This window comes from Punica granatum, chromosome 3, assembly GCF_007655135.1.
Source record: "Punica granatum isolate Tunisia-2019 chromosome 3, ASM765513v2, whole genome shotgun sequence".
Lineage (NCBI taxonomy): Eukaryota > Viridiplantae > Streptophyta > Magnoliopsida > Myrtales > Lythraceae > Punica > Punica granatum.
The window spans coordinates 448,287-570,182 of NC_045129.1; the positions used below are offsets into that span (position 1 = coordinate 448,287).

Below are 121,896 nucleotides of genomic sequence, written 5' to 3' on the forward strand. Positions count from 1 at the left end.
AAATTTTGCTAAAATTTAAGAATTCTTGATTTTAATTCTATTATTACTATTTATTGAGATTAGGTAATATATATATTGATCAATAATCATATTATGATTATGATATTGTTAATTGAAAAAATTATAGTCCGGCTGCACTACGGGCACTTTCCCCTAGTATAAATTTAAAAGCAACGCAGAGAATGGATGGACCTAATTTGCTTCCTGAAGCCGTACGATTTAAAACTCAATTAAGAGAAATTCATAGCTATGCCAAAGCCAAATATCAGAAAAGATAACACACGGGTGCTTTGTGTATCCAGTTAATGAGACCATTCTCGTTTGTTAATTTTTATTATATTCATTTCAAGCACATAATATATATTTCAAAATAGTTACCTTTCGATCCCGAAAAAAATAGTCTACATTTCCAAATTCTTTATGACACGTGCGTAAATGAATCAAAAGATCAGATATATAACCCTGACTACTAGAAACATAATCAGTGGAATTAATTTAATTTTGACTGCTTGAGAGGGGCAAAAGTTATGTCTCCGCAATAAAATTGCTAATCTTTATTTTGGCTGTTTGACTGGAAGAGCCCTTCCACCGTCCGTAGCACACCTAGGCTTAGCGTAGGTCTCTCTCTCTCTCTCTCTCTCTCTCTCTCTCTCTCTCTCTCTCTCTCTCTCTCTCTCTCTCTCTCTCTCTCTCACTCGAAGTTCGGGATACGACCCTGATGTTTTGTGGCCTAAAGCAAACTCTAATATGAGGCTTTTTTTTTTTTTAATGAGAACAATTTCGATGCTTTTAATTTAAACTTTCTATCTAATTTTGACGCGTCGCTTAATACTTCTTTTTCAGTTGATAATACAACTAATCAATCTAATCAGTCTTGAGACATCATAAGTTTAGGTAAATTTTTGTTTTATTAATTTTAATATAGGAGAATCTCTCTTTTTGTCCCTCCGCCTCTCTCCCTTGAAGTTCATATTCATGAGTTTTTCGGTCTTTTTTTTTTTCATTTTTTTCGGCTTTTCATATCCATGAGTTTATGACGGTACACACACACACATATATATATATATATAGAGACTTTTATACAGTGGAAACCTTTGGTATACTCCTCCTAAGTATTCTCCTAACTACTCATTATATGTTCACCCAAAAAACCTAGTCACTATATCATAGATTGTAATTTCATCAACATTTTGGGGCAATTTATTACATGTGAATGTTAGGAAAAGAATTAGACACACTTTTTAGGAGGATTTAACATTTTTGTGTTTATATAAAGGAAAAATCAATTAAAAGGAGAAAATGAAATTGTTAACTTGAATGGCAAAGAATGAAATAAAAAGATACTAGCTTCTAAAAAAAAAAAACAGATGGTAGAATAGAATGGTTCAATCGTTGTTTGTAAATTATATACAATTGATTTGGTCAAAGAGACTCGCCTAAAAACTACATTATGATTCGCGAAAAATGCTCCGTCAAAGGTGAATCTTTAGTTTTATAATCAAACTCCCAAATATTTATGCAAGATTCTCTAACCCCACACTTGATCTTACAGACAAAAGTTAAGTACATCTTTTCCTTAATTATGACCAATGAAATGGGTTTTTTTCCTTCGAAGATCTGAAGGAGCTTTATGGTGAACATAACCCCAGGCAGAGAATACAGAAGTTGTTAGTCATGTGAAAATGATGATATTAGTGACCTTCTAAAAACCTTTTTTCCTCCATTTTATAATATTTTCATAAACGATTTATTATAAAGGATAATTGCGTGGTATGATTTTATCTTGCAGGAAGACAGAATAGAATATAGAAATTTCATGCAACAGTCCTGCAGATGAAAATATGAAAAATAATGGTAATAACCAATTGTTAGGTTTCCAATTTTCAAATGATATTCATTTTCTTGTTTAAAACTAGACTATGTTATACAGTTAAATAGTAAGTTGCAACTAATCATCTTAATCAATATGTGTCGTGTATTTAAGTTAATTGTTAATATAAGTTTATCACATATATTCAGTTTAAAAATAAGGGAAAAAGATAATTGTGGTCCTATAAGTTTGACATTCAGTCAATTTTGGTTTTATAAAATTTAACAGTGCCGAATCAATCCTATATGTTTGCTCTATAAGATAATTTCGGTCCTATAAGTTTAGAAAAAGATATTTTGGACCTATAAGTTGGCTTTCAATTAAAATGTGATCTAATAAATTCTGAAAAAAAAAGAAAGAAGGAAGAAGACGTTTTTGGTCCATAAATCACAAAATGGACCGACATTGCCTTATGAAACAAACGTAGGACTAATTCGGCATATTAAAACTTAGAGGATCAAAATTGACTAAAGGCTAAACATATAGGGCCCAAAATTTCTTTTTCCCTTAAAAATAATAGTACAAAATTGTTTTCCATTTTTATATAGATGTTTATGATGTCATTTTTTAACTTTATTTTTATTTTATTTATGATCGTAAGCTCATCGTTTCATGTTATGAATTTATTTTCTTTTCTAGCACCATAACTAGATATAATTAGTTGACTATAGTATTTGTTGAAAGTTTTAAATATTATCAATTTTTATAGTAATTTTTATCTTTTAAGGTGTATATATTCGTTTTAGCTCATTTATATACCATTTCTCATAACAATTATTTCGAATTTAGGAAAACATATATGCTTGGTAACAAAATAACATATTTAAAATGATTAATTTTAAATTACATACAACAATCAATTAATAAAAGTAGATTAACTTTCAAGAGTTCAATAAGTATTTTGCAACTGATGTTATGAGTTAGGGTACATCCATAGATATAAGTTAAATTGACTCCTATAACAACAAATACCTTCTTATTAAAGAAATAAAATTATTAAAATAATTTATATAAAACATTAAGAAAGATGTTTTAAAATAATTCATATATCTCATATCATTTCTTATTATAATATAGGAATTTACGGTAATATAAAAACATATGTATATAATTGACACAAGGATGTCATAAAATTTCATAGTTAAAAAATATGTAGTCAAATTTGCATAGATATGTAATATACAATGATTAAATAAATACACAATGCGTACTAATTATGACCGTTAATTGAAAATATTTATCAACCCATTTAAAATTAGTCTAATTTTCTTATTTGATTATCTCATGAAACTCACAATTGACATTGAAAATATTTTATCGTGTTATTAAGTAAATATATGTTTGAAAAATTAGACTAACTGTTATAAGAAATATAATATACTTGTGTGTATATAGTAAAATGAACATATATATATATATATATATACAATGAAAATGATATAAGCACCACAAAGAAATTAACTGAGTATATATATAATTTATAAAAATAATTATAATCCTATAAAAAATTTATGATGCAGCCTGATGAAATTAACCTTATAACTAAAATAAATATTAAACTTGAAAATAAGGATCTCCTAAACAATGTTTTATAAAAGGACAAAACAAATTTTTATCGTATTTACAAAACTTAATATATTAAAGATTAACTAAAAATATGACATATATTAATTAAAATAACTATTCATAATAATTAAATTTTCAAATTTATTTTTAGAATTAATATTAGAAAATCATAATAAATAATTAATGATTACAATGATTATTTTTAATAGGAAATTGGTGTTTCAAAATGTAAATAATTACAATAATAAATGATATAGTGATATGTGAAAACCAACCTGTACATCGCACGAGACAAAATAACTAGTATTAGATTAATTTTTTTTAAATAATGTTGATTGATTGCACATCTTTTAATTCTTATAATATCCTCATTTCAAAATATTTAATTTAATTTTTAAATTTTGTATTACCATAAGTTCATAAATTATAATAATTTTAATATTATAATAGAAATTATATTAACATCCAATTAAATTATTTTTGACAAATTAATATAATAAATATATAGATATGTCGTTTTTAATAAAAATAAAATTTACTATATACATGAATTATATTCATAGTTAATTTATACATATAATGTAGATTGACTATTCTAATCATATTTAATATAGCCCTATTTTATGCAAAATATAGTTTTAGTTTATAGTATAGATTGTATTTCAGGAATTAAGTGTGTGCTGGTAACCATAGATAAGACATTCACATGCATTAATTTGTTGAGAATATAATGTTGATTTTCGAGCTAAAACTCCCGGGTTGGTTGGTTATATCTACCATTAACCTCTAAGCATCATGTATAAACGGTCAGACAGGCATAGTGCTCATAGGCTTAACTTAAATAACTAATTGATAATTTTCACCCAGAAATAAAACTAGCAATTGACAATTGATGTGATCCATTGCAATTAGTAGTGCCTAGTTGACCCCGGCGTATTATGCGGTAAATTTTCATCTTTTTTTACAAAATAGATAATCAATACACGTGACTTACAAATAAATATAGATAAAAATATATATAAAGAAAGGCAGCCATATATTTAAAACTATGGTCACAATAAACAAACACGTACTCTAGACATATAAAGCGAATAATATGCTTATAGAGAGACCTTAATTCTGTATTACATATGTATAAGTGCTTCATTTAATATAACATCAATAAAATATAGTATAAATTCATTTAACTAAAAATAAAAGTTCAATTCACATAGAACTGAAGGTTATCAAATAGAGTGATTTAAATAATCGATGATATTTTACCAAGAGCTAAGGGTTCTCAAATAAAAATATATAAAAAGGATAACCACATATATAAAACCATGATCACAATAAACAAACATGTACTCTATATGTATAAAGTGACCGTAATTTTGTAATATATAGGTATAAGTGCTTAGGAAAAAAGCGAATAGAAAGACGATGGATAAAATGAATTTTGTCAGGTATTTATAGAGAATTTAGCACACTGAACTTGAAGCATATCACATACTTCGATGAGTTCTTCTTATTATCAAGGAAACTTTTAATTTTTCAAAATTAATTTATTGTATATTATTACATGTAAATAATCTAGATAATTTTTAACATTCGTTAAATATAAAATTAATAAAATATAGTATAAATTCATTTAACTAAAAAAGAAAGGTCAATTCATGTAGAGTTGAGAGTTATAAAATGAAGTGATTCGAATAATCGAGGACGTCCTATCAGGAGCTGAGGGTTCTCAAATGGAGCTTACACGTTTATGCTCTTCCGCTTTTATATATTATATATAGATGTGTGACCACCTGATGTAGACATTTACCCTCCGTTGGGAAAGGAAAGGGAATAAAGAGAAAGTTATATGAGAGGATTTGAAAATTTTATACTATTTTCCCTCGGCCTAAAGGTTAGCTTACACACTATAACGGTGTGCCTTGGAGTTTTTTAGGGAAGGAGAGGATAGGAGAGGAGAGGAGAGGGAAGGAGGGGAGAGGAGCGGAAATGGTGGGAAATGAATTTTCTTATTTGAGAGTAATTAATAAGGAAAATGAAAGGAGAGAAGTTGAGAATATAGAAATTATAAAAGTTTTAAAAAATATATTATAATTTTTTTCTAAAAATTTTATACAGAAAGTTATGTAGAGAAAAAAAAATATATGTTCTTCCAAATTCCTTCAATTTGGAGGATTAGGAGATTTTTAATAATGGAGGGAGAGTAGTTTCTTTCAAATCCCTCATTCTCCATTTCCTCTCCCTTAAATAAATCTCCCAAACTATGGAAACACACTCATTCTAAGTTCTTTCCCTCCCTCTCCCAAGTACACTCTAATTAAAGTTCAAAACTGTTGATATGTATATATATATATATATATATATATATAATATGGGGCGCAAGCGCCAACGCGTATGGCAGCACATGCCACACCACATGACTGTCGTTGTCGGACTCTCAAAGCCCGCTTGACTGAAGAATTTCTGCTCCGCTCATAGAAAATGCCAAATAAATTAACGAGGTACATATTTATTGCTTTGCCTTGCTGTAAACTGATGACCAGTCTCGGCAAACGCAGGAGAGCTGTCTCTCAAATTTTTCTCTAGCAAAACTACTGAACGTAAAAGGGGGAGAGAGAGAGAGAGAGAGAAATATTAATTAACGCAAGGAATAATTTTGTGGTGTATATTAAGCAAAGCTGCAAGGATTATGATGCAACCACTTCAAATTAGTTGCACCATACAATCACGTAAATCATTTTAATTTGTTCTCACATATCTCAATATCAATATTACACATATTTCAAGTAAATTATATTTACTTATAAGTGATTTGATTAAGAGTTAATCACTTGAGTTCTTAGTAAGTTACTTGAGGTAAATAAATTACACATATTTTTATAGGGAAAAGATATCATGACACCATTTCAATGAGTTGTACTTAAATCTATAGTAAATTATCAAAAAATATCTTAAATTTTTAATAAATTATTTGATTATATGGTGCAAACATGAAAAATGACTGCACTATGAAATTTCCCAAAGCTTTTAGCAAAACACGAAACACCTCCCCAAAATTTATGGAATTTTATTTATTTATTTGTTTATTTTATCAAGCTGTCGGTACATCATCATCGAGCAGATAGCATGAATACAAGTGCCAGGCCAGCTAGCCTATTCCTCAGTTTCATGGGACTCATTTTATTTCAATTAATTTTTCATTTCTTTTTTCTTTTAGCAAATATGACTAAATTCGTAGTTTTATTTTGCCAAGCATATCATATTCAGTCCATCTAGTTAATGTTTTTCTTTGTTTGGGGTTAAAATAAAATATATAAATTTAAAAGAAAAGCGAATAATGGATGGACACAATTTTCTTTCAGAAGCCGAACGATTGCCCAAGCAAAATATCGGAAATGTTAGCAGACGGTAGCTTTGTACTCTTTTGGCTTATCCAGTTAACGCGACCATTCTCATTCGTTTATTTCATTATATTTTATTTATATTTCAAATTACCTCTCGATCAAAATAAATAAATAAATAATCCATAAAATCATGAACTTTGATCAAAATGCCAAATTTTCCATGACCTTCAAATTTTTTCATCCAAAATCATGAACTGTACCTGATTAAGCCCCGAATTTATCATCTGTAACTAATTTCGTCAATTTTTATGACTTGGCACTACGTGGAAATCGGCATCCTAATGGCACTTAACAGACGTTATGATGTTAGATTTGGAACTTTGAGCAAAATTCATAATTTCTTATGTCATATGAAAAGGAAAAATTACACCGTACAATATATAGAGTTTTTAGATATAGTTTTCTCTATAACTGATTATACTATAACCACTGCAGAAAGAGATCCCACTTTCTTTTGAAACCATAAAACTTTTAAATAAGGCGTCTTTGAATAGGTACAAACGAAAATATAATTATATTCATATAGGTCTTCTTGTACAAGTAGGTGTCAAACCATTGACTAAAGAAGGACTAGATACATCAATACTTATAATTTTGAGGGATGCTAGACTTTTAAATTATAATGAGTCGGTCCTAGAAACCACTACAACAAATTAGTTTATTAGCAACTAATCAATTTTAGTTGCTAAAAAGTTGCATATAAGAACTAAAATATATTTCAACAATACATATATTTAGTTGCCTATTCTTTTTGTTACTAAACTGTTACAGCTTAAATGCAATCAAATTATTTTAGTTGGTATTAACTAACAATATTTTATTCTTTAACAACTGAAATTGTAGTTGCAGAAGAGTTTATTAGTTGCTAAATAAATTCTTTAACAACTACATTTTCTATTTTACTAAGGGGTAACATGTAGTTATAACCTATAACTAAAAAAAACTTAGTTGCACATTAGTTGCCACAACTCAATAGCTAAAGGGCATGGCAACTAAATATATATATGATTGAAAAATATTTTAATTGTTGAAATTGACTTTTGAGCAACTAAAATTGATTAATTAGTTGCTAATAAATCACTTGGTTGTAGTGGAAAGTTCAATCAAGTCTTCGTCATATGGTCCACTTCATTTGGATTGTTACCGAAAATTTACCATGTCATTAAGGGATCAGAATATTGCACAGGCTTTGACATTGCAAATCAAAAGACATAATTATAAAATAGCATTAGGATACATACTTATAGCAGTAATACACATGGTACATTATAAAGCCACGTTATCAGTCTTTGGAACAAGGGCCCTTAAACAACATAGTCCAAAAGGAGAAACACTTCTTTTCCAAATAGAAATAGATATGTATATATATTTATGACCAGGTCAAATATAGTTGTCCCACGACCGATCAGGGACTTGAATTTCATTGTCAGAAGAGTGAGTCTAGAAAATGCCAAGCTACCAAAAAATTTACAAAATAGGGATTCGAGCCAAATCACTCAGTTTTCATATGGTAGAGTAACCATATCATTCCCTCTAGATCAGTAGATTTAGGATAGTGTTCGTCATCAACCAGGAGTTGTGAGTCAAGAGGAGATTGTAAAATATCACTGGTCGATGAATGAAAATGAAATTAATATATTCTTCTTTAAATGGTTTGAAAATATATTTATGGAGTCAAAATGATATGTGCCAATGCTAGGTTAATAAAATGGAAACTCCAAAGTGATGACGTAATCGAATCAACCAACCACCTCTTGGAACAATAAAATTGCAGAATAAGCAGGCAAAAGTAATAGCAAGCCCATTGTTTTTTGGATTCACAGGTCCGTTGTTGTCATCTTCGACGTCCCATCTCAAAAGGCCTTATCATCAGATAAAGAAGAGAGAGTAGAAACAGCGATAATGTGTTTTGGACATGGGTCAAATCTCGCAGTGTGATTATTATTGACTGACCGGAGAAATTACATAAACTACCTCGCCTATTTGTAGGCTTAGAGAAACAACTAAATTAAGAAACAAATAATCTCTCAATATCTAAATAAGACATTATAAAATCCAAATTCTAATTAACCTAAATGATCAATGGGATATTATTTCTGAACATTCGACTGGCCAAATTATTGGATAATATCTCTCACAACTTAATATAAGATTTAAATAATAATAATAATAATAATAACCCAAGGCACTAATTCTACGAAATTAAAGTCACATAAACTCGTGTAGGGCACGGGTTAAAACACTAGTGTTACTAAAGGTAATCCAAGACGTCGCCAGCATAGCTCCATTTCTTGGTCAAGATATTGTTTGGATAACCAGTACAAGGAGGCATATAGGGTGGGGGTGGACGAAGGCTCGTTTCTTCAGTGTCTCCATTCTTCACTATGAAAACCGTGTCCATACCCCATGTTAGATGCCGCTCAAAGTGACAATGCCAAAGCCAAACACCTGTTCATCAAAACATACACGCAATCACATACATACATACATATATATATATATATATATATATATATATATAAATTAGTGATTAACCAGTGTATGCCCGAGATAAAACTTTTATATTTCATGGAAGAAAATATGCTCACATTACAATTTGTAATTCCTGTAGGTCGTACTTTTCATAGTTAAGTAAAACTTACTTCATAGTTAAGTGAAAAAAGAGGTCAGTGCTAATACCTTGCCTACTCGCTTAAAGCCATCCCCTTTGTCCTCAGGCCCAACACAAGCCCTATGCCCGCTCCTTCCCACTGTGTTGTAGTTTTAAGTGATACATATTGTTGTTTCATGAAGAGCTACTTCCAACTTATCCTATATCCTTAAATTTGTAAATGAAAGCGATTGCATATTATTTTCTATTTCATCACTTCGTCTTCCTTACAGTAGTAGCCTATTTAAAAAAATATACATGGAGCCACCCTGCACATACATATTGAACTAATTAACTAATGGGATCCGGTCGTTGTTGCCCTTTCTTTCCCAGTTATGAAAGCTTCTTAATAATTAGTTGCTGTTACATTTAATGAAATTATGGAGAAAATAATGTCTAAGCAACTATGCATTAGAGAAATAAATGATACCTGGATTATTTGCGATGAATCTGATGGCTAGCCATCCGTTTCTAGGTACAATAAAAGTATTAACTTTTGGGGGATCGACCAGATTATATGTCACAGGATCTGTCTCATTGTTGAAATTTCCTTGGCCCATTCCTACTACATAGAAAGCATACCCATGCAAATGCATAGGGTGGACGGCGGCGCCATCTAATAGAGCAGTTCCTTGAAAAATGATCTCCACTGACTCATTGTAGTTCAAAACTTTAACTTTTGTTCCTTGATCAGATATCGCAAGATGAGGGTCGAAGGTATCCTTGGTAAAATTATACATGACCAAAGGCCAATCTGGGAAATCCGTCGTGTAGTAACCACTTACATTCCTGCATAAAAGAGATGACAAATTCATAATGCCATTGGGGAATCGTAAGTTGATATCCAAAATGTTTTAAGACCATCTAATTATGATACAATATTGTTTGAGCTGATGTATTTCAGAGGACAATCACTCGACAGTGTAAGATTAGTTATCTCCATCTGTATATGCCGTGTCAGTGACAAAGCCAAAGCTCTTGCTGGTTAATTTTTCAAAAGCCCAATGCATACACTTGGCTTTTCTTGATAAAATGCATATGTATTTTTTTTTTTTCAAATTCACACAAAGGCAAGATAAAGATAGATTTGTATGGAGACAGATTCCGCTGATGTTAAAATATATAAAATCATTTTAGGAGAAAGAGAATTGCCTGTAATAAGCCTGGAGTATGTCGACAATTGGGTTGACCCAGCTGATGTTATTCATGCTCGAGGCTAGAATGTTACCCCTTCCTGCGGTGATATTACAATCCGTACGATCACCGCAAAGCTCGCTCATTGATACCGTTATGAACATCTTTGTTGTTATGTTCATTGGGACACTTACGGGATAATCCTCATTTGCCAGGCTTTTCATCAAGCCCATAAATGTCACCGCAGCTGTCATGTCCCGACTCTGAGGTAGGTAGTGCGGAAAAATTGGGGAGGATGAGAAGTTGTAGTCTCCTGTGTATTCTATGATTGCGGAACCAGTATAGCCGTCTGGTGTGGCCTCTTTTTCAGTCAAGAATTGTCTGCTGGCCATGTAATAGTGACCGGGAGGCTTGTTTGTCGTGAGAAGAACATCAGCTGTATTTCCCGGACTTAACATGATATAGCTCATCTCCACAGGCTTTATGTATGATCCATCCAACCCGACAACTGTGAGATTGTGTCCGGCAATTGCGAAAAAGAGCTCATCATCGACCACTGCATTGACTATCCGCAAAAGATACGTCTTTCCATAATCAACTGACCAGCGATACGTTGTTCCTAAAATGTATAAAAAAAAATAGTGAAGACACGCCCGTCAACTTGTAATTGTAAATACATCAAGTTAAATGCATAGTTAGCATTAGGATCAATCTGATGAAGTATCTCCAAGAATTCCAGATATATATGAAGACTTTTATTTACCTCTGGAGCAATTAGAAAAATCTCCAAGTTCTCCATTAATTAAGTAACCACTTGAATGGGGAATGTCGGCATGTGTCTCCATGTCCTCGTTTATCTCCTTGTGTAAATCCCCCGTATACCAAGAACCTGCAATTTTTTTTTTCTTTTTTCGGTAATTAAAAAGGTCAATAGATCTAATATGATAAAATGTAAATCCTAAACCGTAATACCTAATAAAGGTGTACAGATAATCTCACGACAAGTATCAAACTTGAAATTCCTTAGTCATCAGACGGAGGAGTGCGCCACTACACTATACCTTCTTTAAAAACCTACCATTTTTATTTTTGTTATGCATGACCTGAATAATATTAAGGGTTGCATTCCTACAAAGTTTAAACGCCTTTCAGAGGAGCAACTTCAAAATTTTAAAATATATAGAAAAATAAAATAGAGGAAAACTCTGAACAAAGACTAGTAGACCTAGCTGGTCGGTGAGAGTTTTGTAAATCAAAGTTATATATTAGGGATGGACTTTGTCGCGTAAAACTCTAGGGCTAAATTCACGTACCCAGCACAATCACATCTTCTCCATCAGGATGTGAAAATGGATACGTGGTTCCTTCTTTGGGTAAGATGACGATTGCGCCATGAATGGTCGCCCGTGTCCAGTCGCTGTGAGCATGCCACCAAAGAGTCCCTTCCTCATCTGAGAAAATAACTTCGTAGGTGAAATTCGCTCCCGGTTGGATTGGGCATTGCGTAACAAATACCGGTCCATCTGACCAGGAATTTCCAGGTTGCTTTACCCCATGCCTATAAAATCACAAGATATTTAGAAGTTAAAATAACTTTGATTTTGATGGTGGAAAATGACAAATATTGTGTAGTGTGTTGAGTTAAAGTTAAAGTTAAAATTTTTGACTTGGAAAATGTGTATTTTTGTTGTGTAGTGTGTTGAGTTATAGTTAAAATTAAAATTTTTGTGATTTTAATGCTAAAAACAAACCGGTAAAAATCTGAGAATTTTCACAAATGGTTTGCGAGGCAATGGTGTCCGTTTGGATAATAAGGAAGCCGTCACCACCAAGTGTGTTAAAACGTTAGAACGTGTTGTACATTGGGTTGTGGATTGCCTTTAAGGAACCCCAGAAAAAAGAAGAAGAAGAAATGTTGCAGTTTGAGATGAAAATAAAACACGAATCCGTTATAGAGTTAGCTGGTGACTAATTGGTCCGTCTTTTTCTTTTCTTTTATTTTTTCCCTTTGGTGCTCGTAAAATTTCTCAGAAGAAATGAGGGTGAAAAAGGAGCGAATAGGGGCAATCAACTCAGGTGTGTACATGTATATACATATATAGATGAAGACTCATGTTACATACGATAATTAAATCTAAGCAATGGAATTATAAAGTAAAATATATATATAAATACATAGTTAAGAAACAAAAATTTTGAAATTGATTTACTAAATTTAAGAAATTTTAGATGATGCCAATTTTTTAATGAATCAAATTAGAAATATAACTTAAAAGAAAAATTATTTTGAAAATCAATTAAAAATACGAATGGGGTAATGGACGATGATGTTAGGAGAAAGCTAATTTGACCTTAATTTTGTGATTTGTCACTAATTAAATATTATTTTCATTAAGGGTATTTTGGGTAAGTGAAAGTGAGACGAAGAATGCCCTTCGGGCTTTAAAATAGTGGAGATTAATCAAGAACAAGAAAATAGCTAGAAATTAACAAATGGAAATTAAACCGATGATGTATAATGAGAAATAGTGTATAGCTCAATGATGTACTATTTGTGCCATTTTATTAGATATTAAAATTTCTATTTCATTATATTAGACACATTATTTTTTTAACCCAAAAAAAAAAGATCCATGATGTATGATCAATAGGAGGCAGCTCTCTTATTTGGCCGTGCCTCTTGTTTGCTTGTTCATCAAATACTCAATACTCAATTAAATAAAAATAGACCATTATATTAATTTTCTCAATGCGGGCGCGCAGTTTTCAGTTTCCTTACATATCCCTCCCGGGCATCGCAGCTATATCCTCAGATAATTCCCATACCCATCCAAGATATATGCATAAATATATATATATGTATATGTATTGTAAATCGCACGTACTTCGTGTTATTAGTATTATTAGTTTTGTATGTAGCAATAATTTTATTCATGTTAATTATGGATGTATATATTATTGTTAACATATATCTTTTATTCAAAAATAATATTGTCATTTTTATGAAATACAATAATATTAACTAGTATTTATAAATAGTTTTAACTTCTATATTTTGCCATTTTTTCCCCAATCCATACATTTCACATATAAAGTTGCTTATTATTTATTTATTATTTATTATTTACTTTTAATTAAGGACATATTTTTTAGGGAAAGCATTTGAAATCCGTTCAGAAGGACGTATAAATTTTAAAAAATTAAGTTTGCTAGAATATAAACAGGGCCTCATTGGAAATACTATCAATAATTCTTTATGAATAATTTGCAATGGAAATATCTTTTTATTAAAATGGAGACCCGTAAACCTAGTACAATAGACAATCCCGGTGGAATTATGATTGATAACAAGTTTTTCAACAAGAACTTCAGGTATTTCCAACATAATATTCCGTTGTAAATATCCACATGAATTTGTTCCTAAGTTCCAAATCCCTTGACATGCTCATTCCATCGAGATATATGAGTTCGTTCTATTAATTCATCAAAACTTATTAGTTTGTACGTGTAATTTTAATTTATAATCTCCAACTGTACATGTTCAGCATATTTTCAAAATTTTCCTTTTTTTGGTTTTCCCCTCCATATATCTTTCAATAGAGAATCAATTTTATTGTTTTCATCTTAGAATAAGATATGTAGGCGTTATATTTTCTTGATAGTGGTCGCTCATTCAGTCAAAGAGCGATATCATGCTTCAAATTTAAGGAAGTTAGGGTCTTAAATTTTCCTCTTAGAATTCAAGTCAAGTTCAAGGCACAATAAAAAGACATGAGAGAGATAATAGTCAAATGTAATTACTATCATTTATTTTGAAAAAAATTTATAGAGGCAATTACAATTATCCTAAATGATAAATTTAATAACAAAATTTGTTGTTATATCTCCTCATTGGAGGTAGATTTTCTTAATACCAACAGTACTAATTAGTGACTTTTATTAATTGTTATTAATTTTCATCTATAAATCTAAAAGACGCGGGTAAATGAGACAATCTACTCTCTTATCTATAATCTATATATAATATATAAAATTCGGGGCAATCACTGGAGGCCGTTACCTATATACTTTTGGCAAAATGGAGCCTTCTCATTTGTTTGTAACCATTTACATCAATTAGTGATGTGCACTTAGTACCTATTGTGAATAACATAACTATAATGGCATAAATACAATATAATAATTAAATATTCAATATCTTATCATCATCATCATCATCATCAAATGTTCTAGCATTCATCAAATAGGATAATTGTGGGGGACAAAATAATAATAATGATGATAATAATAATAATAATAATAATAATAATAATAATAATAATAATAATAATAATAATAATAACTTTCACCAAACGGGATAATTACTGGAGACAAAAAAATAATTTAATAATGTTCAAGTTTAAAACCTCTCTTTAAAATTTTATAAAATTCCTGTTGTTTTCAATTTCATATTCACAATTATTCACATTTAAATTTCCTACTCTACTGACAATATTAATTTGGTATTCTATGTAAATAGCTTACATAAGAAGATGAGTGAAAAATTGTTTCTAAACTTAAAAATGAAATCTATCACATAATAATTTGAAAATCATAATTTCAAGTATCACAAAATATTGTAATGACTAAATTTAGATTTAGGACTTATGAAGACAAAAAAGGATTTTTTGCTTTATCTCCAATCCATCAATTAGATGAGTCATTCTAAATATTAACATTTTTGAAGTTATCCGCAGATAATCGTACAAAAAATTCATAAAATATATGTTAACAAAACAAATACTTGATTTTTTCCTATTAAGTAAGCGATAATTCATAGAGATTTTTCTCACAAACAATAATCCTGCACGACAAGTAGGTAAGTGGCTATCCTATGCAACTTTACTTAATAAACTTGCAAAGCTTTATTATTCAATGATAAAAACATAAGTTAGCAAATACATATAGGCCTCACAAACGTTATATTTGTCGCTCTCTGATGAGAATTCACGTTGGAAGTAGCAGATTTAAAAATTTATTATTCAAATCAAATATATGCATTTTATTATATTTTCCTTGGGCTTGCATCACCATGTAATCGGAAAAAAATAGAGATACGCTTCACGTGCAACGCAGGTGACTTTTTTTCACTAGTGTGTGTATATATAGTTTTTACAGAAGATTTCTGTATACAGCACTAGCATAAATGTGTGTATGCATATGATGGTGATCTTGCTTGACTAAAGAGAAGAACAAAAAATTAATGTTTCATATACGTACCAATGAAGGGTGACGCCGTAGTTTCCTTGATTAGTCACGTTTACATACACGGTGTCCCCTTTGCGTACCCGAATTACTGGTCCGGGAAAGAGGCCGTTGACTGTTAAAATGGTCTCATTAAGACAAAGTTTTGTCACGTTGATTTCTTTCAACTGCACACAATACAGGAAATGAATACATGAGCAAATATGCATGTTCAACTGGGAAGCATAAGTCGGTTGCAAGCGTGAGCCGTTTTACGCCATTGCAGACAAAGTAATTAAATTAAGAAACATCATCAACAGACTTTCTACTTGGCCAACTTTAAAATACTGCAAAGAGTAAAAGTTTCCACTTCATTCCACTACTTAGAGTTAATTCATTAAAGACTCACCAGAAAATCGTAGTAGTGGACATCGGCACTGACCCAGCTCGGAAACTGACCCAAAACTAGGAGTAATACACAGCTTGCGACGATCAACACATGACTAGCATTCTGGAGCTGGAAGAACCCTTCCATCGTCCGCAGGGCTTCTCTCTCTCTCTCTCTCTCTCTCTCTCCCCCCCTCTCCCTCTGCCTCTCTCACTCGAAGTTCATATCCATGAGTTTTTGACGATATATGAATATATATATATATATATATATAGTATAGGTGCTTCCCTACATATGTATATTATTATAGTAATGCGCACTGTATATCCTCCGGTCAAACTTCCAAAGGTCGAGCTCAATACATCACATTTTCACACACGCACGCACGCGCACACACACACACACACACATATATATGACCACCTGATATAGATGTTTTAGGTTGACAATTCATTGATCATTTTCTAGCCGAAGTTCAAAACTATTGAACTGCAGATAGTCTACACGGCATGACTGATGGACTCTCGAAGGCGAAAAAGAGTGCTCTCTACCGCCATCTCTCCATCGGATCCGCACGGATAGATAAAGAAAGGAAATTCACAAGTGTCGCACAAATGTCGTTGTGTTGTTGGGAGAAATTGCTGGGACGAAGTGCTGTTGTTCTTCTTCTCGTGCTGTTGTTGTTCTTGTGAGAGAAATTTTCGAGCAACAAGTATAACATTTCATACAAAAGAAATACTGCCTATGAAACATTATTTTTCTTACACACAAAAATTTCTCGCACGAAATTGTACGAAACGTTGCAAAATAATGTTTTGTACAAGTGTTTCATACTTAATTGTACTAAACATGTTCTTTGTTTTTTTTTTTTTTGGGTACATTACTAAACGTGCTCTTTAGGCAGCTAAAATTTCTGCCGCTTGGGCGAAGAAATTCTGCTTAAAAGAAAATGGCAAATAAAATCACGTACATAAATTTATAGGATTTCATTTTAAGACAAAAAAAACCTCTTTGTGATTTGGAATTGGGACAAATCACATCATGTTCTTTTGTTTGGGACAATTAGCCCTCTGTGGTTTGCTCCGTCAGATATAGGGGGTCACGGCATTAATTTTTTTTTCATTTTTAGTCCTCAATCTTTAACTTTTTAATGATTTTGATCCTAAATCTTTTTCTTTTATCATTCATATCTTCAACTTTTCATTTTGTTTCCTTTTAGTCCTATAACGAAAAATCGAAGGGGGAGGGGGTTGAGGCCGCCAATTGGCGACCCCGATCCAGCAGGGAAAGCGGCGAAGAAGTAGCTGAAAGAAATTGCATAATCTACCGTAAGCGACACCTTCTTTACGTATTATTTATTACTATTACAAAAGTATGGAGCCATATCTATTGTTTATTATTATCATTATATTATATACATCAAATACTATTACTGTCTATCTATTACCATCATAAAACTATAGAGCCGAGCGTTTCTCGATTTTTCTTAATTTTAGTTTTACCCTTTCAATGAATCTATACATAATTTAATTTCTATTATACCGATTCGATGAATCTAGCCACCTTTTACGCATTCAATGTATCTAGATAAAATTTAATTCATTCATGTCTCTTAACAGATAGAGACATGATTCTTCACATCTAGAGTGACTAAGGGCATGTTTGGTTCACCAGATTAGGTAAGACACGGAATAACTATTCCATACGTAATAGGTTTTCTGTCGTTTGGTTCAACGAAATGCGGAATAACTATTCCGATCCGGGATCCATATCCGGTTTATATGCGAAATACGGGTGCCGCCCGTCACGGTCCGGATTGGGATATCCAGATGCGGAAATGGAGGCGAAAGGACAAAAATACCCTCATCTTCTTTCAATAATTACAACGCATGCCATCCCATAAAAGCCTCAGAACTCCAGCGATCGGACAACCTTGTCCCGACATTTCCCTCTCGAAAGAAAATCGTAAACCCTAGCAGAGCTCCAGCAGCGTTTCGTCATCGATTCGTCGAGAAATTTCTGTTGATTCGTCCTTCTCGTAAAGGAAAAGGGTTGCGGCGCCACTCCACTGCCGGTGGGATTGAGTCGGAGGAGAGGTCGAAGCTCGCGGACCTCCCTTGAACTGAAGCAGGTAGGGTTCGATTCCCCTTTATTCCACCCATTATCAACTAAGCTTGAGTCGGAGGAGAGGCGGTAGGGTTCGATTCCCCTCTCTGGGTCTTCATCTCTTGGCCGCTTCCCTCTTCGTTGGCCTTCGCGGACTCGACGCTAGCGGTGGTGGCTGGTGGAAAAGTGGAAGCTCAGGTCTTCTCATCAGCCCGTAAGCGATAGGGTTTCCACCTCCGAGTCCCCTTCTCCCTCTCCCGCTCCCCTCCGTGTCGCCGTATTGCTTTGCAGGTCGTCGTGGTGCTCCGCTCTGCTCTGTGGTCGTTGGAAGCTCAGAGGTATGTCGATTGTCTTTGCTTGTAATGCCTATTCTGGTGTGACTAAGGTGCTAGATATTCGGTTTGTGGTTGGTTTTGTTTTTAGCTTTTAATTATGTGTTTTAGGTAGTGGTTCTTGGTTCTTGGTGTGACTGAGGTGCTACATATTCGGTTCTTGGTTTTGTTTAGACAGATATTTGTTATTTGCATTTTCTGTGGCAACAAAATCAAATTTGATTAGTGCGGGAGATTTTCAAAGTCCGTTGAACATTTTATCGTTGGTGCAGTGTAGTGGAAGGGATGTATTATATTTTTTTCAGGACTAGAAAATGATAACCTAGAGGATCTAATCTGATAGCCAGGGGAAGGGATGGTGAAGTACCTGACCAATCGATAGTTGGAATCGTTGAATGTTTTTAATTACCGTGAATTTCGAACTTTCTGTGAAAATTCAGTGAAGTGCTTGGTGGGTTTCTTCATTTCTGTATTTTGCTGGAAGAGCAGTGAAGTGCTTGCTATACTTCTTCGGTTGTGTGTTTTGTTGTAAGAGGAAGCTTTTGATAGAAGTCGATTGTCCAGGTTTTTGCCCTCACTGTCTTTGCTCGTCTATTTGTTTTGTTCTTAATAACAATTTGTCTTCTCGAATACAATTGTTCAGTCTTTAGAAAAAAAAACAGTTATCGACTGAGGTTATGTTAAAGTTCTAGAGCAGTGAAGTGCTTGTTATGTTAAAGTTTTATCTAACAAAGTTGATTTGAAAATACGTGGGTTGTGACTGAGGTGCTTCCTGTATAAAGTTAACAATTATTATGACCTTTGACCTACTGTAGTTCTTACTTGATAATACAAACAAAATCGACTACTTCACTATAATATATTTTGAATCCATTTTGCAGTTATAGATCGCTTGAGTTTACAAAGTAAGAGCAAGAAGAGGAAAGTCGTTGTTCTAACTGTGTGTATTCAAATGTGTACTATATTAAGGAGTTTGATGGGAATATTATGAGAATTAACTGCATTATATGGTCTTAAGCCAAGCATTAGATTATGTATTGCATATGTCCCTTTGTTTTGAGATGAATGTTGTACTGTATATGTTAATTGTCAAGCAAAATGTAACATTTCTTATCTTTGTTCTTATCACATTCTGCCTTGAGCATTTGATTAAGAAATTTGTTGTTCCAGGGAGCGAAACTTGCGTTGGTTTAACGGTGTTCTTCTCCGGAAAATTTACGAAATTCGAACAAAGTAACTTTGATCGATAATCGTTTTATTTTTCAATTCTTAACATGAAAATAGAGTTACAAATAAATTCTCATCAAGGAATTGTGAAAAATGGATTTAAAGAAAGATTAGCATGTGAAAAACTACAATATTGAAGATTTTAAATCCGAATAGGATTAGTCTCAGTTGCCGGAAAAAATAAATTATTGTAAAAAGACAATTATAGTAAGGAATACAAAATCCTAAGAAAAAATTGGCTATTCTTTGTTAATTATTTAATTAATAATTAAATTATAATGTATGATAATTTTTTTATTTCCAAAGAATATGTTTTTATTAAGATTTTTTTTATTCTTTAGATAATTATGCATATTAAATTATTAAAATAATTAATTTTATTAATACTCCCAATTTTCAGTAATTAAATTAAAAAATTAATTTTTAAAAATTTATTGAATAATTAAATTAAATGACTATTCATTGTTAATTATTTAATTTGTAATTACATTATAATGTACGATAATTTTTATTTGTAAGATAAAATGTTTTTATTAGGATAATTTTTTATTAATTCTTTAGATAATTATGCTTCTTAAATTATTAAAATAATTACTTTTATTAATAATCATAATTTTTAGTAATTTAATTAAAATAATTAATTTTTAAATTATTGAAAATGTTTATTTTTTATTAATTATAAAAATTGCCATTAAAATTATCCGTTTATCTTATAAAACCCATTCGATTTAGCATGAAGGGCAACTCTGTCATTTCACCCTATTTCTGTTCTATTCCATTCTTTATTCAAGCCAACCAAATATCAGAATTATAATTCCCAGTTTTCCTATTCCCTCCAACTAAACAAAAAAATTTCATCAGAATTTCCATTCTATTCCCTGTCTATTGTATTCCTTATTCATTCTATTCCAGCGAACCAAACGTAGCCTAAATATACTCTTTCATACATAAAGACACTTCCCGTCACTTTATCTATGCATATTGACTAAAGGATATATGCATGCCTCATCACTTTTTCTAATCTATTATTCTTTGGTGTGATATAATTATCTTCTTATGGTGCATTTTCACTCACTTAATTAAAGAACTTGGAATGTTTTCTTATTCTTATTCGGGTTAAGTGCATCAACAAACATGAAATCTACTTATTTTTTCAAATCTAGCATTTTTTTTTACAGAAATATACTAATAATCATTTCTCAAATTTTATATGGAATGGCAATCAGTTAGTAATATGGCACCATAAAAATATTTAAAATAAAATAATAAATTGCATAAAAATTAAAAGGCAAAAACTCATACAATTCAGGAAAAAAATGAAAATTTGAAAAATAAAATAAAATATAAAACTTAGAAAGTTAAATAAAAATAAAAATTAGTATAATTCTAAATAAATTTTAAAAGAGTGAAGAAATTCAAAAATAAAGTTTGAACATAAAAAATTCAAAATTTGCAAAAAAAAAGAGAACAAAAAATTCAAAATTTACACTTATAATAAAAAATGTGAAATAGCTTGAAATGTTTTTGCACTTGAAGATATTAATTGTGCTCTTCTACAAATTCCTACTTTTTATCTCTAATTTGTATGTTTCCTTCTAATGCCTGTTCAAGACTTTCGCTTCCCGCCAATTTCCTACTCTTTTCCCATTCCAGTTGATGGTCGGTAATGGTGATTGCTCTTTCTATACATACATCGCTTCCTACAATCATACCATCTCGCCCTATATTTCCCCCTAGCTTCTCTTGCATGCTCTTCCTCTCTCTTTGTGCTTTTGATCTGCAAACTGGACAAACTTCCTAGTTTGCACAAATTGCTCTAATAAATGGTGCATGACTATGACTCCAAACTATGGTGAATCAGTATCTGATTAATCAACATATTACAAAAAATGAGAGACTTTTCTTTTATGGATCAACGAGCCACAAACATAAAGCACAGAGGAAGAACGGAAGAGAAAGATGAACAAAGGGGCGGTGAAGGTGACTCAAAAAGTGAGAGCGAGGACTAAGTCATACCGCTTTTGGAGATGTGAAAATCGACATACAGGAGTCTTCTTTCCTAATTACGTAAGAAACTCGAACATTCTTTATGGTTAAACTCATGATTTCTAGAGTTAAAGGGAAAAAATTTCAATTTGCAGGCCGTTAATGGCAATTTGCTATAAAGATGTTCATTTTACAAAAGTCTTATATATATTTATACTCCTATGATCGCAAGGAAGACACTGAATGTACAAAACTCATTTTCATTGAACAATTCAAGAGTTACCACAATATGAATCTTCTACCGTTACTGTAAGTAATGAATTTTTGCCTACATTTTTATCTAATTCCTTCACCTTGTGAAATTCTATTAATTTCCAAAACAAAAGTTCATTTTGTAAGGTTTCCATAGACACCAAGATTCAATGGTTTGTACATAGAGAAGCAACTTGTTGAATATGGCCTAGTGAAGAGCTCGAAATCTCGTAGTTACCATGTCCAACCACTTTGAGAGACACGTGAGATCCTGTTAATATATTTTGTACCACTTTTTTATCCTCTCATTGCTAAAGACCAAGACATCTATTATTAATGGATATTTTCACCCGATTGCATTGACCCTCAGGCAATATGTGATAATTAATGTTTTCTAGGAAAACTATCATTGTTTTTTTGTAGGCAATATTTAAGCAATTTAACTTGCATTGATAGCATTAATTTATAATTCATAAAAATAAAAATTCCAGATTATGGCATGACATGTCTTCTTATCTCTATGTAAACAAAAATGTCCTTCTCTCTCTCTCTATATATGCGTGTGTGTGTGTATTAGAGTATTTTAGAGTTGTTGTTTATCAAAGTTGTTGCTCCCTGGGGGAACTATAATTATTTTGTTCTTTTTTTATACCTACAAAAAAAAATTATATTTTTTTCGGTGTACAATCATTATATTTTTTACTTTACTCTTTGATTTACATCTCTTTTTCCCTATTAATAGGCTATGCCGCTAGTCATCTCAAAATAAGTCAAAGATCAATTATATATATGAGTTATGTGTAGATTGAATATGCCTCTTTATATATATATATATATATATATTTACACTAGCAACAATAAAGTGTTCAAGTTCTACATTGTTTACATTCCATTAATTTTGTGAGTCATCAAATTTATTCAATTAAAACTTTATTAGTGATGCTATGTCATTTAACTAGATGATTCTTTCAACATCTTGTATGTGCTTCTGTACTAGTATTATAAAAGGTGCAGAGTTGGACAAAGTATTTCTCTATTTTTCTTAATTTCATTTTTACCTTTTAATGAATTACTCTAAACATTTTTAGTTTTTGCTCTACTATTTCAATATATTCAGTCACTTATACACATTAAATGCACTTAGACAAAATCTATTTCATTCATCCATCTAGCAACATAGAGATGTGCCTCTTCACTTTATAGAGTGACTGTGTGCTGTGTGCTCTTTTATACATAAAGACACCCTATCGCTTTATTTGTGCATGTGGAATGACTAAAGGATGTCTACGTTTGTACATAAAAGCCTGTCCTTTCACTCATCAAATCTAATATCATATGACATGATTTTCTTCTTATAATCGATTTAACTCATTTAATTCGAAAGCTTGAAATGTATCCGTATTCTTATTTGGATTATCCACGTCAAAAATTATGAACTGTGTTTAGTTTTTTAAATCTAGCATAAACTTTTTTTAATACTTAAAAATATACTGACAATCATTTTAATCTCAAATCTACCATCCATTAATTATCCATATGACATGGCAATCGGTTACTAATGTGGCACCAAAAGAATTTTAAAAGTAAAATAAATAGACAAAATTTTAAAATTAAGAATAAATAAAATAAAAGTTTCAAAATATAAATAACTAAAAAAATAAAATAAATATTAGTAAAGCTCAAAATTATTTGCAATAGGCGATGAAATTTAAAGAAAAATTTGAAAATAAAGAATAAAAACTTAGTTCTGGCAATATCGATAAAATTCAAAGCTCAAATACTCAAGAAAAATTGAAAGACAAAAGAGGGGAAGAAAAGTAAGATTAATTTTTTTATATATATAAAGTAAGATTAATTTAGTAGTGACGTGTGACAACCAATTATAGACTTTTAGAATTTGATTGATCATTTTCTCGCCGAACGGTTATTTTACACTGTAACTGAAGTTCAAAATTGTTGATATATACATATTTCTTTTTTTATTGGGCAAAAGACTTAAAATGTCTATTATTATATTATGGGCACAAGCGCCAACACGGCAGCACGCGACACGATCACGACTCTCAAAGGAAAAAAGAGTGCCCCTCCATTTCTCTATCGGACATAGAAACGGAAATTCTTCAGTCAATTACCGGCGGAAATACTTACTAACTGCCCAAGTGGGAAAAAGAATTTTGCATTTTAACAATAAAGTTTTAGACAAGTACGACAAATATTCGCACTTAAATTGTTAGTACGAAATGTTATTCTTCTCTAGCACAGAAGAGTTTTTGCATAGCAAAAACAAAGTTTCCTACCAAAACAAATTACTGCATACGAAACATTATTTTTTTATGTGAAAATTTTTCTCATACAATGTTGTATGAAACATCATTTTTATTGTGCAAAAGGTTTTCGCTCAGGAAGAACAATACTTGTATGAAGTATGTTCTTGCTGAAATTCCAACTCCTTAACTGAAATTTAATTTCGGCTGTTTAGTGGGGCAAAATCTATGTCTCCACAATAAAATTACTAATCTTTATTTTATGTATTTTGTAACATATGCAGATATTCATAATGAAAAGGGCTTTCTAATTATATATACATCTTTTGTTTTTAATTGACTCGCTCTTTAACTAAATTTGTTAGATTGATTTTTCCCATTTTCCTGAATTTTGTAAGGTTAGTGTACAAAGTGAATTATATAATTAAATGTATATAATGATTAAAGTCTTCATCTTATCCTACCGAAAAAAAGTCTTCATCGTAGAAACAAAATTGTTGTATTAATAAAGAGGACTAGGAGAATTCCTTTAAATAGATGTCATTTCCTTTTTCTCATTTCCATCAGATTGTGTAATTGAGAAAAGCGGAGTTATGGGTGATCTTATCTTGCCACGTGAAGTGAGAAAGCACTAATCAAAATGCATGAAACTCGGGACTTGGTGTTAATCACTCGAATAATTGTCATAATTGATCTTCATTAAAGAATTCCTATTAGTTATTTCTCACAATGTGATTTGAGATAAGATCATCTAAATTTTTTTGAGGGTTATGGCAGTGCAAGCATAACTTAATTGATCCTGGCTGACCGGTACACTAATCCCCTCAAGATTGTAATTGCCACCTAAAGTTAAAGATTGTTGACCTATATATATAAGGAAGAGAATATTATATTAATCGTAGGAGAAACATGTGTCCATATATATATATATATACACACACTATTATAAAGGAAGAACACCTAACTAACGTGTTCGGCGCTTGTTCTGGTTAAGCAAGATCTCGAATTCGAGTCCTTGTGAATGTAAAAAATTCACGCTGTGAGAGTTTTACTTCTTAATGGGCCGACCTTGCTCGACTGGATTAATTATGGCCCAATTAGACTTCCAGATAGCATAGTTCATACTAAAAAAATAAAGAAAGAACACCTCTTTTGCTATTTGGTATAACTTTCACTTTCTTAAAATTACCAAATGTGATATGTCCCAATTTTTATGAGTCATTAAAATTGAGGTTACATTATGGAGGATTATAAAAGATTATTATACAAATTTATATTATAACTAGTTATTTGCTCGTGCTTTACACGGTAAATGAAAACTATTGTATAAGAGCAAATATTTTTTTCGTTTGATTTTAGAGTAGGATTTCAATTCTACTCCATTCCACCCATGTCTAAACAAAATATGTAATAGTAGATGGGAGAATTTATTATTAAAATTGATCGCAATAATAGTTAGGAAAAAATACGTGTGAAAATTTATTATTATATGTGAGGAAAAGACAAAAAAAGTATGTATACATATATATGTTGAAGTAAAAGTATGGAGAATTTATTATTATTAAATTTATTGTAATAATGGTTACGAAAAAATATGTGTAAGAATTTATATTAAATTGAAAAAAATAAAAAAAAGTAATGATTATTTTGCTAAATTGAGAGAAGAATAGAGTTGGTGTAATTGAGCAGAATTCGACTTCCAAAATCAAACGCCACATAAATTATTTAATATTATTATTTTTTGAATAAATTAATCAAGAAATGTGATTTATTGTACATGACTTTCTGAATAAGGTTTAAGCCAGAAAAATTTAGAAGGAAATTATGCATAACATGTTTGGATTCATAATTACTTAATAATAGTACCCTTTACTTGGAAAGTTAATTAATAGCCTACACGTATTGAAAAGTTATAAACGGTAACTTATGTAATTAGCTATAGATATAATTTTGTTTATATTAATTAATTATAAAAACATTTACATTAGTTTAATTTCAAACATTTCATAATTTGGTTATAAAATATTATTATAATATGCTATCAAATGCAAAACTTACTATAAGTGATTACTATTTACAAATTAATCAAGAAAGGAAATAACATTATTGAAACAAACATATATATGTATATATATCATAAAATGAATTGATAACGATTTGTACGCTAAATTCATCATCAATACTTAAAAATGTCAAGATATTACACTGAATATAATTGTCTTAAAGTAGTCAACATAAGTATTCTTTGTATAAGTAGATTTAATAAGAAAAACATACGAGTAGGCATGGCTAGGGAATGGTGCTGATATCTCAAGAACCACAACCGCACCACGATCTAAAACCGCACACTGTATCTGCACCACATTCGCGGCGGTTTTAAAAATTAAAAACCATATCCACACCACCAAAAAATTGTGGTTATCAATGACGCACTGCAAAATTAAATTTAATAAAAATTAAGAAAAATATAGCAATTAAAGATATAAACAATACCAAAATCAAATAACTAACAATTATTTGAGAAAGCACCAATTAAATTGCATGAAACTAGGGGCTTGGTGCTAATCACTCGAATAATTGTCATAATTATTCTTCATTAAATGAATTTTTATTGGTTCTTCCTCATCACGTCATTTGAGAATTTTCTCAGCTTGAAGATTTCGACTTGGTGATTCCTGTTAAACAAAAAAGTAATTTTAAAATATTTTTAAAAAAGTAAAACAGATAAATGCGAGCAAATTACAATTCAAGGAAAATATAATATCAAATTGAATTTACATGAACAACCTTGTCACTTGGACAGAGGAAGATTAAGCTTCTCATGCATCTAAAGTTAGAAAGTGATTAGCCATGTGTCTCAAATGTAAGAAGAAAATTGAACAATTCAAGGAAGGTATTATATTTTAAACTCATATATCATAAATGAAAAATTCAACAAATAGTTTTAACTTTTATGACTCAAACTCAAAGGGTTCAAATCCCAGATACTTCAGAATCTGGTGGTTCCAATCAAATGTCGACCAATCCAATTGTTATTTCAGACTTTCAACTTGAAAATTTTACAGGCAAAAATCACTGGGTACATGCAAATTTCCAGCGAAAAATTTCCAACAAAGTGCTTATGGCCCCATCTCTTTGCAAAGCTCTCATGTCCATCTCAGTGCAAAACTCGATTTGCTTCATTTTATAACAGACTTTAAGATGATTAAAAAAAAACTCAAATTCTAAGGTGCATAATTTTGATTTTTTCAATCGAACAAAAGCAATATAAACCTTTAGATTCCCCTTCATTAATACGGACCATCTATTTTACATAACTTTCTTTTAAGTATTTCCGTTATTTACTTTCTTATTTTCATCCCACAAACATTCAATAGTGTTACAAATTAACTTTGAAGAGTCTTTATCGTCTGCTTCCCTCACAAGAAGAAGCACGACAAAGGCGTAATAGTATTTCATCTCCCTCGAATCAAGGTCATGCCGAACAATCTTAGGAAATTCTTTTACAATAGAGTCAAGCTCGACCTCGTACTTCTTAAACCACTAGGAGTAATCCCTTTCCGTCTCGAACACCTTAAATCAAATTTTCTGAGAACCATAGATTTCGAAGAAGTGCAGGTGCCCGTTAGACTGTCCAAAGTACCCAAATCTCCTGGTTCCACAATTCCGTGAAATGGGAATTCTTGGCATTGCTCCGAGTTGGTCGTTGTCGACATCAAAGTAAAGGGAGGACCTTGACAGGCTGATCCAATGAACTGCCCTATTCCAAAAGACTCTTATCATCGAAAACCATATCACATTTTATATAATAAAGGAACCTAATTGTGATTTTTTAGAGGTATTTTTGAAATTTCAAAACTTATAAAAATAGATGGTCCAGATTAGATTGAAGAGAATTTAAAAGCTCAAATTAGTTATATATGGTGCAAAATAAAATAAAAAATATACATTGAAAAAGCAGCCGACAAAAAACATGGATATGAGCTATATATATATATATATATATATAGAGAACTTACGTCACTAATTGCCCAATAAATTATGTTTTACTGCTGAATGAAAACAGAGAGAAAGGGACATTTTTCCACTTTTTAGGTAACGGCCCTTTTTGGGTAAGAGAGAGAGGGACAATATGTTATCTTTACAATCCATTTTTGGAAAGAGTAATTACACATGGTAGAGTTGGCCCAATAAATAGCAATTAAAATTGGAATTAAGAAAATCGGCAAATTGGTAGGAAAGTAGTCAAAAAGAAAAATCCGATTGCAATTAATTTTGGGAAAGAAAGTAATCAAGAGGAGAGGAGAAAATACGAGGAGAGGAAAGAATCCAATTGCAATTAATTTTCAAACCCCATTTATTAATGGGAATACAACCTTCTATATATAGATAGATAGATATATAGATTCACCATAGCCCACTCCTCTCTACGTCTTAAATTTTTTTTTCTCCATCATCATCATCAATGTATAAATTAATGTTCCTCATCATGTGCGGTCCTTCGCAACTGGCGGATGGAATGGCTAGTTCTTGACTATGCAACAATAATATTACGATTTTCCATAAAGAAGTGCTTTGTCCATCCAATGGAGGATACACGGTTCTTTTTTAAATGACATGACTGGATTTATCGAGTCTAGTTTAACTCCCGAATATCATGATATACACCGAAATTATATTAAAGTATATATAGTGAATGAAATTGTAAGGCCTAACCAATTTAATTGAGACTATCTTTCGGATTTTTTTCCCAATTTTTTCATAAACGCCAATCATATACTTTTTTTTTTTTGTAACTAAGAATTTTCTACACCATCTTCTTGTGGGGGTCATCAACCGAAAAGAAGAAATTCCATCTTGTAGGTTGGGACTTGGTGACGACACCGAAGGAGTTAGGGGGATTAGGTGTGAAGCAGATGGACCTTCCAAATAAAGGCTTACTTGGAGGTTTCGCAGCAAGAGCAGCAGAGGAAGGCCAATTCACTCAAGTGGAAGGCGATAAATGCGGGGATGGAAGTCTGGGAGCTTAGGTGCAAAATGGCGGATTAGAGACGGAACCCAAATCAATTTCTGGGAGCATAATAAATGGATAGATAAGGGAACCGCTGAGACTGACACATCGAGGGACCCCCTGCCTCGTGGTGGGGGGGGGGGGAAGAGAATCGCAAAGTCTCATCTATTATATCCCGACGTATGGATTGGGAACTGGTTGGTCTCCCCTTTGACCTGCGGCTTCCCACTCGAGTATGTGATCTCATCATAATACGAGGAACTCCCCTCGGGCAGTTTACGAACAATAGAGACACAGTCATATTGGGGGACCTTCCCAAGACGGAAAATATGATACTGCATCGGACTATGGTGCGTTTGGTTTCAGAATTAAAGTAACTTTGATTTTGATTGTGAAAAAGGACAAATAAGATGAGATTATAAATTTGACTTATGAAACGTGTATTTTTGTTGTGTAGTGTGTTGAATTAAAATTAAAGTTAAAATTTTTTATTAGAAAAATGTGTGTTTTTGTTATGTAGTGTATTGAGTTAAAGTTAAAGTTAAAGTTTTAGTTTTAACTTATAATCCAAACAAGGCTCAAAATTCTTGTAAGCCAGTCCCATCCAGCTCCAACATGCACCGCCTTGTATCCCTTTTATTCATCTGGCTGTGCCTTAAGGAGAGAACTTAATGTTGGGAAATAATGGCATTGGTGAATGAGAAATTGTTTCTCATTAATGAAATGAATGTATTGAATGGTGGTTTGTGGAATTGAAAGGATACCATCAATTGTTATCAATTGAACGGGTGCAAGGAATTGAAAAGACACCATCAATTGTTATGAGTTGAACGGGTGCAAAAAATTGAAAGGATACCATTGATTGTCTATAAATTGTAAATTCCCCTCATTTCTTTGGATAAAAGAGAATTGAATAGTTAAGTGAGAGTATTCAACTTCATTTTCTGGTTCGCTAGGATGCGGATATCTCATGCTACTAGCTGCATTCGATGTCATTTTATCCTGGGAAACAGATGCCCACGTGACATCGAGCACGCCCTAGAGGGGACGAATCTATTTCAAGGGGTTTGTGTGAAACACATGACTCGGCCTTCTCGTGTCTTCTGATCTTCCGGTTTCGTCTTTGTATGGGTTTGAATTTCTAAATTCTTATACTAGTGAAATTCATTTAATTTTATTGCATTCTATTTATCCATCTTGCTGTTCGAATTTTTCGTTCAATTTTGTTACTTATCGCGGATAAATTTCCTACACTTAATGGACCGAGACAAGGGCTGAAACTTGCCTTAGAACTGGGTATTGATAAGCTGTGTGTTGATATCGATGCTTTACTGCTGCTACAATGGGTATGGGGTGACAAATCCCATAACAGATCATTGAAGTTGCTCATCGATGATTGCAGAATTCTATGCAGTCGATTTGACGAAATCAGGCCTGCCCATGTTTATCGAGAAGCAAACACTTGCGTGGGATCTACTGGCCAAGAAGGGCAGAGTCCAGTTCGAGTCATTGGTCATCTATGACAGTGTTCCTTCCTTTTTAAGCTTAGGCTTGCTTAAGGAAGTTAATGGGGTGTCGGAACCTCGTATTGTAACAGACTTCGATGTTCCTTAATATTTGAATGAGAACTCCTTCTATTACCCCAAAATAATGATAATAATTTTCTACACCAGCCTGTGTAAAGCGCAAGCCGATCAATTAGTTTATATAATAATTCCCTATAACTCACCCCCTTCTATTTTTTGAGAAAAAAGTTTTTTTTCTCCATCTCCGATGTTTATATATTAATGTTCTTCACATACAATATACTCCACAACTCGGATGAAATAGCAAGTTCTTGAATTATGTAGCAATGCTACTAACATGTTCCAAAAAGGAGTAATTGGTCCAGTCCATCCGATCCATTTTACTCGCCAGTATTGTCAAATCACCATATATATATATATATATATATATTGGAAAATGGACCCAATCAGAATAAAGGACATGGGAAATATCTAACATCATTTCCTACAACATTCATGGACCGATATAGCAAATCAAGGTGACAATTAATGACATGCATATTCTCTTTGAATATAGTGAGTGAATGAAGCCATGAACATCTTTCTTTACCAGACCCTCCGACCAGCTGATTAAATTGTTACAATTAAATTAGTCATACAAATCGATAAGGACATCACTTATAAGGGACTCGATTTTATTCCCCCGACTAATGACACTCAGACACCCGCCTCAATTCGCTCATTCCACAACCGAACCAATAACCGACTCACAACTAACTAAACCAACTTCTGGAACCTCTTCTCTCCTCACCTCTCCAGACATAACCACCATTCTCACCGATAGTACTCTACTGACCGCTCTCTACTATATTTCAATCTATCATGCTTTTCTCTATGACATCACTCTTTTCCTGCCGGATACTGATAAAATTCTTCCCATACTTACAATATATATACATATATATATGGGGAAAAAAACAAACGTGTAAATGTAATCACGTGGTGCGTTTACTAATGGTTAAGCCTACCAATTCCTCATGCGCGTGTATTGATGGACCAAGAATGCATCTTCAGATTTTTCACGTAATGAATTTATCCTAGACCGATTAATTATCCATCCTACGCTTCTTGCTTCTTCTTACCAATTTCTCAAATCAAGTACATTAACCTATGACTAACCGGGTTCAATCTTGACCCACTCTACATGATAAAATTCATTCAATTGACTCAATTCTCGTGTCACTCAAGACCTCAAACATCTTAGGACCGAAATTTGCCATCATTCATCGATCAATACAAAAAAAATCAACTCTCATGCTCACTCTTGCCTACCTGACCCAATACAAGGTGAGTCGCTAGTCTTTTTCCATATTCCCAACTTAGAATTCTCAAATACATCAAAAAGGGGTTGAACAAAATTAAATATCCCGGGGCCAACCATATGAGCCAAATCCATCTTGTGCTTACCGTGAAAGAAACTCGAGACCACAAAATTGATTCTTAATTATTAAAATGCTTCAAAACGGGTTTTTGATCGGAATTAAAATGCCTTTTACTCCGATTTTAGTTTTTTTAAAAGGGAAAAGGGAGCCGGCCCGCCCCATTGGGCATTATTCGGAACTATTGGGCCAACCAGGCCCGCAATGTTTGCTTGACCACTCGGGCCGGGCCCGACCCGCCCCTCAACATCCTCACCGGTGAAAAGGGCAGCTTGGGTCTGGTCCGAGCAGTCCAAACCCCTTCACGGAATTATTACCCACACTCAAGAGTCTGTTTCGACTCGATTTTCGTGCCAAGATATAATGACAATTTCTAGTGGGTTCGAACCCGATTTCACAACAATTTTAACCCGTTTTAGGTCGACTTCACGTGACTTAACCAGATTTGCGGGTGGCCCGATTATGAAATCATCCAAACAACATCCAATCACTCAAGTTAATAAGGAAATCATCCAAGATCATACAAAGCAACATGGACCCGATTTTTTATGATAGTGGGCGAGTGATTAATGGAGGGCCAAGGACCCTTTAGCCGTTTTCGTGCACGAGCTTCGATTTTAATCCCGATTAGCGTCGTTAAGACCAAATAAGAATGTAGGCTCTTGTGGGTTCCACTCTTGATTCAACTCATCCGATTTTGAGATTTTGCCCAACATAATCTTACTTTTAAAAATAATTCACGATTTAGTCTCACAAACAAAATATTTCCAAAATTAGATTTTAAACTTGAAATTAATTTTCAGTTTCGGATCCTATCTTTTCATGACTTTTAGAAAGACCCTTAAAGAATATAGAAAACTTGGAGCGTACATCCAATGAAAGACAAACCACTCCTAGCACTTAATCCATCACAATAGCACAAGTTGTGAACGATATATTATAAAGCTATCTCAGATTTCACCCAACTGAAATAAGTTCATTTACAATCTGTTGTTGCATAGTGTCAAAGAATTTTGAAACAAAGCAAATGATGGAGTAAATGGCGAGTTTTAGAGAAGACTGGAGTTGCTTGCCCCCCCCCCCATTGAAGACATAGAAGATCAAAGTGGCGAGATTCTTTATTGAGAATAGCTTTACAATATACAGTTTCCAACTTGTGCAACTTTGATGGGTCAAGTGTCACTACCAATTCCAAGAAATAGTCTCTTGTAAAGTTGATAATTCATTATCAATTGATTTCAAGTAGAAAATTGTTGTGAGCTATCCTCATTGGATCTATGCTCCAAGCTTTCTATATCCTCTGAGGGTGTTTCTAAAAGTTTTCAAAAGATAGGGGACTGATATGAAGTTAATTTGTGGGTGAGAATGAACTGGGAATTATTTTTATAAGTAAGACAACATTGGGCAAAAACTCTCCGATTTTAGGTGGGATTTATTTTTAGGTCAAATTCATGATCAGGTCAGTTCCCATTATACATCCCTATTTGAAGTGTCGGAATTTATGTTAATACTAATTCATGCTATTCTCGGTCAAAGCACACATCTTGTCACATCACCAACACAATCATAAAATCAACCAAAGAAAGAGAAGCAGCTCAAGGAGCTCGAAGGAGGCCCGAGAAGTAGCGGTAGCAGCTCAGAAAGCTCAAGGCTGAGCCAGAGGGAGCTCGTGCAGGTAGGAGGGGCGACAGTAGCTGCAACACCAGGAGAGAAAAGGGAGCACAGTTAGAGCTTGGGGAGGAGCAGGATCCACGGCAGCTGCAAGCAAAGGAGGAGAAAAAAGTGGTTGGTGCGGGCAGGAGCTCCAGTCGAGTCTGCCCAGAGGAAGGGGAACGAGGAGCTTAACGGTGTATTTGGGAGTTTTTCAGGAAGGGAGGGAAAGGAGAGGAAAGGAGAGAGGAGGAGTGGAGAGGGAAAGAGAGGAGAGGAGAGGAAATCGAGAGAATAAACTCCTTTATTTGAGAGTAATTAGTGATGAATCTGAGAGGAGAGAAGTGAAAAGAGAAAAAAAAAATTATAAAAGCTTTAAATATAATAAAAATGGTAGAAAAACTATTAGAAAGAAAGTTGTGAAAAGGGCGGAGTAGAAAATAGATGAGTTCCTCCAAATTCCTCAAACTTGGAGGGTTAGGAGATTCTTAGAGTGCGTTTGGATTGAGAGTTTAGTTGAGTTGAGTTTTGATTTGTAATGATTGTATTGTTGAATTATGAGAAAAAGTGTGAAAAAGTAATAAATAATTGAGATAAAATAATGATTAAGTAATGATTGTGTTGTTGAATTGTGAAAAAATAATTAATAGTTGAGATAATTTAATATTAAAAATTGAATTGAATGGTTAAAACTATTTAAAAAATAAAAAGAAGTAATGATTGTGATGTTAAATTGAAGATAAGTGAAGTTGAGTTGAGTTGAGTTAAACTTCGTTCATAAAACAAACACACCCTTAACAATTGAGGGAAATGAAGAGAACGTGTTTCCCTCCAAATCCTCTTCCTCTAAATCTAACTCCCGAACACACCCCTAGGGAAAGGAGGAGGAAGAGGGATTGAGGGAGTTGAGGAAGAGATAGGAGGAGGTGGAAAGGAGGAGCAAGAGGAGGAAGGAAGGAAGGAGCAACAACAGTAATATTGGAGGGAAGAGAAGAGGGGAGCTCAGTCAGGTGGAAGTGGCTTGTGGTGACGGTGGCTGGGACTGGGCGATTATGGTGTGGATGAAGGACGTGAGGAGGGGGGGGGGGGGGAATAAAAAACAAAACAAAAAGGGGAAGGGGAAGCTAGTTGATGGGGTACGTGAAGAAGGGAGATTGGCAGTGGGTTGAGAGGAACCAGCAACAGCCGGGTAAAGAAGAAGGAGAAGGTGATGATGATAGTGGTGGTTGCGTAAAGAAGAAGAGGAGGAAGAGATGAAGATGATGGAGTGCGACAATGTGGTGGCAGGAGATGGAGATGGCAGGGGAGATGTAGATGGCGATGATGGTGAGATGGAGATGATGAAGGTGCCAGGAGATGGGGATCGCAGGAGATGGGAGGAGAAAGTCTTATATATAATATTTATATATAATGGAGTTCACGTGAAAAAATCACAACCCTCTTGGATATTTCAAGTTTTATTGGTTTTTACAAATATCACAAAAATAGAAAATTTTAAATGTATTGTAATTTTGTCACGTAAATTTTATTATATATAATCATTACACACAAAACTTTCTCATGGATGGAGAGATAGTAGAGGATGGAAAGAAGAAGGCGCTCTCATTAAAGTCAAAAAAATATAAATAAAGTTTGCAAAAGGCTAATTCTATAAAACTAAAGTTGTATAAATTATTAAGAATATTCATGGCCATCATCAGAATAGCTCCACATATTAAAAATTTCCAAAAAAATAATTAAAGACATTTATTTTACTAAATCAAACTCATATATATTCGTGCATGCAACGAAGGAGATAAAATATCAGTATTATTAAACAGAATGCTGGTATAATTATTATTATTATTATTAAAGGTAATCCTGGTCATCCCCAACATAGCTCCGTTTCTTGGTCAAGATATTGTTTGGATAACCAGTACAAGGAGGCATATAGGGAGGGGGTGGACGAAGGCTTGTTTCTTCAGTGTCTCCATTCTTCACTATGAAAACCACATCCATACCCCATGTGAGATGCCGCTCCAAATGACAATGCCAAAGCCAGACACCTGTTCATCAAAATATACATGCATGCACATATTTATATACATATATACATATACATATATATATATATATATATATTAGTGGGTAATTCGCGTGTACACAGAATAATTTTTTATATATCATCAAAGAAAATATAACCACTTTATTTCCTATATAGTTGCGGTTTGTTAATAATTCATAAACAAATAAACAATACTGCCTTTTTAAAAGTTTTTTGCACCATATAAGATTGAATTTTATTGAATCGGATTTTTCACCGTAATTTTAGAACTCAATTTGCACTTATCTTGTAAATTTCATGGTTAAGTACTTCATAGCTAAGGAAACACATAAACTTAAAAATCAGAAAAAAGTAAATTATGTGCGAGAGTATGAAAAATAATCTACACTCCACTAGAAAGTTTTCGAAATGCTTTCATTTTACGGATATATAATACAACTTACTTTTTAGTTAAATATAACAGATAATAGATAACATATATGTTGTATTAGTTTTAAATGATAACATATTGTTGTAGAATGAAGAGTTAAACTTTACTTACAACTTATTCTATGTCCTAAAGTCGGTTTATCAAGATGATTTATATATATATATATATATATATATATTTATTTATTTATTTTCTATTTCATCATTTCGTCTTCCTTGGAGAAGTAGCCTAGCTCAATGAATACATGTATATAGGGCTATCTACACGTGCATATTGAACTAATTAATGTGAGCCAAATGATGGTATGCTTCATCCATGCCCGTCCCTTTTCCAGCTGCCTTCGCTTTCTAATAAATTTGCAGCTACTTTAAATAAGGTCAAACCGAAAATAAAGTCTAAGCAACTATGTAATAGAGAAATAAATCATACCTGGATTATTTGCGACGAATCTAATAGCTAGCCATCCGTTTCTGGGGACAATAAAAGTATTAGCTTTTGGGGGATCGACCAGATTATATGTTAGAGGATCTGTCTCATTGTTGAAATTTCCTTCACCCATTCCTACCACGTAGAACCCGTACCCATGCATATGCATAGGGTGAACGGATGCGCCACCCAAAAGAGCGGTTCCTTGAAAAACTATCTCCGCCGATTCATTGTAGTTCAAAACTTTAACTTTTGTCCCTTGATCAGTTATTGAAACATTATAGTCATAGCTATCCTTGGTAAAATTATACATGATCAAAGGCCAATCCGGGAAATCCGTCGTGTAGTAACCACTTATATTCCTGCATAACAGAGATGATGAATTGATAATGTCATTGGAAAATAACTCGAGAGTTAAGAGTCTAGTTATATCCGTCTTTATGTGACAAAGGCAAGGTGGTTCATTTTTCAAAAGCCCAATGCATATTGTGCCTAAACCTACCAACAGGCTTTTTTTCTTAATAAAAAGCAAATATGTTTTTTTTTTTTTCAAATTCACAACATAGATAATATTGTATAGCACAAAATCCAACTGGACATATAAATTTATTTTAGGAGAAAGAGACTTACCTGTAATAAGCCTGGAGGATGTCGACCGTTGGATTGACCCAGCTGATGTTATTCATGCTCGAGGCTAGAATGTTACCCGATCCTGCGGTGATATTACAATCCATACGATCACTGCAAAGCTCGCTCATTGACACCGTTATGAACATCCTTGTCGTTATGTTCATTGGGACACTTATGGGATAATCCTCATTTGCCAGGCTTTTGATCAAGCTCGTAAATGTCATCGCGGCTTTCATGTCTCGACTCTGAGGCAGGTAGTTTGGAAAATTGGGGAATGAGAAGTTGTAGTCTCCTGTGTATTCTATGATTGCGGAACCAATATAACCGTCTGGTGAGTCCCGACTTTCAGTCAAAAATTGTCTGCTGGCCATGTAGTAGCGACCGGGAGGCCTGTTTGTCGTGAGAAGAACATCCATCGTATTTCCTGGACTTAACATGATATAGCTCGTCTCCACAGGCTTTACATATGATCCATCCCACCCGACGACTGTGATGTTATGTCCGCCAATTGCAAAAAAGAGCTCATCATCGACCACTGCATTGACTATCCTCAAAAGATACCTCTTTCCATAATCAACTGACCAACGATATGTGGTTCCTAAAAATAATTAAAAAATAATAATAATAAAGACAAGCCCATCAACTTTTAATTGTAAAATACATCAAATTAAATGCAAAGTTATCATTAGGATCAATTCTGACGCATCTCCAAAATTCCAAAAGAAAATTTATGAAGACGGCGACTTTTTTATATACCTCTGGAACAATTAGCAAAATCTCCAAGTTCTCCATTAATTAAGTAACCATTTGAATGGGGAATGTCGGCATGGGTCTCTAAGTCCTCGTTTATCTCCTTGTGTAAATCCCCATTATACCAAGAACCTGCAATTTTTATTTTTACCATGACGTAAATAATATAAACTAGATGAACGGGCTAGTGCATCTGCAGGGGCTAGAATTCTTACGATAATCAATAAAATTATTATTTTAATTTTTTTATTCTGACCTCTATAATAATTATTTTTGTTTATTCTCCTACATTTATATAATACTCCATGGATGCAATCCCTCCTTAATTAGTTGAGTAATCTTAGTACTCAACCACTAGAAGAATATATTGATCCTCCCTAATTCAAAAAAATCCTTGGATGAATATAATTTATTTCATACCTCCAACAAAAAAATATATATACCAGATATTGCATATATTACATGATTATTCTTCTCAAATAGTTCATCAACTGTGTGGACAAAACTTGTGGTCTCTACTTGATATAAAAGCATCCCCCCTTAATCTATATAATATAATAGAGTTTACTTACCTGAAAATGATGATGACTCTTATGATTCTAATATATTTTCGTTTCTGCAGTTTGATAATGAACTTTCTCGCTCAAATTTTTCTTCATGTCAAAATTGTACAAAAGATGGGTTCTTTATGGGGAACATGAAACTCCATTACGTCCACAATAATCAAATTTAGCTCGTCATAAATAATCATAAATATATGATGATTTATGACTTTTCATTAGTTTAAGTCTCTTCGGCTTCTAGAGTCGAATTGGCAAAACGCTATCGCGCCAATTGTCACGTCCTCATTGGTAGTGACACGAAAAGTCTCGCAATCAAAAACATACTTCGTCCTACGTGGCACATTTCGGGGTGCCGTTTCGATTTTTATTATTTTATATAGATTGCATTCCTAGAAAACCCTTCAACGCCTTTCAGGGGAGAAAGTTCAGATTATTAAATTATAGAGAAAAATATGAGCATATAGTTATAGACCTAGTTGGCGAAAGTTTAACAAATCTAAGTGTATATATTACGAATGAATGTTGTCGTAATACTTGATTGCTAAATTCACATACCTAGTACAATCACCTCTTCTCCGTCGGGCTCTGGAAATGGATACGTTGTTCCTTCCTCAGGTAAGATGACGATTGCGCCATGAACAGTCACCCGTGTCCAGTCACTGTGAGCATGCCACCAAAGAGTCCCTTCCTCATCCGAGAAAATGACTTCATAGGTGAAGTTCGCTCCCGGTTGGATTGGGCATTGTGTAACAAATACAGGTCCATCTGACCAGGAGTTTTTCGGTTGCTTTACCCCGTGCCTGTAAATATCACGAGAAATTTGGAAGCTTTTATATTAAAAAATTAAAAGTTTGAGAATTTCTAAGATGGTTTGCGAGGATGTGATGTCTGTTGGATAATAAGGAAGCTACCGGCCCACCACCGCCAAGTGTGTTAAAATGTTAGAACATGTTGTATCATTTTTTTTTATATCAAGGGCGATTTATGGGGCTACGAAAATGAAATATAAATTCTAATATCTAATAAAAGGGCATAACTAGTTTCACATGAGTATTGAACTTGAAACATCTTGATTATTAGGTAAGAGCATTCACCATTGCGGCACTTCTTATTTTATAAATAGAATGAAAATAAAACTCAAACACCCTCTTGGTTACCTCAATCTTGTTGTACTTTGAGTTGTGAATTGTCTTTCCGGAGCAAGAAAAGAAAAAAGAAATTTTTTGTTTAGTGTTTGAGTAGAAAATAAAACACAAACATGGTACAGGAAAAGTCAACTAATGTTATGTTAATTTCCTCAGTGTCTCTAGTCTAGAATAACGCATGACCCCTAAGGAATGATCTGATGACAAGCTGCGATGCCGTTGGAAAGATGACCAATCCAATACGGGTGCGTAGTTTCCTGACATCTCCTTCCCGGACATCGCAGCTATATATCCTCAGATAATTTCCAGACCCATCCAAGAGATATATATATATATATATATATATATTACATATATATTAGCTTTTTCAGAAGATCTCTCTCTCTCTCTCTATATATATATATATATATATATATAGACACTAGCATAAATGTGTGTACGTGTATGATGGTGATCATGTTGACCAGCCAGAGTGAGAAGCTATAAAACAGTTTTAATCGTACCAATGAAGGGTGACGCCGTAATGTCCTTGGTTAGTCACGTTTACATACACAGTATCCCCTTTGCGTACTCGAATTACCGGTCCAGGAAAGAAGCCATTTACTGTTAAAATGGTATCATTTAAGCAGAGTTTTGACACGTTGATCTCCTTCAACTGCAAAGTAGAAAACAATAAATAAGCAAAAATACACCGTGTACATCTACGTAGCGTATATAAGTCCGTTGCACGCATTATATGCCATTTCAGGGAAATTGATTAAGGAATAACGTCCAACAAACGTAAACATTAATTTCTGTAAAGAGTAAAAGTTTCCTCTTCATTCTACTCCGTACTTTCTTCTTTTTCTTTCTTTTTTGCTTGTTATTAGCATTATAATAACTTACCAATTAGGAACATTCTTGAGAAACTAAAAATTAAAGAAATGCAGTATCAATTTAGGAGATTAAGAAGGAGATTACTGATTATTCATTAATTAATTGTATAATGAATACTTACCACAAAATCGTAGTAGTGGACATCCGCACTGACCCAGCTCGGAAACTGACCCAGACTTAAAAGTAATACACAACCTGCGAGGATCAACCCATGAGTAGCAGCATTCTGGGATTGGAAGAACCCTTTCATCGTAATTCTCTCTCTCCCTCTGCCTCTCTCACTCGAAGTTGATATGCATGAGTTTATGACGGTATATGCATATAGATAGTGTGTGTGTGTATATATATATATATATAATGCGCGCTGTGTATCCTCCAGTCAAACTTCCAAAAGTGGAGCTCAATATATCACCATCACATTTTCAGATATATTACATGCCAAATTTGGGTTCCCACGTTTGTTTTTTTTTTCTTTTTCCTTTTTTCAGGCCAAAATAGCAAATCTGATTCCAGCCCAAAGACGAACATATAGCAAATCCTGTCCCCTACCTCGGATTTCCAAATCTGATGAGCCCAGCATACGCAAAAGTCCAAAATGCCCTCAATCAGTATTCCCATCTATATTTATAACTATATATTATAACGAAGTCCAATGCAAATCTAGTTGTTCTTCTTAAGTAAAATTTTGAGTTTGAATCTTGTGAATAGAAAAAATTTACACTTGGAGAGCTTTACCTCCTTAATGGGCCGACCTGGCTCGACTGGATTAGTCATAGGCCATTGGACTTTCTTAGCAAAATCCCAAATTCGAATCACTCTGGAAACCATGTAGGAGAGAGTACTCTCTATTGAGCCACCTGCACGGCGTGTGGCCTAACTTACCTATTCTGTCGGCTTGTAAAATATTCACGTCGACGTTAAAATTAGTTGAGTGAAGTTCAGACACCCTCGTTATATAAAAAAAAAATCACAAACATTGCAATAACTATGAACTCTATTCTTTTTATCCATAAATAGTCTGTGGTCCATTGCAATAAGTAGCGACCTGATATAGACGTTTTAGGTTGACAATTCATTGATCATTTTCTAGCCGAAGTTCAAAACTATTGAACTGCAGATAGTCTACACGGCATGACTGTTGGACTCTCGAAGGTGAAAATGAGTGCTCTCTACCGCCATCTCTCCATCGGATCCACACAGATAGTTAAAGAAAGGAAATTCACAAATGTCGCACAAATGTCGTTGTGTTGTTGGGAGAAATTGCTAGGACGAAGTGCTGTTGTTCTTGTGAGAGAAATTTTCGCACAACAAGAATAATATTTCATACAAAAGAAATACTGCATATGAAACATTGTTTTTCTTACACACAAAAAGTTCTCGCACGAAATTGTATGAAACGTTGCAAAATAATGTTTTGTACAAGTGTTTCGTACTTAATTGTACTAAACATGTTCTTTGTTTTTTTGGGTACATTACTAAACGTGCTCTTTAGGCAGTTAAAATTTCTGCCGCTTGGCTGAAGAATTTCTGCTTAAAGAAAATGGCAAATAAAATCACGTACATATATTTATAGGATTTTATTTAGGAAAACATTGTTTTTCTTACACACAAAAAGTTCTCGCACAAAATTGTATGAAACGTTGCAAAATAATGTTTTGTACAAGTGTTTCGTACTTAATTGTACTAAACATGTTCTTTGTTTTTTTGGGTACATTACTAAACGTGCTCTTTAGGCAGCTAAAATTTCTGCCGCTTGGCTGAAGAATTTCTGCTTAAAGAAAATGGCAAATAAAATCACGTACATATATTTATAGGATTTTATTTAGGAAAATAGACAAAAAAAACCCTTATAGTTTGAAATCGGAACAAATCGCACTCCGTTATTTTGTTTGGGACAATTAGCCCCCTGTAACTTGCTCTGTCAATCTTTAACTTTTTAATCATTTTATCCTAAATCGTTTTCTTTTATCATTCATATCCTCAACTTATTTTATTTCATTTTAGTCCTATAACGAAAAATCGAAGGGGGAGGGGGTCGGGGTCGCCAATCAGCGACCCCGAACCCTCCACCGAGGGTGCAGGCACCCACAGAGGATGCTGGCGACCTCGGTGGAGAGGTCGGGGTTGCCAATTGGCGGCACTGACCCCCTCCCCCTTCGATTTTTCGTTATGGGGCTAAAATAAAACAAAATGAAAATTTGAGGATAGGAATGATAAAAGAAAAATATTTAGGACCAAAATGATGGAAATGCTAAAGATTAAGGATTGAAAATGGAAAAAAAATAACGCCGTAACCCCCTATGTCTAACAGAGCAAACCACAAGGGGCTAATTGTTTCAAACAAAAGAATATGGTGCGATTTGTCCCGACCCCAAACTACAAGGGGTTTTTGTCTTTTTCCCTTTTATTTATTTTATCAAGCTATCTCCCATCAGGTACAACGGTATCGAACAGCTAGCATAAGGATGAGAGCCGGGCCAACTAGCCAATTCCTCAGCTTCATGTGGACTATATAGTATATATGCAAATTTCATTTCCTTTTTTGTTAAGCAAATATGACTAAATTCGTAATTCAATTGAGCATTAATCAAGAAAGTTACCAACTTAGACTTATTAATTGGATGAAAAGAACTTTTATCCAAACAATTTGTTATCAACATTACATCTGTGATATTATATTAGAAATATGTGAATAAATTTATGCTAATTCATCATTTGAGAGAAGTAACTTTTTTCATCAGATTTTTTATCCTGATTTTTGCATGATATATTATATATATATATATATATTGATTGATTATAACCACAATAAAATATGTAAAATATATGCCTTGTGTTAGTTAATAGGATACATATATTTTCTATAAAATTTATGACTTATGTTGATTAATAGTATATGTATATTTTCTATTCTTAATTTATTTATGAATTATCTTTAATTAATTAAATTTATTTCATAAATGAATATATATCTACAATTCTACACTTATCTATTAGATAAAAAGTTTATTATTATTATTAGGGTAAATTACTCCAATGATACAAAAAGTTTTATAAATGTAACACTATGGTACAAAAAGATATTTTTGCTACTAATTGGTACAAAAAGTTGCAAGTTGGTCTCAATGTAGTGCATTCCATTAAATTTTCCTTGACATCGTCAATATTTGCCGACATGTCAAATGATGTGGCAAATAGGCATTCCATATGACACAAACAAAATAAGAAGAAAACTTATTTTAAAATTTTTAATTAAAATAAAATATGAAATAAAAAATAAAAAACCTCTATCTTCTCCTTTCTTCTCTCTCCCCTCATCCGCCTAGGTCATCAGTCCTTATTAAAGCTGTCATCGACTCTTTGAAAGCTCGTCTGGCCCCCTCTTACTTCCTTCTCCTTGCTTTCTTCCACCTCGTTATTATTATTATTATTAAGGGCGACTGAGTCGGAGTGGGGCCAGACCCGCCAGCAACCCCACCCCCCGACTGAGTTCGTGACAGGATCTAAGTTAGCCAGCTAGCTCAGTCAGGGAATGGGGTCCCGGCCTGGGGAGCCCCCATCCCCGATTAGAGAGATCTTGGGTCAAACTTGACTCGATATCTCTCGAGTCAAGGGTGGCGTTCTCCCGCTGCGACCCTACCCCTCGACTAAGGATGATGGCAAGCTCACTCTACCGGCAAGCTCAGTCGAAGTGTGGGGTCACCGGCGGGGGCATCCCCACCCTGACACCAGATCTCTAGAGAGATTTGGGATTGGTGACGCCACCCCACCCTACTTTCACTCAAAAAAAAATTGCAAGATCACAGAGGGAGAAGTAGAAGGAGAGAGAGGTCCAGCGACCACGAGCCTTCCGACTACTGCTCCGAGCTTTGACATACACAATCGACCATGGGGGAGAGAAGGCGTAAAGGTTCTGAGAATGCAGCAAGAGAATGAGAGTGAGAGGAGAGAGAAGGGGAGGTTTTTTTTGTAATTTAATTTAATTTATAATTAAGTAAAATGAAGAGAGATAGAGGAGAGAAATAGGAGAGAAAAGAGAGAGGAAAGGGACACAAGAGAGAGGAGAGAGGGTAAAAATATTTTAACTTGATTTTTGTTTCTAAAAAAATCAATTTTATTTTAATTTTAAATTTTTAGATTAAAAACGAATTTTTATTTTAAAAATTTGAGCCACAACGAATTAATACTGACACGTAATAAGTCACGTAAGCATCAGATTGACGGCGTCAAGTATGAGATGACGAAATACACTATATTGTAACCAACTTATAACTTTTTGTACCAACTAGTAGCAGAAAAAACTTTTTGTACCATAGTATTACATTTATAAAACTTTTTGTACCGCCGAAGTAATTATTATTATTATTATATACATTAATTTATTTATTATTTGAAATCGTATATAAGAAATAATGTTTATATGAATTAATTGTGTAGAAATTTACAATTCTACCATTATTTATTATGTTGTAGTCAAGTTTATATACTACTAGTTTTTATGCCCATGCAGTGTACATGTTTTATTTCTTATATGATTCGATATGATTAGTTAGTAAAAAAAATAAAAGTAATTTTTTTCATAGTTGTGCTTTCCATACGTTAATTTCATTGCCTTAATTTTATGCATATGATTTTTAATATTTTTTTAAAGCACCGGGATGCGAATTTATCACAAAATCGATGCTTCTTTTATAATATTCATCTTTTTAAAATATTTCAGTACAAATTTGAATAGATTAAATATATAAAAAGCCTATCTATCACGCAGGTATAAGTAAAGATTAATAAAACATATATATTATGTAAACTTAGGTTAAGTATATCGCATAAATACCCTCATAAATAAAACAAACAAAAAAAAGTGCTGCCCCAGAATTGAAGTATAGTTTTCATAATTTAATTTATTAAAAAGTAAATGTGGTTATTTAACTATTTAAAAATTGAAATATCCAATTACTTGATTTTAAAATAAATATTTAATATGCTAATTGATTTAAAGAATTATATTATATATTATTATTTGTACACATAAACTATAAATTATTAGTTAAAAAAGATAAAACTGGATATATGAATATATATTGTCCGATCTTTATGTTAAGTGGAAAAAAATTTCAATCATACGTTCAAAATATGAGTGAGATTCCAAGCAATTTTAAAACCCTATCACTACCTCTAATGTGTTATTTTGTTTTCCTTATAGTCAAAGATATAAAGATAATACAGTAAGACAATATAAAATATAATTGGTGAGATACACCAAACCTTTCCATTCTATAGTATTATTATACATACATATATATATAAACTACTTTAATGACCGTGAGATGCATGGGTTTTACTTTTTAATGCTAAATTCAATAATATTTATCAAGCAATATCATGATTTATAATTTTATCTTTTCATTATCCTATTAACTTCGATAAAGATTAGACATACAACTGTGTAATATTAATTATAAGAATATTTCATACTTTAATCCATCAAAATTGTTAGTCCATTCATGTAATTTTACTTCATTATATAGTAGTAATTTTTAGTAGTAATTTTACTTCATTATATATTTTTAAGCAGGTTTACTAACTTATGACTATTTTTGTTAGCTCATTCTATTAATTATAATTTTAGATAAAATACTGTACATAGCAAACCAAACTTAGATAATTTGTTAAATTTTGGTAAAGAATAAAGTTTCATATAATTTATAAAAAATATATTTTACAATTTTTAATAATTTTTTAAATCACCAATATTAATTGTAATACTTCATACTATATTCTTCTATACTGAGCATTAATAATAATAATAATAGTAATAATAATAATAATAATAATAATAATAATAATAATAATAATGATACTTATATTGTACATGTGAATTGTAAAATTTCTATTGACATTTTTATTTTTATTATGGCACATCATTAAATGCTCCAATTCTAATTTACTATTTACTAGCCTACTACCTGTGCGATGCACAGGATTTTAACATATTTAGTCTATCCATATTTGTACTAATATATTTTAAAAAAACAATTATGATAAGTTCATATTCTAGTATCTTTAACAAAATATATATATATATATATGAGTAAATGAAGCTCATAAAATTAACATATGCAAAATACGGTTATGACAAAATCACTTTTAGTTTTTTTACTAAGTAATGCATCCAATGAATAGGGCAGTATTTTCAATTTATAATCAAACATGTTTATTCTGCTTTATTTTAATTCTTTTTTATAAAATAAACTCTTCTAAAATGATTTTCTTTCAATCAGTGTTACTATACAGTAATATTTATAGATATGTAACTTCTAAAAATTTAGAAATACCTATCAAATATTATAATTAAAATCACAATTAATATTCAAATAACATCTTATATGTAAATATTAAAAGATTATTAATGTTGTAATTTTTCTATAATGATAATACAAAATAAAATAAATGATAATGCATATAAATTTCTTCATTATTGCATTATAGATGGAAAAATTATATATACATATATATTATAAATGTTATATATAAATATTATTATATATACGTAAATTGCTATAATATAAATAAGAGCAAAAAACACAAATGTAACATCTCTTTAAAATATTTTAGAGCATAAACTTCTATTAAAAAATTTAGGTTTATTCGGGTATAAAGGAATTTCACATTTTGTAATACGAATCATTTTATAAGACTAGTAGGAAAGCACGTGCATTGCACGCGTTCTACAAAAATTGAACTACTTTCAAAACTTTTCATAATTTTCTAAGTGATAAACCAATGATTGAATACTTTTTCCAAATAATTAATAAAAAAGTTAAAGAAATTTCAGTTGTTATTATTATGATAATCTTCGAATCATACAACAGATATAAGTATTGTAGACAATAAAATATACCAAACGGAAGGAAAAAAAATAGTTATGAAAAAAAGACTATATCGTTATTTTTATTATCTTATTATAGGCATACTTCCAATTGGTCCATCCATATTTCTCCTCTCGATAAACTTCACGTGGGATCTTATATGGTGACACAATGTCACCTAGATACACATGGTATTTTTAGTTACATATATCTTGTGGGACTTATATGCAAGTACTACTCTTTTGAGTAGATTCAGTTATATGGTGTGGAAACAACGCATCGGAATCCCTCACATGTGAGGTCATTGAAAGATTCAGGACCTCCAGCGACCACGTCGTTGGGGGATGTCACCAGTTCCTTAATCCCTTTTTTGTTATATTAATTTATTTTCTTTAATTTTTAATTATTTTTAATATAAAAAATTCTAAAATGATGTCGTTTTATTATATTAATTATTCAACATTGATGACATTAGTTCACGTAGGCTTCCACATCAAATTTCCATCGCATCCTTTAATGGTTTTAACATTTTGATAAACGAAAGCCTAATTCATGGGCTATTTTGGTGGCAAAAGTCTTTCAAGGACTAAATTGTTGGCAAATGAATCTTTCAAGGACAAATGGAAAATTTCAAAATAATATATAGATTTTAAAAAGTAAATGTATAAATATAAATAATACTCATAAGAATGTAGGAAAACAACACTCATAAAAAATGTAATATAAAGTTATTTAAAATTAATCAAATAGGGTGAGAATAGCAAATGTCAAAATAATATTGGGTTAAAAGATTAAATGTATAAAAAATACTCATAAAAAATTAGAAAAAAATAATACTTTAAAAATATGGAAAATTAAAAATTAGCGTAGAATGTGACTAAATAAAAAAATTATCATAAAATAAAAAAGAATCTATTATTTAATATCTGAAACAAAACCCATCATCTATGATAAAAATAAATTTATCACATCCACACATATATTTATAGCCAATAGATTTTTTTTCTGGGGTAGAATTGACAATTGATATTATATATTAGTAAAAGTGAAAACAAAATATTATTACTAAATTTTGTAAACGAAAAAAAAAAGATTATTACTAAATTTAGAATATTGATATATTGAAATACTTAAAAACCAAAACTTATACAAATTTGAATCTAATTATTTTGATTTAAAAGTTTCTTGAAGGCATTTAAAAGCAAAATTCTACAATAAATTACACAATAAATATTACCTTACCATCAATATCAATTCAATAAAAGTTCTGAAATAGTTTAAAGTAATGGTATTTATATGTTTAGTAAATTTAAATTCTTTTTAGTTGCTTCTACCGAAAAAAATTTAATTGCATAAAAATTAACTATATAAATCAGATTAGATCTCATGTGCACTTTGTCTGTAGATAGTTTGCGAACATTAGTACCTCTAATTTTTACTGTCATGTACATGGTGCGATATAATCATGCGTGCTTTTACTTTCTCTTATTTTTCTTAGGAGCTCTAATTCTTTTGCAGTTAAATAAGATGAACTTATTCACGGCAATAATTAACAAATATTTTTCATTATATATTATATGTATTTTAGGAGCTTTATCTCTCGAATAATTATTTGTTGTGCTCATATGGTTGAAATTTATATCATGTTAAAATTAATATAGTAAAGATAAACTTTGTAGGTGATATACTTTATAAATAGTACATAGTAACAATTATTATTAAATTTATTTTCTTATTTTACAGACGTACATTCAATTTTCAATATACTATAAATTTTAATTTTAATTTTCTATATATTATCCGTTTTTGTTTAAAACCAGTGCAAGGCACAAGCCTAAAAACCTAAGTATAGTTAATACATAGTAATATTAATTATCTAGCTAAATGTTTCATTCAATCAATCATGTAATTATAAATCTACTACATCAACTCAGTAATATAATATAAATAAACTTGATAGAATGACATTATAATAAACTCATGGCAACCTTTTATAGGATCAATAAACAAACATTTTAATAATGAGGCCGTGAATCTACTTCGATCATGACCAACCGCAGACAATCTCCTGCAAGACTTTAAAAAAAAACTTAAAGAAAAAAATGGGGTTTAAGTTTGTACAGAAGGGAATTCATGGTGTTGCTTGTAAGGGAGACTCCCATTCACTTCATCGTTTGGTGTAGCTCAGCCCCAAACCAAAATGCTTGGTGAAGGTTATCATAAATCCTTGAAGCTAAGAAGAAGTGCAAATTGTCATCACCAAGTATCTTTCAGTCCCATGAAAGATAAAACCAAGTTAAATAAGGTTAAGCTGTGATAGGATCACAATTACGGTTCATGTATCCACATGAAACCAATCTAAGAGTAAAAAACAAACAATCCTTCAATGGAAAAGGATTTACCAAGAAATCGTAATAAATTTCAGTAGGGCAAATCCATTTGATTTACACTTGAGGTTCTATTACACTCTAGATGCTCAAGATGATCGACTTGAGATTTCATAAATCTCATCTTCTCAAGAGTCTTCTACTCTAAGGGCACGTTTGGTTCGAAGGATTAGAATAGACAGGGAATAGAATAGACAGGGAATAGAATGAAAATTCTGATGAAATTTTTGTGTTTGGTTAGAGGGAATGGACAGGGAATAGAATTATAATTCTGATGTTTGGTTGGGTTGAATAAGGAATAGAAAGAACAGGAATATGATAAAAAGACAGAAATGCCCTTCATATAAATATAATGGATTTTATAAGATAAATAGATAACTTTAATGACAATTTTTATAATTAATAAAAAAATAAAAATTTTAAAAAATATAAAGAAAGGTAATTCTAAAAATTAAAAAATTTAATTAAATTACTAAAAATTGTGTTTATTAATAAAATTAATTATTTTAATAATGTAATAAGCATAATTATCTATTTTTATAATTTAAAAAAATAGATAACACACCAAATGGATTACGTTATTACTTTAAAAAAAACAAAAAAAAACAAATGAAAGACTTCTTTGTTTAGCCTAATGAAATTCTAAATTATTCTGGATAATTAATTTTTCTGAAAAATTAAGAATCCAATCAAGGGGAAGGGTCACTTCATAGTTCTGGTCCATCTCCACATGCTAGAATAGGCAACGGAATTGAAAACCGATTTTGCATTCATTACTCGTTTGGATACAATTCATTAAAAGGAAAAAAAATGCGAGGAAGAGAAGGGAAAGGAAAGGAGGAGAATGAAATCGTAACTGCATTTTGTATCACATCGTCGTCCCATCTACAATATTATGCATATCACAACATAAGCCCAACAATAATATAAAGCCCCCTTCTAGAAACTGTTAACCTTCGACCTGCTCCTCTCAGTCAAATCGATAAACTAACCAAAGCAAAGCCCTCTGGTGCTTCTTCTGTAAGTACCTAACAGAACCTCATCCCTGAACTGCCCAACATTCCGAATGGCTTTTCTTCTTCATCTTCTCTTCATGAATCATAGTTTGGAGCAGCCGCCGTGGGATTTTCTCTTCTTTCTCTTCCTCTGCTTAGGGGGCTGCAGTACCACCTTAATGGCTGCGTCAAATACAATTTTCACGTTCTGTATTCAAAACAAACGGAAGTTTGATGTCAGTGAGGATGACAGTAACAAGTCCATTCTTTCAAAGTTTGTGCATAGCTATAGAGTCCGGGTCGGTCTGATGGGTCCATTATTCACAAAAAAAAAAAAACCAGATAGGCAGATGGATCCAGCAAACTGTCCAGACACACATACACAAATATATAGAATTGCCATCAAATGCAAGATTCTGTTTTTGCAATCAATGGAAATCTAATTTACAATGCACGTTTCACCTCTCCGTCTAACTCATATAAAATAAGAAACCGATCAAACAAATGGCTTCAACGACACTGAGATAGAACAAGAAAAGTTGAATTCAATTAATTCAACGTATAAGACCTTTGAACAACAAAGGGGAATTACAAAATCATGCTGATGATGCAGAGATGTTTCTTCTCAGAAGTTTCAAGATATATATCTTCTCAACTGAGATATCCTCATAAGCATGAATAGGGATGAGGCAAATGAATTTGTTCAAAACTGCAGCATATTAATTGCAAAAGACAATCCATTTGAAAAGGACGGAAAACATCTACATCAGAAAAACTCTTCTTTTTGCCGTTTACTGTCATTTTTAATGCAGGTCTTGCTCATTAGCTTCAACCGCCCTCCTCCTTTGGTCTGTTAATGGCAAAAACACCAGCTAGCCTCCACAGTCCACTATCCCTATATACGTCTATATGCATATATGTCCACAAACACAACATATATATCTAAATCAATTGCCCAGATTTTGCCTTTTATACTTCTTTCGAATTGGACAACCTGTCCTACTATATTCTACAAAGAAAATTATAAAGACGAAACCATTCATTTTGAACAACAAAGGGGAACAATGTGCAGAAGGAACATATATAAATATAAATATGTACATATGTGTGTAATAAACCTCAGAAATCTCAAACAGTGAAATACATATCAAAAGATAATAATCCCAAACAAAAAAAAAATCAGAAGACAACAAAAATCTTAAATATTCTAGCAAAACAGTCAAAACCCACAAACGCAAAAAACTGAAATCCAGATCAAGATGACAGTATTTATTAATCAAGATATATCTCGTGATGAATAGTTGAAGCAACACGCAGGCATTGATTCGAAGTACCAAGAAAGCAACCAACCTGAGCACAAATCCTTCTACTTGCTTGGGAATCTTCACCATTCTTCTCCAAATGGGGATGTAGAAACATATCTACAGCATTTGAGAGCCCAATTATGTACTGACATTATGCTCATGAGTCATCCAGGAAAGCAAGAAAGCAACCAACCTGAGCACAAACTCGAATTATACAGACGTTATGAGAACGAGAACCTTCAATGAGACCGACTCATCCTTGATACAATCCTTCCCAGACAATAGGGAAGGCACCAGTATATCAAATCAAAAATTGATTGCGCGACTTCATGAACAAGCAGCTGTATTGGGCTAGCAAAAAATCGAAGAATCCTTTCGGTCAGAGCGAAACGAAGCAGACTTACCTGAGCAGGGACGTCCGCCTAGTTTCCGCTTCTCCTTCCACTTTCCGACCGGCAATGGAGCGGCGGAGATCAACCCTTCCTCGAATATCCTCTACCAGACGGCCGAATCGAAGCCCAAATCGCGTCGGAGGGGATGCGAAATGGACGAGTTTAGCTCTGCTAGGGTTTCTAATTTCCGACTGAAAGGAAATGTCGGGGAAGCAAGGTATTTTATAGGATGGCATGCGTTGTAATTACTTGACGAAGGCGAGGGTATTTTGGTCTTTTTGCGTCCTAATCCGCACCCGGCTCAGCTAATCCGGACTATACTGGGGGGCTTAGCTAATCCTGACCTAATCCGCATATACAAGTCCGGTCGGAATTTTTATTCCGGAATCCAGCGAACCAAACGCCGGATTATCTATTCCGTACGGAATACCTAATCCTTATCTGATCTAATACGGCGAACCAAACATGCCCTAAAGAAAAATAATTTAAACCATTTCTCGTCTAGTCTCATAATTAAGACACTCATGATAGAGTAACCATGTGTAAATTCCCATTCTCATAATCAAGAAAAGATTCAGCATTCATCTTAGTTTCCCATCCAAGCAAAGCAATTAACAGAGAAAAAAATGAAAACAATATGGCTAACCGCAAAATAATTAAAAAGTCACTCCAAGACATTATTGGGAAAGAAAGCACATTAATGTTGGAAAACTCTAAGCAAAAATACTTGCTTGTAGATAACAATGGTAAATTCGTCATTAAAGTACTTAAGCCATAAATATTTGCAGATATACTACATAGGCAAAAACACAAAGGCAAAACAATCTGAACTGAGTGATTCTCCAACTCGCAGTTCAAATTTGCACTATAACGGGAAAAAAAAAATGAAGCCATCAATTTTCGTTTAAACTTTTTGATTTCTGTAATTTTGCTTTAACTATTACAATCTTGATGAAATGAAATAGAAAATGTACGCGGAGAGTCTCTGCTTGAAACTTCTCGTTGGTGATGGAAATGTAATAGATAGAGCACAAAAATTATCCTTAGAAGGAAAGTTACATGCGTGTATATATATAGACACATATATGAAGGCATCTTTATCTTGGATTAATAAGTTTATAGCAAGCAGGAAAAAGAAGAGGACGTACGCAGTCCATTAATTTGTAAAAGGTGCTAGAGCCTGGAGGGGCATCGGATTGGTCGCCTGGATTGATGGTAGAGGATATCGATGTGACAGTACGTAGTCTAGGGTGCAATATTTCGACTGTCGTGGGACTCGACTATGAGTTTGGTTAGACACAGGATGGAAAAAGGGTGGCCGGAGATGAGAATGCAGGGTACATTGGTGAATAGGACGAAGCGGGTTAGTGCGCAGCGCAGAGGATACTTTTTGGTTGCGAAGGAAGAAGAGGGGCAGATGAAAAGGACATCCAGGAAAAACAAACTGAAACTGCTTTTGGGGTGAAAGGGTATTAGAAGTTTGGGAAAACCAGCGGGTTGTTTGGGACGCTTAGGAGAAACTGGTAGCAGTTGCCAGTGGTGAAACTAAATTGACACCGTTTGGAGAAGGGAAGTTAAAGGAAGGAAGGGCATAGGAGGAATTAAGAGGTTCTTTGAAGGGCAATTTTGGAATAAAAATGTGGAGAAACAGGTAAGTGAGCTTCGTACTTTTATAATTAGTAGAATATAAGATATAGATAAAAATGAGAATTTGGTAACCTATATTATATTGATACATTTAATTAATTATTTACAAATGAATTATCATCTAGAAATTAATCTATATAGAAATTGAATTATTTTATAAAAATTTAATTATTTATATTAATGAATTTAATGCATAATTAATGTACAAATTCTCCTTTATGTTAAGTATTATTATAGATTTTAATTAATGTTATAAAATGATTACAATGACTATGAAGTATGTACCGTCATGACCAGACATTTATTTATAAAAAAAAATTATATCCATAAATACAAATAAAGGCACAATTTAAAAAAATACCTTTTAAAAATACCTTTTTATTAATTTAAAATTGCACCAAATTTCCATGCAGGCAACGCACGTATAAAATCCTAGTATGTCCTAATTGTATAATTATATAGTGCTTCACTAATAAGCGCTTCATAGTAATTAGGTTCGTGCATAAATCGATCGTACTAAGAAATCGTCATGGACTACAACCTTCCGTGGTGTTTGCCTCAAAATTAGTCATCCAATGTTGTCTTCACTTGAATTTAATCACTATTGAAAAGGATTTAACGACACTGCGTCCCAACTTCACTTGAATTTATTGGAAGATCCAGGGTCGAATTTTTCCCTGAGATTGGCGAAGTAATTCTTATGAATGTGTTGATCCCAACAATAGATAATGGATATAGGCAAGTAAGGAGTCATACAAGGCTTGCGTCCCAAATAGAAAATACTTCATTGAACACAAAGAGAGAGAAAGGACTAAAACCGGACCCATTCTATAGTCTCAATTCGAATGTGGTTGATAACATATATATAACATGACCGTACATATGCCGGGTCCATATATAAACATTTGACATGATATACGATGCCCGCCATTAGGGAATATATTATTTTTGCATATATGTGTATGTGCCTTCAAATAATTGAACTTAATTATTACATATACGTGTTGGTCTATATGGTGTCAGTCATTAGCCTAAACGAACCTTATTTTTCTTGGATGATTTTTTTTACGAAATATTAGCTTAAGAACCTTTGTCATATGTATGTACTACTTAAAGCCCATTCAATTCTTTACAGTCCATCTTCTTTTTCTCGTTTTAGACATATATATTATTACTTGGTAGCTTACCCCATTTATTTGCATAACATAATGTTGTATATCGTATAAAATTTAGATGTTCTCTTTTTCTTTTTCTTTTTCTTTTTCTTTTATTTCCTCTTTCTTATTTATGAACTCAGTGATGCTTCTTATATACAGTAATTTAAAAAAGAAAAAATCAATTAACGATGCGAGAACGGAGCCCACAAAATGGGCCTTCACCAACACAGCCCAAAAAGACAATGAACCTAATGAGGCCCATTTCCGAAGCCCACCCAGAGGTATCCAAACTCTCATAGGAAAGAAACACACAGCCACCTATCAAAAAAGCAAGGAAAGAGGCAGCTAGCGTGTGTATATATATATATACACACACACATATATATATATATATATATATATTCATTATGAATATCTGATTACAAGAGATAGAGGCCTTTGGACTCTAATATATTCTAAGAATAGAGTTCCAAAACATATTAATCGATCAATATACATAGTTGAAGCTTCGTCCTTTGCTGTGAATCTTCCTTACACCTTAGTACACATAAATTATGATAACGAAGAAATTCATATTTTAATCTTATGAAGCGGCAGCCTTTTGCCAATTTTTATGTGATCGAAGATGAAAAATCAACACGTATCACGTACAAATAAATATAGATATATAAAATGTGTGTCAAAAACTAGATATTCTAGTGCATAGACATATATTATGACAACAAATAAATTCATATTCTAATCTTATGGAAATGCGAATTTCCTATATATAGGAACACAATAATCCTCTGATCAAAAGAAAATGTTTGTTTATTGAATTTAGAATGGCAAACGTTTTTAATAATCAAAATGTGGTGCTACACTGATAGGGCCAATACTTGCACTGGTTGTTCAATTCATCTGATATGTTCACGGTTGAATACTATAGTCCAAATATTGCGTAGTGGGAGGCGGCAAGTTAGTCATCGCTGCTACCCACCATTTTGCCTATTGAAAAAAAAAATGAACCGGCTATTCTCTTTTTGAGAAATCCTACGCTTTTACTGCGCCATATATTCATCTCCTTTTTCATCTTACCCGGATTGGAGAGTCCCCTCTCCCGGTGTCCAAACATGCTCTATCCTCGACTATATGCTCTTATTAGGGTTTGGCGTTGGTTGATCTCAAAAGGAGAAATTATTGCACGGGTATTTCATAAGATGTGATGAGATCAAAAACTATATAACAATCACATCACATATGCAATTAATTACAAGACAATATCATCACCAAAAATAGTCATAGAATATTCTAAATCCTAAAATATAAACCCTAAAAAGATAACTAACCCTAAAACTCTAAAATTGGATGATAGAGAAGAGGAATTGGGTCAATTATTCGTGCAGCAATAAGATCGTCAGTAGCATTATTCAGGAACCATTGATTGTCATAGCACTATATTATCTGAGATCGTAATAATTAATTAAGGAAAACAGCCTTAACTTATATAGGATGAGTCATTGCGTAGAGGGCACATATGTTTTGCATTGGAAGGGGTAGTCGAGCTTGTTTACCGCAACAACAAGCTTAAAATGAAATTATTATTACTACTGCTAAGAGATTTGTTTGGCAAGTTCTCTCAAAAAATTAAAGAATATAAATCCACTTTTGGATAGATGATCATCAATCTTCATGGATGCATATGTTATGATAAAAACTAATCTTATCGTCAAGATTAACGTATGTATTCATGACATTGATAATGTTGAGAGAGCATGTGCGACTGTTTTTCAATATATGGATATTTATATATATCTTCTAGCTTTGAGAAAAAGTAATTAATGAAACAATATTTTCAGAGGGAAGTATCAAGATAGGTGTTTTATCGGTCAAAACGAAAAATGGTTATGAAGTAACAACGCTATGCCGGTAGGTCTATTAATCAATAACAATAATCGTTGCAATGTATTCCTGAATACCGGTAAGCCTATTAAAAAAATGATTACGGTTTTATTACAAAGATGGTGCATGTATAGCTGTTGGTGGTGATATACGTGACAACTAAAAATTTTTGAGATTCTTATCTTACATGGGTAGGATAGAATCCATAATCTATATATATATATATATATATATATATATGCATAAAGTTGTATCCCAACAATAAATAGGGGTAGAAAGGTAATTTTTTAAATAGTCTAAAGTCATAAATGTAAATGTTTACATAATATTCAAGATTAAAAATACTATTTTAAAGAAAATAAGTACATGAATTAAATGCAAATAAATAGTGACACAATTATAAATATATATTAATTCATTTTAATTAAATAATAATCAAAAATAAATTATCTTCTATAGATCTACATATTTATAAATAATATTTATATATACACTTCACACTCACTCCATTAACTTAGATTAAAATGACAAATTTATATTGATTAAGAGTTTATTCCTCAAAATGTTTAATAATTTTAATCTATATACATATGTAGTATTAAAGAAAATAATACGTGACATGGTAACTGTCACTTTGAATTGTCTTTAATTTGTTTTTACTAGCATTTGAACAATTTCACTTTAGAAAGATATCACGTATTAAACATTTTAATTGGAATGTCAAACTTTTAAAATTATCATTAAAAATAAACACTCTAACTAAAACCCGTGCATCGCACGGGCATAAAGCTATATATATATATATAAGTTTTTTAAAATTATATATATAGCTTTATGCATGGACAAACAACTATTTACAATCTGCATATATATATATATATATATATATATAAAAGTTGTACCCTATACATTAAATAGGGTTAGAAAGGTCAAAAAATAAATATAAATAATATTGAGGATTATAAGATATTATCACAAAGAAAAAATACTATTAAATGCAAATAAAGAGTGACGTAATCGTAAACATATATAGAATTAAGTCACATATATACTAAAAAATAAAAAGATAATAATTTTTTAAAATTATTATCAAAACTTAAATAATTGTATCATACTTGATTACAATAAATATACTTGGATCTCTCATGAAAATAATTGAGTCATTTTAACTAAAACTATACAAATTTTAATTAACTTCATATATATTTAGATATATAAACTTGACTAAAATTAATGGATTGAGTATATATATGCCTCCTTAGTGGAGAGATATTATATATATATATATATGGAGAGAAAGTCAATAATTAAAATTGTTAGGTATGATACTAAAAAATATTAATTTTCGCCTCCTAACATTAATAAATTCGCTATAAAAAAATAAATTCCACCAATTGTTTGCATTAAATGGTCTCATAATAGTATTTTTATTATCAATGCCGATGCCAATTCAATGTAAATTTTACTATCAGTGTTGTATAATAAATGAGGTATAACAATAAATGTATTGCAATTCATAGATGAATATATTAAATAAAATTAATTAATAATATAAATATTATAAATAATAGTAGCAAATATGAAAATGAAGAATACGTTAATTCAAATCGTTATTGTTATTTCAATAGTAAATAATATTCATAAGCGTAGGAAATAAAAGATTTTATTATATGAATTTAAACCTTATGGAAGATGTTTTAAGCTATTGTGAATCTTTTAAAGCCTCAATTAACTAAATCTCTCATGAAAATAATTGATATATTTTAACCAAAATTAATCAAATTCATGAAATTTAATATATGAGATTTGAGTAAAAATAGCATAACAAATAATGAAATTTGACTTTTTGAAAAATAAAAAATTAACCTCAAAATGTTTTTTTGAGTCAAGAGAATATCATAGAGTACAACAAAAAGATCAAGATCTCAAGAGGTTATCCATAACAACAAAAGATAACGGGTAAGTAAGTACAATTAAAAAAGTTATAGTTACTAATTTTTATCGGAATGAAAAAATGATAATTTTGAACACGTTACACCACTATGTTTCTTCTGTTTCTCTAATATATTTTTAATATATGAATTGATGAAAATTCCTAAAACTATTTGGATATAATTAGTAGATATTATATACTATAGAAAACGGAATATTTTCTCATGAAATTTTTTAAATTTAACTAAAACACATAAGTTTGAATTATGAAAATAAAAATATATTTGTCGTGAAAATCTCATGCAACGCACGGGCAAGAAAATCTAGTATATAATGTAAAGTAGAATTAGCCAATTTATCAAGCATTAAATGTATTAGTACAAACAATTAATTTTATTTTATATAAAAATCAATTTCAAATTTTATTTTCTGGAAAATGATTCATAACTATTCTTATGAATCATAAAAATTTTATACACCAAATGAATATAATTTTTTTGTTACAGGAGATGATGCTCTAAAATAGTTAAAAGAGATTGCCGTATGCCGGTTTTTTGCTATTATTAACATTGCAACAATTTAAGTATAGGTAATGTGTGACTTTTATATTAATCACGTCAAATGAAGAAATTCATATATATCATATTAATTTAATATTGTCTTTATATTTAAAATATTAATACCTTTTAGTAGCAAATTTACATGTGCTTATTTATATATTAGCTGTAATTTTGATTATTAATTTTTTATATATATCCAAATTTATAAAATTTATAAAATTTATAAAATTTATAAATCTATAGATATCATTGTAATTTAAACATTACAAAAAAAAACAGAGAGAGGTTCGTTTTAGAAAAACGTATTAGGCATATCTATTTTTATTTATTTATTTACTTTATTATTTATTTGATGATTAATTAGATAAAATAATCTATATGTTAACCAGTTTAGTTATCAACATGTCTGATTTCTAATTGAATGTATCATGTGTTCATTAGAAAAATTACTTGTTGAAAAAATTTAAAATAATCTTTTCACATGTTAATTTTATGAACTTAAATTATGTATAGAATTTTTTATTTTTTATTAACCTATCGGAATAAGAATTTATCAAATTGCAAACACTTCAATTATGATGTTTTTCTTTTAAAAGTATTTTTATATAACTTTGAGTAAAACAAATATATTAAAAATCTGTGCATCACACGAGTAGTATGCTAGTATATAAGTAATATATATATATATATATATATATTATTGGAAATACCGAATACAAAGATAAAATTAATTGAAGATATCAAAAGAGAGTTTAGAGTAGTGACGCACGTCACCGTCTATTAGCTTAGAGGTCAAAGGTTCGATACCTAATGAGACCACCTGTCACTACAACCAAAAATACCTTTAGCGACGTTCTCTTTGCGACGCTTCAAAAAGCATCGCCAAAATCTATGTGAGAGAGTATTTTCATGACGCTTTCAATGTGTCACCAAAGGTCGATCTAAGGCGACCCTTTCCTAAGCATCGCTTCTAATGGTTAGGAAAGGGTCCCTTTTGGTGACTCTTATAAAAAAGGGTCGACAAAGAGGGACTTTGGTGATGCTTCTTTAAGCGTCGGTCTAGAATAACTTTAGCCCACACATTTCCAGCATCACCTAAGGTCACCTTTTGCCAACGCTACAAAAGCATCACATAAGGAACCCTTTTTGTGACGCCTATTATGAGCATCACCTAGGGTAAAGTTTCCCAACGCTTACAAAAATGTTGGAAAAAGTGGGACCTTTGGTGACGCATAGAAGCGTTGACATATGTGAAAATTTTCAAAAAAAAAAATTCCAACGTGAACAGGATAATTCCCACTCAATAGGACTTAGGGGGGGAGTTCAAGTCCAAATGCTGAAACTTTTCCCCCTTTCTCATTCTCTAGCTCTTTCTTACTCTCTCCACTTATTATCAGATACTCTCTTTCTCTCTCTCTAGACTCTCTCTCTTCTCAAATGTTAAAGAGAATCAAAGTTGAAGAAAATAACTTGCCTCCACCTTGATTCCTCTCGGCCTTTGGGAGTCCTTGAACGCATAATAGAAGGTTGCTCGCACGTACTCAAAGCTCAGTCCTTTCTTGGGTAAGTTCCCGTTCACATTTCCAGCCCCACTTGTTCCCTTTCTTGCCCTTTGATTTCTAAGTTTCGTTTCGCTTGTTTCGTTTTGGGGTTTTCTCCAACGGAAGAACTTAAGGTGGGGGAAAGAGATCTCTTATGATAGTGTTGGGCAATTTTCGAATCTCTCGTGTTTATAGGGATTACAACATGTTCTGATTTGGGATTTCCTCTTCTTAGGCAAATCAAGAGTTACCGATGAGCTCGATCTTGAAAGTTGTTCGAGACAATTGTTGCCGTGTGCTAATATTTCTTCACAATTTCTTTATTAGACAATGTTTTCCTGATCATCGAGAATAGAAGCAGCAACAGTTGGAGCAGGACATCGAAGAAGGAGGATATTCAGGAGGCTAAGAAGAAGGGAGCAACAAGAACACCGATTTTCAATGCCGAGGAGAAGGTCAAGAAGGAAGGTGTAGCAGCTACACCGATTCTTGATGTCGAGAAGGAAGAAGCAGCAACAACAGCTGTGAGATTTGGATCGGGCTGCTAACCTTCTCCTTTCTCTTCTCGTCCTCTTTTACGTTTTATTTGTTCTCGAGTTTTCCTTTTCCATTTGAATGTTAATTAGTTCTTTTCTTTGGATGATGCTCGTAGATGATCGAGAGAACATATTGTAAAGATTTTGTTGATAATGAGATTAGCTGTTCTATATTGATTTGGTTCTGTTGAACTATTATTGTTTCGTTTCTTCTTCAATTTTGTGGAATTAGTCAAGCTGACAACATGTTGTCTTACCAGACGCTGCAAAAGTGTCGGCACACGTCTTTTTTCTTCTTTTTTTGGTCAAAGAAAAGCCTATGTTGACATTTCTTCAGTGTCGACTTAGGCTTGGTTTTTCCCGACACTTTCAAAGCATCGGCAAAGGTAAGCCTCGGCGATGCTTCTAAAAGTCAGCAGAGGCTGCACTTTGGCGACGCAAACGAGACGTCGCCATTGATTTAACGTGTGCCGACGCCTATTAAGCGTCGCATAATGGCGGTTTGTTGCCTCGGTTTTCATTAAGCATTGCCAGACCTATCTCGACTGTACCTAGTGTAACGCTTACGGAAGCGTCGCCAAAAGTGTCGCTAGGCTTTTGGCGACGTTTGAAAATATTGCGAAATGTCTAAAAAAGCGTCACAATATGTTGCTTTTCTTGTAGTGCGAATTCATTTATTAGTTATTTAGAATTTCTCTTTCGTTATATCAAGCATTAGACATCCTTTGTAACCAAAAAATAATTGAAGTATGTTTATAATGCACTCTACCAAAAAAAAAAGAGTTTAATGCAGTGTGATGACTCGCCTCGCTTAACCTGAGTACACCCTTAATTCTTCATTTTCTTTTTCCCCCTATATCCACTAAAGTCTATGAATCTTCGGCCTAATTGAAAACAAAAAACGAAATTATAATGTACGTAAACGAAGAATAGAAACGCATGGATGATAATGTATGGAGGACCAAATTGCAGGGCTGACACTTTTTCTACATGACGTGCAGTGCAACCACTCCCCTTCTGGTATAAATTAATCAGAACAATTAATTATACTACCGTCAATATATGATACACACACACCCACATATATATATGAGCAACCAGCGAGCAACTTTGGAGTGAGACTTTTCAAAATTTTGATTTCAACGGACAAAAGTTTATCATTCCCGATTTGATGTGTCCCCCCGCAGCCCAAGCCATATTTCAAATAATTAATATATATTGTCCAAAAGGTGTCAATTAATTTAATTCGAACAGGATAATACTCTTCAAGTATTTTTTTCCATTCACAATACTCCAATCGAAACCTTATTTAAGAAAAACAAATTGCGAACCGTTTGAACCAAGTTATATTGATAAACTTAAGCTTTTTGAGACGTCCCCATTTTCAAAAGAAATAATAATAAGAAAACCTTTTATCTCACTTTCACTTTTCGAAAAAACTCATAATACAATACAATTAATAACAATCACATAATGATTACAACAGTGTTATCAGAACCGGACCGGATGATGAACCGGAAGGGGTACGGGGTCATGGGTTTATGGGTCCAACCGGGGGTTCGATGGGTCGGACCGCTCATTTATTTAAAATAAAATAAATATTCATATTATTAAAAAAATTATGATAATTAAGATAAAAGTATGATGATTTTAAAGAAATATAACAATAGTATAAGAAAGTATCTATATTTAATATTTCTTACTTCAAAATAAATATTTTATTTTAATAAGTACTTAAAAGTAGAGTTAAAAGAACAAAAAAGTGGCGGTGGCTTGGTTGGTAGTATGCTAATATGAAAAGTAAGAGGTCATGAGTTCAAATCTTTACACAACCAACCAATTTTTACATTAAATAGGAAACCCATAAAAACCCATAGAACCGGCCGGTTTAATGAAATTTTGCTTAAAACCGGCCGGTTCAATGGGTCCGACGGTTCAAAGCTGCCATTTCGGTTTTTAGGCGAACCGGACCGGACTTGGTGCTGGTTCCCGGTCCGACCGGTCGAACCGGCCGGTCCGGTCCGGTTCTGATAACAATGGATTACAATTATAATTGTATTGTATTCAAATAATTGCACTATCCTATTTTCTCTCTCTCAGTCCCACTTCCTCCTCCCTCTCTCTCCCTCCCTCCCTCCCCCCCCTCTCTTCTCTCTATCTTCCATCAAATTTTTGTTTACATTTTTTTATTAAAAGAAAACCATATAGAATGCATTAATTTTGTTTGTTGATAATTGTTTGATTTTTTTTTCAAGAGTTAAGTTAATGGACATCAACTTGCATAACATTTTGGGAGGTGGCCGGGGGAAGCCCCCACCGGAGGGACTCCCCTCCCCTCTCCTTTTGCTTTTTTTTTTTTAGTTTTAAAAAGTTTTAATAAATTAAAAATATTATTCGATCAATCAAGAGGTGCCACGTGAACCGATTAAACGCCATTAAATTTTAATTATGGTTTTGGATGAAAAAAGTCTAACGAACTAAACATTTAGGATTATATGAGCGAAAATGATACTTTTATGATTGAAATTTAACTTTTTGCATGGTTTTATAACTTCAACAATAATTTAGCCAAAATATATTGACCCAAAGTTCGTATATATTGCATTTAGGTAATAAATTAATTAATGTCTCAAAATATAATTCATAAGAAAAAAATTATTATCCAATGTCTTAGCACGCATGCGCAAGTTACACCTATATTACAATTTAATTTATGTGGATTATATTGGGGTCTAGAATAATCCGGTCTTAATCATGTGCAGGCCTCATGATACGAACCTTGAGCCTACACGAGCTCGGCACGATTGACCTACAAAAAGGGGAGTATGGGAGGGAATCTCGATTTTCCTCTCCAATACTTAAATGAGAGTGTGTACGAGAAAGGAAAAAGATTGAAATTGTGAATTTAGGCGTACTGTAGGAAATTTGTATTAAGATATCGTAATTTGTATAAGATATGACAAGTAAATACTCGTGTCAAATATATTGTTGGAGATAAGGATGATATGGGAGAATATATTAATAGAATATTTAGGAAATATTGAGAGATATGTGAAACATAATTGTGGATGGGATATATTCGTAACATATTGTTACCAATTTGGTTGTACCAAGGTGGGCCCGGGGTGCTAAATCGAACCAGTGAGTAGGGCCAATTTTCTAGTCCCTAACATATAATATCACTTTTTTTTATCAAATTAGGCTCACATAGCTGCGCATAGCAGGTTCTCCTCTAGTATATTATGTATACTAGTAGGGTTTGCTCGTGCAATGCACGGGAAAACTAATAAATAAAATCATGCACAATATATATATATATATATGAAGGAAAATATATATTACTTGCTTCATAGTTAAATTCAACTTCAATTTAATACAATCATTATAAAATATCTAAAAATGTTGACAATTCAATATCCTTATTAAAAATACACGATGTATTCTTCTACCGACCTTTATTATACCATTATATTGATGCATCTTATCCATAATATTGTGGATTTATTCAAGTTCCATAAGTAACAATCCCTCTTTATAAAGCGGCCTATAAGATTGAATTAAGAACTATTATATTTATATTATTATTATCACTATTTACTTACTCCGTGATTAAGTAATGTCTATATTTATCTTAGTTTATTCGCATTTTAAAAAAAATAAAAGAGAAACTCGAGAGTATGAAAAACTAATGTATTTTCAATGAGAACTTTTGAAATACTTCCGATTTATATATATATATATATATTTTGTGATATTATTTTATTATTATTACTTATTTATTTACTTATTTCATGATTAAATAATGTCTATATTTACATTAATTTATTTGCATTTAAAAAAAATAAAAGAAAAATTCAATAATATAAAAAAAAACGTATTTTTCGCGAGAACTTTCGAAATACTTCTGGTATAGATATACATATAGATTTGTTTATTTATCCACAGCATTCCCAGCTAGCAGGCGGCTGTAGCGCACAACTTTCCACCTTTGCATCGATCCCACTCTCAGTTGACCCACAATTAGGGTCCTTGTTTTGCGTACTCGAATAAGTACCTTGCTTTCCGTGTACCTTGCTTTCCGTATAGTGTACGCAGTCCAGGGCAATTCTTTCTGGTTGGTTATTCAACCTACTAGTCATGTTCGCGTGCTAATATATGTATATATATGCAGCAGAAAATTTGGACTTCTATTTTTTTCGGTTATAATGGAATTTCATAAACTTAGTACAAGCACATTTTCTTTAAAATGAAAACAACCATATCTCTCTGTCTCTCTCTATATATATATATGTATATATATTATATATGGAAAGAGATATAGAGGAGGGACAAAGGAAATCAGATCCGTATGATTGAAAAAGGAAATTTGCTTGTTTCTTGCATGTACGATGGCACGTGCCACTGATAACTAAGAGATTTCATATTCGAAACTAATGGGACTATTCATGACTCGTTTATTAGTTGTTAGAATTTTAATTTCATTGTATATATATATATATTAGACCTATTGACTCCCTTAAAATCGAAAAAAAGAAAAAAATAATAGCGAATCATGAATGGACTAAACAAGGATAGCTTGGGATTGTACATAACATATCCATCGTAAATATGTACATATGTACGCAAAATATGAGGTTTCTTTTTTCACATCCCAAGGTTTTTGGATTCACAAGTAAGTGTGTCAATGGAATTGGTAGAATATCGCTTGTACGTATGCACAATATGAATTTGATTTCTTTCACATCCTGAATTTTGTGGATTGACCAGTCAGTGCCAGTGGAGTTGGTTGAATTATCGTTGCTCTATAAATGGCCCTCGATAGTGATAATTACGATTAAATACATAAATGAATGAAGACATCATCAGGGATAGATAATAAATAAATAAGCGAAGGAACGTTAGTATATTACTTTATTTTCTATTCCTGTATTTCATTATAAGTCTCTCTTACGACCGAACACAAAAATAAGACAAGGACATCATTCTGGTGATTATGCATGCAAAAGGGAAAGTCCCTTTTCACCCAAAAAAAAAGGGGGAAAGTCCCCAGCTAACTTCCATCTAACTGTAAGTCCTAGTCTCTCTCTTTCTACGTCTTTCTGCGCCTGCTCTCCACACTTGTCGATTCAAATTAATACTGCCACATATATATATATATATATATATATTGATGATTTTGCAATCTCGCATGCATATATATGTGTGTGCGTAAAGCACATTCGAGAACTGATCACTTCCAAATTAGAAAGGGATATATAAGAGAGAGCCTCTCTTCCTCTTGGCCAGTCTAAGGAAGAGACTCCGCGATATGGGTGTCTTAATAACCTTCAGATATGCAAACCCTAGATACCTTTTCGTTTGCTTGTTCCTTTGCCTGATGTGTGCTGGTGCACTTGCCCGTGTCCATCGCTACGATTTCGTCGTAAGTGTGTCATACTGTGTCTTGTTGGTCTCTATATAGCTCCATGCAGATTGCAAATGCTAGCTAGAAACCATGCAGAATCAGTATCAGCAGAGCCAAACTCTATATTCTATCTATATTACAGAAATCCTGATAAGTAATTAATATGCATCTCATCTGCATATCTGTAATTCTGTGTATATAATATACATGCAGCTGGTGGAGACGAATTACACTAGGCTTTGCTACACAAAGAGCATACTCACTGTGAACGGCCAATTCCCCGGACCGGTGATTCATGTTCACAGAGGAGACACAGTGTTTGTAAATGTCATCAACCAAGGTTACTATGGCGTCACCCTTCATTGGTAACTTATATCATGATCTGCGCTTGCTAATTAATTTGCTTAATTCTCTGGATAACGTACATATATATATATATATATTTATTTATTTATTTATTTATTTATGATGAGTTTTGAGTACAAACGGATGCTTCGCGGCCTCTTATTATATAAGAAGCAAAATGCTGGAACCTTAATTAATTCATTCATGCTTCATTGGCAGGAAAAAAATGAGAAGATAAAAGATTTTCAAAACTGACAAAAATATAATATAGAGGACCCTACTAGATATGGTAAATACATGTAGAAACCTACGTACTGGATATGGTAAACAAATGTATCAATTGTTTCATCAGTTGTAGCAACACCATAGTTTGTAAAAGGCAACAAATAAAGGGGGCACAAAATCTTAGCAGAAAAAGCCGATTAATTGTTAGGCTTTGGCCCCCTAATTCAACAAAAAAAAAGGGGATTAATTGAAAAGGATCACTATAAAAACTAATACACAGGACCCATGAGCTTCATTTATGACCGGAAAAGAAAAACAATGCATAAACATATATAATTAAAGCACATAATTTTACTTTTAGAAAATCGCTTATTAATTTGCACTAATATTAATATATGCAATAATAATTAATCAAGTGTTGCATCTTCAATAATTTCTTTTCTTTTTTTCTTTTCTACAGGCATGGTGTAAAGCAGCCAAGAAATCCATGGCACGATGGCCCAGAGTATATCACACAGTGTCCAATAGCTCCTGGGACAAATTTCACATATGAGGTTCAGTTCACGACAGAGGAAGGAACACTCTGGTGGCACGCCCATAGTGATTGGACACGGGTCACTATCCATGGGGCGATTGTTATATTGCCTCCGGAGGGAACTCCATATCCATTTCCAGAGCCAGATGCCGAAGAAGTTATCGTGCTATGTACGTAAAAGGCAACCCTCTGCATTAATGACGATCACCTGATTCCTTTAATTTATTAAATGACAACTAAATATGATTGAAAATTAAATAAATCGGGGTCAAGCTAGTGATGTTATATATGTTATTCATAATTTTCGCCGGTATGCAATTCGGCAGCATGCTGGTACAAGGGAAACTTGAGGCAACTGTTGGCAGAGGAGCTTGAGACCGGTTCAGACACGCCTCGCTCCGATGCCTATACCATTAATGGCCAGCCGGGAGACTTTTGTGCCTGCTCCAATGGTAAGCCAATCTCGCCTCAGCTCAGCTAGCTCGCACTTAAAAACAAACAATGAAGATCCAATTATTTAATTAACTAATTAATTAACTCGGTGCCCTAAGGGGATAGGAAAAAGAAAAACTAATAAATAAAATATAAATGAATGAATTCTAAAGTTATAATTTTGTTTAGCACTTTTTTTCATTGGATAAGTTTATGTTTAGCAAATTTTTACTATTTAAACATAAGCATTATTTATAATATTCTCAAATTCATGAACACATTCATGGTAAGTATAAGTCCTTATCTAGGAAATGTAGCCTACTTAAGATGGTTCGACACCTCTTTTCCTTAGTCCTTAACTAAGATCTCATCCTATGCTCTGAGGAAAATAGGTTAGAAAAATCGTAATTAGTTACCTCTTGACAAGAGCATGATGAGTTATACTAATTATTTACGCACACGAGGTTTTTCTTTTTTTTCTATCGGTGGGAAGATATTACTTTAAAGAACAATAAACAAAATCAGAATTATTAATTAAGCACCCTTTTTCCTTAGCGTCAAATTTTCATGAGCACTCCAATATTGACTCCTTATATATATATAAAATAAGAATTCAGCGGGTTACCCAAGATCAGCTGACATTCAAGGAAATAATGGTTGAATTTGCGAGACCATATACAATCATATCCAAATTAGTCACATCGGCAAGTCTTTATCCATCTCTATCATGACTATATATATAGTCAAAAAATTATTTCTTTATATACATATTCTTGACTACAAGGTGCACGTGGCTCCTTCGTCTCTTTTGGTGATGGGGGTATATAGTAATTGACTAGCTAATTGCCTTTAATATCTGCCCAAAAAAATTACTGCCGTTAATTAAATCTTTGGAAAATATAATTATTAAAGGTCAGTTTATTTTTATATGTGACTTTTGGATCCGCAGATAGCACGTATCATGTGACCGTCGATGAAGGCAAGACCTACCTCATGCGCATAGTCAACGCAGTACTAAACGCGGATCTCTTCCTCTCCATTGCGGGGCACAACTTCACTGTAGTCGGGATGGATGCGTCTTACGTCAAACCTTTCGAGACGAGCTACATCATATTAAGTCCAGGACAGACGATGGATGTTCTGGTCATGGCGAACCAATCCCCTAGCTATTATTATATCGCGGGACGACAATACTCGAGCGATAGGTTGAACGTCGTCAATTATGACCACAGCAACGTCTCTGCGATTCTCAAGTACAATGGGAACTACACTCTCCCTAGTTCTCCTATGTTCCCAAGCTCCACGCTGCCCACGTATAAGGACAATGTGGCAGCTCTGAGGTTTATGGACCGAATCAAAAGCTTAGCAAACGAAGAACATCCGGTGAACGTGCCACTGAATGTGCGCACAAGGATGTATGTGACAGTGTCGATGGGAGTGTTTATTTGCCCTAATAGTTCATGCGGTGGGATCTACGGAGATAGAATGGCTTCCAGCATGAACAATTTCACTTGGATCAACCCTTCAACCGACATATTGCAAGCATATTATCGGTAATTATTAATTAACATGCATAATAATTAAAACTGACATGTTTCACGCTCCCTTTCAAATTATAAACTTTCAAGTACCCGATACACATATCATATCACTCTTTTTGCCCAAATTATTAATTAAAGTTGCTTATGCATGCATGCATTTTTCTTAAAACCGAACTAATTTTCTTATATTACTATAATAATAATAATAATATATAGTATTACATTCATATTTTATTTCATTTTTGGTACGTAGGAACGTCAGTGGAGTTTACGACACAAGCTTCCCAGATTTTCCATCGATGTACTACAATTTTACAGGGGATGATCTGCCAACTAACATCTCAGTACCCACGAAAGGGAGGATGGTGAAGGTGCTGAATTACAACGAGTCAATAGAGATAGTCTTTCAGGGGACCAATCTTTTAGATGCAGCCGAGGCTCATCCGATGCACCTCCACGGATATGGGTTTTATGTGGTTGGTTCGGGTCTGGGAGACTTTGATGAAGTTAATGACCCGAAAGGGTACAATCTGATCGATCCTCCCTACGTGAATACCATATCCGTTCCCAAAAGCGGATGGGCTGCAATCAGATTCAGAGCCAATAATCCAGGTATACTTATTATGGTGATTCGCCATCCGCCTAGTACGTACTAGAGTGAATAGATATCGATATACCCTGTTAAAATTTTTAATTTAATTAACTTTAAAAACGGGGGTTCTTTTCTTGTAATTTTCTCAGGGGTGTGGTTTCTACACTGCCATTATGACAGACACTTAACGTGGGGAATGGACACCGTACTCATAGTCAAGAATGGAGGATCAGCCTCGACGAGTGTTCGGCCTCCCCCGCCTTATATGCCTCCTTGTGACAATGCGACGAGTCCCCTCGGCCATTGGTTAAATTTTGTACATGATGAAGATGCAAATTACGCATACAGAGTCATTTAATAATTTATATAGGACAAGAATTTTTTCACAATATTTAAGCCAGCAGAGAGAGTCAATAACGTAAATGTACGTGTCCGCTCATCTCAATACCAGTCCTTGGACAATTTTCTTGTTCTATTTTTCCTTTATAAATGTACTATCTCTTATGCTAATGTATTAATTAATAACGACAACATGCTTCTTGCTTGAATATATACATATATATATATATATATATAGACCTGGTATGATATCGGCGGCTGATGAGTTGGACCCAAGATATATATAGGCCCGATTTTAAGACCCTGTCTGTCCGGCCCATCGGTCACGGCGGTAGTTACCCTCTAAAGTTTACTAATTCATCACCGCATGGTACTTAATCATGTCATGTCATGGCAAAATCTGCCACGTACGTGTCCTTTGATTGCCCACGTGGGAAGCTGAAGCCATGCATGAACCTTGCAGGATGGCTACACAAGCTCCAGCACATTCCATGCAACTGCGTGCCTACCTACCTAGCTCGCTAGCTGTATCATCGTCTTCGACACTCATATATAAAAAGACGGAAAAGAATATGCATATATATATATATATATATATGCACACACACATAACGTACTGCATGCACACATGCCAATTGATTGATTATCTCTGGATTGGTTACTCACAGACAGTTATAGAAGAGAGGATCAGAAAGAAAAAAAAAATTAGAGAGAGAGGAGAAGGTATATAAATACATGGATTCGGTAGGACCGTGGATGGGGGCCGGGGGACGTCGAGGAGGTGGGCCCTTCTCGTCTGACCTGTGGGACCCATCTGGGGCATGGGGCCAAACTCTGAGCGACCGCGACCGTGGCGATGAGACATCTGCCCTTGCTCACACCCACGTTGACTGGCTTGAGACCGACAACGCCCATGTCTTCAGAGCTGACATTCCCGGTACGTAATTACCAATCGACTCTATCTTATATGTACTATAAGCTCTATCTGCATGCATGATTCGGACAGATAAACCCAGCTGACTATGAAGTGCTTCTCATAGCATATATATGTATGTATGTATACATATCAAATTTCAGATGTCACAACAACGTTGATATTAATTCATAATTGATTCTCCGATAGCATGCATATATATATATATATATATCAATAATATGATAGATAAGGAGGCAACAGTTGTCGGATGTGCGGTAGGGCTATGCTCTCTAGTGTCATCACCATGCAAACTTGTGAGGTCGCTCCTAACTAAGCTGAGCGGCCGATCATCACCTTCTGCCGCTGCCGATACTAATGGTAGCCCTGCTCACAGGAGTCAGGAAGGAGGAGGTGAAGGCCCACGTGGAGGACAACAACGTGCTCCAGATCAGTGGAGAACGCAGCAAGGAGCAACAAGAGAACACAAACGACAAGTGGCATCGTGTCGAGAGGCGGAGGGGCAGCTTCTCCCGACGGTTCCGCCTGCCCAACAATGCTGACCTCGACGGCATCAAGTGCTCCCTAGAGAACGGGGTGCTCACCGTCACCGTGCCCAAGAAGGACGCCGAGCCATCCCAGAAGGCCGACGTTCGATACATAGACGTTGCCTAACATATATATGATCGATGAACTGTGCTTCGTGATCTCTCGCCTACATATTTATATATGAATGTAAGTATGTATGTTAATATTTTTCAGTTCCCTTTTTTACGGTAGAATATTTCTGTTCCTTTCCTTGGCCTGTGCCGTACTTCCTTACTACGTTACAACCGGCTCTTCCGAGAGCTCTGTGCGTCGAGCTAGAGAACTTGTCTCTCTTACTATACTACTACTATTTCTTCTTTGTGACTTCGTACTATGTCTAATTTGTATGTATATGCGTGGATTTTTATTTTATTTGCAAGTTTGTAGAATGAAAATAGTATATTTCAAAAGAGCACAAGTAGGTTTATAAAAAATATAGAATCTGAAATTTTTTAGTTAAATTTTTCTTAATTATGGTGTGTCATTGCATTACGTAATTCGTTGATTCTTGATTCTCTGATACTACTACAAGAAAAATGCCGTAGGCCAAAGGACAAATTTTGTGGGTAGAAGTAAGACCAACTTATACGAACGCCACAAGAAGCCGTTGGCCAAAGTCGCGTTTGTAAAGATTTCTTCGAACAGATTCAACTATCGTTCGAAAAAAACATCAAGGGTATACTAACGGTTATACATCCATCACTAGAAGGCTGCCGTTAGTACAAATTCAGTTTATTGACGTCCCTGCAAAATTCAAAATTCAAAATTCAAAATTTCCATGTATTATTTTGTTTGGCCAAAAAATTATTACCGTTTTCCTTTTATATTTTCTCTTTGGCCAGAAAAATATTACCATTTTGTTTAAATGTGATAGAAATTAAACTTTAAATTTGATAAAATTAGATTGAGTAAATTAATAATATATGTTACTCACTTTAAATGATTTTGATGTACAATATTCTCATGAAAGTTACATCAATAATTCTAAATTTTACATTTATATTATTTCACTTCAAGAAATCAAATTCTTGTCACTTTAAAACACATGATCTTAAGATGAAGTTCCATGAGGATCCTTATTTTCTTCAAGACGCGATTATAATTTCCTCGAAAGTGCACCAGCATATATAAAGTGCCTGCAAAATTAAGAAAGAAATAGATTAATGAATGGGAATCGTGTGCATAAAGGCTAGAAATTTATTAGAAAATTAGTAGTAATATATATAACTTTTACACTCTAGCTTGATGTCAAAGGACTTGAAAGTGACTAAAGAATAATATTGCAAACTATTAGTACTGTTAACTAATCAATAAAATAATAGTATCTTTATATATATATATATATATATATAGGAATAATAGTATCTTTTAACTAACCAATAAAAGAGGGGAGAAAAAAAAGAGGAGGGAAAAAAGAAGCAAACAATAAAACATAAGGATCAGAGCTCCTTACCAATGAAGAATAGAAAACACCTCGTTATGTTGTATGTTCCTCTAGGATGCATAAGAAAGGCCTTACACTGTATGATATCAATAGATGAAAGTCAGAGTAGATGAATCAAGGTAATATTTATATACCTTTAATTAGATCATGAACAGCAAGTCAGATGCCTCCGCAATTAGGATTTTGAGCAAGTTGTCCATCGAAGTACCGCAAAATAGCACCCAAGGCCTCAATACATGAACCATCCCTTCTCAAACTCAAATTGAAGATGATATCAACAATCAACGCCGTCGTATTGAAAAATTATAGGCTTTATATGCATGAAGACAAATTCTATCAATGGAAAATGAGAACGAGGAGAAGGAGGGAGGGCGAGAGACCAGTGAGAGCTGAGAGAGAGATCTGATTAGATGCACAAGAAGTTGATTTTCTTTTCTTCTCCCACCGATTCTTCGTCTTCTAGCAACCGATCGAGTTTTACTGGAAGCACAACTAGGAATGTAATGGGCCGTTTAGATTTAGAGTTAAAATTACTTTGATTTTGATTTTGATTTTGATTGTGGAAAAAAACAAATGAGATGTGATAATAAATTTAACTTGAAAAACGTGTGTTTTTGTTGTATAGTGTGTTGAGTTAAAGTTAAAGTTAAAATTTTTGAATTGGGAAATGTGTATTTTTGTTATGTAGTGTGTTGAGTTAAAATTAAAGTTAAAGTTAAAATCAATTGTCTTTGAATCCAAACGGAACCTAAAACCCTACAAACCTAAGAGAGATAAGGGGATAGAAAGAAGCTGGAAATTAATTAAGGAAAAGATGGAGGGTTTTTGAAAGTTTTGGGTCTCTAATAAAGCGGGAACTGGTGATTTCTAAATTTGATCTAGGCGCGCGCCTTATATTTTCCTTTCTAAGTTGATGATGATTATGAATTATAATTTCCTTTTCTAAATTATTATGAATTCAAACCCTAGCAATACTAATAGTATGACTATTAGGAAAGTAATATTTATTGGCGATACTAACAGCAATTCTGGGATACAGTCATAGAGAGACCAATGTAGTTAGTAAAAAGAGAAAATTCAAAATTCCGAACGATCTTTCTAATACTATTAGCAAATGTTCTTCACTAATGGATTGATTAGGACGTTGCAAATTTTGCGGCTATTTTAACGGTCAAGAAAGTCCATTAGTAAATCTATGCTACTCTAACGAAATTCAGGTATGTTAGCAAAAATTTCAGTTAGTAGATGGCAATTTTTTTTTGTAAATCCTTTTTGATTCTTTGATTCCAGGATGGTCTTATGTAACTTCAAGAGAGGCTTCGGTAACTCTAAAACTTTTACTCTGCAAAATAATCATGATAATAATAATATGTTCCTTTCTTTATTAAGGGTGAATTAAATCAAGGTTAGTGTATCACATATACCTAGGGTAGGAAAAGTCAGATCCATATATTTGACGACATGAAATGTGAAAAGTCATTACACGGCGATGTTTTACATAACGAGCGAGATTAAATATTATGATTAGATTACATGCCAATTATATCACATGTGTGATTGGTAACGTGATAATAATATTTTTTAAAAATATGCATCTTAATTACAAGTTTATTTAAATAACATTTGAGGAATTAATTAGTACTTTATATTCCAATTAAAAGAGGAATGTCAACAATCATATTATATTAAAATGCAATTATAAGAAAAAGGTATAACGCAGTGATACATACTCTTACCTCTCAACTAAGAGATTGTATATTCAATTCTCGTCATGGAACTATCTTTGCTTTTTTATTAGATATTTATTATTTATATTTCATTGTAATTGACACATAAGCTTTCCCTTGTGACCGAAAAAATGCAATTATAAATTTATTCTAAAATTCTAAATTATTAAAACTCCTAAATTTAAAAAAAAATCTAAAACCCGTCTAAATAGTCTTAAAATTTAGGATTTTTTATTATTTTAGTGTTAATTTAACACCGTAGGATTTAAAGGTTTTGGGATTATTTTACGGAGAATATAGATTAGGTTTAAAGGTTATATGGTTTTAGAGATTTTAGAGTTTAGGAATTTTAGCATTTACACTTTAGGATTTTAGAATATTGTACAATTTATTTTCAAATTTTTTGGATTTTGGATATAAAATATTATTATCTGAAATGATGTTTGGATGGGTATTGTATTTTAGATAATGTTATTGTCTCGTCATCAATTTCACAATGTGATGCGATTTTCACATTTTCCAATTATAATATATTTAATCTCGTCACATCACGTAAGGTATCTCATAAAATAATTCTTTAATGAAATATAGATAACTTGATGAATTGTATGAAAAATTTTATTATGGGGATTTCAAATTGCTCTAATTTCTGAAGTCCTAATTCCTGGAGTTATCTTATTAGAGCTAGAAAAAGTACAAGGTCTTCAAGTGGCTCTAATTTTCTCAAATTCTAACTTTCTAAGTTATATATATATACATATATGCGTTGTTGGAATCTCGATAGATTAAATCTTAAAATGAATAAATAAAATAAGCTTTAGAAAAAAAGTTTAAGAAGAATTTTTTCTTTTTATAAATGCAAAAATTTCATTTCACCTTACTCAAAAGCCAAACATATTAACAGATATGAATTGATTCAGATGGTTCAACAATTATTCCGCTTAAATAAGATATGTGGTTCGAGTATTTGTGAATTAAAAAAATTCATGATCGGAGAACTTTACTTTTTAGTGAACCAACTTGATTCGAATTAATCAGCCAGAGATCTATTGAAAAAGAGTTCAAAAGCTCTGAGTACATAATAAATTAGTTAGTAAAAGTAAAAAAAAAACTATTTCCCTGTGACTGTATATTAATGTGCCCTTGACTAACCTAACGAAAAAAAATCAGTAAGGAATTACTCTAGCTTGAACTGTTTTCAGAATTCTTCTAACAATATATAGCCATCAACTGTAGTATAAATATACCTAAAGACTTGAGCATTTCTTAATCTACAAATGAGATACACGTAAAAATCAGTTCAACATGACTTTAGAAGAACTATCAAGTTTAGAAATAGAGCAGGAGAGAGTTCATCATGACAGGTACCAAAACCCTTCAACTATTATATATCCAGTTTAGAGAATTCAAATTAAAAGGACAAATGGTCTATAATCTTATTCTCGACATACATAATTTTTAGAGGAACGCTTATGGTGCAATTTTTAGATGAACATTATAGTACTGAGTCGGATCATTCGCATGAGAAGTACAAATGACTAGTACAAAGATATATGTGACAATATTCACGAGCAAAATAGGGAGATTTCACTCGATTAAATAAGCCGGACATGTCGAAATTGCCTTGTGGGGATTTGCTGTGCGCTCATGTGTTTTATATAATAGTGTTTGTTTGAGTTCGAATAGTAAAATTAGGAAGTAAAGGGTAAATTAAGGAATAACTAGAAACTATATGGAGCTCACTGAAACGGGAAGAAACATTGGGCAAATTTTAAATTTTATTATTACTCAAGAGAAAATTGGAATATTCACTTTTACAAAAAAAAAAAAACAAGACTAGAATATTTATTTGATTTTCGAGTAAACAATTTTACTCTATCCACCTTAACTCAACTCTTCTTTAAATTCAACATTCCGATTAATATAATTTTATATTTTTTTATTTAATAATAATTTTGTATCCATACTTTTTAAAGTATTTTTATAATCAATTTTTAGTAATAAATTTCCCTCATTTTTATATTTATATACGGACATATATATAGTCTCACTCATTTATATCTTTGTCACCGCTTCAATCATTATATAAAATCAATCTAAGTTTGTCCAGCTTGAGAATCAAATGCAAGCTTATATATTGCGGATCTGCCGCCACAGTTTTGCCGAGGTACGATCGGAGGTATCCATTCGTTCGTTCGTTCTTTCATTCATACATCAAGAATGGACAACTCCTCCAGCGGAGGCGGAGAGATCGAGACCGTTCAGCCGCCGGTCACGGCTCCGAACCCGACCAGAAGGACGGTGAGGACGAAGGTGCCGGAGATCGAGATCCACCTCTACAGGCAGGGCAAGGGACCGATTGACGTTTTCAAGGAGAGCCTGGGCGGGTGGGAGCAGGACCAGCTCGAGGTCCGGGATATCCTCGAGAAGTACGGGTTCAAGTCGGTCTTCGCCTTCGCTCCGGAGTCCGGTCGCGGCGTCCCCATCCGGTTCAACCCGAGGAACGGCCGTTCCCTGCTCCCCTACAAGGACGGCTCCGTGATTTACATCGACGGAGAGCCCAAGGTACTTGAATTGCTTGCTTGTATCGTTCGAATGAAGATGATAATTAAGCTAGAGCCATCGAATTAGGGATTTGAGAAGAATTCCTTTGGGGTATTGGATGAATCCTTTGCTTGATTGCTGCTATTTTTTGGTTGAGGGTTGCGGCAATTCGTTCGTTTGTTTATTAAAATGAACATTTTCTATAAACCGATTTGATGGGAACGATTGAATACGCCTGTTGTTCTCAATGTCAAACGCGCGGCTGATGCTATATAGGAACATAATCATAATTGACCTCTCAATTTGACATTTGGTTTCCTGAGCCTGTTTTCTAGACTAAATCATCATCCTGCTGATTTCTATCGTCTATGAGAGAGAGAGAGAGAGAGAGAGAGAGAGAGAGAGAGAGAGAGAGCTCAGCTGATTTAAAATTATCGGGAAGTTATTATGTGCGGTGGTACCTGGCCTGCAATGTCGAAAGCTCAATTTGTTTCCTGTATATATATGTATGTACGTATGTATGTACACATATAAGGAAGCTAGTCGGAGGACTTATCCAAAAGATTGTTCTGCTGTAAGTTTTTTTGTTGCCTGATGATTAGTAATTTAGCTAGTGATTGGTGCCTTGCTTGCAGGACTCCTTGATAAAGCCCATAACCAGGATCCTGTTTGGAGTGGCAATGATAACTCTTCTGATCACGCTGGTTACAAGAGAGACCCCCGATTGGATCCGCAGGTTGAACGTTTTTGGTGCTGGTAATTTCCCACCATGGATCCTCGCGTGCATGGTCATTGTCTTCATGCGCATGAGGAAGAGAACCAAGGACTTCCTGAAGAAATATGGCTTGTGAAGATACTGGGGAGGCGTACCCAGCTTGGTTTCTGCCCTGTTGCCTGGTTTTTGTACGAGGAAGAGGGAAAAAAAAATGACAATTTCCATAGAAACACTGGTGGGAGAACTAGAATGAATACTCTTTTTTGATCAGTCAGACAATTTCTGTCGACTTCTCTTCTTGCTTTTCTGGTAATTCCAGCACAGCAATTGATCGTGGTCTCTTCGTCATTTTGTTTCCCCTGTTTTCTGGTAAATCTCGTTGTATTTTTATCTTTATTTTTATTTTCCATGTAATGAAGACGTGCCTTCTTTTTTTTTCGGTGGAAGACGTGCCTTTAACTCAAAAGGTAGGCCTGCTGTGTTTATTCTTCTTCAAAGAAAGAACATAATTTTATTTATATATATATATATACTGAATCTTTTTCGCAAATCAAAATTGCGAACCAACAATAACATGAGGTCTTCATTTGGGCAATCGGACCGATCATCAATTGAGCTAACAGTTCTTTGACCAAACACTACTTGATCATAACATTAAACAAAGCAGTTGCCGTCGACCGTCGAGCAGGGAGTGGAGAAGGGCGAACGCCAAATCACATTAAGTGACAAAAAGATGGCTCGCACAACCATCACCACCGGATCAGAACATCCAACGCCCACACCCAACACAGTCTTTCACTCTACTGACCTTTCCACAGCCCCAAAAGAATATATTTGACATTCAAAGTATGCAAAAGTCGCAAGTTTACACATCCTCGCCAATTTTTTTTTTTTAAGTAAACAATATAAAAAAGAGAAATGCCTGATGAGAAAATTCTTTGGGCATCATCATTTTTTTTACTAATTTTTACCCGTTGCAAAAACTAGCTACCTAGCTCGACTGCAAAAACACTCGGAATTGACAGCATGGAAAGATGGACTATAAATTCGGAGAAATCGCATCCCGGAAAGGAAATAAAATAAAATAAAATAAAATAAATTGAAAGAGAAAGGAGATGAAGGATGCTGCGAGCATTCCAATTCAGCAAGCACATCCACCTCTTTGCTCGGACTCCGAAACAGCCTCGGGGATGCCTTGGAAATATCTGCCAGCAAATTCACATGTCAGAGGATGTGGTAAGAAATTTTAAAGTGACGACATTATTGTCATCTAAGTTAAATAAGATCCGTCGGACGTGATGAGGACAACCATCCACCTATGACATGTCCTATGATGTTAGTCAAATTACTCTTTGCCCCTAGTTGCCTATCTTCTTGAAGACCCAGAGCCAGAAGCGTGATGCATCCCCCGGATCAAATGAGAAAGCATCTAAAAAAGCAAGTCAATCCGAAGGCATACAGTTCCTAAAGTTGAGGGCTTACATGTCTTGTTCGTGCTCATTAGCTAGAGCAGCTTTGGCAATGCACAGGAATGCAGCATCCACATTGTAGTCCTCCTTTGCAGATGTCTCAAAGTAAGGTATGTTCCCCTTAGAAGCACACCATTCACGAGCTTTCTTCTCAGAAACCTGCACAGATTGTATTAGACTTGAGAGAAAGAAGCGAAATTAACTAATATGTAGGCTTTCTTTTCAAAAACTTATACTAGTATCCTTACCACTCGACTGTTCCCACCATCAATGTCAATCTTATTTCCGAGTAAGATGAAAGGAAACGCCCTTGGATCAGCTGGGTTTGCCTGAATGACAAGAGAAAGAAACATGCTTAACATTCAGAACAATCTTCCAATTGGCGGACAATAAAACCGTCGGAACTTAGATGGAATGAAAATTACTCTACAAACTTCTCAAGGAACTGAGGATTAAATAACTAACAGGTTAGAATAACAGGAGCATATACTATCTGCTCAACCATTAGAAGAGCATGCCTCTGTCAAATCAAAGGGCGACCCACAATTGCCAAAAATATAGCATTCATAGCAGGAGGAACGGCCCTTCATACGTTACATATCCATTGCTTTCGCACATCATCAAATTGCAATCAACGTATCTGCTGACAAGTAACCAGAAAGGTCCCACAAAATGAAGAGAAGAGAGCAACCAAAGGGAGAAGAAGCCAGCCACAAGAGGCACTGTAAACCTGTTTGAGAAACTCCTCATGCCAGTTGTCAAGAGTGTCAAAGGATTTCATCACATTAACATCGTAGACGAGAACACAGCAATCTGCTCCACGGTAGAAAGCCACCCCCAGGCTCTGAAATCTTTCTTGCCCAGCTGTGTCCCATATCTAAGGATAAAAGTAAATCGGACGAATCACCTTACCTAAAGTATACTCTAATCATAGACTCTAACACAACTGAACAATGAATAGAGTACTCACCTGGAGGGTGACGAGTTTATCATCGATCTGGAGTTCTTTAGTGACAAAATCAGCACCAATAGTTGCCTTGTACTGCTGACTAAACTTCTTATGCACGTATCTAGATTATTAGCAGTAAAGGAAACACGTACAAGGAAATGGGAAAACATATAACGGGCACAATGATAAGCAGCTTAATATTCGTGATTTCATTCATTGGTTAAGCATCCCGTTCTTCAACCCCCCCACCGTAAGATAAGAGGCAGCGAGAATAGCACCGAATTCGCTTGAATTAGCCGACCTCTGCCAGGAATAGTAGATCAATAACAATGTAGCATCCCAAAGGATCGGATTTGAGAAGAGAATAAACACCGATGCCATATGCCAATGGACGAAACACATTACCAGAACCCAACTGGCTTGGCAAGACAGAACCATAAGCGATGACACGACTTAACAAAGGGAAGAAGGATACTGGTTCATGAGCGACGTCTTCCCAACCCTAGAATCGAGCAAAATCGCAAATCAGTACAGCTGCCCCCATGTTAGATGCGAAGAAATTCAAAAGGACAAGCGGGCAGCGACAAGAAGAAAGCATAGTGGTAGTAGTAGCGGGAGCGTCGATAAACCCTAGAGGAACGTGCGTACCCGCTGTCGCCGAGAACGATGACCTTGAGCAAGGTCCGCCGGCGCATTGACATTGCGATTGGAATGGCGAGGCAGGGGCAGGGGCAGGGGGCAGTGATTAGGGAATCCTCTGGAGGGAGCAAGTGGGAGCTGCTGGAGATCGAAAATATGAGAACTTTTAAGATGCTTTTTCAGCAAAGCTGGAAGACTGACGGTGATGGCTGATGGGGGCAAGCAAGCAAGCAAGAGGATGGATGAAGTGAAGGAATCTCAGCTGGGACTGAATATTTCGTTGACAGGAGAGGAGAGGAGTTTTGTTTGCTGGAGAAATTGATTGAGGCCAGATGTGTATATATATACACACACACACACACTACACGCATAGATATAAATATATCGTGGGTAGGCGCCAACTTCGGTAGATCTCCCCGCCGATTATCGACGCTAATAATAATAATAATAATAATAATAATATTAACAATTACATATTTGATGCACTTCCCAGCCCAGCCCGTGCGTTTTGTTTCGAAGTGTACAAGTCGGTCGGTGTTTTCGCTCTTCTTTATCTCAGTTTTATTTATTTATTTATTTATTTATTTATTTCTTTTAGTAATTTCTTTTTTTTCCCCTTAAAGAAAACATTTTAATTATATATTATGCATGCCCGCAATTATATTACTACTTTAATCCTTTGACCATGTGGGCCCGATCGGACGAGTGTAGTGATGACCGATTACACGCACACTGGGAAAGCCCTCCAACTTTTCAGAGTAATCCATTCATCAATTCAGTCAGTTCTCATATATGGTTTTCCCTTCCCTTTTGATGATGTAACAATTATTATATTAGATTGGAGCCGATTTAAGTTGTCTAAGGGTTAAAAGCAAAATTCTACGTATCAAATTCAGTCTGATCAGTTACAACATGACCTTCAAATGGATTCAAAATAACGCATCAGTAACTAACTATATAATAATGTATCTTATTGCCACATATTGAAAGTTGGATTAGTGAATTCCACGTGCTGTTAGTTAGTGTTAGGTTATTATATGTAGCCAAATTCTACACCGCAAATTTTGAATTTTTTTCGCACCATACAAAATTAATTTAGACCCTTAGATCCCCTCAATCTAATATAGGTACAGGCAAATCCAACTTCCCGCATGCATGGGTTTGCTTTCTTCACATGATTACTGGGTTTCTTAAATTAATTGGGAAACATATTGGAACCTGGAAGGCCTTCGAAAATGGACAGGGCTGCTATCTTGATTGAAGCCATTGGCATGGTGACTCAATTGCATGGCGACACCTAGAAGTTGAAACACTCAAATTCTGGAGAAAATCAATGAGTTAAAGTGAGCCACTTCTTAAATTGTCATTATCAACTGTTGTAGATGTGAATAACTGGTATAATTGTTTTCATAACATTGTTTCCTACCTCTGGGCTATGTAAGTATTAAATGATTTTTTACCGTGCTACAAAATTTGTATGCCTATATAGGTTGAGAAGAATGAACTACGTAATGAGAAGCAAAGGCTTAAAGCAGAGAAGTTGGAACAACAACTCAAAACTATCAACTCTCAGCCCACATTCGTATATGTGCCTCCTACCATTCTTGTTGCTTATACCACACCTCACGGACAAGCCCCAAGCAACAAGTTGGTTCCTTCCATCCGCTACCCAGGAGTCGCGATGTGGTAGTTCATTCCTCCTGCTCCATTTATCTTGCGGGGCCGAATCTTGTTCTGCTTGCGAAGTAAACTCGAATTGGTGACTTTGTAGGAAGACTTCCTTCGGGCATTGGGAAGTCTAAGAATCATTAGGCGATTATTGGAGGTTTAATTAGAGGTATGATTCCATTAATGTAGTCGGTTCGACTAGTGGTTTATGGTCGATGGCGGGGTACTTGCTCATTGGTCCAATCATGAGGGCTAATTTGCAACATCGATGAAAGTGTTTGGCAAAAAAATAAGAAAGTAAAGAATAAAAATGCTTTTTAAAAAATTACGTGCAATGAACATTTCATATTAAATGAAGGGAAATGTAATAGCTCATATTGGTTTTCTATAGTATGAAAAATCTAAAATTCCCGACTAAAGAAGTACCGTTATATGTATGATATCTTTTTCGTTTTTTTCTCTTCCCCTTCTTTTTGGCTGAATAATAATTATGTTATCCTAACTTCAATTTAAAAAAGGCCCATTCTCTTTTTTCTCTCCCTCTCTTCCCCCACCTCTCCTTTCACAGCAAACCCTTTACTTTCGCCGCCTTCACTAGCGGGTCTGGCAACACCATCATCGGGATCGGGAAGCTGGCGGCTCCTTCTATCAGCCGGCTTTCTTCGAACCCAGTGGGTCTTCTCCTTTTCCCTTTTCCTCCCTACTCTGCCTACTCTTTAGATAGGTGGGGTGCTAAGTGTCATCGTTGACTTCATCGTTAATCTTAAGGTAGTGGTCTCTTTGTGCCGCTTGTCCTCCGATCCAGTTGTGGGTCTCGATGCTCCTTTGATCGGTATAATCACGGGTCATAATGTCTTGTTGCCTGATGGCCTCTTCAGTCGACGGGCTCCTCAGCGGTGTCACGGCCGAGTGAGATGGCGTTCTTTTGCTTATCGGTGATGGCTCATCCTCTGAGGAAGACTCCAAGCAGGCTCTTCGTCATTGTCTAGGAGGAGGCTCAGCCTCGTTAGATCAGAGTCGGGGGTTGTGTTGATGCGCCGTCGAAGGTCGTAGTGGCCTTTATCCTCCTCCTCTTCATTTCCGACTACGGTGCATTGTAGTGCCCCATGATCGATTAGCGTCCCTCTCCCCGTTGAGGCTGCGCCTTTCCACCACCGATTGAGGATTCGACGCCCGTGATTTGGCCAGCCCACTCCAATCTATAATGCCGAGCCAGCCACCGTTAATCATTCATGCCCTGGTCAAACTCGTCGCAATCTGTCATTCATCGACCTCACCCATTCTATCATGCCACTCCGACCCGATCCATCCAGCCGCGGCCCGACCCGATCTACCATTCAACACCTAACTCGTCACAACTATCTTCTAGAGCATCCTCTGGAGCCTCCCTACCTATTCGAATCCCCCCACTTTTGGATGACGGCTTTTACTCTGCGAACAACCGCCATCACACTGCGATAGAATCCACACCCTCCGCGCAAAGGATTATACTTCTAGCAAAATTGATCACACCAATCGCCTGCACAATCGACCTTTTATGGTTACGCTCCTTTTTTGTTAGTTTGTACAGGTTTCAACTCCCCGACAACATTTATTGGTATGAGCCGATCAAGAAAGCTTGGTATCTTGATTTGGTGGTCTAGTTGGTATTGATTAGTTAGACTACCACTACTTTGAACAAATCAAAAAAACCTTGCTAACTTGATTTCGAGGATTGACTATTTAGGTTTTGGTTGGTTGTTTTGCTAGATTTGTGATCTGTGGAGGGTTCCTGCGTTAGGTATCAGTTCGAAACTCCTCTTGGCTCTGCTTCCCTGTGAAGTTATCTCTATATGGATTACGCTATACTCTATTTCCTGATTTTCACTAAGATCCATATAGAGTTTAATTGTAAGAGGTTGAGAACGAACTATGGCAATTGAAATGATCTCTATAATTGTGTCTATGATTACTTGATATGCTTCAGCCACTTGTATCTCACTTTGTAGAGATCTTAGGTGGATCTGTTATTTTTCCGAGCTCTATAATGTACCCTCTTTGATAATTTTTTCTTTATATCCGTTTTTATAATCAATGGACATTCATACTTTCAAGCAAAAAAAAAAAAAAAAAAAGAAGATAGTTATGGGATCCTTCCTTCATCTTCGTGAAAGGCACGGAAAGGACAAAAGACGATGGGGTTGGGCTCGAAATGTCAAATCAGCCCATAGACCCTCATTCTGAGTTCAACTTCTTTGCTTCGACATGGCCTCGGCGAATCAGCGAGCCCACTGGGTTATATATATATATATTCGCTCGACCTGACTGTTCATCGGAGACGAGCTCAGTCAGTTACGGCTCGGTTTTGGTCCTTCCAGATTGCTTGAGCTGTAAGGTCTCCCTGAAAGATTGGAAGATCAGAATCATGCCACGGGGATTGCAGATTGCAGTCTGCAAATCGCTTCTGAAGCGCCCCTTCAAAGTCAAATCTTCGTGTACGCTAAGCCCGCTCAGTGCGTTTACGGCCGACGCCGGGCCGGACTGCTCAGTGGTCGCGCTGTCCAGACCTACGATAGTCCCGATTGGGACCTCCGTCCCTCACTTACTCAGACACCCTTTTGGCTCAAATCTCGAAGGATTGCTGACCGGACTGTCAGGAAGCGGGAACCGGAGGGGGCTCAGCAGTGAGTCGGGAAATGAGCTGGCGACGGAGGTGGACCAGGACAAAGTGGTGGACTTGATAAACATTAAGTTTGCGGAGGCGAGGGAGGAGATTGAGATGGCTATGGAATCCAAGGAGACCGTTTATTTCGACGAGGAAGCGGAGTGTGCCAGGGCTGTCGTGAAGGAAGTCGTTGACTTGTTCGATGGTTTGTTGGCGAAGCTGCCAGAGAGTGAAAGGGCTGCTTTGCAGAGGTCAATGGGGCTCAAGATTGAGCAATTGAAGGCCGAGCTTAAGCAGCTTGATGATTGATTCCGTTTCACAGTGTACGAGGTTGGTCATTTATGGATGTCGAGAGGCCTTTGTTCCAATCTTTTGCTGTGAGTTTGAGCTTCCTAGAGTTCGGAGTATCTGAGACCGACGTAGGAGCTCACCTTTCTTCTTCACTGATCCACTATGTCTGGTTTCAAAACTTTGATTCGATCTATTTTTCTCCTATCATAATCTCTGTTACTTTGCTTAGCCAAATTTGGATCGGGACATGGAATTCAATTAGCAAACTTTTCTTTCCCCGCCCCTTTTGGGCGCTGTCGTCCTAGCTTTGCCCGCATGGTTATGTATGCTGCTGCCAAGAGAGTTCCTGCTGTTGCTGCTCATTGCCATAGCACGGGGTTCCATGGTCAAAATGCTTGCAATCACTCGTACCGAAATGAGCAGGCATTTTCTTATCAAAATTTTTGATGGATTAAAAAACAAGTCAAATATTTTGGCCGCACAGTCATTCCATTGATACAAGGAGAAAGTTTTTTAGAGTAATAATGCAAGAGCTTGTGAGGACAAACCAATTGCTGAACAAAGTAAGATATGTTCCCATCTCTGAATGGGGATGTGATGCGTACAACCGATACTCAGTTGTCCCCATCGAGTCTTGGCCCCTTTTTCTTGTTTCATGACCAGACACCTTCTTGATGCCCGAGCAACACTTTGGTGTCTGCTCGACCAGAGTGGATCAGAACATTTGCTATACTGGTGAATTTGCTCGTTCAGGTTCTCTCTCAAATTTGATCCACTCCCAGTTTGCATATATCGCAGGCTCGTTGAATGATAAATCGCTAGAAGGCAGCATTCCAGGCTTGGAAGCAGCTATAGCAGCGGGGAGCCTTTGCCTGTACTTCTTCGCCATCTGTTCCGCCTCTGAGAATACTTTCTGCATGAAAGGTTGTTGAGTAAGATCAATAAGGTTAATACAGTGCGAGACTAATGCTAAAATTTTCATATGATGTATCATGCTAATAAACATGAAGATCGTCACTGCCAAATGTATTCGTTCACCTCCTTGTTAGTTAGGAAGAGCCCTGGTTCACTCTCAAGGTCTGCGATGCTGCAAAAATCGAGTATGCATCAAAGTCAATTGGAATAGCAGGCTGATCGACATGTGAAAAGCTTCTGACCAGATAATCACGCAACCTTTTTCTATTCTTTGATGAGAACAGTACCAAGCTATCTTAGATGAAATAAGGAACATAAAATTACATAAGCATCTCCACAATTTATGTATAAAAAAAAAATGTGAAAGACATGAAAACCAAAGAGAAGAATACAAATTAGCTGCAAATTACCTGAGAGATATCTTATCTGGAAATATTGACTTCACGACCAGTACCTTAACCTTCTCATCAACAGCGAACAGATCGGTGACTGAAGTAACACGGGAGCGAGTAATATTTGAGATATGCAGCAAACCGCTGATACAAAGAGAACCCAGGGTTGATCTTCAATTTTGAACGAAATGCTTTTTCCCCTCAAATATATACAACACTATCAAGGATCAGAAGTTCCAACCTACAATATATATATACTCATTGATCAAATTATTAAGATCATTTTTCTTCTTTCTTCTCTCCATGCAGTATTCCTCTTTATTGGTGACTGCTTGTTAAAATCTTTTCCATCTAAACCTTCGTTATTCTTTAGATGCTTTTATAACTTAAATTAATTGTGGGCAAGGATCAGTTTCAATGCAATTAGAGACTCTACCTCACCTTCTATTTGTTTCACCTATTCTTATCTGAGCTCCATATGGAAAGATTTTCTTGACAGTACCATCAAGCAGTGCTCCCTCTCGGAGATTCACCATCTCCTGCGAGTAATAAATTATCAAAATGTGCACCTCTGTTTAAAACATTAGGAAAATTGCAGACATAACTCCAAGATGTCAATAACATCGGAAGAGAGTAGTGGAGAATCTCCGCGAATAACTTACCCATGCTTCCCTCTCACTCAAAATCAAGTCATTTTTAGCTTCATCTATGCGTTCAATCAGCACATGTATTCGGCGCCCCACCTAAGCCAATCGAGGCACAAATTACTGTCAGATATATTCATGGATCATCTCCTTCAGCAGAAGTAAACAGAACACTATCTTCAGCAAAGCTACAAGATATATAGTTTACAGGTAAAAGTCGGAGAATATTTCACTCACATTTTCTTTCAATTCAGTGAAGTTGTTCACCCTGTTCAGCAACTCAGCTTTGGGAAGGAAAGCTCGCAAACCCTAGCAACACAGCAAATAAGCGCTGGATACAAAGAGCAGAACCGCGTGAAACCAGAACACAGACCATAAACAAACCTCAATTCTTGTCAGAAGGCCCCCTGTGTTCCACTCTGTAATTTTGACCTCTATAGGTTCATTTACCTGTTTCATCTGCAAGCATAGCGAATCAAAACAATTTCAACTAATGGATTTGCACTCTGGCTCAGATGCAGGTTGATCTCCTAAACTGAGCATGAGGAGGTCAAGCAGGGCTCACATAGGGACCCAATTAAGCAGCGTCTAACCCACCAAAGGAACTGGAAAAGAGCAAGAAAAGAACCTGCCTCACTCGGTGCCAAGCAATCCTTCGAAAAAGCCGTCTGGTTGAAAGCAAAGGCCGGCCACTGAGAGTCCTCCCGAGAACCTCAGCGAACAAAACCGTACCTGTTTCCACGACAGGCCGACCAGGCCCCGTTTCACTGCTAAGCGCATCATCGTACTTCACAACACCCATTTTTCCACTAACCATGAAATCCTCAGTATCGTTTTTCAAGTCACATAGCAAGTACTCCATCTCCCTGTTGTACAAAGGTAGCACCTCCTTCGTCAACATAGTCCCTAATAGATCAGCCCCAACGTTGACATCAAGTTTGTTCTCATTACCAGAAACTACCACGCCGACCACGAAATCGCCCGGCTTTGGATCGTAGTACTCCACGCCAACCTTCCGAGCTTCCACTACATTGTTTTCCATTTCCCTCTTATCCTCGGAAACCAGCCCATCAGCACCTAATTCATCTTTTGCCTCTTCCAACGATTCTTTTCCCTTGAAGAACTTCAAGAAAGGTGCCAAAGCGTCTTCTTGCCCATCGGGATCTTCAGACCCTTGTTCGAAACCAGAGGCAGACCCATTAGGAGTGGCGACAGGGGACGGCTTGTTCAGCAATTCAAGCTCCTCGTTTTCTTCAATTTCGTCATATTCAAGCTGCTGAGGCAACCGGGAACTGGAGAAATCGTCAAAGACGTCTCCTTGGGAACAGAAGGCGAGATATTTACGCCTAGGCAGCTTATAATTATGAGAGAATAATATAAGGTTCCCATGGCCCTTACGAGCTTTGCGGCGGATAACACTGACTCTCGGAGTAGAGAAATCGCTGGGCGACGGGAAAGATGAACTGAGGAGAGAAACAGAATTACAGGGACGAGAGATAGATTCCATGCCTCTTAAACCCAGAAGCTCATGAGCTGCTCCGCGTGCGTCTCCTTGCTTCAGCAGGTCATTTGCATTTTGTTGCTTGAAGACGACAATGAAAGTTCAGATTTTTCTGGTGACCGCCTCGTCGGTGGATTTCCTTTCCCGGGTTTGGACTATGTTTTTTTTTTTTTTTTATCCGTTCCCCCACTCTCTCTCTCTCTCTCTCTCTCTCCCCGGCGCATTTTGGAAAACCGGGGGGAAAGCCTTTCCTTGATTTTGGGCTCTCACGTTATCAATCTGATGGCCCGAAGGCCGTAGGAGTGGCGGATGGATAAATATATGATATGGGCCTAAAGTCCAAATTGGGATTGGGTCCTCAAAGTCAAACTTCGGCGGATGATGATGAGGACAAAAACGAGTGGTGAATGAGGCCGCTATTTGGCGCCATTGGAGAGGAGTTGGCTTGGCTTTCATTGATCGATTGATGTTTCCTCCCGGTTCCATTCCAGCATTTCCAATTCCCCGTCTCTCCGGAGCTCCGTTAACGATTGAACTTTTAAATGTTCCTTCTCAAGGTCTCACCTTTCACCCCTCTCCTCTTGTTCTTCCTTCCGAGTTTCCTTTTCTGCAGTCGAAATGGATTCTTTCTTGGGTTATGATTCTTTCTTCGATCAGGCATGGAGGGCAACAGCTTTTGGGGCTTATGGCTACCTCAATTTCACGAAATCCGCCTTCCTGTGAGTCTATGCTCGAGATTGAATCCGCTTCTAATAGTTTCCACTGTGTCTCTCTCTTCATTTCTTCTTCTTATTAAACATTATAACGCTTTGCTTAATCTGGTTAGAATTTTTTTTGGTTTTACTGCAATTTCTGGTGAAGAATGCCAATTATATTCCGGACCGAACATTATCCTATAAGGTTGTTGGATGGACTGCCCACTGACGGGATTTTATATCCCTGACTTCTGCGGGAACACTGCAACTTCCAGGTCTCGGATATAACACATTTTGCCTCTCAGGGAACATTCGAAGGTGTTCAAATCAGAGGACTTGGAAATCAGTCTAGATGGTAAGAACTGCGTAGTCACGGGAGCAAATTCCGGCATTGGTTACGCTACTGCAGAGGGTCTTGCTTCACGGTACATGTGCTTCTCATATTCCCGTTCGATGGCCAGACTTGACTTTGATATTATTGTGAGCCTTCAGATGGAACATGTTATCCCGTAAGAAATGGTACAGGAGATTACATGCTTTCTGAGTAGTACGTACCATGTTCTGTTTCTTCCAGTGGTGCAACCGTGTGCATTATCTGCCGCAATAAGGAGAGAGGAGAAGCTGCCCTATCTCAGATTAAGTCAACCACAGGCAATCCAAATGTTCACTTAGAGGTACACCGTTTCTGTCTGGCCGTTAGCGAGACTTATCTGATGACTTATATATGCTGTTCCATTTCATTTCATGTTCGGTGCTACTGAGCTTGCTAATGTCCTAGGTGTGTGACCTCTCCTCGGTCAATGACATTAAGTCATTTGCTCTCAGATTCTCTGCAAGGGATGCTCCAATTCATGTTCTGGTAGGTGTTTTCCTCAAATTTGTTATTGTTCAAGTTACCGATCAGTCTGAGGCAAGTTTGGCTCTAATATATTCTGAATCAGGTCAATAATGCTGGTCTTCTTGAGAATAACCGAATCACCACATCGGAAGGGTACGTCCTAAAAAATACGATCTTAGTACCCAATGATTCTTTCATGTTCCCCTTTGAAGTTCAGATGCATTGTGATAATGCTTTTCTTTTTTTTTTTTCCTTTTTCTGAATCTTCAGCTTCGAGTTGAACTTCTCTGTAAATGTGCTAGGAACTTTTACATTAACAGAATTGATGTTGCCCCTGCTTGAGAAAGCAGCACCTGATGCTCGAGTGATTACAGTTTCCTCTGGTGGGATGTACACTTCTCCCCTGACTGAAGATCTACAGGTTATTTCTTTCCCCGTGATAATCTGAAGCATCTTGAGTTTTGTAATATTCCTACTGATTAAACAACTATTGATTGTTGCAGTATGGTGATACCAATTTTGATGGGGTACAGCAGTATGCTCGGAATAAAAGGGTTCAGGTTAGCTACAAACTTCTGGAGTTAACAACATTTAAGTCTTCTTTTCTCTTTTTGCGAGAATATTGGGATAGCAAATTAGCAATGAGAGAATGAATCTTGTAGGCAAAGGAAGTACTTCAAGTGGATCTTGAGTGATGGTTACATGACCTCCATCCTTGGTTAAAGTATTGTCACCATGCGCATGCCCTTCAAAGAGGCCTCACCTCATCTGGGTTATGGGATTGTCGGATATTTGTGATGCTATCCTTTCAGTGCTAGTTTCTGTGCAATGAAAACATCCTTTATAACTCTACTCTGCTGCTGTTTCGTGATATCAACTTGCCTTGCTTTAACCTGTATTGTTAATGAACCATCTAGGGATATAAATCGTAGTTAACCCGCAAGAAACCTGCTTGCTTGTAAGCCAGGCTTCACATTGTAAACTGGAACAAGTGCTAGAACATAAGTGGACTGGAAGAAGAGGCAACCAAGACCGAAGAGTGGAATATATGCCCCCACGTACCATGTTGCGTGACAGCTTAAACTTTAGAAGATGTTGCACCAATAAATTGATTCATGTAACAGTTATGTGCTTTCAGGTGGCATTAACAGAAAAATGGGCTGAAACTCACAAGGATAAAGGGGTTGGCTTCTACTCGATGCACCCTGGATGGGCAGAGACGCCGGGTGTCACCACAAGCATGCCTGGTTTCTCCGAACGGTAGGACACCTCTATTTTCATCATCTTTCCTATTTTCTCTGTTATGTTTTCTTTTCATCTTCTTGTGCCTTGAATGTTTTTTGCAGCCTCTCTGGAAAGCTCAGAACGAAGGAGCAAGGTGCTGACACTGTGATATGGTTGGCTTTGCAGCCTAAGGACAAGCTAGTACCCGGCGCTTTCTACTTTGATCGGGCTGTGGCCCCAAAGCACTTGGCATTTGCTGCTACCAGAGGGTCGCATGCCCTGATCGATTCTATTGTTGGAAAACTTCAGTCTATGGCGGGCCTTGTTTCGTAAGGAACTGCTGTTGCCTGCAGCGTTGTTTATGTTCTTCATCTAAAGCAGATTTTAGTTTTATAATTAAGATTATAGATCACAGGTTCTGATATTGATGAAGCATGGGGTTTTCTTTGAGCTACCTGGGTATACGAGGTTTTGTTTCTTCATGATGGGACATAACACATGCGTGCTCACGTCTATTTATCAACCCTTAATTTGGTTTTCTTAGCTTCTCAAGGAATGATTATTTGAGACATCTGTAGCCCCCAAGGCCAAACTCAAAAAACAAGATCTTCCTCATTCTTAAGGCCATGCAATTATGTACTGAAATTTTGTAAGCAATAATAAGACTAAGGTTAGCTTTGATAAGGATATCAGTCTAAGCCCACCAAATCGTGAGCAAATGTAGTCAGCCAATTGGCCGGTGAACTCTAGGCTTTAGAGGCCTTCCATTTCCTTTGAGGCGAGGCAGATATTGTAAGCCTCCACGCTAATCTCAAAGATATTTCCCCTCCATCGCTTAAATATCGCGACATGCGAGAGAACCCGTAGGCTGCTCCTCTATTGCACTTTTCTCCCATCTTCACGAGCTTCTTAATAGCAGTCTTTCGTGATATTGTTCCGAACGTAGAAGATATAGTCGTGTACCATTTGCCCACATTCATTAGTGAGTACGCAGCCACTGCCTCAAGAACTTCCAAAGGCCCTTCGCTGGTTCATGAGGCAGGTGTTTCCCTACCCAAGGTGGAGGGATCCAACTTGCCTCAATTGCAGTCGCTCCACATATTATGAGCAGTGTTGCGATGGCCGAGAAAAGATTTTTCCTTGCCACCGGTTCTTGAAGTTCTCGTTATTCGCTCTAATTGGATTACATTCGTGTATATATATATATATATATATATATCATATATGTATGTATGTATGTATAATTCCATATCATCAATGATGGAAGCTTCTTAATTATTGGTGATGAAATGAAAAGCCAGTGGATTTGAGGAGTAACTGAACCAATAACCGCAGAATCTTGCAAATCATTACACAATAGTTACATATATTATATGCGCAGTTCTTTTAATGGCCCCTTTGCCCAGTGGAATGACGTGAAAAATAATTGTAAGTTTGAAATTATGTGGTCCGTCGTTGGGCAATCTCTTATTCATCATCAGATCTGCACTTTAATATGCACTCCCTCTAATATCGAAAATACAATGGAGACGGAAATTCTAATTTAGATAATGAGCTATAGTTTTATATTTGGAACCGATTGACCCAGAATTCAGAAAATCTTATCAATATAATAGGAAAGGGGAAATAACTATAGATCTTGCAAAATCCCCACGTATGGCTATTTTCTTTTATTATGGCTTATCTCATAATAATAAATGGGAAAAGATGTCTTCTTGCAGACCAAAGATGGTAAGGAATCGGATTTTAAAGAGAATTTTATATTAATCTATTGAAATTCCGAATACAAGAGATTGATAACGAAAGAGAGAAGCAATATTATGAAAATAAAAATAAAAATAAAAAAATGAGCAAATGTTGGGGCCCCAAAAAGGAAGAGAAATGAGCAGATTAAGTAATAACCCCCAACAGAAAACATGTATATATTGTCTTCTCTTTAAATGTCTAGCCAACAAACAGGTTTAATTAGTCACAACTTCGTAGGAATATCACGCGAAAATAGGCCAAATACATCCCTTATCTATGACTTGTATATGTACAAGTGAAGCTAATTTTGCACTGCATTGCTCCTTCAACAATATTGTCATCTTCAACTATATATCTACACCGAATCACTCCGTATATATTGCCACACTTAGTAAAAGCAGAGTACGAATCAGTAATACATGCGAGAAGTCCATCAGGTCTCATCCTGAGAAACACTGACAGCCGGACCAGAGAGCATGGGCTTTCTCAACTGGTACTGCTGGAATCTCTGCCTCGCATACTCCATATAGTCGAACTCGATGTTGTTCACATAACCCTGCAGGGACACATAAACGAATTGTGTTAACGCGGCCACGATAATCACCCCGGGGACAGACTACTCAATCCAAGGGAGAGAGGATGAGATATGTACCGAAATTATTCCCCACAAGCCCCAGAAGAGATGGTTTGCGAGAGTGTACTTCTCTGCATCACTGACCAGCTGCTCAACTTCATCCTCGCCCGGTTCTTTGCCTGCGGATATAGAAGGAAACGTGTTAAAAGATTCGCACAAATCCAAGTACGTGGCAACAAAAGCTTAGATAACCCATAATTCCAAGGATCACCTAAGAAGGAGAGATATATTCATATTTCCGAGTCCAGACTGAATAATCCCGAATATTGCAGGGTTCACATTTCAGCAATCATAGGGCGAAGGAGGAAGAAAATCTATCTATTGAAGATAACAAAGAGCAAATAGACAGATATATATCTAGATAAACAGGACTGCCTAATCAAGCCCACATTATGCAACAGAACAAGAACTCACCTTCAGAGCTAAGATAGATTGTCACGAATCTCCGGCGTTCCTCCTCATCTGATGAAAGAAAGCGAACTCTTCGTCAGACATTGCAGCTCAAAAAGGGACCGACAATTTCCCAAAGGATACAAAGGGACAAAGTACAGAGCAGTGACAGAGTTAAATTATGTCAAATTACCTGGATACAGACTATAGTCCAGAACGTGAGGCGTCTCAGTATGATAATTTGCCGCCATCTCACAAAAGTGATTAGCTAGGTCATATGCAACGGGATTATAACTAGCATACTCATAATCCTGCAAAAATAGAAGAAAATAGTAAATGATTTGAAAGATATAAAAAAAAAAAAAAAAAAACCTCAACCAAGCCTGAGCAAAAGAGCAATGCGGACAAAATTGAGATGCTGTGACACATGAAAAACGATACTCACGATTATGGTAAGTAACTTCGTCTCCTCGTCCATCATTATATTCCCATATTGCAAGTCATTGTGGCAGAATCCAACAGGGTGAGGATCGCGTGAGAGCTCCTCCTCAAGCATACCGATTTCAGCCTCCAGAGCATCTAAATTGAACTCTTCTGCGTCTTTTCTCGAGCATAATCTCTTGGCCTCCCTGAGAAAATTTCTGGGATTCCCAGTGCATAAAATGCAAAACCAAATTCTGTCGTCAGAGCTCTCTTGGTTTTCTTGCTTCTGCAAACTTTATGGTTAGTGTAGGTAACAAGCAATGACATGATGGGGAGATAGATTTCAATTTACCTGATGCGGTCCCAAAGCAGCACCCTTCTAGGACCAGGCATAGCGAGATCATGAAACTCTCGTAGCTTAGCAGCTATCAAAGCAGAAGTGTGGGGATCACGCAAATCAGCAGCAGAGAGTGTCTGCAACGGAGATTTCTTAAGCTATAAGCAAAGCAAGTAAACGGGGAACTGTTCGATTCCCATGAAAAATTCAAATCAACACGGAGATGAAGAGCATTTACCTTTGCGTGTATGAACTCCTCGACTCTTCCCTCAGCAAACCGTCCCAGCAAGCGGGGACCCTGGCCGTGCTTAGACATGCACTCGAAAGTCCGAATCTCATCGTCGCGATTGAAGAAGAGCTCCACGCCCTCGCCGTAGACCCGAACCAATACCTTCCTGACTAGCCCCTTCTCCGTAGTCGGCCAATTTATCTGGTAAACCTCATTTGTCATAGCTCCCTTCAAGGGGATCACCTGAGAGAGAAGGAGATATATCAGGTCGGATGCTTGACTCGGTCATACTAATGCGAAATTTAGAAGACTGAGCGCGACGAATGATAATTGTGTCTGATGACCTTCAAAGTGTCCATATCATGGATCGAGTCTCCCAATTCAGAAGCGACCGACTTCAAGACCTTCTTGAGCTCATCAGGAAGACAACCTTGAACGTATCCGTTGGCCAACACAGTCATCTCTTCACAATTGAATCTGTTGGAAGGGAATGGAATTCGAGGCAACTGATTAAGCCAAATCCTCCCAATCCTCTGAAACATCGCAGGGACCAATCAGCACAAGAACGTATAAATATGGATAAATCGTAAAGAAGAACAGAACCAATTGGATGGGAAAGAAGAGAAAGGGTTCGTCAAGGAATCGAATGCCAAGAAAATCACAAAAGCTAATCCGTCATACAAAGCAAATGGAGAAGAAAAAAAAAGGAAGAGAAGGGGAGACTAACCGGAGAACCGCAGAGAGTGTCCAAGAAAGTGGCAGAGGACGGAGAAAAGAGAGAGATGCTTGCTCCACCCTCCAGCAGCGACTACCGTGCCTTAAAGTTCAAGACTTTGACATGTACATATATATATATATATATATATATATATATATATATTAAATTAAACCCAGATGTCGATTATATTATATTATAATATTTTAGAGGATGTCCACAAAAATAAAGTTATAAAAACTTAGTGTGCGTTTAGTTTTAGAGTTAAAACTAACTGTGATTTTGATTGTGAAAAAAAGATAAATGAGATGAGATTATAAATTTGACTTAGAAAATGTGTGTTTTTATTGTGTAATGTGTTGAGTTAAAGTTAAAGTTAAAACTTTTGACTTAAAAAATGTCTGTTTTTATTGTGTAGTGTGTTGAGTTAAAAGTTAAAATTAAAAAAATTTAATGCTCCGTTTGGTTTCGCAGTTAAAATCACAAAAATTTTAACTTTAACGTTAACTTAACACACTACATAATCATTTGTTATTTTTCACGATCAAAATCAAAATTATTTTAACTCTGAAATCAAACACACTAATTTTAATTTTGAATTCAAACGGGTCTTGTACTTCTTTTTTTTTTAGTTAATTTTTTCCTTATTTTTTTTTTCCTGTCTCCTCTGTTTTTGTTGGTCGATAAAAGAAATGGCAGGGTATCCGTCCGACTGGATTTTCCATGATTCATGAGCAGGACATTTATGGAGCCCTTGAAGCGCGTGCAAGCGAGCCAGCTTGCAGTGCTGCTCTGACGCATGGAGTCAAGCGGCTCGGGAGGGCGGTGGTTGAATGAATCTTCCTAGCCGGAGATTCCGAGCCCCACGGGACCAGATTAGGATTTGAGAAGAAGAGGATGATTGGGATGATGAGGGATGATTATTTGCAGAGAGCAGGAACGGACCGCTACTTTTCTCCATTCATCATTTTCAAAAAGTCAAATTCCTGCAGCGAATAGGAAAACGCCACGCGTACACCCTATTCCGGTAAGGCACTCTCCACGTAAGCAAGTTGGGGCTTATTGCCCACGCGTAATTCTAATATTTAATTCGTCTTTAAGACTTTAGACTTTAGACTTTAGAGGGCAGCCCGATTATCTACCGAAAAACAAATAATAATAAGAAACGTCGGTTCATAGATGATGGCAAAAGTCATCCTTCCTTCTCAGTCAAACGGACGAGGCAGAGCCTTGTCCGTGATGGGACATCAATATATATATATAATATAAAACTCTACGCGAAATGTGAGAATAACCCTCCGCTTATGAAAGACGTTTTCGATGGCTCGTGATGCCTTTTTTACAAAACTCTTTTAACTCATTGTTTATCGTCCTTTAAACGGTTCAAATGCTTTAATTTCGAATGCGAATATTAGTTTATCTTTTCAAATTTCAATTAAATAATTTTTTATTATATTTTATTTGATATATCATAGTCAACGAATTCTGAACATATATTCATATTATTTGTATTGATTGATATATAATTGTGAGTCTTTTGAAAAATTAAAACATAATCAAACATTTTAAAATATTCATCAAGTTATGAGATATTTTTTCAAATTCAATGCATTGAAAATTTTACAAATTGTGGATTTGAAAATTCATTTTATATATATATATATATGTGTGTGTGTGCGCGCGCGCATTTATATTCTATTTTCTTTAGGTTTTTTATTCACCTTAACTCTTTTATGATATGTATTTCCTTAAGGTAGATCTACTATATATATATATGTAGATGATGATGTATTTTTGTAAGATTAGAGGATGTTTTTTTTTATGATTTGTAAGTGTCATATATATTGATCATCTACATTCGATTATAAAAGGATTAATAAAATATTTTCGTGCAAAGCGCATTTATCACCTTGCTCCCATAAAACGTAATTACATATATGATTCGATATGAATCACCGACAACAAGGAATGCTCCCAGCTTGTTTTCGGAATTACGTGTGCACTTCTTTAATTGCTTGAAAGAACTGCCATTTATTGGTAGAGTGAAACCAAATGAAAAAGGAAAAGAAAGTGCCATTTTCCTTTCTTTTTTTTTCATTTTTTTTTTCATTTCTAGGATGATGAAAAAATGAAGATAAAGATATGTGAAAACCTTACTGAATCATATATAAAATGCTGGAGTGTCTGTATTTAATAGTTTCATGAAATTTTGAAATGATCAAAATCATCTAGTTTTAAAGGTTGACTATGTTTTCCACCCAAAAAAAAGGTTAACCATGTTTGTAATGAAAAAAAGTTAATTATGTTAAATAGGTATGTCTTATTTATTTATTTATTCTCTGACGCTCCTCTTCGTACGCGAGCTAACATTATTGTGAGACCCATCGTGCGGATTTAATTAAATGGGAGACATACATATCTACGGTATCTCAAACATGCTTTGATACCATTTGAAATTTTAAAATGACATAACCACAAGCATCTAATCTAAAAAGTTAATTCTATTAGATACGGTGTGTTTTACTCGTTTATTCACTTACAACTTTTCCTTTGTTTGTAAGATATAAAACCACTATGCAAATAAGCAATATATAATCAATAGCAATTGTGCCAATCACTATCAAAAAAAGATTTGAGCTATCCAAATTTAAAAGAAAATTCACAGTAACTCAAATTTATCAAAAGTTTGAATTATATACACCACCATATATATATATATATATATATATATAATATTATTAACTGTTGTCATATTGCTTCCAACTTTGACTCGGTTTTTTAAGAAAACGCGTGAGAAATCCTCGTAAACACATTTGTGTCAATAAAAATGTGTGGTCCGTGTATATGAAACATGCATGACCAGCATGTCTACACTGTCGGCAATCTATCAATGTAATATATAAATTTGACTCTACTTTAATAAATTGGGGTAGAATAATAAATATCTTAATAATTTAGTCTATTGTATTGATTAAATGAGTTTTTACCCTATATATTTCATGATTTCACATTTTTTTTAAATCCATCATATGCTTTTAAAATGATCTAAAATATCACATTATTTATATATTTTTTCAAATCACAATATTTTATGTAGCCGGACAATTTATTTTTTTAATTACACCTAGCCAAACTTTTCAATAATGATAGAGCTTAAATTCTCTACTTGGACAGTTGGTTTTACATTTTCCGTCTGGCCTTCCCCCATAAATATAAGAGTCACTATTGATTTATTATTTATTATAGATAGTGTACTCTAAATAGATGATTGAAATCTAAACCCCTTTTAGGAGGAAAGCATAATAGAATTTTATATCTTTTGTTGTCTTATGATTCACTTTCTCTCTAATCGTTGCTTTCGGTAATTGCAAATAGTATGAATGTGCTAATAATAGAGTTTGGTTTCTCCTTGGAGTCTCTTTATTAATTAATTGTACCAATGGAAGTTACAACAAAATAAAATAGAAAATCAATTGAGAGTTAATAATCAAATTAATGATGAAAATAATATCAAAAGTAAAAGAAAAAAGTTTTTCTTAAGATGCGGAAATAATACCCGTAAAGAGTAGTGGATAGTGAGTACGATCTCAATAGACTAATAAAAGTTGGACGGAGAAATTTTTACGGAATATTTCTTTTTTCCTTTTTCTTTTCAGAATAGTTTCATTTTTTAATCATTAAAAATAAATAAGGAAGAAAAATAACACATTAAACTTTTTTTTTTTAAAAAGGAATCTCTATTTTGGTTTTTGCCTAATAAAACAAAGCATAGTAAACGAGAAACTTGCTTTATTTATTCTAAAAATTGAATAATACATATAATATAATACATTACATTATTAAAACAAAATGAAATAAAGTAGAGCTGCAATGCAACAGTATAAAATAATTGAAACTCTCCCTATAAATGTCCAAAACTGTATAAGCTTACTATTATTAGAAATTAGATAGATCGACAGATGCATGACTCTGCACTGCAGTAACGCTACGTACTTTCCCTTTGAAGTTTTCTTTTTGTTTTGCTGGATGAGGTTTTCCGTTGAAGTTGACTCGATGGTTCGTCTTGGGCAATGGAGCAGGACAGGGGTGGGGTCGCCAACTGTCTCTCATCATGGGTGAAGAGATCTCCACCCATATTTTCATTCATGGCAGCAATGATCGATTGGATCGGATCCCTTAATCCAATTCAGTCTCGGAATCATAATTTTCCTTTCTTTCTTTCTTTCTTTCTTTCTTTTTGCACTACAAAAAGAAAGAAAGAAATATGGGCCGGGCCGAGTAGGTCATATAAAAAAAAAAAAGTAAAAAGTAAAAAAAAAAAAAGCAAGCTTTTCATTTGACTCTGAAGTTTAACATATTTACTTTTTTCCCCTTAAAATCTGAACTTTGTTCCGAGTTTGGCCCTGTTTAATTCCTTCTTCTTCCTTCTTCTTTCTTTTCAACTTTCCCCGTGCATTTTTACATGTCTCAACTTATTATGCTTTTCTTATTTATTTATTTTTGCTGGGTAAGTCTCAACTTATTATGCTCTCAACTCAAGTGTGCATTCTATTTCAACTTAATTTAAGGCTCCGTTCGTTTCGGAGAAAATCATTTACAGAAAAATGAATTCCTCATTTTTTTTCATGTTTGATAACCCAATTTTCGGTCAACAGGAAAAGTGTTTACGGTCAACCTACAAACTAAGAGTAAAAATAGGAAAAATGAATTCATATAAGAATTTTCGAAATTCTTTTTTTTTGATCCATATACTATTCTTTCTCTCTCTTTCATGGGCTCATCCGGCACATCTTTCCAAGCACATGAAGAAGAATTTCTTGATATCCTTCCAAACATGGGAAAATAAATTACTTTCTCGAAAATTATTTCTCACGTAAATAATTTTTCCTTGCAAAGCTATTTATGTGAAACAAACAGAACCTAACTCACAAACGCCTTCACGTATCACAAAAGAAAAAAAAGGCAAGGATGAAAACTCTTTTGGAACATATTGAGTACAATTTCTTTTTTTTTTTTTGGTGTTTTCTATAGTTAAAAGAAAGAAAATCAGGAAAAATATTGATACTTGAGCATTAGAAACTCTTTTTAATGAAAATAAATCGCTATTATCGGCACATTAATAATTCTATAATTTTTTTTTCCTTTTTCCTTATAAAAATGGAGCCAATGCCCACATAAACAAAACAAACTTTCACTATCAATTGCGGGCCCTTGTGAATAAAAATGACCACTTGCTACTCCTCGCCAAACTTTACCGACTAGACTAGAGTTCGCTAAGGGAGGCTATCATCTTGAAACAATGTATCTCCTCCCAACCATCCACCCTGCGTATTACAAGTCATTTTAGTATCAATTTACAAGACTTGCTGTTCCCATAGTTCAGTTACACTCACGACCAATGTTGATATATCATTATGAATAATATAGTCAATAAGACAAACTATCGGTCTTTTTTTTTTTTTGGTGGGCATATTAAAAGAACAAAAGATTAATTACACTGTTAATTTTAAAAGTTTTAATAATGTATCAGTTGGTTTAAAAAGTTTTTTTTTGCAACTTGATGGTACAAAATATTTCGAAGTTGTAACATGATAGTACAAACCGTCATCTCGTTATTGACGTTGTCAAGTTGTCCTTTACGAGACTGTAAATTTCACACCATTATGTAACTTACGTAAAATATTTTATACTATTAAGTTACAATTTCAAAACATTTGACACCATCATTTAACGTCCCACAAAAATCGATTTTGCATCATCAGCGTCGGCTTGACTGAATCAATGGTGAGACGACGGTTTGTACTATCATGTTACAACTTTGAAACATTTTGTACTATCAAGTTGCAAAAAAAACTCTTCGAATTAACTTGATACATTATTAAAACTTTTTGGACCACCAGTGTAATTTAGCCGAAGAAAAATTGGAACAACAACATGAGCAACATTTTAACTTTTTTTCTTCTTTTGGTAGGGAAAAATATGAACATTTTGCAATTTAAAAAGAAAAAAATTGATTTGTCTGCATCATTTTCATGCGAGTTTTGGTGCAGAGGAGGGTATCCTTGCCCTTCCGTCAAACGATTTGTCTGCGATCAACAAGTGTTTCCCTCTCGACTCATCTCGCAAGTATTTCCTTGATACCTCTGCCTGTATCAGTTCCTCTTCGGTCTTCATAGCTGAGCCTGAGCTCACATGGATTCACTCAATGCCGAAAGCTCGGTGAAGATTTCTGGTACTCTCTCTCTCTCTGCATCCCCAATCGCTCTGTTGATATTTCCATTTTACCCAGAATTTGCTTATGCTGAAATTTATACACCGCTGAAGATTTTGACTGCAAATGCCTTACTGGGTTGAAACCAATAGATGGGTCCGACCACAGTTCGAGCAGCTGCCGGGTGAAAATCACTGCCAGTGAGCACAGGCCGTTCGATTTTTGGCGCATTCTATTTGGTACTTTCTGTCGACTAGCTTGGAACATTATCAAAATGAAATATTTCTGGATATGAGATGGTCTTCGATTATATATGGGATAATTTAAGATCTCTAAAGTTCTTTCGTGGTTGCTTCTCTTCATGTCTCACTGTTCTCTTTAGAGGGATTTGTTGCTGGAGGTGCTGCTGGAGTTGTTGTTGAAGCGGCATTATACCCGATTGACACCATTAAGACTAGACTTCAGGCAAGGCCTCGTGCAATATGCTTTTCATGTATTCGTTTAGCTCTGCACATGTCGAATTTTCAATTACTTGAGCTAGATGGATTATAAGTATCCAATGGAGTGTTCCATTAACAAATTGTAATGGCCAAGCTGATGAGCCATCAATTACTTATGTTATGTATGGTTAGGTTGATCTATGAACTATTTAGTTCCCGTAGAAGTTTGATATGAAGGGTCTGAGGTGGGCAGAGCTGCACAACTGTTGTCTTGAATTTGCAGAAGTTCTACTTCGTTTGTTGATGTAGTATTTGATGGGTGCATTTCCGTGAATTTTTTTTTTCATTATGTGCATTAATGATTATATGTTTAGGCGGCTCGTGGCGGAGGAAGAATCGTATTAAAAGGCTTGTACACTGGCTTGGGTGGAAATCTTGCTGGCGTGTTACCGTAAGTGTTTAGTTCAAAATAGTATTATTTTATATAACGATTTCAATATTGGAATGACACTCTTTCTTTTTTTTTTTTTTTTCTTTTCAGTTTTTCCCTTTCAAGCTCGAGCTAGAACATTATATATGATAAAGGCTTCTTATATATGATAAGGCTTCTTGATGACCTTTACAGGGCTTCTGCCTTATTTCTTGGTGTATATGAACCCACAAAGCAGAAACTGTTAGACATCCTTCCAGAAAATCTCAGTGCTATCGCTCATTTGGTAAATTTAGTACTGCGCCTCTGTGCTCCAACGATCTCATTAGTTTCGAAGATCTGGACTTAAAAACTCAGTAGCCCCTACCTGTTCTCTTGACTGGACTACCCTGTCCTCATTTATGATTTGCTTAGATCTGTTATTGGAAGCTCTCTCACTGTGTTTCAGACTGCAGGTGCTCTGGGAGGGGCCGCATCTTCACTTGTCCGTGTACCCACCGAGGTACAGAAGTTGGTAGTACAAATTTGGGATTATCACTTCCCAGGTAGTGGCTATGGTAGATAACAAGTTTGATGCTGTGCAGGTGGTTAAACAGAGAATGCAGATTGGTCATTTTAATTCAGCTCCTAATGCTGTCCGCCTCATCATCGCTAATGAGGGTTTTAGGGGCCTCTACGCGGTATGTGTTAAATATTAAAGTTGATTTTGTGGAACTTCATTTAGTGGCCGAAAGGAAGTAAAATTAATGTTGGCAGTTGTCAAGAAATATTAGTAGGGAAGGCTCTAGATATGATGTCGTTGGTTTTGCCGAGAAATGTCCTATTTAATTTGGGTTCTTGGTCTTGCGAGGTTGTCTAGATTTTTCTATGTGAGCCTATATATGTGTGTGTCTGTCATGTGTATGTTTTTAGGACAATGAGGTCATAAATCAGAGTCCTCATACTGAGAGTGAGTCATAGTGTCTCATGTATACTCGTGATTGAGTAGAGAGTCCACAACGTGTACTACACATGTCGTGTAAGTGTCTTCTATGTATTAATCATTTTAGAGTGTGAGTTGTCATTCGAGTTATCTCCAACAGTGTTGGTTGTGCATTCTTGGGCTAGTGCGTTCGCACTGCAGTTTCTTAATAGTATGAAGTGCTAATTGAAGAATGGGAGATGAAAGTGTGGGATTATAATGCAGCTTGATTGTTTATTGATGTCTTCGTGCCTTATTCCTTTCATTCATGATAAGTGGTCAAGTTATCTTTGATTGATTTTGCAGGGATATGGATCCTTTCTATTGCGAGATTTGCCATTTGATGCCATCCAGTTTTGCATATATGAGCAGCTCCGAATAGGCTACAAGCTTGCGGTAAGCTGATTTATTCGTATGATTTAATTTTATTGAACAATAGTTTTTCTTTTCACTAATAGCAGAAGAAAAAATGATGCCCTAGGAAAAAAAAAAGTTTCCAAAAATTACATTAATTCAGGTTAAACTTGTCTAAGTTGAAAATAATAAGCAGTCAAAAGGGCGATCATCTTTGAACCTAGCGAACTAGTCTAACTGAGAATCTTTCATCGCAGGCTCAGAGGGATTTGAAAGATGCTGAAAATGCCATTATCGGAGCTTTTGCTGGTAAAAATTGTTAATAAAGATGTTAAAGACCATTAACAGCTTCCGCTTGTCTAATTTCCTTGCCTTTGCTACTAAACACCTTCATTCATTCTGTTCCTTGCCTAAGATGTGCGATGGTAACCAATCTTTGCTGGCACTTGAGATGAGAGTTAACGCTGTCTTGTATCCTTTTGTACGATGTGAACAAGATAGGAGGTGGCCATCTGACAAACATTTTTTATCAATGTAAATTCCTTCATTTAGATTCGGTTATTATGCAGGTGCAATCACAGGAGCCATTACAACTCCTCTTGATGTCATAAAGACTAGATTAATGATTCAGGGACCCAAGAACCAGTATCGAGGAATCTTCAATTGTGTTAGAACAATCATGAGGGAAGAAGGAAGTTCAGCTCTCATGAAGGTCCAATTACTAACCTTTGTCGCTAAACCACTGCCACAACTTTGTACGAGCTGCACATATTTGTGCTTCAGAAATTCCAAGATTTAGCATAAAGGAATTTGACAAGAATAAGAGAAACTTGTATGAGAAATTCTGATGCATTTAGCATAAAATTTTTCAATCTTATGGAAGCATTCAGTAGTATTTCATAGTCTCCGTTTGCTGCAGGGAGTTGGTCCGAGAGTGCTGTGGATAGGGATTGGAGGATCCATATTTTTCAGCGTTCTCGAGAGGACAAAGCAGATAGTTGCAGAAAGGCGCACCGAATCCCCTTTCAAGAGAGTGTAGCATAAGCAAATTCATTGGCAGGCAAAATTTGGAACCCACTGAAAGGCATCGTTACTTCTGCTGTAAGATTGGTGAACTCTGGATTATTTATTTATTTTTATTTTTTTGCCGGTGGACTGTTATTAATCGAGCGCTGAAAAGGTTGGGTCAATTCATCGGAAATAAAGTAAATTCATTTTGTGGACTTCGAACATTAACTACATGATGTATAAAACATCATATCCTGAAATTATTATTTGGGTCCATTACATGTTAATTTTGTTTTGAGAGGCCAAACTGACTGTAGGAAAGTACTTGTTTGGAAGTTACATTGATCGCCTTTCATCAATATAATTTTTTTGAGAAACGTGATCAAATTCGTTATCGATCAATCAACTGAGCTATCTAGGCTACTAGGCGCTATACGCAACCCAACTAATTAAGTCAGGATTATTTCCTGTATCATACCATCCAAAGGAAACCCCGAGATCAAGTTCTTCCAAAGGATCACATTTTCCTTATTCTAAGTAAGTTGCATCCGACAGATTATTCCAATGGATGGCCATTGTTGCACTTCGTCCTCGTTTAGGTTTGATCACTTAGCTTGTCTCCCAAGTCCCAATACTCTCTGCTCTGGTTTCTTCTCCATTACCATAACCACCAGGGCTTCTTCCCGCCCCCTGAGAGAAGCCTGCGCAGAGTCAGAAGACAGCTGGGCCTATCTCTTTCTCCCTCTCAGACGCGGACAAGAGAGAGCCTCCAAGAATGCTGGGAGCAAATAAGCACCCCTCAACTTTTGTCCTGTCTGTGGCATCATGTTCCATAGCCCTGAACCTGTTCTTCGCAGTGAAGCTTCGTGAGGGCAGGAGCGACAGCAGGAATAGCCTGAGTTGGAGCAGGCGAGCGGTGGAAGACGCAGAAGGGGTGGCTGCTATGGACTGCTCGGGAAAGGGCATACTTGATGGCTTGTTCATTGATGGAAAGCCTATATGTGAGTGCAACCTCTGCTACGGAAACCCTGATTGTTCTGAGTTCATCCATTTTGCAGGAGCTCAACTAGCAAGCTATGAAACTCCATGAAGCGGTAGAGAATGCAATCGCAGACAGGAAATTCCTGATCTTCGGTGTTGGATTGACTCAGCTCCTCTATGCTGCTCTTCATGCTCTGTCACCTGACAACTCATCCTCCCCAGCTTGGGTTGTGACCTCTGCCCCTTACTACCAGTGAAGTTCACCATCCAAGATTTTGAGTCTGGCTATTGGTGACTGTACAGCGAGACTTAGCCTTTTTCTTTCATCTCATCTGTTGTATTATTATGCAACAGCTCTATGAGATGCAAATGGAGTTCTTCGAATCAAGGGAATCTGAGTTTCAAGGAGATGCAGCCGCTTGGAGGAACCATACAGTCTGATGTCACAACAAACATCATGGAGTTCGTTACCTCTCCAAACAACCCCGATCATCACATAATCATGGAATGAATGAGCTCTACAAGTTAGCGGGAACATACTCTTAACTTCAATTGGACGAGACTGATATAGGCCGACTCAAGTCCTTGACTAACATGATGTCTCTCCTGTGACAGATGAGCACTGGTAAAAGATATACAAGCATACGAGACCATGATGATGTCTTTACATGCAAATGAACACGACGAGCGTTTCAAGGGACACACAGCTGAGAGTTCTTGAGATCCTGAAAATAGTTCTTGAAAATGGGGGCAAAGAAAGAAATGTTCAAATTCTGAGGCAAGAAAACGAAGAACTGCTGGGAAAGGCTGAGGAGCACATTTGTCCTCTCGGATTGCTTCTCTCCATCTTGGAACTGCACTTTCTTTCATAAACGGAGGGAACCAACTCCGGATAATTATCTATGATGTCCAGCGCCAGAAAAACTCTCATATCACCATGTCCTTTCATTCCTAATTCGATGGTCTGACAAGTTTCACCAGCAAACAGCTTATGCCTCGGTGAAATGTCAGAGGGAAGAAGATGAGGAGTGCTCCAAGGTCATGACACCGGCGAATATCATCGGAAGAGAAGGTCCACGTTCAGGGCGCACTAATGCTTCGTGTGGCTCAGCCTCATCAGGGGAGACAATGACTTCGATATCATGATCAATCATCTACACAAGTCAGTACCAGAAGGCGGCGGGGCCGCGGGAGCTATGTAAAAAGACTGGCCAAGAGGTCAATTGCCAGTTGATTTGCTACTGCAGATAGTCATCTAAATGCTCTTACGCTTGGAAGAAACTTTTGAAGATGCCACCTGATGCCTATCCTCTTTGACAAGCACAGAATAGGTAATGGAAAGTGAACCTATCGTTGGTTTGATTAATGGACTGAGAAGAGACCCTTCAGCTGATGAGAATTGTAGCAGCTTATGAGTGGTGTTCATCTTCTTCCTGAAAAGTGATGATATAGTTATCTGGGATGGAAGGAAGAATGGCGTTTTTTTTTTTTTTTTTTTTTTTTTTTTTTTTTTTTTTCTATTTCCAGTTATTTTTGGAACTTGATGAGGAAGAAAGGGAGAAGGGTCTGCTGGTATAAGCTGGTCTGGTTCGGCTATCATATTCCCAAGCACAGTTTGCTTGTCATTAATAATAAACTCAGCACTATGGATAGGGTTATCTGCTGGATTCCCTCAGCAGGTCCTTTATGCAAATTACGTGAGAAGGGGAATGAGAGCGGAGCGGGGATCATCTCTTCTTTTCCTGCCCTGCCCCTATGTCAAAGATCTCTGGTTTAGAATTTCTGCAGAAAAATGAGCATAAGGCAGTAACTCATTTAAAAGGGAAAGCTATTGACACCAGCTCCTATGATATGCTCTCATTTACTTTGTTTGGAGAGACAGGAACGACATGATTTTTTTAGAGATGAAGAGGAGAGAACATGGAATGCAATCCACAAGAGGGCTCGCGATAGAATGTAGGGGATTAACAAGTTGCATCAGAAAGATCACAAAGACCTTGGAGAGGCTATATATGCTTTTGGAATTGGCAGTTTTAAGTTGATCTATCGTATTTATGCTGTCAAGGCTGTTTTCTGATGTGGCTATGTATTGAGCCAACGGGCCTTTTGGTTTGGTCCTGCATGCTCTATTCCTAAGTGGATTTAGCCTGTAATTTTGAGCCCTCGTATAACTTTTCTAGATGGGTTTTTGAATAAGAGCGACGGTGGATCATTGATTAAAATAAATACATATATATATATATATATATCTAATGTATTGCAACATTTTTTTCCCTTTTGGTTTTCTTCTAAATTAAAGCAATTGAATGGAAGTTGAAACAAATTATCAAAAAAAAAAAAAAAAGGAAGTTGAAACAGTAGAGCATGAAAGCTCCCTTGACTTGACGGGTTCATACTATGACCAAAGATTCCCTTTAAAAAGTCTGCCAGGAAAAAAGGGCAAAAAGGGAAAAAAGAAAAAAAGAAAAAAGAGGATTCCCTTCAAAAACAGAAAAATCATTTTTTAGACGAGTGGCATCTGGGGACCTCCCTCTCAGCATCTATAGCAGATTAACCCCACAAAGTCCCTTTTTTTTTTTTTTTTTGCTGAATAACTCCACCAAGTCCTAACTAAAGGATAAACTATAATATATAGATATAAATAGAACTATATTTATACATGTATAAAGAGAACTCCGTCCTTTTGAATGTTCAAAATAAGAAATTACTTCTGCTTGAATATTTTCAAACCAAGGTGTCATCTCAGCCGAGTGAAGTTACACCAATTGCTAACACTACGTCCAAGAATTATGCTTATTTATGAAGGGCGAATTATTTGCCGAGAGTTGTGCTCACATAACAGCACACTGGTAGTAATTTATCAAGTTTTCATAATCACATGATGGTATCAAAAATTAGTTTCCAAATCCAGCAAGCATATTTATCCCTTATTTGATTAACTCCACACGCCCGGCCTATCTTTAACATTATTCGGGACCATTTTAGCTAAAAAAATTTTCTTTTAATGGCCTTTGTACCCGGAAAAAAAAAAGGAAGAAAAATTTATATTGCATTTGGTAAAGGAGTAAATTTTGTTTTATTTTGATTTCATGGAATAAAGATAAAAGTGATTGAAAAAATTTATTATTAAAATTGAAGAAAAAGATAAAAAAAAGTGATGATTGTATTATTGAATTGATAAAAAAGGAATAAATAATTTAGAGAATTTAATATTAAAAAATTAATTGTAATAATAGATAAGAAAAAATATGTGAGAAAATTTATTATTAAATTGAAGGTAAAGATAAAAAAGTAATGATTGTATTGTTGAATAAAGAAAAAAATAAAGTGAAGTTAGGTTAAACAAAATCATATGCCGTTTTCAAACGGAGCTTAACGACCTATTAGAGCCGTAACCCCTAGAGTTTTCAACACAAAAAGTAATCTAATTACAGTAACCCCACGAACAATTAATGGGGAAATTTTCTAATTGTTAATCACGTCCTATTACTAAGGATGCTGAGTACTTGTCTCCACTGGCAGGCACTCACTGCCAGCCTTTCCCAATAAAATAAATAAATAAATAAATAATATGCAACCAGCCAGCACCAGTACCCGAAGCCTTCCCCCCCTCTATCTCTCTATCTCTTCCCCCTCTGATATATCTCTCTTTCAGCCTCACAAAGCTGAAGGGGCGAGACCAGACTGACTAGGCTCATCAAAAATGTCTGAAACAAAAAAGGACACCTCAATAAAGTTTGTTCAGTGTGTGGCTTCATGCTCCATAGCCTTGAATCTGTTCCTCGCATTGAACCTTTACCTGGGCAGCAGCGGCAAAGTTATAAATAACCAGCTCAGTTGGAGTAGACTAGCGGCGGAGGAGGCTGAACTGGCAGCTTCCATGGACTGCTCAGGCCATGGAAGGGCTTACTTGGACGGCTTCCCGATCGATGGGAAGCCTGTTTGCGAGTGCAACCTGTGTTATGGAGGTCCTGATTGTTCTGAGTTCTCACCCGACTGTCCTGCCAACGCCAGCGGGTAAGTTTGTAATTACGTTCAAATATTAATCTATATATATGGAAGAACCACTGGCTGCTCGTGATGCGCCCGCCATAAGGAACCTAATTATTTGGAGGGGGCCGGGGGGATGAAAATAAAGGAGCTGGGAGGGATAATCGCCACTGATATTTAAGTTTTTTTTTTTTTCCCTTCAGAAATATAGAGCTCGATCGATCTCATCTGGTGTCATGTCTTGGTTCTGATTATCAGATTATAATTCTTTCAACTCAGCATAAAGTTACCATTCTGTTTGATGAGATCTTTTTTTTTTCCCCCCCATTAATATTACAAATTCTATGGTGGATTGAAGGAAGAATCTGGGGATTTTTTAAGTTTTGGTAGAATTGGATAGCAATGCTTGTACTAAAAAAAATGAATAATTTGATTATTAATTGGAGTCACTGTCGGACACACCTTAATACATATACATGTATATATAATAAGATAAAATGATTTCTGATCTTGTTGGTGAGTCTCTAGCGGGCGAACCTACCAACATACCAATTTCCGGCAGACGACACACATGCATTCACAAGGAAGAAGAATATAAAGACAGGCCAAATTACTTATGCATGGACCATTAATTATATTCTAAATCACCCAATTATATATATATAGGTATATCTCTGTAGCGCGTGTCAAAGTAAAATTCCCAACAATAAATACATACATCTATACATGCCAACAGCGACCGGACAACGCTTTTTTTTCCAGGTGAGCCTCTTTCTTTTTCTTTTTCTCGGTGAATGGAAAACATTTAACCCCGATAATAATTAATTAAGAAAAAGCTAGAAAACAAAACCAATATATAGTATTTGTTATATTGTTTTGCATGCAACCGACCTATGAAAATTCTATGATACATATGTTCAAAATACATGTCTGGTATATATATATATTTATTTATTTGAACAACACTTTTTTTTTTCCAGGTGAGCCTCTTTCTTTTTCTTTTTCTCGGCGAATGGAAAACATTTAACCCCGATAATAATTAATTAAGAAAAAGCTAGAAAACAAAACCAATATATAGTATTTGTTATATTGTTTTGCATGCAACCGACCTATGAAAATTCTATGATACATATGTTCAAAATACATGTCTGGTATATATATATGTATTTATTTGAAAATTTTCAAGTAATTTATTTAGAATTCAAGTAAATTATGTAAAAGCAAGTGAATTACTTGAGGTCAAGTAATTTACATGATAAAATGCAAGTAATTTACTTGTACGTACCATACATAGCATTCCAAACCATATATACTGAGACTACTTGTATATTATACGTGTACGGTGTATATATAGATATATTGACGTACAAAAAGCAAAAATTCCCAAAAAAATGGATGAATTAAAGAAAATATATTTACATTTTATTAAGAGATGGAATTGTTAGGTTTCAGATTAAATGGGTGAATAATTTTTATATAATACATAATTGCTGGGGAGATCGAGGTTGCATGCCATTTGTCCAAAAACTCCAAATGGGGCTTCTCATTCACCAACTTTTCATATGTCCAAAAGCTTGATAATAAACCAAAGGGGATAATTGTTGGGATAAAAACAATAATAACAATAATAATTGGAAATCAAAATAATAGAAATAATTATTATCAATCAACTATTTTTCATGACAACTACAAGAACAAAATTAATAAAGTGATGCTACCAAATAATAACTTTAGAGATGATGATGATAATTTATATGTAATATATAATTGTTGGGGAGATTGTGGTTGCATATCATTTGTCCAAAAACTCTAAACGAGAGCTCCTCATTCACCGACTCTTCGTACGTCCAAAAGCTTAATAATAAACCAAAAGGGATAATTGCTAGGAGAAAAACAATAATAACAATAATAATTGGAAGTAAAAAAAAAATATTATCGATCAACTATTTTCATGACAACTACAACAACAAAATTAATAAAGTTATGCTGCCAAATAATAACTTTAGAGATAATAATAATAATGATAACGATGATGATAATAATGATAACGATGATGATAATAATAATAATAATAATAATAATAATAATAATTGTCTCTCTAGATTTGGTTTTATACTTGAGAAATAAAAAAAATCAGTAGAAATATAAATACTATTTGGAATCTAGAAGCTCTATATTATAAACGAATCTGGTTAATCCGGGTTCGAGCTAAGCCGACCCATTAATGGATAAATCACTTCAAATCATGAATTTTCTCTAATCACATGATGCAAATTCAAAATCTCACTTAAGGAGAGCACATGCTTAACCACTTGAATCCACTCATGCTGGTCACAACTTTCACCCAATGGGATAATTACTAGGGAGAAAAATAGTAATTATAATAATTATAATAATTATAATAATTATTATGTACCAAAGATTTTTACAACTTTTGCTAAATGGGATAATTGCTAAGGATAAAAACAATAATCATTATTATTACATATATTAAATGTTTTAGCATTTTTTACCAAATGAGATAATTAATGAGGAAATATCACACACAACATGAGACAAAGGGCTAAGTAAATTATCTACTCAAAAAGACTAAGCAAATTTTATAAATATGTTACAAAATACACAAATATACAACTTTTTGTGTAAATGAAATATTTTACTAGAGCGAACTCAATGGAACAAATGCAACATTTTCGGCCCATAATCGTTTTGAAGATAGAAAAGAGTAAATAATAAAATATACTATTTTCTCAATAAATAACAATTCCAAGCAACACACGGATATAATAGCTAGTATAATATAATAATCAAATAGGTATAGTGCAGTGACACACGTTTCGCCAGATAACCAGGAGGTTCCAGGTTCGTTATTTATGTGAGATTATACCTATGCCATTTTATTATATATTTAGGCTTTTAATCTCGTTGTACTAAGCTCATAGGCCTCACTTATAACTGAAAAAAATATAATATAATAATTAATTTTCCGGTAGTGGGGATCCATTGTTCTTGGAGCAATTTTGGAGGGAGCATGCAGCGGACAGCGGAATCCTAGTGGCAGGGTGGCACCGGATGAGTTATTCCTTCAGTGACCAGACCTACATCTCTCAGCAGCTCGACGCCCATATCAGGAAGCTTCACAACGTTGTCGGCAATGCAGTCACTGATGGCAAGTTCCTAGTCTTCGGTGCCGGTTCGACTCAGCTCCTCTACGCTGCCGTGCATGCCCTTTCCCTTCCCCCCGATAACACGTCCTCCTCATCGTCCCCTGCCCAGGTTGTGGCCTCCATCCCCTACTATGCGGTGAGTTGGGGGGCGTTTGGTTTCAGAGTTAAAGTAATTTTGATTTTGATTTTGATTTTGATTGTGGAAAAGGACAAATGAGATTGTATTATAAATTTGACTTGGAAAACGTGTATTTTTGTTGTGTAGTGGACAGAGTTAAAATCAAAATCATAATTCTAAAATTATTTTCACAAACCAAACAAGCCTGGCAATCAGCAAATAGAGTGTACGATGTTTGTCATCACGATATTTTTCTTTTGCTTCTTTCTAATAAGAATGTCGTGGCAGTTGTATGAAATGCAAACGGATTTTTTCGATTCAAGGGAGTCTAACTTCCAAGGAGATGCAGCCATTTTGATCAACAACTCTGATGTCACCACGAACATCATCGAGTTCGTCACCTCTCCCAACAACCCGGACGGGCAGCTGAACAAGCCACTCCTTAAAGGCTCTAACGTGAAGACCATTTACGATCGGGCCTACTTCTGGCCACACTTCACTGCAATTCCTAACCCACCAGCACACGAAGATCTCACCATCTTCACAATCTCCAAGCTCACTGGTCATGCCGGTAGCAGATTCGGGTAAGCCCCATCCATCTTCAGTCTTCACCACCTTTGAAATGTTTTCAGCTCGGTAGTTAGCGCTCCAAACAATCCATTCTCACAGCCCGCACAAGTAAAAGCCTAGTGTTTTCATCATCAGTCGCTCCGACTGCTTCAGCATATAACTCGACGAAGTTGTGGTGATCCTTGCATCGTGAGACAGGTGGGCGTTAATAAAAGATGAACGAGTGTACGAGAGGATGACAAGGTATATGCAATTAAACTCCATGGGTGTTTCAAGGGACACTCAACTGAGAGCTCTGAAGCTCCTGAAGGTAGTCCTTGATGGCGGGGGCAGAGAAATTTTCAAGTTCGGATACGAGAAGATGAAGAAACGCTGGGAAAGGCTGACAAACACGTTGTCCCTCTCGAATCGGTTCTCCCTCCAAAAAGTCTCATCTCAGGACTGCGCTTTTTTCCGGACACCGAGAGAACCTACTCCGGGTATTTAATTTTCAGTAGACGTTTAGAGTTCTTAGAAACGATCCATATCGTCTGCCTGTCGTTTGCTAGTTCAATTCAATTACTTGAATAGGTTCAATCTCATCGCAGCTTATGCATGGGTGAAGTGTGAGAGGGAAGACGATGAAGACTGCTTTGAGGTCATGAAATCAGCAAACATTATAGGACGAGCAGGCGCCGTTTTCAGGGCAGATAATCACTATGTTCGACTCAGCCTCATAAGGGGAGACGATGATTTCGATATTCTGATCAATAACCTGCACAAATTAGTCTCGGAAGAAGGTGGGGTCTCAGAAACTATGTGAATAGAGAGGCAAGGAAATCAACTGGCAGTTGATTTGCCGCTGTACGCATTGAAATGGACCTGTGCTAATTGAGGGAGGTCATATTTATAGACCTGCCGTGTAAAGAAACAATCATTCTGAATAAATGATGTAATCTATGTGGTAAATTTGAAGGGGAAAAAAAAAAAAGAAAGAAAAAAGCAAAAATGAGATTCTAGTATACGCCAAGCTCAACCAAGGTTTGTCATGGACACTCTGAGTCTCTGAGTCTGAATTATGCAATTCAAGTTTAAATTCCGAATCCCCGATGGGGCTGATATATTTAAAATGCAAAAAAGCATTTCAAAGAGACATAACTAAGGGGCTCAACAAGAGAATGCCACAAATTAAGCTACATTTGGTTCTACGAATTAGTCAGTCTCGATCGGCATCTTCTAAATCCTCGTCCTCTGGGATGCCACGAAGATAGAGAACGTTATTGCGTCGACAAATACAGAGTGAAGAATGGTAACTCATTTGAGTTTTTTTTTTTAAGTAGTGTAATTTTCATTAAGCAAAATACAAACACAGAGAAACTATAACCCCAAACTTTGAGCTATAGAAGATCTAGACAACTTAAATTGCACATTTGGAATTATGCGTTCCAACACACAATCAACATGAAAGCTCAAAGTTTAAGAAATTTTATCCACAGAACTTGCAGTCAGTCCAAATCTATTCCATTAGAAAGAGTTACCTGATCAATACTCTCTCCGAGACTTCCAGGGAATTGCCCATCGATATATTCCTCAGTGTTGGCAAGCTGCATATGAGTTTACAAAATTAACAATTATATACTAAGTAAACTATCAGAAACAAGGTCTAAAGTCTAAAACTAACAGGAAAAAGCTCAAACAAATTGTACAAAATAAATGAAAAGCATAACACGATTTGATTTCTCAGAAATCTAAAATTGAAAAGATAAGAGGATCAGAAAGCGAAACCTGCAAAATTCATGTAAGAATCCACTGAGACAAGGAAACCTGAAAAGCTGATAAAATGGACAAAAAAAAAAAAAAAAAAGAACCTGTAAGTGTCGTTCAAGCTGCGGAGAAGAAATTTCTACTGAAAAAAGTTAGATGAAAAGTGGGGGAGTATTGCTCAACATAAAATGAATAACGAGATACCTTTGTACTCCATTCCACACTTTAGCTTCATTATTACGGGCTTTCCTGTCAGGTTATTCAGGAAAGGATTTGGGTTCACAGGTACGGTCTGCAGTTCAGGTAAGTTTCCCAGCAGAAGGTGAATTATATGCTCAAGAAGGTCGCATAAGATTTGGTTATTTCACGAGTCCAGAATCCCGTGATACCCAAACTCTGAAACAATGCCCTGACCTGAAGTAGTTTGCACATGAAATGAATGCCCTTTACTTCTCCAGTTCTACCTCTACGGGGAAGTATTCTTGTCAACAGGATTTCCAAGTACAAAATGCCTCGATAAGGAAAGCAAGAGCTAATATTACCATTCACTAGAAGGAATATAGATCCTTTTCTCATAAACATGTAAACAGGTTAGGAAATAGGAATCAGGAAACAAAAAGTTCTCCAAGACTACAAAGAATTCTTCATTCTGAAGAAGTGCAAGGTCGCAACTTTTCCCTCCCTTTCTAGGATAAGAGCTATCTACTCAGATAGAGCAGAAGCTCAAATTGGCTACAAAATTGATCGTTTTCTAAGTCATGCCCAATTTTCTTTTTTTTTCTTTTTTTTCTTTTTTTTTTTTAAATCTAGTAACAGAGAAGGCGGCATCGTTTGACCATGATAACGCGTAATTTATCGAGGGGAACATAAGGCCCCAAAGGAGCAGAGAATTGATTGTCAATGTCAGCAGCAGGAGGAGAGGAGTAAAACGTGCTTCGACTTCTATTTCGAGCTTTCCCTCCCCTCCCCTCCCCTGCCCGGTTTGCTTCCGCAGGCTTGTCTGCTTTAATGATCGGACAGTGGGCCGAAAAAAGCACGTCATGGGCCAGCAGTTGGGCTAACTGTTTTAATGAATTCTTCCCCCCGGACTTTGGAGGTACCCTTTATTTTCTCTCTCTTCCCCCCGAAAAGAAAAGGGCAGGAGCTCCATATATAAACGGGAGAGCAACGATCCATACATTAAAAAAATTGTTGAATCAAGAGAAAATTTATATAGGGAGAACTTTACTCTTTAGTCTGCCAATCCGACTCAAATTGAATTAGTTGGAGCTCATTAGATTTCTAGATACTCAAAAGAACAAAGAAAAAAAGTTGAACCAAATATAAGCATTGAAAATTCAGTTAGGACCGTATAAAACTTGAACGAATTACAAGATTGCAACCAAGGGTCTATGGTCTAACTAACATGACCTTGGGTCACTGTAACATGCATTCCCTCGCATTGGATGTAAGTGGGCCCGGCGATGCACTATTCATCCAACAATGAGGGAATTCATGTCACCAAGACACATGATCATGTTAGAAATCTCCAAGAGTCTAATATAATTAATTTGAAATATATCTTTCGCTAGATGAACGTGATTGCCATTCATGGAAGCACCTAAACGTCTTCTCATAAAGAAAATAAGAAAAAAAATTAAAACTTCTCGTAAAAAACTAAACATTTTGTAAAATGGCTTAACTAATTGCATAATGAATTTTAATTTGACACTCGAACTTTCTAACAATTCATATTGAATAGCTTGAATGGGATCAAAGTACGTAAGAACTAAATATTTAAAGATCAATCTCGACACATTTCTGATCTAAAAATTCTCAATGATCTCAAAAACCTAAAGCCCCACCAAGCCCCGGGTCCCCATGGCCTTCATCTTGTTTTCTTTCAAAAACATTGGACCATTGTCAAAGATTCCTTTATTTCTTTTGTAAGAAATGTTTTCCAGGAGGCAAATTTCCCGAGGGTGCCAATGACACCCTTATCTCCCTCATCCATAATCCATTAATCAATTCCGCCCCATAAGCCTCTATAATGCTACTTACAAAATCATTTCAAAATTTTGGTGAGGCGTTTACAACCGTTTCTTGATAGTTTCATTTCCCCCTTTCAATCTAGTTTTATCAAGGGACGTCGAGCGGCGGACAATGTGGTTTTATTGCGTGAAGCTCATACGTCCCTAAAAGATAAACAAGGTAAGAAAGGGCAGAATAATAATCTCAAAGTGGCTGATTTTTTGTGTAATAATGGTTCTTGGGATGAAAGCCAAGCTGTCCTTCCACCTCCCCAGAAATATTATAGATCTCATTCGTAACATGCCTCGAAGTGTGACTGGTAAGGAGGGAATGATAGGATAGTATGGAAATACTCTTCTAATGGTATTTTCACCGCCAGCTTAGCTTATGTTCTATCATGTGAGAGGGCCTCTTTGCACTAGCAATTCATGGCAATGGCTTTGGAAAACCGACACTATACCGAGAATACAACATTTTTTCTGGCTTGCCTGCCACAGTAGGTGAACAACTGTGATGCTACTGAATGGAAGGGGCATCTCCATTCCATTGGAATGCTCCATCTGCAAAGATTTTGATCAGAACACCTCTCATGTGTTAAGGGAGTGTGGCTCGTGCATTCTGGTCTAATCTTGGCATCCCCCTTTCAAAAAGAGGATCCTTCCCTCTTCACATGCCTCAATGGCTCATGGTCAACTGTGAGGCCTGCGAGACTCACACCCTAAACATTCCATGGAATTTTTTTTTTTTTCCATTTGCTGTGTGGACCCTTTGGAAACAAAGGAACAACTTCATTTTCGATAAGAAACGATTACATCCTCACCATCATCGTCTTTGTCTGGAACTTGCGGCTGAGTATTTTGCCTCGACTGCTCCTGCAAGACAAGTGAGCAAACAAGAAATTCTAGTGCATTGGACCCCTCCTCCTTATGGATGGGTCAATTTGAACTCTGATGGTTCGACAAACAATTCATCGGGGAAAGCAGGAGTTGGTGGGGTCATTCGTAACAACCTATGAGGCTGTATCAGGGGTTTCTCCCTTTACTTGGGGACCACAATGGCTCTTCGGGACTGGCTACTCATGGCTCGGGATTTAGGCTTTCAATCTCTTAATGTTGAATTGGATGCCAAGTGGTGGTTGACCTATTATTGGGTAACACATGTGATAATTTGATACTAATGCCTATCATTTTTTATTGAATGATTCTAACAAGTTCATTCACTGCTTTTAAGATTGGACATGCATTTAGAGAAGCTAACTCGGTGGCGGACTTTCTTGCTCGGAATGCTCGGGAGGCACCTCATGACCGGATTTACAACTCTGGCCAGAGCTCTACTGTCTATTTTGATTCTCCACCTGTGGGGATTCACGATCTCTTATTGTCTGGTCATATGGGTATTGATAAAACCCATACCGTGTGTACTAACCAATGTATTCCGGATGACAGTGGCTTGTTTCTAATATATATAATTTCCTTTTTTTTTTACCCCAAAAAATTTAAATATGAATATCTGCCAAAAAAATATTTAAATATGAATCAACGTGAGTTCATTTAGATAGTTCAATACCTCTTCTAATTAAGTAAGGTTTCTGTTCAAGTCTTGTGAAAGAGAGATTAATTTCATACAAGTAGGTTGATTTTATTTGAACTAATCGAGTCTCATTCAATTTCGAAATATTAGATAGTGCATCAGACGAGACGTGAACATAAGAGCACTCGTCATTTACTATCCAAGGATTTTATTTATAAAAAAAAAAAAAGGTGTGAGTGGGAAAAGAAGCCGTGAAGTTTGGTCCTTTTCCGACCATTGCGAGTCAAAGGAGCGAGCCGTCCGGCGACCGTAGCGCGGTCGTTTTCACAGCTCATGCATTTCAATTTACAAGGTTTAATATTTATATATATTTAATATGTGTTTATTAATTTTGTGGCGTAGATACGTGTGTATGCTGCATTGAATCTAGTAATAGTTAATCTAATTTGATTTGATATATAGTCTAATAATTCAGCTTGCTTTTACTTCACGCATTTCCTCACCCTTTCCCATGAAATTTGTTTTTTGACACACACACGTAGAATTAAGAAATATATATATTTAAAAAATGGGGAATATATATATATATATATGATGATATGATATGATATCCAAAGCCGAGCCTTG

The 121,896-nt window shown here is 35.0% G+C and overlaps 12 protein-coding genes and 2 long non-coding RNA genes across 18 annotated transcripts; 7 read left to right on the forward strand and 7 right to left on the reverse strand.

Annotated features, from left to right (window-relative positions):
- Nucleotides 1-8,753: 8,753 nt before the first annotated feature.
- On the reverse strand, nucleotides 8,754-16,469 carry LOC116199436 (putative laccase-9). The gene is made up of 7 exons (XM_031529781.1): nucleotides 16,254-16,469; nucleotides 15,881-16,032; nucleotides 11,935-12,179; nucleotides 11,385-11,510; nucleotides 10,640-11,240; nucleotides 9,918-10,276; nucleotides 8,754-9,285 (listed from the first exon to the last, which is right to left on the reverse strand). Exons 1-7 carry the CDS (start codon nucleotides 16,377-16,379, stop codon nucleotides 9,089-9,091), a joined length of 1,806 nt encoding a protein of 601 aa, XP_031385641.1. The 5' UTR covers nucleotides 16,380-16,469; the 3' UTR covers nucleotides 8,754-9,088.
- Nucleotides 16,470-35,852: 19,383 nt separating this feature from the next.
- On the reverse strand, nucleotides 35,853-41,118 carry LOC116199364 (putative laccase-9). Its single transcript, XM_031529687.1, has 7 exons — nucleotides 40,990-41,118; nucleotides 40,496-40,647; nucleotides 39,403-39,647; nucleotides 38,291-38,416; nucleotides 37,535-38,132; nucleotides 36,908-37,266; nucleotides 35,853-36,049 (listed from the first exon to the last, which is right to left on the reverse strand). The coding sequence occupies exons 1-7, from the start codon at nucleotides 41,116-41,118 to the stop codon at nucleotides 35,853-35,855; spliced, it is 1,806 nt and encodes a 601-aa protein (XP_031385547.1).
- Nucleotides 41,119-50,875: 9,757 nt separating this feature from the next.
- On the reverse strand, nucleotides 50,876-53,023 carry LOC116199440. The gene is made up of 3 exons (XR_004155538.1): nucleotides 52,828-53,023; nucleotides 52,470-52,540; nucleotides 50,876-51,327 (listed from the first exon to the last, which is right to left on the reverse strand). It is a non-coding gene; the product is annotated as an uncharacterized LOC116199440 (long non-coding RNA).
- Nucleotides 53,024-67,277: 14,254 nt separating this feature from the next.
- LOC116199435 (laccase-14-like) lies at nucleotides 67,278-71,674 on the forward strand. The gene is made up of 7 exons (XM_031529780.1): nucleotides 67,278-67,491; nucleotides 67,687-67,838; nucleotides 68,504-68,748; nucleotides 68,905-69,030; nucleotides 69,960-70,563; nucleotides 70,805-71,163; nucleotides 71,293-71,674. The coding sequence occupies exons 1-7, from the start codon at nucleotides 67,378-67,380 to the stop codon at nucleotides 71,499-71,501; spliced, it is 1,809 nt and encodes a 602-aa protein (XP_031385640.1). The 5' UTR covers nucleotides 67,278-67,377; the 3' UTR covers nucleotides 71,502-71,674.
- A 423-nt stretch (nucleotides 71,675-72,097) lies between these two features.
- LOC116199151 (16.9 kDa class I heat shock protein 1-like) lies at nucleotides 72,098-73,331 on the forward strand. The gene is made up of 2 exons (XM_031529440.1): nucleotides 72,098-72,419; nucleotides 72,793-73,331. The coding sequence occupies exons 1-2, from the start codon at nucleotides 72,218-72,220 to the stop codon at nucleotides 73,068-73,070; spliced, it is 480 nt and encodes a 159-aa protein (XP_031385300.1). The 5' UTR covers nucleotides 72,098-72,217; the 3' UTR covers nucleotides 73,071-73,331.
- Nucleotides 73,332-78,224: 4,893 nt separating this feature from the next.
- Nucleotides 78,225-79,878, forward strand: LOC116200704. Its single transcript, XM_031531558.1, has 2 exons — nucleotides 78,225-78,719; nucleotides 79,334-79,878. Exons 1-2 carry the CDS (start codon nucleotides 78,375-78,377, stop codon nucleotides 79,547-79,549), a joined length of 561 nt encoding a protein of 186 aa, XP_031387418.1. The 5' UTR covers nucleotides 78,225-78,374; the 3' UTR covers nucleotides 79,550-79,878.
- Nucleotides 79,879-80,206: 328 nt separating this feature from the next.
- Nucleotides 80,207-82,905, reverse strand: LOC116200703 (ras-related protein Rab7). Its single transcript, XM_031531557.1, has 7 exons — nucleotides 82,480-82,905; nucleotides 82,307-82,333; nucleotides 81,853-81,952; nucleotides 81,613-81,759; nucleotides 81,131-81,211; nucleotides 80,896-81,041; nucleotides 80,207-80,618 (listed from the first exon to the last, which is right to left on the reverse strand). Exons 1-7 carry the CDS (start codon nucleotides 82,530-82,532, stop codon nucleotides 80,555-80,557), a joined length of 618 nt encoding a protein of 205 aa, XP_031387417.1. The 5' UTR covers nucleotides 82,533-82,905; the 3' UTR covers nucleotides 80,207-80,554.
- Nucleotides 82,906-84,638: 1,733 nt separating this feature from the next.
- Nucleotides 84,639-88,356, forward strand: LOC116199040. Of its 2 annotated transcripts, none has more exons than XM_031529330.1 (2): nucleotides 84,639-87,112; nucleotides 87,856-88,356. In XM_031529330.1, the coding sequence occupies exon 1, from the start codon at nucleotides 86,330-86,332 to the stop codon at nucleotides 87,089-87,091; it is 762 nt and encodes a 253-aa protein (XP_031385190.1). In that variant the 5' UTR covers nucleotides 84,639-86,329; the 3' UTR covers nucleotides 87,092-87,112; nucleotides 87,856-88,356. The 2 variants fall into 2 exon arrangements, with proteins under 2 accessions (XP_031385190.1, XP_031385189.1); XM_031529329.1 differs by having other exon boundaries at nucleotides 84,641-87,112; nucleotides 87,872-88,356.
- On the reverse strand, nucleotides 87,482-90,701 carry LOC116199038. The gene is made up of 8 exons (XM_031529326.1): nucleotides 89,653-90,701; nucleotides 89,409-89,483; nucleotides 89,262-89,333; nucleotides 89,043-89,123; nucleotides 88,822-88,919; nucleotides 88,399-88,524; nucleotides 88,112-88,160; nucleotides 87,482-87,986 (listed from the first exon to the last, which is right to left on the reverse strand). The coding sequence occupies exons 1-8, from the start codon at nucleotides 90,529-90,531 to the stop codon at nucleotides 87,801-87,803; spliced, it is 1,566 nt and encodes a 521-aa protein (XP_031385186.1). The 5' UTR covers nucleotides 90,532-90,701; the 3' UTR covers nucleotides 87,482-87,800.
- Nucleotides 90,702-90,792: 91 nt separating this feature from the next.
- LOC116199039 (dehydrogenase/reductase SDR family member 12) lies at nucleotides 90,793-93,825 on the forward strand. Its single transcript, XM_031529327.1, has 10 exons — nucleotides 90,793-91,082; nucleotides 91,183-91,244; nucleotides 91,526-91,645; nucleotides 91,795-91,894; nucleotides 91,999-92,079; nucleotides 92,162-92,211; nucleotides 92,329-92,479; nucleotides 92,562-92,618; nucleotides 93,197-93,318; nucleotides 93,405-93,825. The coding sequence occupies exons 1-10, from the start codon at nucleotides 91,068-91,070 to the stop codon at nucleotides 93,613-93,615; spliced, it is 969 nt and encodes a 322-aa protein (XP_031385187.1). The 5' UTR covers nucleotides 90,793-91,067; the 3' UTR covers nucleotides 93,616-93,825.
- A 1,347-nt stretch (nucleotides 93,826-95,172) lies between these two features.
- Nucleotides 95,173-97,883, reverse strand: LOC116202092 (probable choline kinase 1). Of its 2 annotated transcripts, none has more exons than XM_031533614.1 (9): nucleotides 97,769-97,883; nucleotides 97,386-97,574; nucleotides 97,051-97,284; nucleotides 96,828-96,949; nucleotides 96,498-96,693; nucleotides 96,246-96,363; nucleotides 96,077-96,124; nucleotides 95,681-95,781; nucleotides 95,173-95,584 (listed from the first exon to the last, which is right to left on the reverse strand). In XM_031533614.1, exons 2-9 carry the CDS (start codon nucleotides 97,500-97,502, stop codon nucleotides 95,462-95,464), a joined length of 1,059 nt encoding a protein of 352 aa, XP_031389474.1. In that variant the 5' UTR covers nucleotides 97,503-97,574; nucleotides 97,769-97,883; the 3' UTR covers nucleotides 95,173-95,461. The 2 variants fall into 2 exon arrangements, with proteins under 2 accessions (XP_031389474.1, XP_031389475.1); XM_031533615.1 differs by having other exon boundaries at nucleotides 97,386-97,518; nucleotides 97,769-97,873.
- Nucleotides 97,884-103,769: 5,886 nt separating this feature from the next.
- On the forward strand, nucleotides 103,770-107,447 carry LOC116201753 (S-adenosylmethionine carrier 1, chloroplastic/mitochondrial-like). Of its 2 annotated transcripts, none has more exons than XM_031533146.1 (11): nucleotides 103,770-103,988; nucleotides 104,081-104,206; nucleotides 104,350-104,432; nucleotides 104,782-104,858; nucleotides 105,033-105,123; nucleotides 105,286-105,339; nucleotides 105,422-105,517; nucleotides 106,105-106,194; nucleotides 106,410-106,461; nucleotides 106,722-106,864; nucleotides 107,072-107,447. In XM_031533146.1, the coding sequence occupies exons 1-11, from the start codon at nucleotides 103,949-103,951 to the stop codon at nucleotides 107,189-107,191; spliced, it is 972 nt and encodes a 323-aa protein (XP_031389006.1). In that variant the 5' UTR covers nucleotides 103,770-103,948; the 3' UTR covers nucleotides 107,192-107,447. The 2 variants fall into 2 exon arrangements, with proteins under 2 accessions (XP_031389006.1, XP_031389007.1); XM_031533147.1 differs by having other exon boundaries at nucleotides 103,772-103,988; nucleotides 104,120-104,206.
- A 4,275-nt stretch (nucleotides 107,448-111,722) lies between these two features.
- Nucleotides 111,723-116,967, forward strand: LOC116200991 (tryptophan aminotransferase-related protein 4-like). Of its 2 annotated transcripts, XM_031532035.1 has the most exons (6): nucleotides 111,723-112,158; nucleotides 112,798-112,893; nucleotides 115,125-115,434; nucleotides 115,705-116,000; nucleotides 116,185-116,465; nucleotides 116,574-116,967. In XM_031532035.1, exons 1-6 carry the CDS (start codon nucleotides 111,845-111,847, stop codon nucleotides 116,786-116,788), a joined length of 1,512 nt encoding a protein of 503 aa, XP_031387895.1. In that variant the 5' UTR covers nucleotides 111,723-111,844; the 3' UTR covers nucleotides 116,789-116,967. The 2 variants fall into 2 exon arrangements, with proteins under 2 accessions (XP_031387895.1, XP_031387896.1); XM_031532036.1 differs by lacking the exon at nucleotides 112,798-112,893 and having other exon boundaries at nucleotides 111,725-112,158.
- An 18-nt stretch (nucleotides 116,968-116,985) lies between these two features.
- Nucleotides 116,986-118,785, reverse strand: LOC116200992. The gene is made up of 4 exons (XR_004155784.1): nucleotides 117,934-118,785; nucleotides 117,751-117,797; nucleotides 117,504-117,569; nucleotides 116,986-117,216 (listed from the first exon to the last, which is right to left on the reverse strand). It is a non-coding gene; the product is annotated as an uncharacterized LOC116200992 (long non-coding RNA).
- Nucleotides 118,786-121,896: the final 3,111 nt, after the last annotated feature.

Bases quoted from the DNA above. Each gene is read 5' to 3' on its own strand.
- LOC116199436 (XM_031529781.1), bottom strand. From the start codon at position 16,379: ATGGAAGGGTTCTTCCAGCTCCAGAATGCTAGTCATGTGTTGATCGTC. The intron at 12,180-15,880 runs GTACGTATATGA...GTGATTTTATAG, and splicing joins TACGGCGTCACCCTTCATTG to GCATGGGGTAAAGCAACCTG. The intron at 9,286-9,917 runs GTATCATTTATT...TTTGATGAACAG, and splicing joins ATTCATCGCAAATAATCCAG to GTGTTTGGCTTTGGCATTGT.
- LOC116199364 (XM_031529687.1), bottom strand. From the start codon at position 41,118: ATGAAAGGGTTCTTCCAATCCCAGAATGCTGCTACTCATGGGTTGATC. The intron at 38,133-38,290 runs GTATATAAAAAA...AATTATTTTTAG, and splicing joins TTTTGCTAATTGTTCCAGAG to GAACCACATATCGTTGGTCA. The intron at 36,050-36,907 runs GTATGATTTATT...TTTGATGAACAG, and splicing joins ATTCGTCGCAAATAATCCAG to GTGTCTGGCTTTGGCATTGT.
- LOC116199435 (XM_031529780.1), top strand. From the start codon at position 67,378: ATGGGTGTCTTAATAACCTTCAGATATGCAAACCCTAGATACCTTTTC. The intron at 68,749-68,904 runs GTACGTAAAAGG...GCAATTCGGCAG, and splicing joins CGAAGAAGTTATCGTGCTAT to CATGCTGGTACAAGGGAAAC. The intron at 70,564-70,804 runs GTAATTATTAAT...TTTGGTACGTAG, and splicing joins ATATTGCAAGCATATTATCG to GAACGTCAGTGGAGTTTACG.
- LOC116199151 (XM_031529440.1), top strand. From the start codon at position 72,218: ATGGATTCGGTAGGACCGTGGATGGGGGCCGGGGGACGTCGAGGAGGT. The intron at 72,420-72,792 runs GTACGTAATTAC...CCCTGCTCACAG, and splicing joins CTTCAGAGCTGACATTCCCG to GAGTCAGGAAGGAGGAGGTG.
- LOC116200704 (XM_031531558.1), top strand. From the start codon at position 78,375: ATGGACAACTCCTCCAGCGGAGGCGGAGAGATCGAGACCGTTCAGCCG. The intron at 78,720-79,333 runs GTACTTGAATTG...CCTTGCTTGCAG, and splicing joins ACATCGACGGAGAGCCCAAG to GACTCCTTGATAAAGCCCAT.
- LOC116200703 (XM_031531557.1), bottom strand. From the start codon at position 82,532: ATGTCAATGCGCCGGCGGACCTTGCTCAAGGTCATCGTTCTCGGCGAC. The intron at 81,760-81,852 runs GTGAGTACTCTA...TTTTATCCTTAG, and splicing joins ATAAACTCGTCACCCTCCAG to ATATGGGACACAGCTGGGCA. The intron at 81,212-81,612 runs GTTTACAGTGCC...CTTGTCATTCAG, and splicing joins ATGAGGAGTTTCTCAAACAG to GCAAACCCAGCTGATCCAAG.
- LOC116199040 (XM_031529330.1), top strand. From the start codon at position 86,330: ATGTCAAATCAGCCCATAGACCCTCATTCTGAGTTCAACTTCTTTGCT.
- LOC116199038 (XM_031529326.1), bottom strand. From the start codon at position 90,531: ATGGAATCTATCTCTCGTCCCTGTAATTCTGTTTCTCTCCTCAGTTCA. The intron at 89,334-89,408 runs GTTTGTTTATGG...CTGTGTTGCTAG, and splicing joins GCCTTCTGACAAGAATTGAG to GGTTTGCGAGCTTTCCTTCC. The intron at 88,525-88,821 runs GTGAGGTAGAGT...TCTTTGTATCAG, and splicing joins ATAGGTGAAACAAATAGAAG to CGGTTTGCTGCATATCTCAA.
- LOC116199039 (XM_031529327.1), top strand. The intron at 92,212-92,328 runs GTACGTCCTAAA...CTGAATCTTCAG, and splicing joins CGAATCACCACATCGGAAGG to CTTCGAGTTGAACTTCTCTG. The intron at 92,480-92,561 runs GTTATTTCTTTC...TGATTGTTGCAG, and splicing joins CCCTGACTGAAGATCTACAG to TATGGTGATACCAATTTTGA.
- LOC116202092 (XM_031533614.1), bottom strand. From the start codon at position 97,502: ATGACTGTGTTGGCCAACGGATACGTTCAAGGTTGTCTTCCTGATGAG. The intron at 96,950-97,050 runs GTAAATGCTCTT...TCTCCGTTGCAG, and splicing joins AGGAGTTCATACACGCAAAG to ACACTCTCTGCTGCTGATTT. The intron at 96,125-96,245 runs GTAATTTGACAT...TTCTTTCATCAG, and splicing joins GGACTATAGTCTGTATCCAG to ATGAGGAGGAACGCCGGAGA.
- LOC116201753 (XM_031533146.1), top strand. From the start codon at position 103,949: ATGGATTCACTCAATGCCGAAAGCTCGGTGAAGATTTCTG. The intron at 105,518-106,104 runs GTATGTGTTAAA...TTGATTTTGCAG, and splicing joins GTTTTAGGGGCCTCTACGCG to GGATATGGATCCTTTCTATT. The intron at 106,462-106,721 runs GTAAAAATTGTT...GTTATTATGCAG, and splicing joins CATTATCGGAGCTTTTGCTG to GTGCAATCACAGGAGCCATT.
- LOC116200991 (XM_031532035.1), top strand. From the start codon at position 111,845: ATGTCTGAAACAAAAAAGGACACCTCAATAAAGTTTGTTCAGTGTGTG. The intron at 112,159-112,797 runs GTAAGTTTGTAA...ATATATATATAG, and splicing joins TGTCCTGCCAACGCCAGCGG to GTATATCTCTGTAGCGCGTG. The intron at 116,001-116,184 runs GTAAGCCCCATC...ATCGTGAGACAG, and splicing joins CATGCCGGTAGCAGATTCGG to GTGGGCGTTAATAAAAGATG.